This window comes from Vulpes vulpes, chromosome 1, assembly GCF_048418805.1.
Source record: "Vulpes vulpes isolate BD-2025 chromosome 1, VulVul3, whole genome shotgun sequence".
NCBI classification, from domain to species: domain Eukaryota; kingdom Metazoa; phylum Chordata; class Mammalia; order Carnivora; family Canidae; genus Vulpes; species Vulpes vulpes.
Window position 1 is genome coordinate 13,135,163 of NC_132780.1, and position 141,514 is coordinate 13,276,676.

At 46.9% G+C, this 141,514-nt stretch overlaps 4 protein-coding genes, 1 non-coding gene and 1 pseudogene across 25 annotated transcripts; 2 read left to right on the forward strand and 4 right to left on the reverse strand.

Annotated features, from left to right (window-relative positions):
* Positions 1-3,482: 3,482 nt before the first annotated feature.
* Positions 3,483-28,566, reverse strand: NOVA2 (NOVA alternative splicing regulator 2). Its single transcript, XM_072755191.1, has 4 exons — positions 28,314-28,566; positions 19,361-19,504; positions 14,057-14,223; positions 3,483-4,916 (listed from the first exon to the last, which is right to left on the reverse strand). The coding sequence occupies exons 1-4, from the start codon at positions 28,396-28,398 to the stop codon at positions 3,834-3,836; spliced, it is 1,479 nt and encodes a 492-aa protein (XP_072611292.1). The 5' UTR covers positions 28,399-28,566; the 3' UTR covers positions 3,483-3,833.
* Positions 28,567-44,016: 15,450 nt separating this feature from the next.
* Positions 44,017-75,492, forward strand: CCDC61 (coiled-coil domain containing 61). 15 transcript variants are annotated; one of them, XM_072755254.1, is made up of 14 exons: positions 44,017-44,080; positions 51,032-51,190; positions 51,440-51,522; positions 55,164-55,321; positions 56,708-56,869; positions 64,338-64,548; positions 64,640-64,722; positions 65,405-65,574; positions 65,699-65,774; positions 66,096-66,238; positions 66,320-66,398; positions 66,575-66,629; positions 67,130-67,208; positions 67,299-67,625. In XM_072755254.1, exons 2-14 carry the CDS (start codon positions 51,043-51,045, stop codon positions 67,394-67,396), a joined length of 1,545 nt encoding a protein of 514 aa, XP_072611355.1. In that variant the 5' UTR covers positions 44,017-44,080; positions 51,032-51,042; the 3' UTR covers positions 67,397-67,625. The 15 variants fall into 15 exon arrangements, 13 of the variants coding, with proteins under 13 accessions (XP_072611355.1, XP_072611356.1, XP_072611333.1 ...); XM_072755255.1 differs by having other exon boundaries at positions 67,133-67,208; XR_012000915.1 differs by lacking the exon at positions 44,017-44,080 and adding exons at positions 44,180-44,550; positions 69,665-69,750 and having other exon boundaries at positions 67,130-67,523.
* On the reverse strand, positions 68,148-71,891 carry PGLYRP1 (peptidoglycan recognition protein 1). Its single transcript, XM_026014144.2, has 3 exons — positions 71,602-71,891; positions 68,989-69,110; positions 68,148-68,401 (listed from the first exon to the last, which is right to left on the reverse strand). The coding sequence occupies exons 1-3, from the start codon at positions 71,889-71,891 to the stop codon at positions 68,223-68,225; spliced, it is 591 nt and encodes a 196-aa protein (XP_025869929.1). The 3' UTR covers positions 68,148-68,222.
* Positions 75,493-105,069: 29,577 nt separating the features above from the next.
* On the reverse strand, positions 105,070-110,920 carry IGFL3 (IGF like family member 3). Of its 7 annotated transcripts, none has more exons than XM_026014135.2 (4): positions 110,777-110,920; positions 109,534-109,584; positions 109,176-109,443; positions 105,070-106,264 (listed from the first exon to the last, which is right to left on the reverse strand). In XM_026014135.2, the coding sequence occupies exons 1-4, from the start codon at positions 110,799-110,801 to the stop codon at positions 106,249-106,251; spliced, it is 360 nt and encodes a 119-aa protein (XP_025869920.1). In that variant the 5' UTR covers positions 110,802-110,920; the 3' UTR covers positions 105,070-106,248. The 7 variants fall into 7 exon arrangements, with proteins under 7 accessions (XP_025869920.1, XP_072611395.1, XP_072611404.1 ...); XM_072755294.1 differs by having other exon boundaries at positions 109,232-109,443; positions 110,777-110,915; XM_072755303.1 differs by having other exon boundaries at positions 109,176-109,455; positions 110,777-110,915.
* Positions 110,921-127,180: 16,260 nt separating this feature from the next.
* On the forward strand, positions 127,181-127,289 carry LOC112931566 (U6 spliceosomal RNA). Its single transcript, XR_003237317.1, has one exon. It is a non-coding gene; the product is annotated as a U6 spliceosomal RNA (small nuclear RNA).
* Positions 127,290-132,958: 5,669 nt separating this feature from the next.
* On the reverse strand, positions 132,959-133,962 carry LOC112931291 (prohibitin 1 pseudogene; annotated as a pseudogene).
* Positions 133,963-141,514: the final 7,552 nt, after the last annotated feature.

Genomic DNA, 141,514 nt, shown 5'->3' on the forward strand with positions numbered 1-141,514 from the left:
GAGCCCCCTGAGACGGGGGATGAAGGAGGTGAATTTGGCACATTGAACCCCTTCTTCTCATAAGTGCTTTGAGGTCCTTCTCTGGAATCCAGCTGGCACCATCCCTCGGGCCAGCAGAAGAGGGGCTGAGCTAGTCTCCCCACTCTCCAATTTCTACAGATTTTCCCGAAGGAGGCAAGTGGGGTTCTCCCCGGCTGGTGGAATTTGGGGGATCCAAAAGATTAGGGATTAGCTGAAGGGAAGGGTTTTTTTTTCTGTCTTTTTTTTTTTTCTTACAAAGATTCTAAGAAAAACTCAGGGTGGGAGGGGTGAGGAAGGGGGACCCAATTTAGTTAAATGTCCACAGACTTTTTCAATGCCTCTTAGGGCCTCCTCCAAGAGAGATGGTCCCATTTCCTCCCCTCTATCTGAGGTTCCCTCCCCCCAGAGCGGCTCAGTTCCAAGGAAGTTTGGCACTTTTTTTTTTTAATCAAGGGGGAGGTGGGCGGAGGAAAGAGTTGAGAGGGGTGAGAAGAAGGGAAAAGACAGACAAAGATAGAGACAGGACAGGTAACAATGGGAGCCACAAGGAGAGAAAGTAGAAAGCCAGAGGGAGCCCAAGAAAGGGGGGGGGGGGACACTCGGGGGAAGATGTTAGGAGCCCGAGGGCAAATGGGAAGGAATGTGGAGACAATTCAATGCAGCAAACACTTATTAAGCACCTACTGGGTGCTGAAGAGCAGGGTGCAAGAAGGCCGCTCAGAGTCTCTGAGATCTGATTGGCTAATAGGGAAGGGGGGGGGAAGAGGCAGTGGGTTTTCAATGATCCCCATCCCTGACCCCACATCTGTGTCCCCTCTGGACACACTGCAGCACAAAAGATTGAGGTCAGAATGCAGAAAAGACTTTCAAGGGATGGAGAAGATGGTAGCATGAGTTTCTTAGGGTAAAAACAGGGAAAGGTGTGTGGCTCTCCACTCACCAACCTGGTGAGTGAACCAGCTCACTGAGCTAGCAAACTACCTTTCAGATAGCCCTGGCTGGTGGGGTAGGGGGTCCCCGAGAAATGTGAATAGGGAGGGGGTTGTCACACAGATACCCCAAGGGAACACTTTTCGGGAGGCCCAGCCTCCAGAGACGTGTCTGTGTGAGAAGAGTACTGGGTCCCACTGCTTGGGACCCAGCCTCCTGCAAAAGGGGCTATAGAAAGCATCTGACAAACCAGGGCAGCAGAGGATGCAAATGATATGCAAATGAGCGCTTTCAAATCCCACCTCCCCACTCCCAGACCATGTTTTACCTCTCCCTGGCTCCTTCCCCTCCTCACAGGGGCCTGGGGGGGGGGGGCTGTAGGGGGGATATCCCAGCTAGACACTGCAATACCCACTGTGGGTGGAGATACTGTGAAATACCATAGGGTCTTTTGAGAGGCAGAGGGGAGCAGTGGCCCATAGGGCCACCTCTCCCTACCCCTTGCAGAAGATATGTACAAAGTTACATCAAGAATTGTTTTGGCACTCGAATCTCCATCTGGGTTCAATCTGGAGATTAGGGGTGGGGGCAGCAGCGATGGGAGGTGGGGGATGGGGAAATGGGGCCTGCCCTCCACCCTTGAGATGAAGAGGGCATGGAAAAAGTCACCCTAGTGCCCAAGCTACAGCCTCCCATCAGGTGGAAGGGCCGGGGTGGGAAATTCAGTGCAAGGTACCTTGAAGGCTATTGCTTTCTAGGGATTTTCACATTTTGATTTGGGGGTGGCTCTCTAGCAAGGGGCAGGGGTCTCCCAGGCTTTAGGGGTAGGAATTGTCTCTGGCTTTTCTTCTCTCCCTTTGTGGGAGAGAGACGAGGAGGCCTGATTCCCCCAAAGCCATGGAGTAGAGAAGGGTCTGGAAGACCTAGGAGGGGGACAAACGGGGGAGAGGGTGGGCATGGGGGTGCCCCTCCCCCAGAGATGCTGATGATGGAACCAGGGCACTGGGGGCCCTGCTTTGGGTTGGAGGAAGTGGAGGTGGTCTCCAAGGGGGAGGGGGAGATGGATGAGGGTAGAGGTGGGTCTCAGCTATTCTAAGTCCATAGGGTTGTCAGGCCCTGAAATCTCAGCCTGCCAACAAGGTCTTAGAGCTGACCACAGCCACAGTGCTCAGGGAGCCACTCCCAAACCAACTCTCAGGGCTGCCTGGCTTGGCAGACTCCATTGCTAGAACATTCTAGCTCCTCAGGGCCCATGGCAAGAGCACCAAAACATTCTGATCCCTCGAATACTATCAAAGTACTCCAACTTGCTAGAAACCACAAGCCAATCTAATCTATCAGACCACACGAAGCATTCCAGCTCAAGGGACCCTACCGTGTGGCTCACTGAACTCTACACTGGGTCATGGTGGCCTGACAGAGCCACCACACATTTGGCTCACCAGACTCAATGGAACAAAGCCACGCAGACACAAGCATGCACACGAAAGGCGGGGGTGGGAATGGGGGTCTTAACAGTATTCACTAGCTCCGTCTCCCACCCCTCCCTGCCAGGTGAGTTCACAGACTTGGTGTATTTGGATAGAGATGACCCTGACAATATTAGGTCTTTTTCCTTAGAGTCCTCCAGATATGATTCCAAGTCCCTCCCCTTATTCTCTTCCTAGGCAGACCCTCCAGGCCAAGACCCACCAGAGAGGGGTGCGGGTGAAGAAGAGAGTCAGTGACTGGCCATGGCCCAATTCAGGAGGTGCATGCTCCATCCCAATGATGTCACAGGAAATAACCTGGAGATACCACAGGAAGTACATGCCCCCATGATGTCGTTGAAGTAACCTTTGAGGAAGGCCCATTGAGACATCATAGGAAGTACCTGTCTGTCCTATCATCACAGGAAGTGACCTCTGGGGGAACTATTTCCTGTGACATCGTAAGGAGTGCCAGTGGCACCCCAGAAAAGTACTTGACACTGTGACATCCCAACAGGGACCTTCACTCCCATTACTCTAGGTAAAACCATAGAAGATGCCACAGGAAGTTGTTCTGGCTTCTCACAAGAGTCTTGCCCACAGGACTGGACCAATCCCAGAGCTGGCCTCATTCCCAGCAGCACTGCACACCCTCACCCCATATGACCTGACAACAAAACAGTGATCAGCCCCACCTGGGAGAGGCAACTCCAAAAGGGGTAGAGTCGCTGAGCAAATCTGGAAACTCTGGGGTCCCTGCTCCAAATACCCCATTTCAGCTCAGACTCCTCTGCTACCTCTACTCCCATCCCTTCTCCCAGATCTGGAACTGAAAGCAGAAGAGGTGGGGTGTTGTTTAGGGGAGGCCCCTCATTCTAGGTGGCCCAGAGGCTCCCTCCCCTCCTCCCATATGGAAATTAAAACTTACAAAGGGGGGGGGGGGGAATCCTTACCAAAAAAAAAAAAAAAAAAAAAATGGGGAAAAGAAAAAAAGAAAAAAAAAAATAAGGAAAGGAAAAAAAAAAAGAAAAAAGAAAAAAAAGGAGGGAAAGAAAGAGAAAATAACGCTTTGTTTTCTATTAAAATCAACAAAATGCAATATATACAGATATCACACAGACCCGGGCCCTTGGGAGAGGAGGGTCAGGCCCCAGTCAAGCATAGGGAGGAAGGAAGAAGGAGTCAGTTCAGAGCTGGGGAGGGAGCTTCTGGGCCCCATCCCCAGCCATCACTCAATCCTGCCTATGACTACCAGAAGGGGGGGTGCAGTCAGGCCTACCCAGCCCCATCCCACGAGGAGCAGGACAACACCCGAGCTGAGGTCAGGAGTGGGGGTTGGGGGGGCTGGGGAGGGGAGGAGAAGGAAGAGGAGGAGGAGGGGCAGGAGGAGGGTGGGAGCACACACCACAGGCCTCATCCCACTTTCTGGGGGTTTGAGGCCCTCACTCCCTGCTCGTAGGTGACCCGCTGGCTGATGAGGTATTGAGCGGCTTGCGTGGCCGCAGGGCTGCCCGTGATGGTGACCCGCCGGTTCCGCGTGCCCGGCAGGAACTCTCCCTTCTTGGAGATCTGGATGCGGGCGCCTGTCAGCTCCTGGTACTCCACCAACGTCTTGCCCCCTTTGCCCAGGATGGCCCCCACCAGGTTCTCAGGCACCGCAATCTCCACCAGCTCCTTGGCACTCTCGGCGGCCAGCTTCTCCGCCGTCAGGAAGCCCCCGGCCGCCCCGGCTGCGGCTGCGGCGGCCACCAGCGGGCCACCCCCGCCGCCCGCCCCGCCGCCCGCCCCGGCCCCGAGGTAGCCGTTGGCGGCGGCGGCCAAGGCGAAGGAGCCCAGGGCCCCGGGGGGCGGCGGCGGCGGCGGGGCGGCCCCTCCGGCGGGCCCGGCCCCGGCCTCCCCCGCGTAGGACGCCAGGAGGTTGGCGGCGGCGGCGGCGGCGGGGTTGGCACCAGCGGCCACGGCGGCCAGGACCCCGGAGGCCGCGGCCGAGTTGAGGCCCAGGCCGAGGGAGTTGGTGTTGTAGCCGTAACTGGCCAGCGTGTTAAGCGCCGTGCTGATGGCCAGCAGGTCGGTGCCCGAGAAGGCGGGCAGGGCGGCGGGGAAGGCGCCCACGCCCGCCAGCCCCGCGGGGCCCAGCAGGCCCGAGGCGGCGGCGGCCGAGGCGGCGGCGGCGGCGGGCAGCACGTCGGCGGGGCTGGCGTACGGTGAGCCGGTGGGGTTGGAGTTGGCCACGGGGCCAGCCACGTTGGCGTAGCTGATGTTGAGGCAGCTGCTGCTCTGGGGGTCTTCCTGTACCTTCTGCACGATGGCGCTCACGGCCTTGTGCACCTGCTCCGGTTCGCCGCTGACGGTCACCACTCGCTCCTGAAGGTTGATACCCTCTGGCTTCTGCGACAGCTGCACCCAGGCACCCGACTGTTCCATCACGGCTTTCACTGTGGCGCCCCCCTTGCCGATGATCAGGCCCGCGGTGCTGTTGGGGACGATCAGCTTGGCCTGCGTGTGGAGCGAGAGGGAGGGTCTTTAGGATGGAGGGTGGAGAACAGCAACAGTAGGCTAGAGCTTGTTTTCCTAACCCGCCCCCCTCCCAAATGCGTCCCAAATCAGGCCTGCTGTGCCCCCTGATATGCACTGGTATGGTCCTACTGCTTGTTAAAAAATAGTGAAATACATCCACTTTGGTTGGTTAAAAAGAAAAAAAAAAGAGCTAGTACTCCAAGTCCTCTCAGTAGACTCTCAGCCACCCTGTCCCATGCCTCTGGGACTCCTGGGACCTCCCCTGCCCTCCAGGACAGTGGGTGCTCCCAGCTTGCACTGGTGCTTATGCTTTCTAGACCTTTATTTTTTTATTTTTTAAGATTTTATTTATTTATTCATGATAGACCTAGAGAGAGAAACAGAGAGGCAGAGACACAGGCAGAGGGAGAAGCAGGCTACATGCCAGGAGCCCAACGCAGGACTCGATCCCGGGACCCCAGGATCACGCCATGGGTCAAAGGCAGGCGCTAAACCGCTGAGCCACCCAGGGATCCCCCCACCTTCTAGATCTTTAAACACTCTGACTCCCAGCCCCGGAGAAGCAGTCATTAAGTCTAACTTTACAGATAAGCCACCTGAGGCCCATGAGATGAAGGGACTCGCCCCAAGACTACCCAGGTTGTGGAGGGGTTGAAATCCAGACTCCTGGATTCCTGTTCCATCCTGTTACCTACCCTATGGCCAGGTCACCTCACTTTAACCTCTTTTTGTTATGGGCCAAATTGTTGCCCTCCCCATTCGGATGTTGAAGTCCTTTTTTTTTTTTAAAGATTTTATTTATTTATTCATGAGAGAGAGAGAGGCAGAAACACAGGCAGAGGGAGAAACAGCCCCCCCCACCGTGGGGAGCCCCACGTGGACTCTTAATCCCAGGACTCTGGGATCATGCTCTGAGCCAAAGGCAGATGCTCAACCGCTGAGCCAACTAGGTGTTCCCAGAGGTTGAAGTCCTAACCCCTCAGTACCTCTGGATATGTCTGTATTTGGAGAGAGGGTCTTTAGAGAGGCAATTAAAGTTAAGTGAGGTTATTGGGGTGGGCCCCGATCCAATATGACTGGTGTTCTCATAAGAAGAAAAGATTAGGACATAGGCACACACAGAGGAAAGACGGTGTGAGAACAGAGAGGACGACCATCTCCAAGCCCAGGAGAGAAGTCTCGGAAGAAACCAACACTGTCCCAGATCTCAGACTTCTAGCCTCAGGAACTGTGAGAAAATGAATTTCTGTTACTTAAGCCACCCCGTCTGCGTTACTTTGTTATGGCTGCCCTAGCAATCTAAATACTGTTGTCCTATCTGTAAAATGAAGATAAAGAAACCTTATATCTAGGGCAGCAGGGAGACAATTGGGCACTTAAATACAGTGGTTCCCTTCTCGAGCAGGACAGAAAGGCCCATCCTTTGCTGCTGCAAATCCCATCAGTCTTAATTCTGGGTGCGGGGGATGGGGGTGGTTAGATTTCAAAACCAAAAGTCTCCTTTCACATATCTAAGAGCACTTATACACATCAATTCCTCTTTCTATGTTCTCTCAGACCTGTGGGTTCCACCCCCTGAGGCTCTCACCCCTGCCTCTCCTTTTTGCCTCTGAGCCAGACCCCAGGGGTGTTTGGGAAATTTGAGGGAGCAGTTTCGGTTGTCAAGACGATGACTAGTGGCAGATATGGGCATGCGGTGGGCAGGGCCTTAGATGTTGGGCAGGGCCTTAGATGTTTGCACCCCACAAGGTGGGAGTCAGTTCTTCACAACCATGAAGCAACAAACCATCCAGGTACCGTTTGACTTTTAAATGACTCCCTGGACATTCATGTTGGTGAAAAGTCTATTTATAAATCTCAGAGCCCAGGAAGGGGCACCTGAGTGGCTCAGTGGTTGAGTGTCTGCCTTCGCTCAGGGCATGATCCCCAGGTCCTGTGATTGAGTCCCGCGTTGGGTTCCCCGCAGGGAGCCTGGTTCTCCTCTGCCTGTGTCTCTGCCTCTCTCTCTCTTTGTGTCTCTCATGAATAAATAAATATTTTAATAGTATAAATTATTATTATTTTTAAGATTTTATCCATTTTAATGTTCATTATTTAAAAAACCATGACAACAGTAGTAATGCCACGTGTCTTATTTACGTCTCTGATATGACACCCTGGATCACTGTGTTTGTCACTGTCTCTCCTACTCAGGCTATGCTAGGTGTAATGAAATAGCAGCTGACTATTTCATTACTTCTACTGTACAATTGGCTGAACATTTACATATTAAAATTCATCTCGTCTTATAACAAATCACCTTCCTTTCATTTCTCCTTTTTTTTTTTTTTTAAATTTTTTATTTATTTATGATAGGCATACAGTGAGAGAGAGAGGCAGAGACACAGGCAGAGGGAGAAGCAGGCTCCATGCACCGGGAGCCCGATGTGGGATTCGATCCCGGGTCTCCAGGATCGCGCCCTGGGCCAAAGGCAGGCGCCAAACCGCTGCGCCACCCAGGGATCCCTCACCTTCCTTTCATTTCTCCTTTATGTAAAAAAGTCTTACGGGATAAAGAAAATGTACATGCGTACAAGCGGAATATTCCTTGGCAATCAATTTAAATGAACAAAGTACTGATCCAGGCTACAACATAGATGAACCTAGAAAACACGCTGTGTGAATGAAGCCAGACACAAAAGACCACATATTGTATGATTCCATTTATATGGATGTTCAGAACAGGGAAATCTATAGAGACAGAAATTAGATTAGTGGTGGCTTAGGGCTGGGGGGTGGTGCTGAGCTGTGGGGATTGAGTAGTTATAGCTAAGGGGATCAAGATTTCTTTCTGAGGAAATGAAACGTTCTAAAATTGATTGTGGGGATGGATGCACAATTCTGAATATTATAGGAACTTTGAACTGCATGCTTTCAATGAGTGAATTGTATGTATGTGAATTAATATCTCAATAAAACTGTTAAAAATCTTATAGATTTATAGATTTAGATAGGTTATATATCTACATTAAATGCATTTTCCATGAACTGAAATAAGTATGCATGTGTGTGTATAATTTCAGAGTTGAGCAGACCGGGAAAATATTTGTAGGGGAAAGAGGACATCAAGTTTGACAAGGCTGAGAACCACTGATCTGCTTGCTCTGTTTTTTCTTGATCTGACTTCAGTTCTTTCCTCTCCCCCTCCTTCTTGCTGACTCTGTGGCAGGCATAGTAGACTCCCTGCTGTTCCTCCAAGTTGCAAGCTTGATCCAGACTCAGGGCCTTTGCACCTGCTATTCCCTTGTTTAGAATCCTCTGTCCCAGAAAAGGAGGCTCACCTCTCTCATCATTCAGGTCTTTGCACAAATGCACCTCCTCAGAGGCTTTACCACCCCAATGATCAAAGCTTGTTTATTTGCTTATTTTATATCCCTAGCACGGACACCTCCACACTTGCATCCAACCTCTAACCTCACATCTCTAAAATGATGTAGAATGGACACTTCAAACTTAAAATCCAAAGTGGAACTCATCTGCTCAAATGTGTTTCTACCACGGTCTTCCTCATTTCAGTACGTGGAATATGCATCTTTTCACTTCTCAGGCTCAAGACTTAGGAGTCCTCTCTTTCCCTTCCACTAAACATCCAATCAGAAATTCTGTTGCCTCTACCTTCAAAATATATAGTTGGGATCCCTGGGTGGCTCAGCCATTTAGCGCCTGCCTTCGGCCCAGGGCGTGATCCTGGAGTCCCAGGATCCAGTCTCGCATCAGGCTCCCTGCATGGAGCCTGCTTCTCCCTCTGCCTGTGTCTCTGCCTCTGTGTGTGTGTGTGTGTGTGTGTGTGTGTGTGTGTGTGTGTGTCTAAGGAATAAATAAATAAAATCTTAAAAAAAATTTATATATATAGTACATGGGGTGCCTGGCTGGCTCAATCAGCGGGGTATGTGATTTGATCTCAGGGTTGTAAGTACAAGCCCCATAATGGGTGTAGAGATTACTTTAAGAAAATAAAATCTTGGGGTGCCTGGGTGGCTCAGTGGTCGAGCACCTGTCTTTGGCTCAGCTAGTGATCCCGGAGTCCTGGGATCGAATCCTATATCAGGCTCCTGGTGGGGAGCCTGCCTCTCCCTCTGCCTATGTCTCTGCCTCTCTCTCAGTGTCTCTCTCATGAATAAAGAAATAAAATCTTAAAAAGAGAAAATAAAATCTTAAAAAATATACATAGTAGACTATTCTAGATTAAAAGAGACTAATGAAGTATAACAACCCAATGCAATGCATGAATATTGACTGAATCTTGGATAAAGAAATACTTTCTAGATATAAGAGATACTTTGGGACAATGTGAATATGAACTTTTTATTAACTAATAGCATGGAACTGGTGTTAATTTTTGTAGGTGTGATAACAGTAGCATAACAACATAGGACACGTCCTTAGTCTTGGGAGATGCATGCTGCAGAACTTAGGGTGAAGAGTCATGAGATTTATACTTATTTTCAAATGGATCAGCAAAAACAAAGAAACAGACAACCCAACAAACAAACAAACAAATAAAGCCAACCAGCGCATGTGTGTTAAGAGATACAGCAAATGTTAATGATTGGTGAATCTAAGTGTGGTGTATAAGGAGTTCATTGTATTATTCTTAAACATTTTCAAAATAAAAAGTTAGGAGAAAAAAATGTCCCAGGACTCTTTCTCTCTTTTCCTGCTTTATTTTTCTTCATAGCACTTTTCACTCTCTGACATTTACTTATTCACTTGCTTGTTTTCGGTCTCCCCAGGAAAGAATGTAAGATCCACAAGGACAGAGATTTTTGTCTGTATTGTTTACAACTGGGTTCTTGGTGCCTAGGGGAATGCCTGGTATGCATTCAGCAAAGAGTATGTGAATGAATGGATGGATGAAAGAAGGAACAGTGGGATATGCCTACAGGACCAAGCAGGAATGGGACTGGATGGAGATGACCAGGTGTTTCTCATCTGGTTTTGTTGTTGGTGGTGTGTATATGTATGTGTAGGCAGGGAGGTAGGGTGCTGTGCATTTGGGTACACAGACAGCCTGATCTGAGTTTTGTAGATTAATTGGACATTCTGACTTGTAAAATGAGAAGCACCCTAGTTTTTAAATATTGGCTACCTCTTCAAAAGGTCTATGAACTACTGTGTAGTAGCCAGACCAATGGTTTGCAGTTTGTGCACATATATCCCCGAAAAACCGCCTTGGACTCTGGAAGCACTTGTTCAGGTTTGAAATCCTGGCTCCACCACTAATGCTGGACAAGGGACCTAACCTTTTTGAGCGTCTGCCTTTTATCACCTATAAAATGGGGACATTTTTTTGTCCTCCACAGAATTATTATGAAGCCTAACTGAGATCATTCACGAAATGATGAGCTTGATTCAAGGGCTACTGACCCTTAGTTATATTTCTGTTTAGCCCTTATGGGCATATCATCATCCATTTATTCAAACAAGCAACATTTGCTGAGTACCTACTATGTGCTAAGCATAGGGTGTCATGTGAGTGTGCAGGTAATATGTGCTCATAGGAGATACTTAAGAAATGGTTGTTGTCATTGTTACCCTTGTGGGAAGACCTGGATTTAAATCTCACATCTGTGGTATGGTCGCTTTGCAAAATAGTCTGATAGTTCTTCAAGAAGTTAGACGTATTATCTGACCCAATTCCATCCATAGGTATATACTCCAAAGAACTCAAAACCATACACACACATGTTTATAGCAGCATTCTTCATAATAGCTAAAAAGTAGAAACAATCCAAATGACTATCAGCTGAGAGACAAAATGTGATATATCCATACAGTGGAATATTATTTGGCCATAAAAAGGAATGACGTTTTGACATCTGTTACAATAATTAATCTTGAAAACAATATGCTAAGGGAAAGAAGCCAGACACAAAAGGCCATGTATTATGTCATTTGATTTATATAAAACATCCAGAATAGGCAAATCCATAAACACCAAAAGTAGGTTAGTGGTTGGAAGGGACAGGGAGGGGAAGCTGGGAGAATTGACAGTGACTGCCAAAGGGTATGGGGCTTCTTTTTGGAGTGGTGAAAACGTTTTGGAATTACAGTAGGTGATCAATGCACAACTTTGTGAATATACTAAACACCCTAAATGGTATACTTTAAAATGGTGAACTGTAAAGTACATTAATTATATCTCGATTTATATTTTCAAAAAAATCACCAGAGAAAAGTCTGACAAGAGGATAGAACAGAATGCACAAAACCAGACCTAAGAGTCAAGAGGTATTTAGTATGATACAGCATTTCAGAGGGAAAAAGGATGAAGTAACCATTCACCAAGGAATGGTAAGAGCAAATGCCTTCACCTTTCTGTGCCTCGTTTCCTCTCCTCCAACACGATGTAACCACAGCTACTCCATACAGCTATTGGGAATACTCAATGTGCCTGGCACAGGGGAAGCCCTCAGAAAATGGTTAACTGTCTTCGTGATAGGCCCGGGTGGTAGAACCACAGTATCTTAGAGAGATCGCAGGTGGGTTTCATAGAATCCTGGAGTGCCAGGATATCAGAACAGTACAGTGTTAGAATAATGTACATTGAGAATCTTGAAATCACAGAGCCATAGAACTGTATGAGTTTTAGGACCAGAAAGGCCTCAGAGAACATCTGTCCCCATGATAGGGAAGTCTGAAGAGACATTCAAATAGTGCTAGTATAATAATAATTATACAGCTAACAGTGCTTCCATTTGCCAGACACTTTTGTAAATGCTTTCAAATAGTCACTTACTTAATCTCTACAAGAACCCTACAAGAATAGCCAGGCGCTATTATTATCACATTTTATGGCTTGGAAAACAAAGGCAAGAGAGGTTGAGTAACTTGCTCAAGGTCATACAGATATTAAGTAATAAAGCCAGGATCTGATCGCAGTCCAGAATCTGTGTTCAGATTCCCAAGATTTCACCCCAGAAATTCTGATTCAGTGGCTCTGGGCTGGGATTCAGGAATCTGCATTCTAAGCTATCTAGATGATTCAGATACCAGTCAGGGCTGAGAACCACTGGTTTAGCCCAGAGGTGGCAAACTGGTGGTCCTCAGGCCACAGGCAGCCCACAGTCAGCCCATAGGCAGCCCACAGCCACATAGTGTTTTTAAGACTGAGCCAACCTTTAAAAAAATCAGCTGATTTCAAATATTTCTGGCTTCTTCTGAAAAATTTGTAAGATGTGGCAACACTTTGTCCACATTCCCAAAGGGCAAGAATTGAGTCGAGTTGAGTAGCAGCTGCCCCCTTTAGGGATGCATTATATCTCTCTGATGAGGCCAGAGTCCTCAATTCTTTATGTTCCCTTGCTGAATCTCGGAGGCATTTCAATTTATAATCCCTGATTTGGCCCAGCTTCCACACTGTAAAGAAAGGAAACTGAGGCTTACAGGAGAGAAAGGAACCCAGAGTAACACAGCAAGTCCAAAGTAGAAAAAGACACCTGTCCCCTGACTTAAAAATCCCAAAATAATATCAGCCGCTAACATTTTTTTGAGAACTTTCTATGTACTAGGCATACAGGCTAAGTGCTTTTCAAACATCAGTGAATGTTGATCACTGCCCTTCGCTAGGTACCATAATGAATCTCATTCTGCAGATGAGAATAATGAGGCATGGAGAAATGAAGTCACTTGTCCAAGGTCGCACAGGTAAGAAGTTATCAGAATAAGATTCAACTCAACATCTGACTCCAGAGCCTGAGCCTTCAGCCATTATCTCTTTCATTCTTTAGAGCCCCCTAAGTAATAAATAAGGAGAGATAAAATCCTGGTTCTAAAATGTTTCAATTCCACTATCTCAGAGTTCCTGTGGATTAGGGGGTGGGGTGGAAGTATGAGGCACAGATGGTGCTGACCCCATTTTCCCTGCAACATGTGCAAACTCTTCATGAACTCTGAGCCCTTTGTAGCCGCGACCAAGGCGGAGGGAAGAGGCAATATCCTGGCCACCCTGTGAAGTGTGTAAACTGTGGCCTGCTGGTGGGAAGGGATTCGGGAGAGACCTGGCACAGCCGCTTCAGCACCAAGGACAGCAGCCGCGCTCCAAGCTCCAAGCCCGAAGTCTTTTTGGGAATGATCGATCCGCTTGGCAGCATTCTTCCAGGGCTTTCCGCCCACCTTTCCCCAGGAACCTGGAGGAACTCTGGCCCGTGGTTTCTCCCATCTCAGGGTAGTAAGAATCCCCAAGAATTCCAGATTCCTTTTACCAAGGGTTTCTCTCTCTCTAGTCTTTGCTCCCAGACAGACGTTAAGGAAGCCTCACTGGTGGCCTGTCCTCCTGCCAGGGGCTCTGGTCCCTCTTATCGTGTGTGCAAGTACATGGGAGTGGGGTAGGGGAGAGAAAACAGGGAATGTGCGCAGTTCCTCTGCCCTCCACCTCCTACCCATTCCGGGCCACGCTGCCAGGGGCTTTGCAGCAAGCCCACCTGCCCGGTGAGCACCGTGGTCATGGCAACCAGAGAGGCCGGGGTTCTGATTGGTCCGCTCCCTGCCACGCCCCTACGCCACCGCTTCCCTGTAACTGAGGCAACCAAGAGGCTCTGCCTTCCCCTCCTCCTTCCATCCCTCCTAGAGAGGGCTGTGTAGGAGAGGGACCAGCCCCCTCTCTCGCTAGCAAAACATCATTTCTCCAAAATAGCGGCTACTCCCTATAATAATTAATGGAGAGAGGGAGTCTGAGGCCATTTCTCAACTCTTCTGGAAGTGGATGGGCTGTCACTGAAGTCACTTCCGGTGAGAACAGGAAGTGGGAGGCAGGTTGCTCTGGGAGACAATGGGATGAGGTGGAAGGAAGGAGAGGGTCTAGAGAACCCCAGGAAGGAGGAACTGGGGGTGGGGGAGGTCAGGTCCGGGACAAAATCTCCCAGACTTTCACTCTCTCTCTGAATCAAGCCCACTCCAAGAGGTTTGGGTCCCTAGGGTGACTCCCTAATAATTCAACTGACTACTACCATGTATTTGATTGACAAACGTCCTATCAGCATTATCTTATTCAACTCCCACAGTAATCTAGTGATATGGGAGAAGTGTCTTCTCCTGAACCTCACCGGTTTTACAGAAACCCAGTCTTTGTCCCTGCTGACCTGCTTGGCTCTGTCAGGGTTCATCGTGGTTTGGGGTTGAAGGATGTTGACCACCTCAGGCTTGGTCATTGCTTGTGGGATTTCTCGGACCTTCTCAGCAATAAAGCTGTGCACAGCATTCAAGGCCTCTGCTGTGCCCTGTACCAGGCATACTCGTTCTGTGGTTCCTGTTGAGCAAGGGAGAGAGAGGGCACCCTCATCAAACAGGAATGGGAAGATTCCTGGGAGACAGGCCCCATTTAATGAAAAGAGAAAACCTAGTTCCAGACCAGAAAGTGGACCTGACTGGCCCAGGTCACATGGTAAGCCCAGAGAAACTGGCATGGGCTTCCAGGCCATGATGGGTAGCTGGGAAAGTGAGTGGAATGCCTGTTTTATAATCTGCACTTCATGTCCCTCCCTCAAAACAACCCCAGGGGATGGAAGAATGATGCTTAAGTGCTTTGCGATGCCCACAGCAGCTCTGGGCAGGGGAGACAGGGCTCAGCTGCCTCTTCCCAGTCCATGCTGGCTCCCGGTTGCTCTGGCAACCATTCACTCACTCCCCCCCCCAACCCTAGAAGCCGAGAGCTCAGGCCTGCAACCGTTGCCACAGTAACTGGAACCCCCTTATCGGTCTGGCTGGCCGGGTCCTCAGCCCACCCCCAGGGGGACGAGGGATGAAGCCTCGTTGCCGTGGCAACCCCTGAAAGCCTGCAGCGAAGGCCTCTGGGCTTTTGGAGAGGATGGGGAAGGGCTGGGGGATGGGGGAGACAGAAGAGAGGCCAGAGTGCCCGCCTGGACCCACCAGATGGAGGGGGGAAGGGGAGGGGCAAGGGTGTGGACAGGAGAGAGCAGAGGCAACTCTACTGTGGGTAGGAAGGGTAGGGACTCAGGGATGGGGAAAGGAGGGTGGGGTGGATGCCTTTGCTGGAGATTGTCTAGATTTTGGCTGCGGTTCTAACCTAGGCATCCTTACTGTGTGTGTGTGTTTATGTGTGTGTGTGTGTATACTTGAGGTAGGGAGGCAGACGAGAAGCCAACTCTGGATGGTGTTGGGATATATGTGTGTGGGACAGGGACTCTGGGCAACACTCTGACCAGTACGAATGTATCTGTGAGACTGTTTGGGTGAGTGGTGTGTGTGTGTGTGTGTGCACGCATGTATGTGCGTACATGCATGTGTATACCTGGGCAGGACTAGCTAAATTATCCTTGTGTATGTGTATAAGAGAAAGAGTGGGAGAGCTTGAGATATCAACAGTGTGACATAGTGAATCCAGCGCACTCTTGCGTATGGGAAAGACTTTGGGTGTCACTGTGATGTCCAAGGTTATGGATACTATTTGCCAGACTGAGCTGCTTGTACAGGAGAGTTTAAGAGAAAGAAACAAAGAATCTCATGAAGCAGCACTGAGGCTGTATGATGAATGTATATCACTTTGAGACTGGATGTCAGTGTGAGTGTTGGCAGGAAAGAGACAACCAGACAACCAGACACCTTTAGGTGTTCAAAAGACTCTTTGGAATGACTGGTGTGTGGTACATGTGTATATGTGCATAAACCTGTGTATAGGAGACAGATATACAAGACTGTATGACTGGTATGTGTCAATGTGAGAAAGACAGAGAGAGATCGACAGGCAGACTCAAGTGTCAGCATGTAAGACCGGATGACTGATGTGTGTATGTATGTGTGTGCCTGTGTGTGTGTGTCTGGGTGTGTGCATTTTAGCTGTACAAAGACGGCTCTATTGTGACCAGCAGGTGTGACAGTGTGCATGCCTGGGTGAGCTGGGCATGTTTGGTGTGTGGAGTGAGTGTCTGTCTCTCTCTGGGTGGGACTCTGTCTACAGGACCACTTAGCTCCCTGGCTCTTGAGTGTGTGCCAGGCTCCATGTGCCTGAGCGTCTGGGACATTTGGGGGTGAAGGTCCAGTCTCCTGTGGGTGTTCTAGTACAGCATGATGTTGCTACAAGTCTAACCTCTCACTTGCCATCTCTCAGCCTGGCATGCCAGTCTCACCATGTGCCTGGGTGTCACTGTCTTGGGTCACTGGTGTAAGTTGACATCCCCCATCTCCTCTGGGCTGCTGTTCCTCACTTATTCCCCCCAACCCCAGAACAATGGACTGGTCTGAGCCAAGGGTGAGTCAGCGTGCAGGCTGCCTCCGTCTGGGTGTAAATAGGAAAGGGTGTGGGTCAGGGTGGGAACTCGGGGTTGGGGGGGCAGGGAAGCCCTAGGGAGAGCCTGGCTGAAGTGGCTCTGCACTCCCATTTCTGCGAGGCTCCCTTCCAGCTCAGGGAGTCTGTGACTTCCCACCCTTTGTAGTTCTTAAGTGGGCTCCCCAAGGGCTTTCAGGGGCTCAGTTAACCCTCAAAAGAATGTCCAATAATGATAGCTGGTGCTTACAAAATACCAAGTGTTAGGCAATATTCTAAGCACTTTGTATATATTTGTGCACTTAATGTATGAGGTAGGCAATATTACTATTCTTGATTTACTGCTAAAGACACTGAGGCACAGAGAAGGTTTGGGATTTGTCCAAGTTCACTCAGCCAATAGTGAAAGTTCAGGGTTTCGAACGCAGGTGTCTGGCTTTAGAGTTTGGACTTTTAAACACAGAGCTCACCCTGGGCTAAATTTGGGGTGGCTGGAGTGTGTGTGTGTTTGTATATATGTTGGGAGGAAGGCATAAGACAACTCCATTTTTTGCTACTGTATTTTTGATAGTAAAAAAGAATATACATGGATTTATTAAGTAATCACTTAAGATTTTGTACTTTACGGCAATATCGTTATAAATCAATACATTTTTAAAAAGTATGTGTTTCTGTGTTTTTCCTCTGGGGACAGCTTCAGGCAAATGCTCAAAATCAGAAGGTGTTTTAGAATCACTAAGGTATCTGGGTGGATATACGGAAGTCTGTGTGACTTTGGGCAGATACCTGCTTCTTTCTGGGTCTAAGTTTCTCCATGTATGATCTGGAAGGATAGAGTCTGGGGCTTGGAGTTTCCTGTACCAAGGAGGGGACACCCTTTGTGCTTTGCCCCTCCCTTGGGGTTAAGGGTCAGGTAGGTTTTTGTTTCATGTAGTAGACACAAATGCAGTGTGTGTGGGTGCGTGTGTGTCCATCTGTCTGTGTGTTTCACCATTGTCATTTCTCATCTGTTCTGTATGCTTCAGTCACAATGAACAAACTACCCCACCAGCCTTTGAACATGCTACTTCATCTTCCTAGAGTACGCTTCCCTGCTTTTATCTAGTTCACTCTTACTTATTGTTCTGGGCCCCTCCTCCAGGAAGCCCTCCCTGACCTTTCTAGGCTGGGTCAGGAGCCCCATCTGGGCTGCCACCATCCTCTGGGCTTCCCGTCCTAGCCCTGACCACACTAGGTCATTGCTGGTGTTCAGTCTGTCTTCCCTACTGGGCTGTGAGATCTGGGAGGGCTTAAGGGGGGATAGTTCAGTCACTGCTATGTCCTCATCTCTGTCCATAGAAGAGGTACTCAGAGAATGTAGCTTGAATAAATGAATGAAAGGGTGTTAGCCAGGAGCAGAGGGAAATACACTCTTTGCTTCAAGCATTTCTTGAAACATTTCTTCATTTCTTATGTTCCTGCGGGTCCTAGGAAGTCCTAGGGGGCAGGACTAGGACACAGGGGGCCGTGTCCTGCATCTTTGAGTCAGGAGCCGGCACAAGCCATATGATCTGGAAATTCCATGTCAGCAGTTGGGGGTGGAGGTGGATGCATGTCCTGGTGTTGGGGAGAGATGCTGGATCACGTTGCTTGTTTGAATAGTATTTGGCCCAAGAAAGCCAATGACTGTCCCATTCTCTGGGGTTCTCAGCTGCCTGGCCTTTGGGGTGTGTCACTGAGTTGGGAGGAGATGATGTGTCTCATGTCACAGAATGTGATCCAGGGATAAGGAACCAAGTATCCTCAGATAAATGCCCCCAAGCAGAGGTCTTATCCATATCTGTGGCCGAAGGGGGCATGTGGGTGAAACTGGGCCAGGGTGGAAGAGAAAAGGGGGGTTGGGTGGGGTGCCTGGTTCCCTGGACAGTTCTCTAAACCTCTTGCCAAAGCTGCTTAGTGAGATGGGAGGCAGGGCGGGTGAAGGGAGGAGGGAGAGAGAGAGAGAGAGAATATGAATGTGTTCTGACCCTGGACTCTAGCTCTGGTATTTGACCTAAAAAATCCAAGGGGATTAAGGATGAACTAGAATCAGCTCTGGACCAAAGATGCAATTCTGGGGGCCCTCCCTGGAGGACATCTCTAGATGCTGAAGCTCAGGCATTGGTCTTGGGAGGGAGTAGTGGAGGGGTGACAGATATGCAAGGGGCAATAGAGGGAATGGAGGGGCCTTGGAGATGTTATGGTTGTGGGGAGAGAAAGTGAGAGCTGGAGGGGAGGCAGAAGAGGGGCTGGGTTTGGAGAAAGGAAAGAAAAGGCTCGTGGGGCCTGAGACTGGGAAGGAAGCATGAAGGAAGGGATGGGTGAGTCAAGGCAGGAAGAAATAAGGGGCGATCCAGCAGATGGTTGAGGGGGTGTTACTCAATATTGGTTGACTGACCAGAGAAAGAAAAGCATGGGATTATGAGAGGTGAGGGGTAAGGAAAATATGGGGCGAGGCATGGGAAGACAAGAAGCAGGGGGCGGGGAGGAGAGGGAGGGGGAGAGGTGGAAAAGTAGAGATGGACAAGACAGATTGATGGGAGCGAGAGGTGGGGAGTATATCCAAACAGAATCAGAGACAGAAGCAAAAAGAACAGGAGGAGCCAGAGAGAGGCGGATGGGAATGGAGACTCAGGGAGCAAGAGCTGGGAAAGTCAGAAACAGAATGAGAGAGACATAGGAAGAACGACACAGAGAAAACCAGGGAGCCTCAAACTGGGCAAGATGGGGTAACAGAAATCCAAAGGGAAAGAGCTGGGGGGGAAGAAGTGCGCGTGTGGGGGGGGACTGTGCAACAAGGCTGGCTGTCCCCCCAACCCCAAGGGACGCCCTGACACCTGCCTCCCTGCCCACCCCCCTCCAGCAACTCCAACTGACCCAAAGGGGCAGGTGTGTGGGAAGGGGCACATCTGCCAGCACATCATGCAAATGAGCTCATGAATATGCAGCAGGCCCATTGTCTGGCCCTGCCCCCACCCCCATCTGCTCAGGCCCGGCCTCTGGGGCTGAGGGCAGCTCTGTCCCCTTAGGAGGAGAGGAGGCCCCCCCATCACCACGACTGCCCAAAGGGCAGCCCTTCCCCCTTATCCACGGCCCAGGTGGGAGGGACAGGAGGCCAAGGGCAGAGTCCTGGGCCAGGGCTCACCCGGATAGAAGTCTTTGGACTTAGAGAGCTTGATGGTGGCTCCTGTCTCCTTCTGCAGCTGCACGATGGTCTGCCCGCCCTTGCCAATGATGGAGCCTGCCGCGTAGCTGGGGATCAGCACCTTCAGGAAGTATTCGCCTTCCTCTGCAGGGGCACAGGGGGAGGGGGGGTAGGGCAGTCAGGGGGCAGGTCTCCACCTTCAGCCTGGTGTGGGCCTAGGAAACCAGTGGCGTCACAGGAACATATAGGAGCAATGACCATGAGAATAGCAGTAGGGAAGATAATACAACTAATGATCTTCATTCATTCACTCATTCATTCATTCATTCATTAATTCATTCCACGAATAGTTGCTGAGCACCTGCTGCCACACGCTTGGCACTGTTTTAGTGAAACAGCCATGAGGAAAACAGACAAACTCCCTGATTTTGCAGGCAAATGAGGCAAATAAGGCCAAGAGAGTTTCAGTGATTCAGCCAAGAGCTCACACAGCTACATTCTTCTAGAGGGGGGAGACAGACAGTATGTTTTATGTTGGATGGTGGTTAAGCTCCACAAAAACAAAAAGGGACAGGAGAAGGGACGGGGGCTTGTAGAGGCGGCAGTGTCAGATCCGGTGGCCAGGAAAGCCCTCCCCAAGAATGTGGTATTCTTTGTTTAACAAACACTTCTACAGAACCTAGTATACACTAGACTCTGTTTCAAGTACTATACAGATATCAGTTCTTTTACTTTTCACACTGATGCTATGAAAGAAGTACTTTGTAACCTGGCTTTAGATTCCCGGCTCTGGACCCTCATGACTGATTGTTGTCCAGGCTGTGGAGGTGGGAATGGAACCATGAGGCTCTGTGGAAGAGCAGGTGCAAAGGCCCTGGGGTGGGACTGGGCCAGAGTTGTCCGAGAAAAAGTGAGGTAGCCAGTGTAGCTAGGGCTGAAGATGACAGGTGGAGAGTGGAAGGGGATGAGGGCTGAGAGAGATGGTGGCAGTGGTTGAGTGTTGAGGTTTGTGGGCCACGGTGAGGTCTTTGGTTTTACTCTGAGTGAAATGGGAACCAAGGGAGGGCTCTGAGCAGTGGAGAGATGGGATCTGACTTAGGTTTCCAGAAGATCCCGCTGATGCCCACAAGGTAGGAGGTGGTGGCAGTCTAACTGGTGGAGCCATCGAGGGGTGGGAGGGGGAGGAGGGATCCGGAGGAGAATATCCAGAGATGTTCTCAGCACTCAGTATGGACCCTGTACTGTGCTGAGTGCTTTGCAAGCTTGACCTCAACCATTCCCTACCCACCAATGAGGTGGGTATAACAAGCCCCATTTTTACGTGGGAGGAAACTGAGGCACAGAGTCCGTGAAGGCACCAGGCCAAGGTCAGTTGTTCAAGGGCACCAAGAAAGTCCCTGGCATGAGATCCCAATGCAATTCTGCTTCATTCTTGGCCCTCACTTGCTTAGCACCTTCCGATGAAGGCTGAAGACCAAGGTAGTCAAGGACAGTCCCCAAGACCCAGGGGTGGTGAGGTGGTGCCAGTGGTCACTTTTGGGACTGTGGCCATTCTCTGTTAGGGACTAATTTTCTTGGTCATGTGTAAAATGCTTTGTCAATGCACTCAAGGCACATGCCTAACCTTCTAACCCAACTGTTGTCCCTAACTGCTCAGAGGGTAGAAATTGTGGAATCTTCTCTGTATAAGAGCCTCTATGATTTGGCCCTGCAGTTCTTTCCAGCTTCAGGTCCTCATCTTCTTCTATAAGCATCAGACATACTTCCTCTTTGTTAAGTGTTCCCTCCTTCCATCCACCTCAGGGCCTTTGCACATTGTTTTTACTTGGAACTGTCCTCCCCCAGTGAATTCCTCTTGTCCTTCAGGTCCCCACTCGAATGTTGCTTCTTCTTGGAAGCTTTCCTTGAACTCTGGGGAGGAGATGGATCCCCTCCCATTCATTTCATGCCTTCAGAGCAACATATCACAGACGTCCCCTGGAGGTCACCTTTGTGTCCCAGGGACTCATGCCATGTCCCAGCACATAGTGGGCATGCAATAAAAACACTGGGGAAAAGAAGGGAGGAGCCAGGCCATTCTGCTACCAAAGCTTAAGGTCTTAAACCATCCCCCAGTGGTTTTAAATTTTTTTTTTCTTTTAAGCAAAGGAAACCTATTTTCAATGTCTCACATGAAACTCCACCACACAGAGCAGATAAAAGAGAAACTGTTCTGGTGAAAGTGGGGGCAGGGCGGGGGGGGGGCCAGGAGCCCTGCCCATCTCTTCCTGATACCTTACGATTGAAGGTTCTGGACTCCCTGGTGTGTTAAGGTGGGGGTATGGGGGTGAGGGGCTGGACGGGGCTTCGCTGGCATGGGGAGGGGGGTCCAGAATGAAGGGGATGCCCTGAGCCCAAGGCAATCCTCTTAAACTTGCCTCATCAGACCATTAAACCTATTAGGTAATTAGCCCCCCAGAGTGCCTTCCCATCAATCATCCTGAGCCCCCTGAATTCACTTTCTTCCCTGGGCTCACAGAGGCAGCCTCTTGCCTGCTCCCACCCCTAAACCTGTCACAGAGATGGAGGACCAGTCCTCTATCCCTGAAAGGCTCAGAAAGAGGAGGAGGGTGTTCTCACAAGGACTCCATCCTCTTTTTCCTTCTTTGACTTCATTCCCTATCTTCTCTCCAGCCAAGGTCTCTTCCCCAACTTCCTCCTTGAATGTAGAAGGTATTCATCTACTCTGAAGAAAACTGGGTATGCCCCCCTACCCCATTTCCTGTGCTCTCCGTCTTAGCCTTCCCCAGGAATCCCCATATGAAACAGCAGAAACAGCCGTAGACTGAGTGTGAATTTTGCCAGGATGGGCCGCCTGGCCTTGGGCAAACCACCTCACCTCGTTGGGCCTCAGTATTCTCATCTGTAAAATGCGCTCCGTAATTAATTAAATGATAAACCGTAAAGTACTCAGGATGGTCTCAGGCACATGGAGGCACTTGAGGAACACTAGATGTCATTACCTCCACCATCAGCGTGATTATCACTGACGTCAAGAACACAAGCAAAGTTCTTGTCACAGCGTCTGGCCCAGGGTATGTGCTCTACAAGTGGGGAGACGAGCCTCTAAGGTCTGAGGTTTTTGTTGGGCGATGAGGGAAGAAGGGGAGACCCCCACTTCCTTTATCACATGCACCCTAAGGGATGTCCCAGGCCTTTCTCTGCTTCTTGGAAGAGGAATGAGCTCTCACTGATGGAAGCGAGACCCTGCTCCCCCTTCTCTGGACGCCCAGCATCTCTCTGACTCCCTTCCTTCTCATGCCACCTCTTGCCTTTACCCTTGATGTATGCCCTCGGTACAGTTTCCTTCCTTCTCTCCCCCTTCCCTCCCATCCTCCAGCAAACCCTTCCTGAGCACCCACTCTCTGCCAGGCTTTGTTTTAGGTGCTGATGACACAGCAGGGAGCGAGACAGTCCATTCCTTCAAGTCCACTCGCTTTTAAAATTTAAATGCATACAAAAAATAAAATAAAATAAAATTTAAATGCATCTATTTAGAGAGGACACTTAAAAACCACTGCTAATAATCAGAGTTTGAAGGCTCGTTATGTTTTCCCCTCCAGGACATATGATATAAACATACCATGATTTAAAAAAAAAAAAAAAGTTTGTCCAGGGACTGCTTAAGCCACCTATGGGTGCTCGAAGATCCCTGTATCAGACTAGTGTAAACTGGGAGCCTCAACCTGAGGCCAGCCTCCCACGGAGAACGGAGAACGACTAGGTGGGACCTCCCACCTGCACAAGCTCAGAACTCAGGGCACAAGTCCCCCCAACTGTGGCCAACAAACTGCTCTGACCCTCTTTAGAATCCTCTTCACGTCTTTCCCATTTGGGAAGCACTCCCCTCCGCCTGCTTTTAACCCTCACTCACCCATCCCTGTGTGAGTCCCACCTCCCCCAGGAAAAAGCCAGGCCTCTCTTTTCCCAGCCTGCGTGGCAGCAAGGGGAGACACGCTGAACCCAGAGCCCCCTCCCCCCAGACCTCACACACTCCTAGCCAGTTTGAGCAACCAAGGCTCTGCCTGTGAAAAAGTTCTTCCTTCTACTGAAGTAGAATCTAAATGCCAGAACTCTGCACCCACCTACCTCCACCCCCCACCTAGCTTTTCCCTCCGGGTTCAGGAAGCTCCCTTTACCCACGACCATGACAGAGAACTAGAGATGCCCACTTCTGCTTTCCAGATGGTTTTCATCCTGCTACAATGTCAAACACTCCTTCTTCTAGTCTTACCCTCCCTTTTGTGCCTACCTTCTTCAGCAATGCTTCTGGAGTTTCCAAAAGGCATCCAATACCCCTGTCCTCTGAAATAATGTGGACTTACCCAAGAGATTTGGGGTGCCGTGGTAAGAGTGGCACTTTTGATCAGAGAGTTGACACTAAAAGGTGGCTTTAAGTGGGGGTGGCATCTGGGTAGCTCAGTGGTTGTGCATCTGCCTTCAACTCAGCTCATGATCCCGGGGTCCTGGGATCGAGTCCCCCATCAAGTTCCCCGCAGGGAACCTGCTTCTCCCTCTGCCTATGTCTTTGCCTCTCTCTGTGTGTCTCTCATGAATGAATAAATAATATCTTTTTAAAAAACATTAAAAAAATAAAGGTGGGGGGAGGTCATTCATGACAAAGGTAGAGCAGAAGGGGTGTGGTATGTGTTGTAGAGGTGACTTCGGTGTCAGGAGGTCTAGGGGGAACCAAAGTTGGGGTGTCATGTTCATGGGACCCGCTCTGTCTGATTTGCGGGTTGGTACCGGAAGTGTCGGTGTGTTCCACAGAGGTGTGAGGCAGCTGGGGTGTGATGTTGACATTGTCGCGGGAGTGTATGGGGATGTTGTCAGTAGAAGACAAGACCTGGTGGAGTGTGGCGGGAGCAGTACCGCTCAAGAGGGTGGGGACGGCAGGTGTGCAAAGCGGTCTGGTGTGAGAAATGCAGTACAACGTGCTTCCAGGGGACGGCATGTCGAAGGTGTGACACCGTCTTTGAGCTGTGACACTGTCTCTGAGTGAGAGAAAGGTGGCTGGGTAGGATTTCCTCGGGGGGAAGCGCTGCTGGATGGTGTGACAGGCCCCTGGTGGCATTCTCCATGGGATGGATAACAATGTAATGACAGCTCTTGTGTACTGATACGCACATGTGTGACAGTGTGACAGCCTCACATATAAAGTCTCATTTAGCCCTACACAGCAGTCTGGCGTGGTAAGTAGCAGATCTCACGGCTCCCATTTTGCAGATGAGGAGACTGAGGCTTGGAGCAGTGAAATAAGGTGCCCCAGGGTCCCACACCATGAGCACAGCAGGGAGGAGATAAACCCTAGAAGATCTCACTCTCAGGCTCTTAACCCCTGCGACACTTTATGTTAAGCAGCGAGGATAGGGGGAGCTAGGATTGGCAGCTGGTAGCTAGTTGGGGTGTGACTGGTGCGCATGTGTGTGTGTACATGGGGAGGGAAGTTGTGGTTTCTGTACACATGGGGGTGACAGAGGTGGGAATACAGTCAGGAGTATGCCATACTAGTGGCACCTTAAGAGTTTCACTTGTATTCAAGGGAGGTGGGGGGACATCCTTTGTTACTGTCCTACAGCCAGACTAGTTGTCTCTCTGATAAGTTCCTAACCTGAGTTTCCATTCAACCTCTTACCCAAATCCTCCTGTGCTTTGGTGCCTTGTCTCCCTCCCAATGGTGTCTGTTGGCCACAGTGCCTGGACATCAGTTGGAATGACCCCTATCTCCTCTATCAGCCCCCCAAGAATGGCCAGGAGTGGCAGGCTGGTGCTGCAGGCAAGAGCTCAATCTGTCCTGTCTGCCACGACCTGCTGTGACACCCTAGAAGACTCCCTCCACCCCCTGAGCCTCAGCTTCCTCACCCCAAAATGGGGTTCACCACAGTGTCTACCCACATCACGAGCCAGCCTCCCGGGGTTCAAATCCCAGCTCTGCCTCTTATTTGCTGACCCACCTGGGGCAAGTTACTTAACCTCTCTGTGCGTCAGTCTGTCATCTGTTAAGAAGGGTAACATAAAAGAATTGTACGGATTCAATGATTGGTCTGTGCCAAGCATTTTTCCATAATACTTCCTGGCGCGCCACAGGCCAGAGATATTAGCCAGTATTATAATTTATTATTGTTGATTATTACATCATAGAGTGTTGGGAGAATTACATGAAATACTGCTTATAAAGCAGTGAGCAATGATATTGGTAGTGGTTATTACTACTATCGTTGTGGTTATTGAGATTTCCCCACCTGACAGATGGTGACTCTTGAGGCTCAGGAAGGGGGTGAGGTTGACCCAGCATCCCCCAGTCACGACAGTGTTATTGCAAAGAGCCCTCAATTTTGAGATGAGAGTCCTGGATCTTTGCCCAACGCTGCCTCTTGAGCGTTTCTGTAAATGGAGGACCATCCCTTTGCCTCTGCAGGCCTCAGTTTCTCCACAGGTCACCCAGAGGAGAGGTGGAAGAGCTTGCAGGAGAGGGTCCCTGGGGGCTCATCCTACTTTCCCCGCTGCCGAGGGAGGCAGGAAGCACAGTGGTTAAGCACACGAGCTCTGGAACCAGGGTTGAACAGATCCCCGTTCCACCAACTTATGAGCTGTGTGACTTTGGGCAAGTGGCTTTATTTCCCTGAGCCTGGTTTCCTCATGTGAAAAAGCAGCTCAAATCATCTCCCCCAGAGGACCGTATTAGGAAATAACCCATATCTCAGAGCCTCACTTGGAGTAGGTGCCGAGGACTCGGGCCTGACCGTCCTTGGCAGCATCGCTATTGTTAGGTTGTGCTGCTCAGAGCAGTCAGATTTGGGGCACCTCAGCCCCTTAAAAAGAAGGATGAGACACCTCCCTCCCCCCAAGCAGGGGCAGGGCTGGGCTGTCAGGTCAGGCTCAAAGACCGCCTGGGTCCCGGACTCTCTCCAGGACTGGGAATGGCAGTGGGGCAGGAAGAAGGAAGGAAGTGGCTGGGACATATTCATGTGTGTGCTGGGGCTTGAGGGGGGGGCAGGAAGAAGGACAGGAAACTCCCTCCCACCCCTCCCCCAACTTCCTTTTCCTTCAATTTCTGCTGGACACCCCCTCTCAGGCAGCCAGGGGGTCCCCGATTCCGGTCCCACCTGGACAGGAGTGTGGGGGGCTGCTGGCGTGGAGGAAAGAGACTTGGCTTGTGTTCCATCGAGGGGAGGAGGTGAGCGGTCCCCACCCCACCCACTACAGGGCCTGGTGGACACCGGAGCGTGCACTCTGGCCCAGGCCATCCTTCTCCCATCCGGAGGAAAAGGCCAGAGGAAGCAGATTTTGGCCAAGGTGACCGCAGGGAGGGGCCTGTCTGCTATGGGGTCTCCCTCCATCCAGGGAGTTAATAGGCTGGGTTTTGAGTCTCCGAGAATCCCTACCTCCTTCCTGAGTCCCTGGCCCGAGAGACACCCACTAGAGTTCCCAGCTCGTCTTTTATTCTTCGGTACACATACCTCCTCGGGTCACACACACAGTGAGGGGCCCTCCTGTCTCCTACGCGCACACCTTCTGTGTTGTCAAACACTCAGACCTCACACACACGCACACACACACAGAATCAGTCCCTTGTCTCTCTCACACACACAGAATCACTCCCACATCTCTAGTGTTACATACTCAACCATTTCACTCACACACCCTCCCCTTGTTATAGATATATATACACACATGCACACACACCCCTTCCCTTTTCATACCCCTTGGGTGTCATATACACACATTCTCTCTTCCCTGTCACACGGGCACCATCCTTCCTTCTCCTTGTTACACACCCTCGTGCAGTTCACCCACGGAGCCCTAACCTCTCCCCGTCATACACTCACCTTCCCTTGTCGTACACACCCCCTCTGATGTCACTGTTGCACACCTCCATGTGTCACACCCAGCCACAGCCTCTTTGGAGTCACACCCACACCCTTTCCTTGTCACATACCCTCACCAGCTTCTTCTGGTCCCACCCCACCCCAAACACGCCTGTGTCACACACACTGAACTGCCTTCCTTGATCCACACAGCATCTCATGGCTCACACCCAGAGCCGGCCCATTCAGCTTCCCCCACACACCCCCTTGCATGTCACACACACCCTCTCACTCATGTGTCACACCACCACAGCCCCCTCTAGGGTGACATGCACACACTTTCCCTTGCCACACATACCCCTTTGAGGGTCTCAAACACAGAGCCCAGCCTCTCATCTCACCCTGTCTCTTACACACACACACACACACACACACACCTTCTTTCCTGTCATATCCATGATCCCTAATGTCACACATCCAGGCCTTACAGGGCCCACGCGCGCAAATACACACAAACACACACACACACCTGTCCCAGCCACACATTCTTCCACCTGGCTTTACACACCCACCCATTCCTCCATCTCACCCAACACACCCACCCAGCTTGTCCCCACGCACAATTCTCGCCCATGGCCCACTCGTGCCTCCCTCTGGGACAACCCTTGCTCAGGACATCCCCAGGGAGGGAGGCTGGGAAGCTCCGGGTCCACAGGCCTCCTCTACTCCTTCCCCTCCCCCCCGCCAGGACACGCCAGCTCGGGAACACCCCTGCCCCGAAAGGGTCACATCACACACCCCTCAAGGACACAGAGACGCCCGCCCAGAGGGACCCACGCCCCCCATCCTTTTGCGCCCCCCAAGGACACTTACCACCCCCTCCCCCCCACCCCGTCTCATCGCAGACAAAGCTCCCAGCCCCGGGCAGCGGCGAGAGGGGGAGGGGGTCCGGCCCCCTCCCCAACGCCCCTCTCAGCTCCCCGGTCTAGGGAGGGGCGCCCTTCCCCGCCCCAGAGCCCTTGCACCTGCCACGGCGGGGGGAGGAGGATGGAGAAAGGCGAGGCCCCCTGCCCGCTCCCCTACACCGAGCCGCAACCCTTTCTCACCTCCCGTGTTGCTGCGCTTGGTGCAGACCACCTCGGGGGGCGTTTCGAGGGGCCTCTTGCGGGAATCCGGGGCCTCGGGCTCCATGGGGGGGGCCTGGGGCGGCGGCTGCTGCTGCTGCGGCGGTTGCGGCGGCGGCGGCGGCGGCTGCTGTGGCGGCGGCGACGGCTGCTGGGGAGGCTGGGGTTGCGGCGGCGGCGGCGGCGGGGGCGGCGGCGGCTGCGGGGCCGCGGAGGCCGTGAAGAGGCCGTGCACCGCGCCGGCGGCCATCATCCTCATGGTCGGGGGGGGGGGGGGCGGGGGACGGGGGTGGGGGAGGGGGAGGGAAGGGGATGTGGGAGGGGGAGGGGGCGGCGGCGGCGGGATGGGGGAGGGGGAACCCCGGAGAGGGAAGGAGGGAGGGAGCTGGTTCTGGGGGGCTGACAGAGCCTGGAGAACGGATGTGAGCAGGACGGGAGGGCAAGGGGGGTCCCCGATAGGGCCCGGAGAGAACTGAGGGGTGGGGTCTCTCTCAAGATCACCGAGGCCGGGGACTGGCCGCGCCACTGGGGGGGGTCGGGACCCCCTTCTTTGCTCCCCCGGTGGAGGGCCGAGCCCCCCAGACCCTGCTCGGGGCGGGGGGCCGGAGGAGCGGGACCGGAGGTGGGAGGCGGAGGCAGCCGCTAGTGGGGACCCGGGGGGCGGCGAGTGCGGGCGGCAGCGGCGGCAGGGCTGGCGGTGGCTGCTGGCCCGAGCATCTTCTTCCCGGAGGCTCCCACAGCGGCCTGGCCCCTCCCACCCGATCAAAGCCACGCCCATGCCGGTCAGGGCCGCGCCCTTCGGCGCCCCCATTGGTCTGTCCTTGAAGCCTGGACCACGCCCTCTGGGTTGACCACGCCCTTTCCCGCAGCTGGGAGATGGACCAGGCTCTCCCAGGCTCCGAGAAGGACCCAGGGCTCATTCACACCTACCCCCCCAACCTGTAACGTACGTTTATTGAGCACTTACTGTGTGCCAGGTCCAGGTCTAAATAAGCGCCTCACTAACCTTATTACGTTTAATTCCCAAAGCAACCGACTGCGTCAGGTACTCTTACTCTCCTTTCCCATTTTATGGAGAAAGAAACTAAACCTCAGAGACTTGTCGTCACTTGGTCGAGATAAGAAATCTCACTTCACATGTCTCCCACCTCTGACAGCTGAGAAGTTCCCCCCACAAATCTTTCATCCTTGCCTTGAAGAATCAACACAGGATTACTGCAAGGGCTCTGGGGATTGAGTTCAATGAATACCTCTATTAAGGGTGTAGAGCAGAGTTTAACAATCTAAATCCAGTTGGTGCTTGGGTCAATCAAGAGCACTACAAATCACCTACTAAGTGTCAGGCACTATCCCAAACGCTGGGATACAACAGGGAACAAAACAGTCTCAGCCCTTGAAGACTAAGTATTACTACTCCTGTCATTAAGAAAACCTGATTTTCAGACAACAAAGCAGACACCCAGGAACCTGGAGTGTGGTTCCTCCAAGGGCACACAGGGAGACAGACAGAAGGGAGACTGGGATTTGAACACAGGACAAGCTTAATTCCAGAACCTGAAGTAGGGGCCCCTTCCTTGGAGTGGATCATTGCTAATATTCAGTGCTCTCGGATACATGAATTTTCTGCCCCCTGAATTCCTTGTCTTCAGGGGTTTTCCCTAGGTTAGTCAGATGCAAGATTAGGCTCAGAGGGGCCTGGGTGGGGGTAACTGTGGCAGCTGGGGGGCCCCTCCCTCTCCTCCATCCCACTCCTACCACTCCCTTGCCATGCTCTCAGGTCCCCAGGATGGGGAGGGTAGCAGATGGCCTGGGGAGGATGAAGTGGCCTCCCATCTGTCCCCTCCCCCCCCATTGTCCCCGGAGCCAAGGGGGATTCGAGGGGGTTGTGGTCCACTGCAGTCTGGATCCTCCCCCTCCATCTTCCTGGAGGGAGCTGAGGAGCTAGTTGCCATGGAGACAAGGAAGAGGCAAGAGAGATGCAGGGAGGCACTGGGGTCAGATCCACACCTTAGACTCTTTGATTCACATATACTCACACCACACAGGTACATATCCCAACATCCATGGAGTCTGGCATGAAGCTCCACATCCCCAGCACACACGTAGTCATGCCAGCCCTCCTGCAGACACACAGGTGTATACTCAACAGTTTCACATGGGCACATTCTGATATATGAAGAATTCTCGTGGGGATAGGTACACACACACACACACACACACACACACACACACACACTTACCCATAATGCATAATGCACATTCAGTCATGTGGACCATATATGTCACAGGCTCTCATGCAAAAATAGATAGACACACATCTGATATCCGAGTATGTCCCAGGTGCACATATTCAAAGCCAAAATAACTCCACACTTGGTCACACACATCCTGAGAAGTTACATGATCAAAGCCGTAAGACATAAACAGCCTATGTTACATAAGGCATACATGTTAGTGACATGTGATATATATATACTGACAAACAGACCCAATCCTGCCTTCCACACAAATGGGATAATCACACACATTTAGATACATGGTTCTCATAGTCTAATGCACAAAATGCACAGGACCTCACAGGCCACTCAGAGACATGCAGGACACACACGGAATCCCAAGTATTGGTCAGCCCTCACCCCCAAGTCATGCCTGCAGCCCCAGCTCACCGCCCCCCACAAACCCTCCCATTTGGACACACACGGCAGCACGGTTGGTCACGCACTCACACTCACACACAAACACAAACCTCCTCCTAGATATTTTTAAACCCAGGCTAGTTCTGCTGCTATGGCAACCGCCCCAAACCCATTGCCATAGCAACCTAACGTCAGCTTTCCAAGCACCAAATCCTGGGGGATTGCAGGGCCCCAATCAGAGGCCAGAGGAGGGGGTTGCTGCACCCTCTGCCATCATCCGTGCCACCCCACTACCTCCACCCCAGGGCCTTCAAGAAAGCAGCCACCTTAGGGTGGGTAGAGGCTGGAGCCAAGGATACAAGACCCTCCAGACCAAGCTGAAGCAAGAACACCCCTCAACTTGCTTTTTCTTCCTGCTCCATCAGAGCTTTATGGAGGGGCTCATGGGGCAAAGGTCAGCCTGCTCCTGGACACACACAAGACTTTGAGGGTTTGAATCTTGGCTCTGACATGCCCATGCTGTGTGACTTAGGCCTGTCCTTACCCTCTCTGAGTCTCATGTTTCTTAATTTGGAAAATGTTCCTGCTGTTGCTGTCAATACTAATACCCCAAGGGCTACTGTGACTCAGTGGCTAAAAGGCCAGCCCGATCTGCATCCAAATTCTCACTCTCCCATTTTCTAGCTGGATGAACTCAGGCAAGGGCCTCTGCGTCTCTGCAACAATGTTGGGGCGCACATAGTAATCTAATTACATAGGGCTGTTGGGATGATTCTCAACAAATGGGTGTGGCTGCTGATCTAAGAACTCTGCATGTATTCCAACTTATTTCAGTCTTAAGCATGGCCTTATGGGTAAGTACTATTATTATTCCCATTTTGCAGGAGAGGAAACTGAGGCCCAGAGATGCTGTCTGAGACCACACAGTTTTGAAGCATGAGATTTGAACCCAGGCCATCAAAGATGTGGCCTTAGCCATTTCTCTCTCTCCTACTACTTAAAGGCATTTGGAGAAGGGTGATAGAATGGTGGATCTCTGGAAATGCTTGCTAGCTTCTGTTTTCCAGCCTGCAAAATTGGAATTCAAATGGTACAACCGGCTGAGGTGTCAGAGGATCTGTGAGGCCCCTTGCACCTGGGGGGCTGAGGATGGGCTGGCAAACCTGAGCGCTCTGTGTAGATGGGGAGCAGATTGAGAGGGGCAGGGCAAGCCAGCAAGTGGGTAGTCTGGGGAGGCAGGTTGGCTCTTCTTCCCAGCCCTGTGACCTCAGTCATGGGCTTTCTCCAATCTGAGCCTCATCTCATCATCTGTCAACTGGGAATCATAACAGTGCTTAAGGGAGTGTGGCAAGGAGTCCAAGAACCAAAGCAGGTGAAACCACTTGGCCTGGGTCCCAGCCAGCAAGGGGAGAAATCTGAGCTGATACTAATACTATCCATCCAGTCTGTGGATGAGATTTGGGAGTCAGGACTATGGACGTGCAGGATTTTGTGAACTGTTTTGACCCACCGTAAGAGATATTATATCATGATCCAGTGCATACGACACTAAAACAAAAGTTTCATGAAATCATACTTCACCTAATATCTTTGTCTATACTATGTCTACATTACATGCACAGACTCTGATCTGTTCTTTTCTACTGAAAAATGTTGGTTGGTTTCACAGTCCCCTAACCAGTTGTGACCAACAGTATGAAAAAACCCCAGTGTGGGGGCGCCTGGGTGGTTCAGTGGTCTAGCGTCTGTCGTTGGCTCAGGTCATGATCCTGGGGTCTTGGGAGCGAGTCCTGCATCGGGCTCCCCACAGGGAGCCTGCTTCTCTCTCTCTGCCTCTCTCTGGGTCTCTCGTGAATAAATAAATAAAAATCTTAAAAAGAAAAAAAAAAAAAGAAAAGAAAAGAAAGAAAAACCCTGACATGGCTCTTACGAGGTACATGGAGTCGTTGTAGAGTTTTACACAGGGGAGTGACATAGGTATCAAACAGGTGATGGAGGGGAAGGGGCCAGTCTAGGGGCTGGGACGGAGCCAGATCAGACTCCAGGGAGGAGGGGCTCTTTGCCCAGACCCTAGCAGGGGCAGGAGAGATAGAGAGATGTGATCAGAAGCCAACACATGAAGAGTCAACACAGTGTTTTGAACACAATGTATGGTGGTTACAAACAACAGCCTTGAAGACAGATCCTTACCCATCCATTTGACAAAAATATTTATCAAGCAAGTGCTGTATGTCGGGCATTGTTCTAGGCACTAGAGATATAGCAGTGGACAAAATAGAAGCAAATTCCTGACCTCATGAGCTCACATTCTAGGGAAATAGACAATAAACATGCCAAAGAAGTAAAACATATATATAGTATGTTAGATGATAAGCACTGGGGAGAAAAATACTTCAGGGAAGGCGGATGAGATATTAGAGTCCAAGGGGGTGAGAATAAGGCTTTGGGTTTAAATATAATGGACAGGGGAGGCCTCACAGAGGAGGTGGCATTTGAGCAGAGACCTGAAGGAGGAGGAGGTGAGGGAGTGGGCCATATGGGTCTCTGGGGGAAGAACAGTCCAAGCAGAGAGAAGAGCAGGTGCAAAGGCCCTGAGGCAGGAATGCACCTGGCATGTTGGAAGAAGAAAAAGAAGCCCATGGAAGCTAGAGCAGAGTGGGGGAGGGGAGAGCATGAGGAATGAGGCCAGTTAGGCAGGGAGCAGACCGCGTGGGGCCTCGAGGGCCACTGTAAAAGGCTTAGCTTTGACTCAGAGTGAGATGACAACTGTGGGAGAGTTTTGAGCAGAGGAAGGATGTGAGTTGACATAGGCTTTATCGCAGATCCTCTGTCATGTATGAAAAACGTGGTGTGGGGGTTGGGGGTAGTAGTAAGGAGCCCAGGGAGAAGGTGATTGTGACCATCCAGATGAGGGGTGCCGATGGCTGGTTGGACCAGGATGATAGGTAGCAGTGCAGGTGGGGAAACATCACTGGAGTCCTGGTGCTCCTATGTGGCTTTGGGAAAATCATCCCACCTCTTCAGAGCCTCAGTTTCCCTATTTACAAATGGGGCTGATAATAAAGCACCCACCTCTCAGGGCTCCTGTCTGGTCTCAGTGTGATAGAGTATGGACGGCCCTTGGCACAGAATGTGTGCTCCACAAACATTGCCTGTCATTGTCACTGATACTATGCCCCTCCTTCCTGGGCCAGAGAAATTCTGTGTCCTGTACAATGAGGCTTCGAGGAGGAGGATTAAAAAGAAGAGGTTCGTCCTTGAATAATGATTGTGTATTTATCTGATCCTGAGACTATTTGAGTCAGAGTAGCTTGGACCAAAAATACTTGCCCAGAGGGGGCCTTTTGGGGTCTTTTATTCCTACCAGCCTCTTTGTAGGATGGAGAAATGGAGGTCCAGAGAACAGTTTTATCCTGCCCAGGAGCCCACAGTGAGTTGGGGGCTGAGCCAGGGCTAGAATCCATCCTCGTGGCCTGTCTCCCAGGCCTGTGTTCCCGGTCCTGGCTGCCTCCTTGGTGATTATGGCATCTGACCCAATCCCCTCCCCCCTCCCAGCCTCAACATCTTCCTATGACTTCCGACTGCCTCCGGGATAAATTCCAAACTCTCCCTGTGGCTTAGGCCAAAAACCTTGCATTCGCCCTTGACACCCCCTCTTTCTCTCACACCTACATCCAATCCATCAGCAAACCTTTTCCACTGCACCCTTAGATTCTATAGTCTGACCCCCTCTCCCCTGCCACATCTGTCCACGCCACCAAGGCGTACACCCCCAGTGGCTCCCCACTGGACTCTCTTCTCTCCCAGGAGCCTCCCCTTGGGCTCCCTGCTTCCACTCTTGCCCCTTTTCCACAGCAGCCAGAGCCAGCCTTTTAAAAGGCAAGTCAGATAATACGCTGTGCTGCATCCAAGAGAAAGAAAAATGGGATTTCCGTAAGAACATCGAGGAGCAGTATAGATTTCTTGCTTTAGGTTTGTGGGGGAAGAAGGGGCTTTTTATGTATCTCTCTCGAGGGTGTGGCTTTACAAATATTAGGGAGGGTGGATGCCTGGCTGCCTCAGTTGCTAGAACATGTGACTCTTATCTGGGGGTCGTGAGTTCAAACCCCAAGTTGGGCATAAAAAAAAAAAAAGAGAAAGTACAGGAAACAAGGCACAGGGAAGTCAAGTCTTTTGGGGTTAAGTTGAGATTTGAACCCTGGCAGCCTGGTTGCAGGATTACCCTCTTAACAACTTCACCGTACTGCCTTTCTTTTCTTATGGCCTCTCTTTGACCAAATTTATCCAGGGTACATGCCCCCCCACCCCTCATCTCCTCCTTCCCCAGTGGTCTCGATGCTTCCCTACCTTGGAACCACAGTGCATGGTATGATCCACTTGAGTTGATTCAATGCAATCATCTTTGGTTGAATTTAATTTTAGAAAATTCCCCCTTTCATCTGCTCCCCCCATAGGCATCCACTCTAGCGTGCTTAATTTTTGGCCTCCATCCTTCTTCTGTTCTTTTATTAAGATTTATGTGTATCCTTACAGTTAGTTTCTTTGTGTGTGCTTTAAATTTGCAACAATGTCATTGGGCCACAAACCTCATTATCTTTCTTTCATTGTGCTTTTTGAGAGCTCTCTGTGTGGCTGTGCTTATTTCTAGCTTATGAGGAGTGAGTCTTTTTTTTTTTTTAAGATTTTATTTATTTATTTGAGAGAGAGAGAGAGAGAAAGACAGAGAGAGCACAAGTAAGAGGAACAGCAGAGGCAGAGCGAGAAGCAGACTCCCCACTTGAGCAGGGAGCCTGACGTGGGGCTCAAGCCCAGGACCTTGGGATCATGACCCAAGCTGAAAGCAGATGCTTAATCCACTGAGTCACCCGGGTGCCGCTGATGAGTGAGTCTCAAGACTATTTTAAGAGGCTACTCACAAGCTGAATGCCTTCAGGCAAGTTTCTTAACCTCTCTGGTCTTTATTTTTCTGTGTAGAATGGGAGGTTGTCAAATAATGGCACTTTTGGGGAGCCTGGGCAGTTCAGTCAGTTAGGCATCCAATTCTTGATTTTAGCTCAGATCGTGATCTCAGGGTCGTGAGATCCAGCCTCACTTTGGACTCATGCAGTGGGTCTGGAGCCTGCTTAATATTCTCTCTCTTCCTCTCCTTCCATCTAAAAAAAATTAATAAATGAAATAAAAATGGCACTTTTCTCATAGGATCATTGCCAGCTGGCATCTTAAAGCATTTAGCACTAGACATTTACTAAGCACTGCATTGACGTTTGCTTCTCTGTCTTCTATATGTCTGTGGGGTATCCCACCATATAGTCCACATTATGCTTCTCAAGCCCTAATAATGGACATCAAATTCCCTCCAATTCTTTGCTTCTAAACTGCACTCAATTTGCATCCTTATACGTACCCCATGTACAGGCCTGTTGGTGAGTGGAGAAATTGGGTTGTCCGGCATCTTCATATTTAATTTCTCAAAGTATTCCAGATTGCTCTCCAGCAAGGATGCACCTATTTATACTCCTGCCATCGATGCCAGATGACCCGTTCTTTCATGTACTTCTCCAGAACTTGGTGTTCTTAGACCACCTAATTTTGGCCAATCTAGTAGATGTGAAAATATTACTCTATGTGTTTATGGAGATCAGTTTAGCTTCTCTGGGCTTCTTTATATCTTCATTCCCACCCAGAATTACTACAAACACATGCAGCTGTGTGTGTGTGTGTGTGTGTGTGTGTGTGTGTGTAAGGCTTTGAATACTAACACTTTAATACTTTAGTTCCTGTCACAGTAAAAAAGGGATCATAATAGTACCTCTCTCCTAGAGGTACTCCTCTTAACAAAGAGGATGCAGTGATAAGATAATGGCCATGGATATTTTGTATTTCCTTCTATGGCAGGTGCTGCGATAGGTGCTTTACATGTATTAACCTATTCATTCCTCATAAAAACACCATGAGGCATATATGCTGTTTTCATCCCCATTTTACAGATCAGAAAACTAAGGCATGGAGAAGTAGACTATAGGAAGCAGAGCTGGGATTCAAATCCAGGCAGACAGGTTCATTAACCACCTCATTGCCTCTTACTGGGACATACAAGAAACCACCTATGGCTTAACGACTGCTCTATATTCATCAGCTGTAATAACCAGACAGGACAAACTAGGGGGACTTGGGGTGTGTTTGCTGATGGCCTCAGCAAATCTGATAATGGGTTTATCTATTGGGACATTTTATAAGCATAACGACTATAGCACTTCATATTTTTAAAAAAATCATGTTAAGGTGTGGGAGACCTGGAAGGGACTCTGGGCCTGGGCCTCTGTTTTCCCATCTGTAAATGGGTAGGATTGGACAAGACCCTGGTCCCTATCCTTTTCTTAGGTTCTCTATTTTCCAAATCAAAGCGCTTCTAGCCAAAGGAGTTGTCCTCCTTTCTAGCACTCACTGGGCACCGGGTCCTGTTTCCAGCTTTTATGTGAATGAGACTGGTGGGCAATTCTCATTGATCTCTCTGTCTGCCTTGTGCCTTGTCCAGACAGAGATGGCTGGACAAAGCACACGCTACAGTGATCACTTGCCTGAGGACCTCCTGGAAGACTTCCTCATGTCCATTTACTCTCCCACACTCCTGGAACACCATACACCTTCTTCTCCTCCTCCTTGAACCTCTAGCCCTGCCCCACTCCTTGTTCTCACCCTTGGCCCTGCACCAATCTCTCAGAGAGAAGAGAATCCATCGGAAGGTTCCCAGAGCATCTACTTCCTACCTGCACCTGGGACCCTATTCTCTGCCTTTCCTCCTGTTAACTATAGAAACACTCCTAGCATGCACTAGATCTCATCCTCTCTCATCTATTAGGGACCTAAATCAAGCAATTCTCCCCTCTCTCTCCTGCTCCATCCATTGTCCTCTCTTCTGGATCATTCTAATGGGCATAAAACATGCTTTAATGTAAATATGGTGTATTAACATCATCTAGCTACAGCTCCGTGTTCTGTTGCTCTTTACAGTTTTATGGGAAAACCCTTAAAAAAAGATATCTGTACTAATGTCTCCTGTTCCTTTCTTCCGTCTTTCTTGAATCACCCCAACCAGGGTTTGGCTTCACCACTTGGCCAAATCAACTCTTAAGGTTACTGGTGATCTCCACGTGGCTCAATCCAACAGTCCAGTGACCTGCCTTCATGCCACTTGAGCCCTCTCACCAATAGTCACACCTTCTTCCTAGGTTTATTTTCTTCCTTTGGCTCCCAAGACTCACCACACTCATGATTTCCCTCCAATCTCAGTGACTGCTTCTTCTCTGTCATTTCTTGGAGGTGGGGGGAGAGGAAGAGGGAGAGAGGAGAGAGGGAGAATGCTAAGCAGGCTCCACACCCACTGTAGAGCCCCATGTGGGGCTCGATCTCATGACTCTGAGGTCATGACCTGAGCCAAAATCAAGAGGCGGAGGCTTAACCTACTGAGCCACCCAGGCGACCTGTCTTTAAACATTGGGGTTGGGAAGCCTGGGTGGCTTAGGGGTTGAGTGTCTGCCTTCGGCCCAGGGCGTAATCATGGAGTTCCAGGATCGAGTCCCACATTGGGCTCCCTGCATGGAGCCTGCTTCTCCCTCTGCCTGTGTCTCTGAGTCTCTCTCTCTCTCTCTCATAAAAAATTAAAAAAAAAAAAAAAAAAAAAAAAACCACCGGGGCTCGGCGCTTGGTCTTTTCTTTTCCTTGTTCATTCAGACTCATATATTCACTCAGCCTCTCAACAAGCCTACCAAGGTTTGGAAGTCTGTTAGGTATCCCATCATTCCCAAAACCAAACTCCTGATCCCTACTTCTCCCTGCCTCCACCTGCTATTCATCTAATCTCAATAAATGGAAACTTCATCTTAGCAGCTCCTCAGATCAAAAAGCCTTGCAATCATTTTGACTCGTTTCTCTATCTCCCTCCCGACACCCAATCCATCAGCAAATACTGTCAACCCGACCTTCAGAACATGTGCAGATCCTAACCACGTCTCACCACCTCCACTGCTACCACCCTCATAAAAGTCACCATCATCTCTCATTTGAATTACTTTCTGAATCTTTTGCTTAAACTATTAACCATTTTAAAGGGTATGAGCCAGAGGCATCTAGTACATTCGCAGTGTTGTGAAAGCATTATCTCCATTTAGTTCCAAAATACTTTCATCATCCCCAAAGGAGACCTCACACCCATTAACCAGTGACTCCCCCATTCCCACCCCTACCCCCACCCCGAGTCCCTGGCACCACTAATCTGCTTTTATTTCTCTACAGATTTGCCTACTCTGGAATTTCATGTGAATAGACTCATGCAATGTGTGACCTTTGCGTTTGGCTTTTTCATTCAGCATATTTTCCAGGTTGCTCCACGTTGTAGCATAGACCAGCAGTCCATTCCTTTTTATGGCTGAATAATATTCCGTTGCATGGATATACCGTACCTTGTTCATCTATACATAGACATTTGAGTTGTTCCCACCTTTTGGCTGTTGGCCACCATTACAAATGGTACTCCTGTGAATATTCATGAACAAATATTTGTTTGAGCATCAGTGTTCAATACTTCTATTTTTTTTATTTTTAAAAATATTTTATTTATTTATTCATGAGAGACGGAGAGAGAGAGACAGAGACACAGGCAGAGGGAGAAGCAGGCTCCATGCAGGGAGCCTGACGTGGGACTCGATCCTGGGTCTCCAGGATCAGGCCCTGGGCTGAAGGCCACGCTAAACCTCTGCGCCACCCAGGCTGCCCAGTGTTCAATACTTTTAGGTAAATACCTAGGAGTGGAACTGCTGGGTGATATGGCAACTGTATGTTGAACTTTTTCAGGAACTGCCAATGTATTTTCCACAGGTTGCATCATTTTATTTCATTTGAATTATTTTATTTTATTTTTTTAAAGATTTATTTATTTATGAGAGATACACACACAGAGAGAGAGAGAGAGAGGCAGAGACACAAGCAGAGGGAGAAGCAGGCTCCATGCAGGGAACCCCACATGGGACTCGATCCTGGGTCTCCAGGATCACGCCCTGGGCTGCAGGCAGCGCTAAACCGCTGTGCCACCAGGGCTGCCCTCATTTGAATTATTTTAATAACCTTCTCTCTCTCTCTTTTTTTTCCTTCTCTCTTTTTTAAAAGAATATTTATTGATTTACTTGAGAGAGAGAGAGAGAGAGAGAGAGAGGACGGGCAGAGGGGGAGAGAAACTGAAGCAGACTCCTGAGAGCAGAGCCAGACATGGGTTGAGGTGGAGTGACGTGGGGCTCAGTTTCACGGCCCATGAGATCACGACCTGAGCCAAAACCAAGAGTCGGATGCCCAACTGCCTATGCCACCCAGGCATCCCTTAACAGCCTATTCTTTTTTTTTTTTTTTATGATAGTCACACACACACACACACACACACACACACACACACAGAGAGGCAGAGACACAGACACAGGCAGAGGGAGAAGCAGGCTCCATGCACCAGGAGCCCGACGTGGGATTCGATCCTGGGTCTCCAGGATCGCGCCCCAGGCCAAAGGCAGGCGCCAAACCGCTGCGCCACCCAGGGGTCCCTTAACAGCCTATTCTTAACACAACTGCCAGCATCACCACTTATGACATGAGTAAAATTGTATCTGGGCTGCCCTCCACTTCAGTGGGTCCCATCTCACTCAGAGCAAAGCCCAGAGACCTCACAATGGCTTACAATACCCTACATGACTTGGCTTCTGGTTTCCCTCCAGGTGTCTTCTTCCATACTCCCACTCACTCAGTATTGGCCTCCTCTTTGATTTTTGTTTTTTAAGTAAATGCTAACTCCAACATGCGGCTCAAACTCATGACCCCGAGATCAAGAGCCATATGCTCCTCCTTACTGTTCTTTAAATGCATCAGGGGGGACACCTGGGTGGCTCAGTGGTTGAACATCTGCCTTTGGCTCAGGGCATGATCCTGGGGTCCTGGGATTGAGTTCTGCATTGGGCTCCCTGCGGGAAGCCTGCTTCTCCCTCTACCTCTCTCTGTGTGTCTCTCATGGATAAATAAACAAAATCTTTAAAAAAAATAAATGCATCAGGCAGGGGTGCCTGGGTGACTCAGTTTGTTAAGTGTCAGGCTTCAGCTCCAGTCATGATCTCAGGGTCCTGGGACCAAGCCCCAGTTGGGCTCCCTGCTCAGCAGGGAGCTTGCTTCTTCCTCTCCCTGCTTGTGCTCTCTCAAATAAACAAGAAAAAATCTTTAAGAATAAATAAATAAATGCATCAGGCAGGCTTCCACCTCTGGGCTTTTGCACTCATTGTTTGCTTTTCCTGGAATGTTCTACCTCTGTATCCGGAAAGCTGGTTTCTTCATTTTCTTCAGGTCTCTCTCCTAAGTCACCTCCTCTGAGGCACCTCTGACCACTCTGTTCTCTTTACTCTGCTTTGTTTTCTCCATGGCATTTACCACAAATCTGACAACATACATTTGTTTATTTATATTTAAATCTTTGTCTCCCTTCTATTAGGTATGGGTTTTTTCTCTTTATTCACTGATGTACCTACCCCCAGCACCCAGAAAAGTGCCTAGAGCATAGCAAGTGCTCAGTAAGTGCTTGATGAATGAAGGAATGAATTGAACTCCATTTATGGATGGAGAAAGCAAAGTTCAAGGAAGGGGCATGACTTATGGGAGTTTCCACGCTGGTGAGAGGATGCTTTGGGATTCCTTCCCCTAACTTCCTCATATGTCTTAGATTCTAATCCTGACCTCTTGGACTGCAAAGCCCGAGTTCCTAACTGGCCTGTTTTGTGAACTTTATATCTGGGCCTAAATAGTCTTTTTAGCAACACTCAATTTAGAAGTGAGAAAACTCGTATCTAGAGAGGCCAGGGGACCCCACAACCAGTTGGTGGCAATGGCAGGACTGGCCCTTAAGCTTCAGGGCAGGATTCTTGGCATTAGCCTCTGGCATACAGTGGATGCTCAAGTGCATAATGTTCAGGATGGGTTTATAATCAAGCTCATGCCAGCTTTAGGGCTCTGATTTTCAAAGATCCTTCAATGTGTTCCTAAGCTCTGCCATTTTCATAACATTGGCCAAAGGAAGATATTTAAATGCAATTGGTTAAGACTACTGTCTTTTTCCAATTCTACTTCCCCCTGTTACACTTCTCTTTACTGTGGGTGGTGCTGCAGTAGCTTCGGGCATTTGAGGGATCTAGCTGGAGAGAAAGGTGAGTTGAGGATACATTTAGGTTGGGTTTCGTGGGATATGGTGATGTGGTATAGAGCCGCTTTCAGATATACTTAAATTACCTAACTAGCAGTCCTGGTTTCAGAACAGCTTCCAAGAATGTTCCTATTGTCGGAGGTGCTAACTCACTAGCTAAAAGGCCCACAGTCTGTTGTGGCATGACTATATGCTTTAGTGGCCTGTGCAGTGGAGGTGAGTCAGTAATTAAAAGGTCTGAGCCAGGAGCACCTGGGTGGCTCAGTGGTTAAGTGTCTGCCTTTGGCTCAGGTTATGATCCTGGGGTCCTGGGATCTAGTCCTGCATTGGGCTCCTTACAGGGAGCCTGCTTCTCCCTCTGCCTATGTCTCTGCCTCTCTCTCCGTCTCTCATGAATTAAACAACAAAAACAAAGCAAACATTAAAAACACTTAAAAGGACTGAGCCAGAAGCTACTCCATGAAAATATTTTCCAAAACATACCTAATGTGACTTAAACTTTGTGAAAGTTTTCCCAGATTTCCATAAGGATTTTGATGACATCACCAATACAGATTTGTGAAGCTGAAACTTTTTCTAAATGATAACGACAAAAAAAAAAAAAAAAAGTTCCATCAAGCATACTGGAGGAAAGACAATTCACTTTTCTCCCTGCAGATTAGTATATGATGAAATAAACATATGCAGCCAAAAAAGTAGGCGACTACCACAGAGGTGTGTCAGGCAGTAAATTAATGAAAACATTACGTTATCTTTTGGGATTTTGCAATGTTCGTGGTATTTATCAGCTCTTTTAAAAATATGTAATTCGTTATTATTTCATATTCCAAATGTTCACGTTCATACCCAATTTTGTGTTAGTGCTTTCGTTTTTTTTTTTTTTTTTTTTACGATTTCATTTATTCATGAGAGACAGAGATACAGGCAGAGGGAGAAGCAGGCTCCATGCAGGGAGCCCAATGTGGGACTCGATCCCTGGTCTCGATTCCGGGTCTCCAAGATCACGCTCTGTGCCAAAGGCAGGCGCTAAACCGCTGAGCCACCCAGGGATCCCCCTGTATTTCTTTTCTTTCTTTTCTTTTTCTTTCTTTTCGTTTTTTTTCTTTTCTTTCTTTTCTTTTCTTTCTTTTCCTTTATTTCTTTTCTTAAGGAACGCTCCCCCCTTCCTTACTCCTCCACCAAATTCTATAAGCTCTATCAACCCTGTTGATGATTCATTGGCTCAAAATAGGAATACGTTTCCAGGCTGTGCGATCCCCGGGCAGTGGCTGTACCTCTCTGAGATTGTTTTCTTAATAGTCAAGTGGGGATCATAGCAGCCTCTACACCGCAGGGTTGTTGTTAAGTTAAAATAAGTCAGGGCCTGCAAAGGCGCTTCAGCACCTTCAGGAACGCACCCAGCAACGATAGATAAATCTCAGCCCATCTTTACGCTGAGAACTTCCCTGCAGCTTCCGGACCCGCGGTGGCCGAGACCTTCCTGTGCGCATGCGCTCCGGACTCTCCTCCAGCCCGCTCCTCCGCGTGGGCGGGTCCTAGGCCTCTGCAGGGGGTGATGGGCGGGGTCAAGGGGCTACTTCCAGGATTTCCTCCCCCTCCGAAGGACAACCCCCTTTGTATGACTGGCAGCGGTTCATTAGCCAGTAATGACTGGAGAAAGGACCGACGACCGGGCCCATGTAGGAATCTCTCGTCCGAGTGGGCCAATTGCAAGTCTTGAGGGGCGGGTCCTTCTCTGAGGCGGGACACGGGGTGACGGGCGTCCGTCTTGGCTAATCAGAAGTAGGCTGCGAGCCAGCCAGGGCCAGTCAGAAACGAGAAGGCCGGATCCTGGGGCGGGGCTGGAGCTACGGCAGTTGAACCGCTCGCGAGGAGGGGTGCCTGTGGAGAAGGTGAGAGGCGGCCGGAGTGGCGGGTGCGCGGGCTGGGGTGGCTGTCCTGGGGGGGGGAGGGGGTGGTCTGGGGGAGGGTGGGCTGCGGCGGGCAGCTGACCCGGCAGTGTAAGGAATCAGGAGAGGGTGACCTTTAGCACGGATAGGCGCTCTGATGAGGGTTTGTGAGTAGGAGGGCAGTATCTGAGTCGGCGAGGGGGAGATGTTTTGTATTTCCCAGGAGGGTCTTTAATGGGGGAAAGCATGTAAAGCAGGAGACAGCAGGCGGTAAAATACAGAAATTCCCCAGTAAGTAGAGCCCTGTGATTTAATGGGAGGTTTTAAGGCGAGGGGTTAGTATAGCGCGGCGTGGAGGAGCGGAGGTCCGTGAGAGGAGTTGCAAGCATTGGTTTGGGTGGAGGGCAGGTTAGGGACAGCACCGACGGGGAGGATGAGCGAGGACTTCGCGAATGAAGGGGTGCCTGAGCGAGGTATGAAGGCATATGACACTCATAGCGTTTATGCGTGGCGTACTATGTGCCAGGTTTTGTAGGAATTATTCTTAAACTTCCCAACAGCCGTCCGGGTGGTTAAGACTTTGGGCTCTGGAGTTGGGTTCCCTGAGTTGAAGCGCTGGCCCTGCCACTGAACGTCATGGTAGCTTTGCGCAAATTCTTTGGCTCTCTGTGCCTCAGCTTTATCATCGTTAGAACGAACTCATCTCTTCTCTCTCTGTGCTGCTCACCCGCTGTCCTCATCCAGTCTCTTGGCTTGCATGCTCTTTATATGACAATGCCTGTCTGCAGCCTGGATCTCTCCCCTGAACTCCAGACTCATGTGTCCAGTGGCGACTCTTCTCTACTTGGAAATCCAACTGATATCCATGCTTTAAAAACTTGTCCCAAATCAAACTTGTAGTTTCCCCCTTTCAGCCTCCCAAAGCTGCTGATGACAGTTGCAATTCTTCCAAGTACTCGGGACTAAAGCCTTCCAGTTGTCCTTGACTCTTCCTATCCCTTGCCCATGTGCCATCTGCCAATCAGCAAATCTCATGGATCTATCTTTATTTCTTTTAAAAAAGATTTTATTTATTTATTCATGGGAGGCAGACATGGGCATAGGGATTATGACTTGAGCTAAAGGCAGATGCTCAACCACTGAGCCACCCAGGTGCCCCTCATGGGTCTATCTTTAAAACACTTCCAGAATCCAGCCCAATTTCACCGACTCCCTTGCTACTCCTCTGATTCATGCTACCACTTGCTTTTACCTCTAGTCTCTTGCAGTGGCCTCCTCCGTGGGCTCCTTGCCTCTGCCCTGAATCCCACAGTTGGGGGTTCCTATTAAAAGAGAAGTCGTATCATGTTGCTCCCTGGTCCAGGCACTCCCGTGGCTCCCACCTCACACAGTACAAGTCCTTGCCAAACCCACAGTGACCTACCCGATCCAGCTTTCCCTCCACTTTGCCCTCAACTCGCACCATTCTTCCTTGTTTGCACTGCTTCAGCCACTCTGGCCTCCTCATTCCTCAGACATAGCAAATCCATTCCTGCCTGGGGAAAGTCCTTGCTGCCCTCTGTCTGGATCACATTCCCTCCAGATGTCTACATGGCTTCTCCCTCACCTCCCTTACATCTCTGTTCACATGTCAAATCCACAGACAGACCCTCGCAGACCACCCAAGCTAAAATAGCTCCTGTTACTCCCTAGCCCCCTCATCCCCTGGTTTTGTTTTTCTTCGGTAACACTTAACACTATATTAGTGTTTGTTTATACCTACTGGCTTCTTAGACTCCCACCCCCCACTACTGTTGGTTCTATAAGAATATAGAATTCAGAGCCTAGAAGTGCCCATAGAGGCTTAAAAAGTGGTACATGTATTAAACCACCATCACCACCATTTCTGGGGTGTGGGAGGAGCACTCCTGGCAGTATAGGGCAGTGTTGTTGAACTGAGATAGTCTTGGAGTGGTGGGGTCAAGATGGAGTAATAAACTGGGCAGGTTGTGGTATCCAAGGGCAGAAGCTCTCAAATCTCAGTGCTCCGGGAGCTTGTAGGAAATGCAGATTCCTGGGCCCACCCACAGGGGTTCTGCTACTGTGGATCTGGGATCATGCCAAAGATCCTCCATTTTTATCAAGCACCAGTATTCATGCTGAAGGTCTGCACTCCTCACTTGAAGAAACAGACCAGCTCAGAGCTTGGACTGGAGCTCTCATCATTAAATTCCCCTTCTGTGGCTGGCCCTCTGCCAGGCAGTGCTGAGGACACTGGTGATTGAGACAGCTCCTCACCTAGCCCGGGAGTCAGGGAGGGCTTCCTGCAGGAATGGACATTGGAGCTGGGACATGTTGACAAAGGAGTGAGCTAAGGGAAAAGGGCCTTAGCTATATCTCCTGTGCCTAGAACCCCATTTCCTGGCATCTAGCATAAACTCACAAGTGGTCCCCGATCTGTGCCAGAATGCTGAAGATACAAGAATGATCAAAATGGCTCTGCCCTCTTGGGCTTCTGGTCTGTCGACTAACCGTCAGCAAGTTGCACAGATGGTAAACAGCTGACCGAGTGCCAGGCACTGTTTGAAGCTCCTTATATGTATTAATTTAATCCTCACAATCATCCTATGTGAGATGGGAGCTTTTATTATCCTCACTTTACTGAAGGGAAAAGGCCCAGAGAGGGTAAGTGCCTTGCCCCGGGTCACATTGTTAGTAAGTGGTGGAGCGGGAACTAAACCCAGGAGTCCCTGTCCTGCACTGTGTGTCATGTTTAAAGTATGAGGCCACACCTAAGGATTGATGCATGGAGGGAAAGGAGCAGAAAGTTATGGGAGAAAATAGAAGATGATTGGGGAAGGGTAGCTGGGTAATGGGTAGGGGGACCAATGTGACAGCTCCTCACTGTAGGATTTTAGGCAAACCTCAGTTTCATCCTCTCTAAAATCGGGGATGGTTACGGCATCTACCAGGGAACAGAATTAAGGACAAGTCACTGGTTGATATGTGTACATAGTCCTTATTTATCTAAGTAAAAAAGTGTTTGAGGGAGAATAGGGGCTGAGATTTGGATACCCCAGAGGGTGGTGGTGGGCTGCAGTGTGCACTCTGGAGGGGTGGATTGTGGAGAGTCCTAAAAGGCTTTTGTGGTTATGTGTTTCAGGGGAACAGTGTGGAAGGCTTTGGTCTATATTCTGGGGGGGGTGCAGGGTGAAGGGAGGGGAGTTCACTCACATGGCAGGAAGGTGAGCTTAGAATGGGGGCAAGGAGTCACTCAGGCCACGCCAGTGTGTGTATGTCGGGTGGCGGGTACACTGCATAGGAGAATGCAGCTAGGTCTTGGCCAGGCTGGAATATGTGGTGGTGGCACCTGGGCAGGGTGCTGCAAACAATGTGAAATAGCCATCAGGGTTGGGGGTTGACAGCGGTGGTGATTTACCCATGTCTCCTATGAGAGATGGTGATGTGGATTTGTTTTGGGGGAAGCCCAGCATGGAGGATTCTCGGCTCCCACCCCAGGGCGAGGGCTTTGAAATCCAAAATATCCAAGGAGCGCTCTTGGGAGGAGGAAGAGCCAGGGACCCAGATGTAACCCTGGAAACGGAGAGGGGACTCACCTTATTGAAAGATGAGACGGAAAAGGGCTGGAGTCCGAAAGCTGTGTGTGCTTGGGCGTATGTGCAATGTGCGTGCGTGTACGTGCGTGTGTGCTGAAGCCATGATGTCACGAGGCAGAGAAATGGGGTCAGGTGTGTGGGCCAGAGTGGGGTGCTGGGTGTGCACGCGGAGCGCACGCAAGGTTGAAGTGCTGACGTCACGGGTTGGCGAGGGCGGGGCCTTGAATGCAGGGTCAGGAAGCTGAGACGAAGAGGAGCTAGGAGAGTCTGGGGACTGGAACGAAACCAGCAACCAGGATGGGCCACTGTTCACAGAGCAAGGATGGAGGATGCAGGTAGAAGGACGGGGGTGGGGTTGGGGGTGGGGGGTGGAAGGAGGGAAGGGCTTGGGACCTGGGGAATCTCAGAATTGGGGGGGAGTAAAGGGGGTGTTCTGGAAAGCCTCTGCAGGGAAGAGGTGGAAAACGTGGGGAAGGGGTTTACATGGAATCTGGGAGGGAACAGACTTCAGGTGAAATATGGGGATAATGTGAGACAGGCTGAAAATGAGGTAGATCCCCATTTGGGCAAATATGCAGGCAGAATCCGGGAGGAATAATAGGAGGGAGCAAAATTCAGGTAAAATATGGAGGAAAGCCCAGGGGAACATGGGGGCTAGTGTACGGAGAAGGGGAATGCGGTCCCCTGCCCCCCGATCTGGGAGAGATGAATGGCAGTAAGGGACTTGGGAAAGGGAGTAGAGAGGGCTGGTGTCGGGAATGTGGTAGAAGGGGTGAGGCTGGAATATGGAGGGAGGGAGGTTCTGCAGTGGGGAGGCGAGGAGAGTCCAGAATCTCTAGGCCCTCTGGGGAATGAGTGATGGGCTGTGGGATTTATTCAGTCAGCAGGTGTTGAACACTCACGACAGAAGGCGAGAAGAGGGGATGAGGGGAAGGGAGCGGGCGAAGTGTGTGGAGGTGTGGGAGGCAGGTGTGTAAGGGGACAATGGAATTCGGGGAGAATATTCAGGGGCTTAGTATCTGGGGACTGAGGTGGAGGCTAGTGACGTCAGGGCGGTTGGATACAGAAAGGCCCTATGATATGGTGAAGGGCTGCTATTCTCAGGATGCCAGTGGGGAGCTAACGTGGGGGAGTGGGGAAGGAGAAGAGCAGGGCTGGGTTGGTGCTGGAGATGGGGTCTCCTCCCCGGAGTTGGGTACCACGAGTGGGGTGGTGAACTGGGCAGTGAAGCTCCTCAGGCGGTCTGCGGGTACCTCCAACGCCGTGGTAACCAGAACGGCGCGACTGTTGATTGGCTCGCGAGTCGGAGGGGCGGGGTCGGAGGGCGGGGTCTAGGACGCCTGGTGGGGCGGGGCCCGCGCTGCGGGCGGGGCGGGGGGGGCGCACTGAGGACCAGGGGATGCGGGATATGTTGAGCCGCATAGCTGTTTGCACATAGATCAGGGATTATTAACCTCACCCCCGAACCTCCAGAGAATGTGAGAGTGCCTAATTGTGAGAGTGTGGATTTTCAAGGGGAAAAGGTGTCTCAATTTCAAACATGCTTCCAAACATGAGAGACCCCTCCCCCAAATAAACTTAAGAGCTTGGGTTGAGAGACAGAGGAACCTGCCAGGATGTCTGGGGCTTTGGGAGTTGTCCTTCAGCCTTGGAGAAAGGGGATGTATGGTTGGGCCTCAGGGTGGTATTCTGGAAGCCCCTGAAATTACTTGCAGAGGGTTATGGGCTTATTCATTTATCTGGGGAGGGGACCTAGGGTTTCAGGGCTCATCATATTCTGGCTTCACAATATTATATTTTCTGATATCAGCCTTTAGGAGGATTTCTTGGGGAAAGTGTGAGGAATAAAACATGTAGGGGAGAGGAGACCAGGCTTTGGAAGGGTCCCCATGATCTGGATTAGGGCAGCCCTGGGTAGCTCTGTCTTTGGGGCAGCATAGGACTCTGCTGAGTCTCAGTTTCTCCATCTGTACACTGGGGAGAAAATGGGCTTGTCTTGTTTCTGTTGCCTTTCAAGACACAACAACAAAGTAATAATAATAATGCCAGTATGTATATGAGTGCTTGCTGTGTGTCAGGCATTGCTCAATTTGTCCAAGGATTTTAATGTGATTAACTCATTTAATCTTTACACCAAGGAGATGAGCACTGTTATCCTCTTGTGGGCTTGTGAAAGCCTGCATGAGCATTCTCTGACCTGGTATATCTCATCTCTGTCCCTCCCTCATGTTCCCCTTACTGTTCTTAGAACAAACCAGAAATGTCCCACCTTAGAGCTCTTGCCTGGCTGTTCCCTTTGCCTCGACACTCTTCCATCAGATATTCACCCTTCTTCTTACCCCCCTCCAGGCTTCTGCTCAAAGAGGCCTTCCCTAGCTACCTTAGCTAAAAGAGCAACACCTACCCACAATGTCTCCTTTTACTACTACTTCGCTTTTTTTTTTTTTTTTTTTTTTTGACATTTTTATACCTCTGACTATTGCTGCCCTCTTGAGGGTAGGGGCATGATTTGGCTTATCATGTCCCCAGCACCCAGGATGGCATGTGCTTTAAAGATAAGGAATCTTGCTCCAAGAGAGGTTAAATATATGCCCATATATATGCACATAGCTGGAACCCGATATGAACTCAAGCAGCCTGGGGCTCTCATTCCGAGCCACCCCCAAATTCCAGGCTGAAGGCAGAGATCTGACCCTTTCTTCCACTTCATAGAGCTAACAGCGTGTGGTAGCCCTACTGGCTAAGAGAAGGTACTTAGACTAATTAATAAAATTGGTTATTAGTTCACTGGACATGATTTAAGTGTATCATTGATAATATATAGTGCCGCTGTTCTTTAAACTTGGACCACTTTCCCTAGATAGCCATATGACTTGCTCCCTGACTTCCTTCAGTTCTCTGCCCATAGGTTACCTCCTCAGAGAGACCTGCGCTGATCCCCTATTTAAAATTTGCCCTGCCTGACCTCAGTACTCTGTCCCCCTTTGTAGCTTGATTTTCCTCCACAAATGTTTGAATAATTAATACATAATGAGCATAAGGATTAATAATAATCAATATTAATCATGATTCTCTTGTCAGAAATCATATATTCTACTAGCCAGCATGTGTTGGGCATGGACACAGTTCTAAATGCTTTTATGTGTATTGTCCAATTTAATCCTCATGACAACTCTATGAGGTGGATGCCATTATTATACCCATTCTGCATATGAGGAAATTGAGGCGCAGAGAGGGAGTCCCTTTTCTAAAGTGCCAAAGCTGGTAAATGGTGGAGGCAGCATATGAATTCTGGCCTTCCAGCTTTCGAGCCTGGGCTCTCAGCCCCTCTGGGTCTCTGTCTCATCCCTCTCTCCAGCAACACTGGCCATGGACCAGCCAGCTGGCCTACAGGTGGACTACGTCTTCCGGGGTGTGGAGCATGCCGTGCGGGTGGTGGTGTCTGGGCAGGTGCTAGAGCTGGAGGTGGAAGACCGGATGACAGCTGATCAGTGGCGGGGCGAATTCGATGCCAGCTGTGAGTGTGCCAGCCTTGGGTGGGTTCACCTGTTCTTCCCCAGGATCACCTTCCTGAAGATGAGTCCAACCAGGAACCTGCCCATCTGCCTCTTCTACCTAACCAGAGACTCTAAGGTGGGGAGGGCGGGGTGGAGGGCTCATCCCTCAGGCCAGAGGCACTGGAGTTGGGGAAAGTTGAAAAGCTTGGATGGCAGCTCTTGGGCTGGCAAACGGTGAGACTTTAGGAAGGATTTTTCTTTCTACCCAGTCATCGAAGATCTAACTCACAAGACAGGGAACTTCAAACAGTTCAACATCTTCTGTAACATGCTGGAGTCAGCTCTTACCCAGGTAGGGGCCAGGGCTGGGGGCCAGGGGAGGTTTCTGTTTTCTGGATCTCTGGAGGGGTTAGATGCCTACGTGATGTATGCAAGACCTTCCACCTTCTCTTTCCTTAAAGGGACAGGGCTATCTTTTTCTTTCCCAAATGTAAGTGGTTTATTCTGATCCTAAGGAGTTATTCCTGTGTAGAAAATTCATGTCGTAGAGAAATGTAAAGAAGAAAGTAAAAATCACTCCACTCCTAATACTCATTCCTGGTAATATTTTATTAATATTTTGGTAAAAATCACTCTAGCCTTTTCTCTATTTCTGTTTACTTTTGAAAATGTATGTGTGTATGTGTATTTGCAGATGTATAATTTTATATAGCTGACGTATTTCCCCAAGTATTTTTTTTTAAAGATTTTTCATTTATTCATGAGAGATACAGAGAGAGAGAGGGAGAAGCAGACTCCATGCAGGAAGCCTGATGTGGGACTCGATTCCAGGACTTTGGGATCACACTCTGAGCCAAAGGCAGACAGACACTCAACCCCTGAGCCACCCTGGCATCCCTTCCCCAAGTATTCTTTAACCTACTTTTAAAGGATTCAACAATATTTCACTAACATTTAGTCACATCAGTGAATATAGGTATTCATTTGTGTAATTTTTACTGAGCATCTATACTGGTAGTAGACATTAGGATAGAACAGTGAGCAAAAGAGACAAAGTTCTTATCCTTATGAAGCTGAATTCTAGTGGGAGAAACAGAAAATTAGAAAAATATATAATGTCAAGTAGTTAAAAGTATTAATAGGAAAAAAAGCAGGCTAGAAGTTAGAATGGCAGGAATGCTATTTAGACATCATTTTAAAACTTTGAACTACATTATTTCTTTAATTGTAGATAAAATTTGCACTCATAATGACAGTGTTATAGTGCATGATTTAGAAAGTGACAGTCTCTTATAATCCCCTTTCTATCTCATACTTCAGACTGTTAATGTTTTGGTATGTGTAGGCAGTATAGCATGAACTCTGAAGTCAGATTCATCACTGCCACTTACTAGCCGGGAACCCTGGGCCAGTTACTTCCCTTCCATGCTTTAGTTTTCTTTTTTCCCCTCTTTCTTTCCTTTTCTTTTTCTTTTTTTTTTTTTTTTCTCTTTTAGAGAAAGAGAGAGTGCATAAATGGGTGGAGGAGCACAGAGGGAGAGAAAGAATCTTTTTTTTTTTTTTTTTTGAGAGAAAGAATCTTAAGCAGGTTCTACACTCAGCATAGTCAAACTCAGAGCTTAGTCTCGAAACCCTGAGATCATAACTGGGGCCAAAATCAAGAGTCGGATGCTTAACTGACTGAGCCATCCAGGTGCATCATGCCTTAGTTTTCTTAACTGTAATGTGGGAATAATAATAGTCCCTATTTCAGTGTGGTGAAGATTAAGGTTCTGTGTAAAAAGCTTAGAATAGCACCTGGCTCATAAGTGCTTTACAGATATTGTCTGTTTTTATTATTGTTATCAACTTGTGAATTTGTCATCCTTATTAGTGGCTGCATAGTATTCCATTATAGCCTTGTGGCATGATTTGTTTAACCCAGTGGTTCTCAAGTTTTTTGGTGTCATGACCTTTTTATGCTCTTAAAAATTATTGAGAATGTCAAAGAGCTTTTGTTTATGCAGGTTTTATTTAACAATATTTGTTTGCCCTGTTATATATTAACTAGGTGTTTTATAAATTAAAACTGAGAATGATGTAAACATATTTACAAATTAATAATAATAAATAATAAATCAGTTATATGTTAAATTACATTTTTATGAAAAATACATTTTCTTTTTTTTTTTTTTAAGATTTTATTTAGTTATTCATGAGAGACACAGAGAGAGAGAGGCAGAGACACAGGCAGAGGGAGAGGCAGGCTCTGCAGGGAGCCCGACGTGGGACTTGATCCCGGGTCCCCAGGATCACACCCTGGGCTGAAGGTGGCACTAAACCACTGAGCCAACTGGGCTGCCTTAAAAATACATTTTCTAAAACAAAATAAATTAGTAGGAAATATAGCATTGTTTTACATTTTTGCAAATCTCTTTAATGTCTTGCTTAATAAGAAACCGCTAGATTCTTAGATGTGGTTCTGCATTCAGTCTGTTGTGCTATGTTTTGGTTGAAGTATATGTAGAAAAATCTCCCTCAGGGCATGTGGGTAGCTCATTCGGTTAAGTGTCTGCCTTTGGCTCAGGACATAATCCCTAGGGTCCTGGGATTGAGCCCTGCGTTGGGCTCCCTGTTCAGCAGGGAGTCTGCTTCTCTCTCTGCCTGCTGCTCCCTCTGCTTGTGCTCTCTCTCTCTCTCTGTCAAATAAATAAATAAAAATTTAAAACAAAACAAAACAAAAAAAAAAAGAAAAATCTCCTTCACATAGATATGTAGTTGGAAAAGGGAGTCCTTTAATCCTTCTTTGCTAACATACTAAAAGTGGACAGGTGGTAATTTCTTAAAGGTTTGCTGTAGTGTGGAGTCCAAAAGCTATCAATGAACTTTTTGTCTTATGTTACATTAAAATCCTTTGAGTATCTTGAGCTTTACTTGGATCTTTTACCCACTTTATGATATCATGCATTGGTCATGTGGGAAATACGGTTCAGTGAGTTACACAGATCTTCTGAATGTTGATACATTTCATTATACAATATCAGGAAGTCACATTTGTTAATATCCTCCCTGATCTCACCAGGAAGTCTTTCAACATCGAGCAGCTTCTGAAGCACACAGTGGCAGATCCAAGTTTTCCAAAATTCTAATTTTTGCTGTGAAGTTTGAATTTTGTCATTGGCAACAAATACCGTTAGCTGTTTTTCTTGAAGTGACAGTCTGACTTTGTTCATTTTTGAGAAAATGCCTGCCAGACACCCAAGTCTGAATAACCAGAGTTTTGTCTGTCAGTCGTTCTTTCAAGTAAAAATAGCATTCCATGAAAGAGCGGCTAATTTAGCCCCAAACTCGATTACACAAGTTTCTTCCTGAGACAACTGTCGTACTTTGGTATGCCACAGAATGTGTGCTTCCCATCTTGTCACAGAGTAGTAAAAAGCCATGTACTCAAAAATGGAGATCGAATAAAATTAATAATTTCTACTGCTTCATTAAGGATGTTCTAGGTTGGATTTCCTGTGTTAGATTTGTTTCTTCTTCCTTCCTGGCCCCCCACTGAGACTGCATGGCAACAGAGAATACAGTGACTGCTAGTACATTTGACATCACTGGCTTGATTTGCACTAATGGGCACCATCAGTTTTACCCACCATTATTTTTCACCATCGATGTAAATACCAGCACAGCCACAAAGGGCACACGGCATCTTAGTATCATTATGAAAATTGTTTGGACCTTGTGGACTCCCTGAATGGGTCTCGGGGACCCCCAGGGGTCTTTGAACAACACTTAGAGAGAGATACAACACTAAGCTGTCCCTCATGGTGGAGCATTTAAGTTCTTTCCAGTTTCTTCCTCTGGTGTCCTTGTGCCAGCCCCTGGGGCAGGGCCATCTTGATCATCAGCCCAGCTAGCCCAAAGAATGGATGGGGCATGGCCTGGGCATCTGGGTTTTGTGCTCTGGGTATGGCCTTGTTGGGTCTGGTGGCATTTCCTTCCATCCTCCTCCAACAGAGCAGTGAGTCAGTCACCCTTGACCTGCTGACCTACACAGATCTGGAGTCCCTGCGAAATCGCAAGATGGGGGGCCGCCCAGGCCCCTTGGCCTCAAGATCAACCCAGCTTAACTCCAAGCGCTACCTGATTCTCATCTACTCCGTGGAGTTTGACAGGTGGGGATAAGGGACTGGCTCCAGGCTTAGGCTGGAGGGCAGGTGGGAGGGGATGTGATTAGAACTCAGGAACCCCCGAGGGCAAGGGAGGGTATTGTCTTTGGAATCTTCAGTATTGAGATTCTATCATTTACTGTTGTGTTGGGCTATAAGTAGCAGAATAACTATTGCTAGTGCTTTAAACAAACAATAGTTTATCACACAATAAGATGTCTAGGTAGGTGGCTACTACCCAGCAGTTTCTTTAGGGACTCAGGCTCCTTCTGTTTTGTTTTGTTTCCTTTTGTCATTGGTAATGTGTTGGCTTTTTGACCTCCATCCTTATCTCTCCCTGGTCAAAAATGGCTGCTGCCCCCCAGGCACTGCTTCTGTATCAAAGCAAGAGGAAGAGAACAGGGCCATACTAGCTAATTGCAACTACCGTTTTCTTTTCTTTCTTTTTTAAAATTTTTAAATTTTTAAAATTTATTTTTTATTTTTATTCTTTTAAAATATTTTATCTATTTATTCATGAGAGACACACACACACACACACACAGAGGCACAGACACAGGCAGAGGGAGAAGCAGGCTCCATGCAGGGAGCCTGATGTGGGACTCAATTCCGGAACTCCAGGATCACGCCCTGAGCCAAAGGGAGATGCTCAACTGCTGAGCCACCCAGGCATCCCAACATCTACCATTTTCATCAGGAAAACAAAAGTGTTCTAGAAGATGGCCAACAGATTTCCGATAATATTTGGCCAGAAATGGTCTTGTGGCCTCGCTCTAATATTTGGCCACAAGTGATCACATGCAGAGGATACTAGGATAATGAATAAGCTGGCTCTTTAGGCTGTATACTGGGTGATGGCAAGTCAGAAGGGAGTTGGGGATGGCTTTTGGGTAGCCAGGGGATGGTGTCTGCCCCATTTGATAATAGCTGCTGGATTTTCTAGTGGGATGTTGTCTGTTCCCTATGCATAGCATCTGGTGGGGGAGTTAATCAAGGTACCCTACCTCTCCTCAGCCAAGAGGTGAGGCGGGTCAGGCCATTTAGAACCTACCCCTACAGAGTCTGAGTTAGGACTGTGCTTGGTGGCAAGTAACATGATCCCAGTGTTCACTCCACCAGCAGCATATGACAAGGAAGTTCGCCCAGACTGCACCAGGCCTGTCAATCCCAGTGGTTCCAAGATTGCTACATAATGGAGTCTGAGGGGTGGCAGGCTGCTGTGAGGGGTAGGGGAGCAGGGAAGGGGCTCGAAGCTGCATTCAGAACTTAAGACTCTGGTAATGTGAGGTTTTTGGAACTGGGTTTTTTCATACTTGAAGGCTCTCGGGGTCTGGTAGTTACCCTCGGGTGGTTTCTTGGCCTCTGAGCTGCCATGGTTCTGATCCTCCTCAGGATTCACTACCCGCTGCCCCTCCCGTACCAGGGCAAGCCAGACCCTGTGGTCCTGCAGAGCATCATCCGTTCACTGAAGGAAGAGCTGGGCCGCCTTCGAGGGCTGGATGGTCAGGATGTGCGGGACACCCGAGAGAGCGAGATCTGGCACCTGAGGGAGCAGTGAGTCTTGGGAAGGGAATGCGGCTGGGGCTGTGTGGGGGAGGCATCCAGGCAGGCATGCCATGGCCCCCTGCTCAATACTCCTGGGAGGCTGGTGGTCCCTCATGCACCAGGTATTTATTCTGTGCCTGCCTTGTGCTGGGCAGTGCTGGGGACACAGTGATGACTGAGACAGTCCTGACCCTGCTCTCCTGGGACTCCCAGTCCAGTAGGGGAGATAGCTTTGTCTGAAGACAGTGATGATTCACAGCAGATGAGGCTTGGGAAGCCCAGAGGGTAGACTGGAGCCTGCGTGGTAGCCTGGAGGGGTGTTCTAGGCAAAGGGAGCGCATGTACAAAGGCAGGGTGGGAGGTAGAGTTATATCCAGGGCCTCCTTTGTACTGACCCCCTCCCTGTCTTTTACATCGTAGCCAGCCCAGGGGGCAGACAGATGTTGACCTGAGTCACCTGACGTAACCTCCTGAGCTACCCAGGCACCCCCCCATAATATTTTTAATAACAACAATAATAATTGTTACAGCAGCTTACATTTATTGAGCATTTCACTGTACGCCAGGGATTCTGTTCAGTGCTTTATGACTTAATTCCTTTAATCCTTGCAAGGTGGGGCATTGCTGCTATCCCCATTGTGCAGAGGAGGAAAACAGGCCAAGAGAGGTTAGAGAACTTGCCCCAGGTCACACAGTGAGTAATATGGCCAGGCTCAACCTTGAATCCAGGCAGCCAGCACCAAACCCCCTTTGTTTCCTTTTGTTGGTGTTTTGTTGGTGGCCGCTAGACCAGGACTGAGTGTTGGGGCTGACAGGGAGGAGTGGGAGCTCATGGAGTAGGAGAGCCTTGTAGGTATTTCTGGAAGAGCCTGGCTGTGCATTGCTGGGAAGCAGGATAAGCTTTAGCCTCAGTTTATCCTCAGGATCTACCCCCTGGTCTCTCTGGTTTGTGTGGATGTATGCGTTTCCCAGACTGGCCACAGCGTGGCACCCTTTGCCCTTCAGAACCAACCAGAACCAGAGAGAGTGGCTTGAGATTCTATAGCTGGTCAGTGGCTTCTTATCTTCCTCTTCCCAACTTCCTCTTCCTAACTGGTGAGGGGTTTGGGCAGACTCCAAATTCATTCATCCATCCATCCATCATTTTTCTGGTTCATACTGTGTGCCAGGCACACTGCCCCACCCTAGTTAATGCTTCTTGAGCTCTTACTCAGTGCCAGACACAGTCCAAGCACTCTTCATAGATTCTTACAACCTCATAGATAGGGATTATTATCATTATTGTCCCACTTTGCAGAGATGCGAAGGTCACCCAGCTTATGATAAGTGGAGTGGAGTCAGACACAATCAGTCTGCTCAGGTCCATCACAGTGACCAGACAGCTGGAGTGAGGATCCAGACAGAAAACAGATAATCACACTGATATGTGCCAGCTGTAGGAAGGAAATGTACAGAGAGTCAAGAGAGCAGAGAAAGAGGGACATGGCCTAGCCTGGCTGGGGGTAGGGGATGTGACACTTGAAGGGTGAGAGAGAGCATTCCAGGAGGAGGGACTTGCATCTGCAAAGAGATGCTTGGCTGGAGCAGCACCAGAGAGGAAGGTGGGAAGAGAGGAAGGCAAGGGGGATGTCAACCAGACGGAGCCAAATGGGAAGCTCCTTGGAGAATATAGAGGAGCCACAGATTTTAAGAAGCTTTTTATTAGGCAAAGTTCCAAGAACATATAAAAATAGACAATAGTATAATGCACATATACCTGTGCCCCCAATTCAATGGGTATCTACATTTTACCCATCTTGTTTGATCTGCACAGTCCTCTCTTCCTGAGAAGCAAATCCCAGACATCATATCTCCTCTGTAAATACTTCATTTTCTATCCATGCTTAATGTATTCCCCTTTCCCCTGTATTTCCTGTGAAGTAGCCTATAGGCTCATCAGATTTAGGATTCTGGCAAGACAGAATCCTTGGTGGTGCTGTGTGCTTGCCTGCTGTCAAGTGGTGTTGGGGCTGATGGGTTCAGATGTTGAGACCTGGATCCTTCTTATTAAGTTCACATCAGCCCAGCATCTCTTGGGAGTATTTCTTTTCTTTTCTTTTCTTTTCTTTTCTTTTCTTTTCTTTTCTTTTCTTTTCTTTTCTTTTCTTTTCTTTTCTTCTTTCTTTCTTTCTTTCTTTCTTTCTTTCTTTCTTTCTTTCTTTCTTTTCTTTCTTGATTTATTTATTCATGATAGAGAGAGAGAGAGAGAGAGAGAGAGAGAGGCAGAGACACAGGCAGAGGAAGAAGCTGGGTTCCCATGCTGGGAACCTGAAACGGGACTTGATCCTGGGTCTCCAGGATCGTGCCCTGGGCCAAAGGCAGGCGCTAAACCGCTGAGCCACCCAGGGATCCCCTCTCTTGGTACTTTTCATTTGCATTTCCTTAATTACCAATGAGGTCGAGCAGTTTTTCATATATTTAGTAGCCATTTAGGTTTCCTCTTTTGTGAGCTGCCTATTCACCTGTCATGTCTATTTTTCTTCTGTCTTCTGTGTTTTTTTTTTTTTTAAGATTTTATTTATTTAGGGGGGATCCCTGGGTGGCGCAGCGGTTTGGCGCAGCGGTTTGGCGCCTGCCTTTGGCCCGGGGCGCGATCCTGGAGACCCGGGATCGAATCCCACGTCGGGCTCCCGGTGTATGGAGCCTGCTTCTCCCTCTGCCTGTGTCTCTGCCTCTCTCTCTCTCTCTGTATGACTATCATAAAAAAAAAAAAAAAAAAAAGATTTTATTTATTTATTCACAAGAGACACACACAGAGAGAGGCAGAGACATAGACAGAGGGAGGAGAAGCAGGCTCCATGCCAGGTGCCCAATGTGGAACTCGATCCTGGGACTCCAGGTTCACTCCCTGAGCTGAAGGCAGATGCTGAACCACTGAGCCACCAAGCATCTGTGTCTTCTGTTTCTTATTGATTTCCAGGAACTCTTTATATAGCCAGGATATGAGCCCTTTGTTAATTTTATGTATTTCAGAAACCTTGCCCTCTATTAGCTGGCCTTTTCATTCTCTTAGTAGTGCCTTTTGATAATCATGTTCTTAATTTTATGTAGACTAAATTTTTCTCTAAAGTTAGTAATTTTTATGTTTTCTCCTAGAATCCTTTTTTCCCAGTATCTTGAAGATATTGTCCTATATCATATTCTATCATTCTTTCTCTTTTGCTTTTCACATTTATATCTGCAGTCTACCTGAAATTGATTTGAGGGGAGGTAGGCTCCTTTCATGGTTTTTTTTCACATGATCAGTCAGTCAACCCAATGACAGTTATTAAAAGGAGTATCCTTTCCCTACAGCTTAACAATTGTCACCTTTATCACAAATAATGTTTATATATAATCACAAATCAGGTGAGTTTCTGTGCTCTGTAGTACATTGGTTTGTCTATCCCTGTGCCAGCACCACACTGTTAAAATTATTGTAGCTTTATAATTTGGCTGATAGTGGGTAGAGCAAGTCTTCTGACTTTTGTTTTTCCATTTTAAGAATTTTTTGGTTGTTTTTAGAAATTTGCATTTCTTTATAAATTTTAGAATCAGGTTTTTCAATACAAAAACAAAACTTGGAATTTTTTTTAATAGGCTTGAGAGGGATGCCTGGGTGGCTCAGTGGTTGAGCCTCTGCTTTTGGCTCAGGGCGTGATCCTTGGGTCCCAGGATTGAGTCCTGCATTGGGCTCCTTGCCAAGGAGCCTGCTTCTCCCTCTGCCTATGTCTCTTCCTCTCTCTCTGAGTCTCTCATGAATAAATAAATCAAATCTTTTTTTTTTTTTTTTTTTTTTTTTTTTAATGGGGATGTGGGATGCCTGGGGGCTCAGTGGTTGAGTGTCTGCCTTCGGCCCCGGGCATGATCCTGGAATCCTGGAATCAAGTCCCACATTGGGCTCCCTGCATGGAGCCTGCTTCTCTTTCTGCCTGTGTCTCTGTCTTTTTCTCTGTGTATGTCTCTCATGAATAAATAAATAAAATCTTAAGAAAAGATAGGCTTGAGATTTTATTGTTTTTAAGTAATCTCTACACCTAACATGGAGCTTGAACTCACAACCCTGAGACCAGGAGTTGGATGCTCCACTGACTGAGCCAGCCAGGTGCCCCAAAACTTGTTAGGATTTTTATTGATATTGCATTGAATCTATAGAATAGCTTAGGGGAAGCTGAAATCTGTATAAATAGTGAATGTTCCAGTATATAAACAGTATACCTCTGCATTTATTTAGGTCTTATTTAATGTCTCAGTGATGTTATTCTATCATACTTTTGTTAGATTTTTTCCATCTTTGGACAATTTTGCTAATGGTTTATTTAAATATAAATCATATTGATGTTTATATAATTGTATTTAATTTTTAAAAAGTATTTTATTATTTACTTGAGAGAGAGAGAGCAGGAGTGGGGAAAAGCAGCAGAGAGAGAGGGAGAAGCAGGCTTCTTGCTGAGCAGGGAGCCTAACATGGATCTGGATCCCAGGACCCTGAGATCTTGACCTGAGCTGAAGGCACTTAACCAACTGAGCCACTCAGGTGCCCCTACAGTTGTATTTATGTGTTGATTTTATATCCAATAACTTCAGTCAGTTTTCTTATTATTTCTTATAATTTGTAGATTTCCTTTGATTTTCAATATTTATAATCATTTCATCTGCAAATGACTACTATTTTGTTAATTCTTTCTTAACCTTTATCTTTCATTTCTTTTTCTTGCCTTACTGCATTGGCTAGGATCGCCAGTACAGTGTTGAGAAGTAGTAATAGGTGTTGTCCTTGAGCCCTTGTTTTAGATTGCCAAGGGTAATTTCAGTATTTTGCCAAAAATATAGGCATGTATATGTTTTTCAGATCCCTAATTGACTTAAACTTGCAAGCACGATGACAACAGCTGAGTTAATATATAGTTGTAGTAGTTACTGATGTGTAGCTAGATAGACTTTTCATCGGGGTTGGTAAAGGGTCATGATCTAATTCTATATTTCTTTTTGGTTTAGTTAGCTGAAAGTTTTCAATAAAGAAAATCATTCTCTCATCAACTATTTGGTTTCCCTGAGATACATTTCCTATGGGAAAGGCATGATTAATCTTGATTTTTTTCCTTTTATTTAACTTTTGTCAGAATAATGAGCTGGTTCCCTCAAATCCTCCATGGAGATCAATGAGTTTTGTTTTGTTTTTACTATTATTATGAAGTAATAAATTTAAACTTAATGATGTTATGTTGGTTTCCTATGGTGCTGTGATAAATTATCACAAATTTGGTGGTTTAAAAAAACAGATATTTATTTGCTTACAGTTCTGGAAGCCAGAAATCTGAAATCACTTTCACTAGGCTGAGATTAAGGTGTTGGCTAGGCAGTGCTTACCCTGAGATACTCAAGCAGAGAATCTGTTTCTTGTCTCTTTCACTTCTGGTAGATATCATCATTCCACATCATTCTACTCTCTGCCTCTGTGGTCACATTGTTTTCTCCTCTTCTGTGTCTAATCTTCCTCAACCTTTATTTATAAGGATATTTTGATTATATTTAGGGTCTACTCTGATAATCCAAGATACTCTCCTCATCTCAAGGTCCTTAATTTAATCAGATCTATAAAGTCTTTTCTGGGGCTATATAAGTCAAAAATTCACAGGTTTGAGGAATGTATTGGATATATAGATATATTTTGGGTGACTATGATTCAGTTTACCACCAATGTGTCTTAGTGTATTATTCATTGCAGATATTCTCTTTGATGCTCATATTACCTTCAGTCAGTCTGAACACCTGCATGTTGGCCTTCTGAAATGACCCCAGTAATCTTTGATGGCTTCCTTGTTTTTTGACATGCCAAGATATCTCAGACTCTCTTGTGTCTTTCCAGCCTCAGGTTTAGTATGAATAATTCTTCTAAGGAACCCTGGTTTCTTCTAGTGGGAAATTGTATTTAGAGACCACAATCTGGTCATTAGGGGTGCTCATTGCCATTGAGTTAACTTGCTTTTAGGCTTTTTTAAAAGTGAAAGAGCCTTTCTAAAGAGGCTTTTTAAAGAGAAAGTAGATATACTTTTGGAAAGAGAAGAATGATGTCTCTGCTATCTGACTTCTTTGATTTATGTCTTTCTCACTTTGAAAATCTTTATTTCTAGTAATAGTAACATAATTACTTACTTTATCCAAATAAGAGTACTGAATGAAGTTTAAGGTTCCTTTTGTCCCTAAGCTATTACCTACTTACTAAAAGTGGTGTGTGTTTTTTTTGCCACTTAACCTAATTCTCCAATATGACCACCAACTTTGATATACAGTTAGATCGCTTTGAGCCAGTTTCTTTTAAGTGTTGTAGGGGTTGATTTGTTAAAATTTATTTATGTAAAATACTTTCATAGTCCCAAAGTTAAAACTAAAAAAGAAGGCACATTTTGGAGGGGTCCAACTTGTATTCCTGTTGCCACCTGTTTCTCCTTCATAGGTAAACTTTTTTAAAGTTGTGACTTATCCTTATATAGTTTTGAAAATATGAACATAATATAATTTATAGTTCCTTTTTTTTTTTTTAACACAGAGACACACTAAACATTGTTCTGCACTGTTTTTAAACTTATATCCTGGCCATCACTTGGTGACAGAGTATAGAGCTCTTTCTCATTCCTTTTTATAGTTACGTGGTACTTAGCTGAGTGGATGCACCATAGAAATTCAACTTATTTTCTGGTTATGTCTGGTTATTTCCACTCTTTTGCTATTACAAACAGTGCTGCAATGAATAGCCTTGTGTATATATCTTTTTCCTCTAGTAAGGTTTTGAGCACAGTAGTGACTGATTGGATTTGTATTTTATTTAAATGTTTAGAAGACTTTATTTATGTTAGAGAGAACATGAGAGAGTGCAAGCAGGGGAGGGAGAGGGACATACAGACTCTGTGCTGAGCATGGAGCCCCATGGAGGGCTCCATCTTGGGTTCAGTCTCAGGACCCTGAAATCATGACCTAAACCGAAATCAAGAGTCTGAAGCCCAACCGACTGAACCAGCCTGGTGCCCTGTTGGATTTGCATTTTAGAAAGAGTCTTCTGGTGAATTAGAGGCAGTGACACCTGGCTGAGAGGCCTGGGGGTGGTGGTGGTGGTGGTGGTGGTGGTGTCTAAGGCCAGGAGGACCTTAGGGCTAGGCTTTCAGGGTACAGAGAAGGACAGATTAATGATTTACTTTGGAATTGGAATTCATAAGGCTCTTGTCCTTAGCGTGGGATGGATGGGAGTGATGTGGCCGTGTTCCTCCTCACGTGGGGGCTGGTGGAGGAGGAGAGATGATGGGACCCAGGGGGTCAGCTGGAGTGGTGGGGCTGCATTCCTCGTCCCCCGCAGCAGGTGAAATGGTTCGTGCCCACCTCCATGGAGAAGTAAGGATGATAGGATCCTGTGATCCCTCCCCCTCAACTCTGTTGTCTTCTTCCCTCTACCTTCTTCCCCCAGGGTTTCACGCCTGGCATCTGAGAAGCGAGAGCTGGAGGCCCAACTGGGCCGAACGCGAGAGGAGGCTCTGGCCGGGAGGGCGGCGCGCCAGGAGGCCGAGGTGCTGCGTGGGCTTGTCCGGGGCCTGGAGCTGGAGCTGCGGCAAGAGCGGGGCCTGGGACACCGCGGGGTCGGCCGCCGCAGCCAGGACTGCCGGCGCCTGGCCAAGGAGGTGAGGGGGCGGGCAGGATGGCGGCGGTGAGTGGTGGGTCACGGACTCTGGCCGCAGTGTGGTCCTCAACGCCCCTGTTCGTTCCTGGCAGCTCGAGGAGGTGAAGGCTTCGGAGCGGAGCCTGCGTGCCCGGCTCAGGACAGTGAACAACGAGCTGGCGGTGTACAAGAGGGGGTGAGAGACGCGGCCTGGGGCGGGCGAGGTCTCGGAGCTGTGACCGGGCTGCTGCGGGGCGTGGGACCTGGTGGGAGGGGCTTGGGGCTGGGTGGGCGGGGCTGGGGGGAGGTGCAGAGTCTGGGAGGGAGGGCCGGCAGGGTCCCTGGCCTGTGGGCCGCGGAGAGTGGGCGGGGATGGACGGGTGGAAGGAATCTGATGGACTGAAGGGGGCGGAAAGTTGGGCAGAGCAGGCGGAGTCTGGAGAGATGAACTGGGCTTGAAGCATCAATGGGGAGGCTGGGCCTGGAGATAAAGGGGGGGGGGGCGGGGGGGGGAGGAGAGGTGGGACCTGAGGATCTTGTGCGAAAGGGCGTGTCCCAGCTGGTGGGGATCTGGTTGATGGCCGCTGTTATTTATTGGGGTGGGTGACGGAATATTGGGAAGGATTTCTAGGGAGCTGTGGGAGACCTCAGGAAGAAGGGTCCGGTGAAGAGGGTTTGTTAGGAGTAAGGAAGTGACAGGTGCCTTTGGGGGCGTTCCGAGAGGGGCGGAGCCCGGGGCAAGGTATCTGTGAAGGTCGTGGGCAAGGGCCGTGAATGTCAGAGACCGAGTGATCGAGTGATCGGAGAAGAGGCTTGAGATAGAAGTTGAGATAGGAGCTGGCCGGCCGGAAACTGACAGTGGGGTCCTGTACTCCCAGGAGACGGACTTCGCCGGTGGTGCCGCCAGCGGCCCGGGAGGATCGGGCTTTGTCGTCCCGGGAGCGCTCCACATCGCGTGGTCGCGGTGCCGCCCGCTCTTCTTCCCGGGAGAGTGGCCGGGGGGGCCGGGGTCGAGGCCGTCCTGCCCGCCCCTCGCCCTCGCCCACAGGTCTGTGCCGGCCCAGCTCTGCCCTGCCCTGCCCGTGGAGGGGGGTGGGGGATGGACTGGAGCTGTGGAGGTCAGATCCTGGGATCCCAGCGTCTTCTCTCCACACTCTCCCACCCCATCCTAGGTAGTCGCCTGCCACGTTTCGACCCCACAGCCTTTGTGAAAGCCAAGGAGAAGAAGCAGAAAGAGATCAAGATGAAGTTAGCGCCCATTTCCTCCTTACCTGACCATATCCCTCTCCCTTTACTCGGACCCCTGACCTGTGCTGTCATCCATCCCCGTGTCCTGTCTCCATCACCTGTCGCTTGCTCTGCCTCTCACCTTCCCTTTGTCTGCTTTTCACCTGACCTCCGCTTACTCTCCTGACCCGCCACCCCCACCCCCGTTCTGTGTCTGCATGTGTCCTTACCTAGACTGTGACCTCAGCTGGGTTACTGCCCCTGGCTGTGACCATAGGGGCGCAGCGACGCCGTTCCTAGCATTAGTTGGGCGCACAGGTGGGCGTCTCCTCCGCTCCCCAGGCAGCAGCAGCAGCGGAACCGATTGGGCAGCGGAGGAAGCGGGGATGGGCCGTCCATCTCCTGGTCTCGCCAGACTCGGCCGCCCGCTGCCGTGACCCGCCGAGGAGACGCGGCTAACCGCTCCCGAAACCGCAGCTCCTCGGGTAACAGGGCTGCAGCACGGGTCGGCGGGCTGGGCGCCACCGGCGAGGGCGGGAGGCTCACACTCTCCTCCCCCCCTCTAGTGGACAGTTTCCGCAGTCGCTGCTCGTCCGCCAGCTCCTGCAGCGAGTTGGAGGATTTCTCTGAATCCCTTCCTAGAGGGTAAAACTTGGGCCCTGGGAAAGGACTGGTTCCAGATGGGTGTCTAGGGAGGCCGGAAACAGTCTTTTGCAGGGAAACTGGGTGATGGAGGCTGGAGCCTTGAAATCGCCAGGAAGGGCGGGGTGGGAGGTGCCCAAGGCTCCAACCGCTGGACCTTGAATACTCTTTCCTATCAGCGGGCGACGTCGTGGGAAGCCCCCCAGCCCCACAACCTGGAGTGGGTCCAACACGGTGAGAGTCTTTTCCCCAGACCTTGGAGGAGGTAGGGGCAGCACGAAACCACCAGAAGCCCATGGTTTTCCATTCTGGGGGCATCAGGTTGCAGAGGTGTCTGAAATGCGTCTGGAGGCAGAATGTTTTGAGACTATTGGATTGGAGGAGAGTGCGGGGTGGCATGGGGGCAGGCAGTGATACTGGCTGGCTAAGTGTACCAGCCCTGGCCTCAGATTGCTGGGTCTTAAAACCTGGTCCTCCCTTCCTATCACCTGTGTGACTCGAGGTATCTCAACCTCAGTTTCTTAATCAGCTAAATGGGGATGGTAAGAGTATTCATCCCAGAGGGTTCCGGTGGAGATCCCAGGAGGTGATTGTGCATCTAGTAAGTGCCCAGTGGGTGTCAGCCCTTGTTCTTTGAGGTCCTCAGGTTCATAATCTCCAGTGATATTTTGGGGACAGGAATAGAGGGAGGGACCTAACGCCACCACTACCCCTCGCCTTCATGCCTCCCCCAGCAGCAAAAGTCCACCCCTCTGGAACGCGGCCGCCATCAGAGACGCCTGGCCAATTCGGGGGGCTGGGTCCCTATCAAAGGTGAGCTGGGGACTCCTCCTCCCCTGCCCCACAGCCTGAGGGCAGTGCATTGGGCCCTCCCGGCCCCTACACCCACACCTGCTCTCACAGAGTACAGCTCCGACCACCAGGCGGCAGACATGGCCGAAATAGACGCCCGCCTGAAGGCCTTGCAGGAATACATGAACCGACTGGACACACGGTCTTGACCTCCGCCAGGGAGCCCCGCCCCTCCATCCCCTACCCAACATCGCTGGATTAGGAGTGGGGGGCGGCGCGGTGTGTCCTTCCAGCCCTGTGCAGGCTCCTCCCCTGCTGGTGCTCACCGGGTTTCAGGTGTGTGAAGCCCGGATCCCTCCCTCTGCCCCATGCATTGCATGCTAGGAGGGAGGGTATGTGCATTTTGTAAATAAACGTGTTTGCCTTTGGGATCCTTCAGCAGATGACTGAAGGGTGAGGCTGGCCTTGGGGAGAAATGAGGATTGGGTAGTGGGTGTAATTGGGACCTGGTGTATTTCTGGGCATGTCTGCAACTGGGAAGCATTTTGGGGTTCAGGGTCAGGCAAAGCTTCCATAGGATCTAAAGCAATGAAAGAGGGGCCATGAGGGGCAGTAGCGAGCAGCTCTAAGCAGAGATGTTGCATGGGCTCTCTCTGGCTGAGTGGTAGAGAAGGGGTGTCTTAGAGCATGGCCCATGCCCCACAGGACCCCAGGAGCTGCTGTCAGTGACATCTGGGCTGACCTGGTGCTGATTCCTGCGCTCTGACCTGAGACCTCTGGGTTCTGAGCTGTGATGTTCCTTCCAAGCTGGGATCTCTGGGGTCTTGGTTCAGGGTCGGGGCCTCTGGGTTATGAGCACCAGCGAGGACAGAGTGCTGGGCCCAGGGTGGATGGGGAGAGCTGGGGTCTTGTGGGAAGTAGAGAGGGAGAGGAGGCACGTGGAACACAGGAACACAGGAACACAGTTTCAGCTGCACCTTTATTGGAGGGGTGGTGGTGGAGGGGTTTCTGGGTGTGGAGGAGATAGGCAGGGTCTCAGTCGACGTAGTGTGGCCACGTCTGGATGATTTCATAGAGTCGGTCGCCTGGAGAGAGTGTCTGCTGCACATCCCGGTGTCCTCTGAGCTGGTATCTGGGGTTCAGTTTTCCCTGAGCCACACCACAAGCCAGCAGACTCTGGGCCGCCCTGAGGGCCCGGGGTGGGGGAGATCGCTCTGGGGAGGTAGAGGCAGGAGTTAGGCTGGAGCTTCCTTGAGAGGCAGAGGTAGTGTGGGGTAGTGGTTCCAATTATGCATCCTGACCCACTAGTACCCAGAACAGGGTCTGTCTCAGTCCCTTAGCAGTGACTTAACCCTATGTGCTTCAGTTTCCCCATCTGTGAAAGGAGAGAATGCTAGCACCTGCCCACTGGGCTGTGGGACAAGAAAATGAGTTATTCTATATAAAGCCCCCACAGAACAGTGCCTGGCATAGGTTAAACCCTCAGCAAGTGTCAGGGTCAGAGCTTATCCTCCTCCTTCTGCCCCCACACCTCTGGGTCCTACCCATGGTGGTGGCTATTTATCAGGCACTTCTTAAATGCCATGGACTGGCCAAAGACGTTTTATGCAGATTGACTAATCCTGGCCCAAACCATGTGGGTGAAAAGAACTGGTCATTATCCAAAGGAGGTGAGGCTTGAAGAAGCCGACTCACTTGCCCAAGGTCACATAGCTTGTTGGTGGTGGAGCCTCCCAAGGACTACATACCATGGGATGCTGGACCCCAGGTCGGCCCTCCATCCCAACAGCTGGACACTTACCCATATAGTTACCCATGAAGGAGATGCCAATGGAGATGGGGTTCCAGTTGACACCTGTGTGGTCACCCTTGGTGTCCCAGCCCCGGCCCTCATACACGAGCCCATCTTCTCCAATCAGGAAGCTGCATAGGGGAGTGGGAGGGTGGGCTTGATGAATAAATGAAGGCGATCCTGGGGGAGGACTCCTCCCTCCACTCACCCTGCCCCTTGCTACTCACACACAATTTCTCCCAACACCTCCCTCTTATCCTGTCATCCGATGCCTCTGGCCCCTGCCATGTGCCAAGCACAGCTCCACATATATCTTTTATTCACGCTCATGCTCACCTGTGAGTCAGTACTGCCCCTCCCCCCCATTCTGTAGGTGGAGAATCAGAGAGGTGGGGATATCTTCCCACAGTCACACAGCCAGACAGGGACAGAGCCCACATTTTCACCTGGGTCCCTGGGGACTCCCACCCACGTGATCCTGTTCCTTGCTTCCTCCAGCCTCCCAGGAGGATTTGTTGAGGTCTTGATTTGCTCAGTCCTCTCATGCAGTCCTCTGAGGCAGGTGCTGCCAAGCTCATGCCCCATAGACCCCTGCCTCTCAGAACTCTTTTCTCTAAAGCTCTTCTGCCCTGGGCCCAACCTGCTTCCTGCTTTCTCTTCCCTGCTGGGGTACACGGAGTGACAGGATCTGGGACTCAAGGATTGGCATCACAACCAGATACAGACCCTGGAGTTCCAGCATCTGCCCCGTGGAGCATCTGCTATCCTGGCATCAGATCCTTAAGGCTTATTTGACATGTCTTAATTGAGCAAGTCTGATTTGGAATGTTGGAATTAACTAGAAGATCTCTTCTTGCTCACGCAGTCACCCGGGATGTAAAGAATGTTGGAGCTTAAGAATCTGGGTTCTGAATCTCCCATGCAGGAAGCCAGACTCAGAATCTGGCTCTGAAGAGACTAGAAATTCCATAGTGATGCTGTGGGTACACCCACTCCCTGGGTATTGGGCTGCTTGTGGCCCTGCTACAGACCCAGCACCTGGCACGGCAGTTGGGACTCCTTGTGTATTTGTGAAATGGAAGCATCTAATTTAAACCTCCAGCACCACCACCAGGTGGGTAGAGTGAGGAACCCTTTTTATAAGTAAAGACATGGAGACTCAGAATGTGATGTGACAAGGAAGGGAGATCCAGAACGCTGGGATCAGACTCTAAATCCTAAAATCTAAGAAACAGACTTTCAGTTGGCTTTTCCATAAGGCAGTTTAAGCCAGAAGCTGGGGAGCCAAGCTTTGTCTTCACTACCTCATGGAAACACTTAAAATCGGAGCACCTGAGTCTCAGAGACAAAACTGGGAAGTTTGAGCCTTTGAACCGCAAAAGCTCGAGCCAGAAGAGCTGGGGATTCCCTCCGAGGCCTCTATAGTTCCACTGAGGTCCTCCGATTCCCGGCCCTATTCGAAGCTGTCTCTAAGGGTGGAACCTGGGAACCTGGATTTCCAGCACAGTGACTGGTGCTTACCAAGGTCTGAGAACCTGTAGGTTCAGAGTTCACTCGCTGCGGAGGCCCTTGTGTGGGACCTGGGCCTGTTACCCAGGAAAGGGATATGGGGGGTAGGGCCCCCAGACACAGATCTAAGCAGTCCTTTGTTTCTGCCACCATCCACTTACAGTCTGTTCTGCCCTCGGAGGCCAGAGGGAGCTGCTCCCACCCAGCAGGCTCACATCCCTCCCATGGCTCCTGTCTTCTGACCCCGTGACCGCTAAGGCCCTGTGCCATCTGGCTCTGTGGAGCTGGTCCTGTTCATCCAGCTCCCAGCTCTCTCCAGCCATCCTGACCTCTGTCCTTGAGATGTGACCCTCTCACTTGGCCTCAGAGCCTTTACCCCTGCTGGACCTCCAGCTTACCTCTCTTCCCGCAGCCCTCCATCCATCCCATCTGAATTCATCTGGTTGCTTTTGCTTGTTTCCCACCTGTTCCTCCCTGTTGGTCTTTAAATCCCATTGGGCCAGATTCCTACAGCTCATGTGTCCCCCATCCCAGCACTGGGGCAAGGCCTGGCACACAGTAAGTGCCTGAAGGCAAAAGGCCATGAACTTGGGGTTTCCCATTGCATGCTAGTCGGTGTCCTAAGTGCTTTGCATGTGTGTATTGGCTGATTTAGTGACCCAGTGGAGGGCCACAAGCTGACTCTGCAGAGGAGGGAAAGGAAACCAAAGTGAGGAGAGCAACAAGCAGAGCTGAGACTGGACCCTGCCCCGGTCCACTCCCCCCCACCTGTACCCTTACTCCCACCTCCCCACCCCGCGCTTAACCAGCCTGCTTGTCTGCCTCCCAGCAGAGGCAGCAGACTTTATGAAGGGACTCCACTGTAGAGGACACTTTCTTTTGTGTTGGCAAAATCTGCACCTGCCTCTGGGGAGCAGAGCTTGGACTTAAGCCTTATCCCTTCCCGCTAGTACCTGTCTGCTGCCCGCACATGCGCAGTGCTGTGTGCCCGCTGTTGGGGGCAGGGGGCTGTCAGCCAGGTGGCTCTAGGGCCGCCTGGGCTCCCTGGAGCTGCACACCTTTCCTTACACCTGCCCCACCCCCCACCCCCACCTTGGCTCCCTCAGCACTCACTTGTAGCCTACATCACACCAGTTGAGTGACTTCGTGTGGTAGCTGTGCACGTTCTGCACCTGCATCAGGCACAAGGCCGGGCTGTTGCAGTGGCTGCCAGCTGTGTGAGACACCACCACGTTGCGCACTGGCAGTTGTAGCTTCTCGGTGCATCTGGACACTGGGGCCCTCCACTCTCTCCGGGGAACGATGGGGCAGCAGGAGTTTAAGGGGTCTTCTCCAGGCACTCCGAGTCCAAGTCCGAGAAGAGCGAGGAGAGCCCAGGTGAGCAGCACACCGGGGGTGGACATGGCAGGCGAGGCACGCAGGGATGGATAGGAGTTCGTGGCTGGCTGGGCCGCCTTTATCCCCTGGGGCCTGGCATGGGAGGGGAGGGCCTTGCTTCACACCCCAGCAGGACGGGCGGGTCACACTGAACTCCAGATTCCACTTCCTTCTCTAGCAGGACCGCAGCAGGATGCGGTGTGGTGAAGTGAGGAAGTGGGGAGCCTGTGGCAAACCCAGGGGCCTCTCTTCTAGCTGAGAGTCAGGGTGGGGAGGGGTGCACGGACCGGCCACTAACCCTGCGGTTTCTGGAAGAGCAAGGGCCTGGCTCCCTGCCAGGCTTTGTCTCTCCTCTCAGTGGGGCTTTGGACAACTCACCAGGATCACTGTCCCCCCCCCCCCCCCCCACTCATCTCTCTTCCTCCTGGAGGCACCAGGGTAACAAAGGCTCTTCTCTTTTTTTAATTGAAGGATAATTAACATACTATTGTATTTAGTTTCAGGTGTATAACAGTGATTTGACAGCTTTGTACATTAGTCAGTGCTCACCCTGTTAAGTGTGACCCCCATCTGTCACCAAACAATGCAATAGCAGTTCTGTTGACTACATTCCCCATGCTGTACTTCTCTGTGACTTGTTTTATGACTAGAAGTTTGTACCTCTTAATCCCCTTTATCTACTTCACCCACCTCTCCACCCCCACCTCTTCCCCTCCTGCCAGTTTGGTCTCTGTATTTAAGAATCCAAAGCTCCCATTTTGAAAACACTTCTCCCAGGCCCAAGCCCACGGTCATGTAACCCCTGCAGCAAACTGAAGATGTTGAGTGGTGGGAAGCCCGTTTCACACTTGAGGACACTGGTGTGGGGAGAGGGGAAGTCTCCTTGGTGAGACAGGGGGACATAGGAGAGCCTGGTGGTCCACAGCCTGGATTCAGAGCCAGGCTGCCTGCATTTGAATTCTGGCCACATTCCAGTGTCTGATCTCTTGCAAGTGAGGTTTCGGTACCTCAGTTTTCCCTACCTACAAAACAGGGATAATAATGTAAAGTACCTGACTTCATAAGGTTGACGTGAATTAAGGAATTATGTGGATTGATAAGGGTCGGGCCCTTATGAGATGTCTGGCCCATAATGCCACACAAGGGCCACTGGGACTCAAGCTCAAATCTGTCCTTGGTAGCAAGCAACAGGTTTTGCATTGGGTGACACTGGCAGCTCCATTCTGCACCGGAGGGACTCTCAGGTCCAGGGCCACTTAGTGGCCTGAGATCACCTGTTGGGGCAGAAGACTCTCCTGGGGCCTCTGCCCTGCCTAAGCCCTCTTCCCCATTCCTTCCTAGCAGCTGGTGAGTTGAGGGCAGACCCCTTCCTTTTCTCTAACTCCTTTCCTCCCACTTTAGTGGATTTTAAAAAAAATTACAAAAGTAATACATGCTAGCTGTAACAAGTTGGACTGATAAATGCAAATCCCCTGTGCCCCAGTCCCCTCCAGCTCAAGCTCACTAATAACAGCTTACTAAAAACAGTGTGGTATGTTTTCTTGTACTCTGTTGCCTGTGCTCTGGAGGTCATGCTCACATCTGTGATATAGAATAGCATACCAGGCATCACTGAGCACTTTTTAAAAAAAGATTTATTTATTTGAGAGAGAGAGAATGAGCTGGGCATGAACAGGGGGAGGAGTAGAGGGTGAAGCAGACTCTCTGTTGAGCAGGGAGTCTGATGCACAGCTTGATCCCAGGACCCTGGGATCATGACCTGAACCAAAGGCTTAACCATCTGAGCCATCCAGGCTTCCATCGCTAAACATGTTTCATGAATTCTCTCAGCACATGCTTCCAACAGGTCTGGGAGATAGATATTATTATTAACCCCTTTTATAGTCAAGAAAACTGAGGCCCAGAGAGATGATCACATATGGGGAGAAGATAGTGATGCTGGAGTTTAGCCACAGGCTTCCAGGACCTCAGAGATGGAGTTCCTAAACCATATTCCACTTCCTACAAACATATGTAAGACCCTATATGTAGTTTTTAATTTTGTTAAGTTACTATTTTATTATATTTTTAAAGATTTATTTATTTATATATATATTTTAAAGATTTTTATTTGACAGAGAGAGAGCACGGGGTGGGGGGCAGCAGGCAGAGGGAGAGGGAGAAGCAGACTCCTCACTGAGCAGGGAGCTGGATGCAGGGCTAAACCCCAGGACCCTGGGATCATGACCTGAGCTGAAGGCAGACGCTTAAGCAACTGAGCCACTCAGGTACCCCAAGATTTTATTTTTAAGTAATCTCTACAGCCAACTTAGGGCTCGAACTCACAACCCTGAGATCAAGAGTCGAATGTTCTGATTGAGCTAGCCAGGCACCCCTATATTTTTTAAATAACAAAATCAAATCATGCATTAGTCTGCCTTTTGTTACCTACTATCCCATGTGCCTCTCTCTGGGTGAACACAGCTAATTCTAATTGAATCTTCATAATAGTTGGATAGTATTTCATGGTATAGGCTTACCATTTTGACATAATCTTTACTTTTCTTGAAGCTTTGCAGGTCTTCCTCCCACTCCCACACTGCACAAAGTATTATCAGACGTCCAGCCCTACATACTAGAGCATTTATAACTGATAAATACAGACTTTAGGTCGAAGACTATACATATTTAATAGTTATTACCAGATTATTTTTCCTCGAGGGCCGCTAACAATTCATATTTCTACCAGTAATGTATTGGAGCCTCTATGCACCCCAGAAATGGGTGTTATCACTTCTTAAATTTATGGGTATAAAGCGATATCTCTTTGTAACATTTACTGGCATTTTTATGACCACCCAGGAAATTTTTTTCTATGTTTTCTGCCCGCATGGATTTGTCTTCTGTCGGTTGCCTGTCATCTCTTGTCCATTTTTTAAAGAAATTGGGCTGGGAGTGGCTGGCTGGCTCAGTTGATGGAGAATGCGCCTCTTGATCTTGGGTTTGTGAGTTCAAGCCCTAAGCTGGCTGTAGAGATTCCTTAAGGGAAAAAAAAAAATCTTAAAAAAAAAAATAAATTGTTTTTTTTGCCTTTTTGTTATCAATTTGCAAAATGAAGAAAAGAATCCCATAACGATTGTTGAGTCGTTGGGTATGTATAATTCGTGTCTCTGTTCTTTTTGAAAGCATTAAAGAGTAATATATGTATGGAAGATTGTACAAATGTACTTTTTAAATAGAGTTAATAGAATTAATAGAGTGAAGAACTGTGTTAATTTTCACTCCACGAATACATTGTGTATCTAGCACCCTGGTCAGGAAATAGAGCTACATTAAAATTTTTAATAGATATTGCCAAATCCCATCCTTAAAAGGTTTTAGTATTTCTTATCCCCAGTAAATTAGATCAGTTTTTAAATGCTCTCACAATCCAAGGAATGGTGTCTCATTATTGTTTTACTTGCATTTCTTCATCAGAGAGGTAGTTGTCTTTTTACAATACGACATCAATCTTTTGTGAGTTATCTGCTCATCTCTTTGAATCTCTCAATTTCCCTGTTGGGTCCTTGTATATGGGGAATATTAACATTGTCAAATGTGCTACAAACCTTTCCTCCAGTTTATTAAAAAAATCCTTTCTTTCTTTTATGGTTTCTGTGTTTCCAGTCCTGCCTTAAGTAGATTTTTTTTTTTAAGATTTTCTATTTATTCATGAGAGACATAAACAGAGGGAGAAGCAGGCTCCTTACAGGGAGCCCCATGTGGGACTCGATCCTGAGACCCTGGGATCACGACCTGAACCAAAGGCAGACACTCAACCACTGAGCCACCCAGGCATCCCTGCCTTAAGAAGATCTTAATATGCCAAGATTGTAAATTTTTTCTATTTATTTATTCATTTATTTCAGATTTTATTTACTTATTTGGGAGAGAGCATGAGAGAACCCTAGCGAAAGAGCACAAGCAGAGGGGAGAGCAGAGGGAGAGGGAGAAACAGACTCCCCACTGAGCAGGAAGCAGATGCGGGGCTCCAACCCAGGACCCCGAGATCATGACCTGAACTGAAGGCAGATGCCTAACTGACTGAGCCACCTAGGCGCCCCGAAACTTTTTCTATTTAAAAAAAATATTGCGGGCAGCCCTGGTGGCGCAGTGGTTTAGCGCTGCCTGCAGCCCAGGGCCTGATCCTGGAGACCTGGGATCGAGTCCCACGTCAGGCTCCTGCATGGAGCCTGCTTCTCCCTCCTCCTGTGTCTCTGCCTCTCTCTCTCTCTCTCTATGTCTATCATAAATAAATAAATAATAAATAAATCTTAAAAATATTGCTATCTTGTTTTTACTTTTAGACTTTTACCTCGGCTGGATTTTATAATTGCAAATGGTGTAAGGTAGGGGTTTAATTTTGTTTCCAAATGGCTAAAGCCATTTGTCCTGGCACTGTTTATTAAATAGTTAGACCTGATTTTAAATTTAAGCCCTACCACTCATTAACTGGATGACCTTGGGCAATCAGGCAGCATTTGACATACTTGACCACTTCCCTCTTGAAATGTTCACTTCCCTCAGCTTCTGTGTTGTAAGACTGTCTTGATTTTCCTTCTGCTTCTCTAGACAGGCTTTTTCTTGCTTTTTTAACTCATTTTTTCTTCCTACACCATCGTACTATACTTGTTCTGCTGGGTGATTTCATCCAGGTAATGGATTCAGCTGCCGCTGAAATGCAGATGACTTCCTGATTTTTATGTCCAGCATGGAGCTCTCAGATGAATTCTGGATCTGTGTATCCACCTACCTCCTTGATATCTCTACTTGGATGTCCCACAGGGACCTCAAATGCAAGGTTTCCAAAATGGTTTATGATTTGTTCCTCTAACATCAGCCCTCTTCCAGGAATTCCTGTCTAAAGGAACACTGTGATTGTCTTCCAGTTACAAAAGCCATGCATCAGAGCACCATCCTTGACCAACCTCTACTCTGTCCCCTCTTGTTTCTAGCCCCCAAAACAACACTCAGCACTTAGTAGGTGCTCAATAAATACTGAATGATTGATTAATATCCAGTTCACAGGGCACTTGGGTGGCTCAGTTGTTGATCATCTGCCTTTGGCTCAGGTTGTGATCCTCTTTCTTTCTGTGTGTCTCACAAGAATAAAATAAAATCTTTAAAATAATAATAATAATAATATCCAGTTCACCCCCAAGTCATGTTGCTGTTATCTCCATATTTAGGGGATATGAATGAATTCCACTGCTCCTGTCTATGTCACTCTCCCCACCTTGGCCCAGTCACTATGTTCTTGCACCTGGATTTTGCTCCCACTTCTTCGGTGACTTCTTACCATGCATGCACTTTGGCTCCTGTGAGGCCAAAGCTCAGATCTGCTCAGGTCACCCTCAAACGCAAGTCAGTTTTCTGTGGCTACTCATGACTCTAAGGATGAATTCCAAGCACCTCAACATGGGCTGCCTTCAACCTAGCCTCACTTGGCTTACTCTTGAGACCTTCTTCCTGAATCATCTAGCTTCCCTGCCCTTCTTGCTGCCCTTGAAAATGCTTTGGCTACCTTGTCCTCAGGGGGCTTTCTATGTAGTATGTCCAAGTTTTAAATAGAGGAATCTTCTTTTTTTTTTTTTTTTAAGATTTTATTTATTTATTCATGAGAGACACAGAGAGAGGCTGAGACGCAGGCAGAGGGAGAAGCAGGCTCCCTGCGGGGAGCCCGACGTGAGACTTGATCCCAGGACCCCGGGATCATGCCCTGAGCCGAAGGCAGACATGCAACCACTGAGTCACCCAGGTGCCCCAAAATAGAGGAACTTGAAGAAATTCAGAAACTTTGTACCTTGCCTTTACGATTTCAAAACACTCAGCTCGCCTTTTGTAAAAAGACAGGAATATTTACACATTAGATTGCTCATCAGTACTAAGAATATCATCATTAACCAGGTGGTGTGAAGTCTTCCCTTGTTAGAATTTTTTTTATTCATTCTGCATCTTGTCAGCCTAAAATTGAGACATGCCCTGGTGAGCATTTACAAGAGCTTCAATTGGTAATTGTTATATTACCTTTAATCCTGAGACTGTATTACTACTGTATTTTATTAATAGGAAATTAGATCTACTCCCTGTATGTTTTAGGAAGTTGAATTTTTAAATATTTAATTCATCAACTGCCTTTCTTAGATCTCATTATAATTAATTCAGCCATTTTAAAAACTCCTCAGGTTCTCTTGAAGTTAACAAAAAACACCGGTTTTCTTTGTTGTGTCAAAAATGAAAGAAGTCAAATGCTGATTATAGCGAAGACATGGTTAAAACACAATGCAGAATCATTCCCCCCCCCCTTGACATTCTCAACCCTGGAATGCTCACCTCCCTCTCTCCCCCCCTTCCTAATTCTCCTCCCTTTCGCCTCCTCAGAGCTGACAAATTAGCCTATTCATTTATTTCCCCACATTAATTTCTTTCCTTCCTATTTATCCCTGTAGTTATTAACTAACCTGAGCAATTCTTTGATGAATTTCTGTCTTTCCTACTCTACAGTGAAGTCTATAAGTATTGTCCAAACCGAGATACTTGAGGGAGCCATTGATAGTTTTGCCGGGTCAATAGGCATCTGTGGATTCTCCCAAATAATCCAGGATGTATCATCACCTCACTTAAAGATATCATTTGCCCCTCGCCTTGAATACCACTATAGCCCCAATTCCTTGCACATAGTTGGTGATAGATACAGGGCAAGCTCCCATTCTAAGCCACCCTCAGTTTCTCCGCCTGTGAAATGTATTTAATGACAGTCCTACCCTCATAGGGCTGTTGAAAGCACCAGTGCTGGATGGAGTCTCTATCCTTATAAGCTAACAGCTGCTAAGCAGAAGACCATCTTCCCTCTTCACAAAAACTTACCTTCACAAAGTCAACATAGAAGGATATGCACAAAACAAACCAAATGTCTGTGCACTTTCAAAGTGGATTTTTTTTCCTACCAGAGACCATGGTTCACTCTGGACCATTGGGGGGCTGAGGGGTGGTTGGGGAGGAGGAGGAAGAGGACAGCTTTCTCCCACATTTGTTGAATCTGCCCCTCTTTCAGTAAAGTCGGGAAAGCCACGTGATTAATACCTTTTTGTTGTTGTTCCTTTTTTTTTTTTTTTAAGATTTTATTTATTCATGATGGGGGGGTGGGGCAGAGACACAGGCAGAGGGAGAAGCAGGTTCCATACTGGGAACCCGACGACGGAGGACTCCATCCTGGGATTCCAGGATCACACCCTGGGCCGAATGCAGGCGCTGAACCGCTGAGCCACCCAGGGATCCCCTTTTGTTCCTTTTAAAAAAGAGATTTATTTATTTATTTGAGAGGAGGGGGAGAGGCCGAGGGAGAGAGAGTACCACGTGGACTGCGTGCTCAGCGTAGAGCCTGACCCGGGGCTCGATCCCTCGATCCCATGACTGTGAGATCATGACCTAAGATGAAACCAAGAGTCGGCCGGCTTAACCCGACGGAGCTGAGCCACCTGGGTGCCTGCTTTTGTTTATCTTTTTGGGGGAATGGGACTGCTTTTCATTTGTCGGCCCCCATCCCCATCCAGGCCTTCCTGTGGGTGTCTCCTCCCTTACCTGGGCTAACTCAGGCATCTCTGCTCACAACGTGCTCTCAGCGCCCCCATCCTGCTGCCCAGTTCCTTTTTAGTAACTCCCTTGGAATTCTGAGTTTTCAAGCACCTTGGAATTCTTCCAGGAACATGGAGGCTTCCAGAGAGGCCCCTGGCTCCCAACTTATAGCCCAGCCCTCTTCTTTTTAAAATCCTCTTCTCCATCCCACCATGGGGGCCTCCTGTTCATCCCACTTGCTTGCCAGCTCTAACCACGTCTCAGAGACAGAGGGAGCCCCTAGGGCTCAGAGCTGCACACCTGACCCCTCATACCACTGACTCAGGAAAGAGGCTCAGGCGAGTTTTGGAAGGCGACTAGTGGTTGCCTGTTCAGGGAATTGTAGGGTCTCCAGGCTCCATAGCATGTCCAGAAGCAGGGACACATCTTGCTCCTGGCGATTCTCTGACCTGAGAGACTCAGGCCTGTGTCTAAGGACAATATCGATGCTAACTAATTCCATTCCACAGTTCTTTACTGAGAACCTGGGGGGGGGGGGCACCTACCTGTTGCAGGTGCTGGGGATGCAGCGGTAAATAAAACAGAAATTCCTGTTCGCCCTTTCTAGTAGGGAGGACACACAGTAAACAAAGAAACTAATAGCTATTTAAAATGGCGCCAGGTGGAGATCCCTGGGTGGCTCAGCGGTTTGGCACCTGCCTTTGGCCCAGGGTAAGATCCTGGAGTCCTGGGATCAAGTCCCACATCCGGCTCCCTGCATGGAGCCTGCTTCTCCCTCCTCCTGTGTCTCTGCCTCTCTCTCTATCATGAATAAATAAATCTTAAAAAAAAAAATAGCGCCAGATATACTATAGCTTCTCGTGGTGGCGCGACTAGGGTTAGGCCTGGCGGGTAGGAGGCACCCCAGGAGCATCAGCAGCTTTGACCTTGGGTTTGATTTCGACCTTGGCCTTGGTTTCTGCGCGGCGTGGAGGAGCCTTCTCCGCGGTTCCCTCCTCCTACCGCCAGAGGGCGCGACGTCCCCATCTGTCCTCACCCTTCTCCGCGCTTTTCCCCAATCTTTTATTATTTATTTATTTATTTATTTATTTTTATTTTTATGATAGTCACACACACAGAGAGAGATTTTAAATCTTTTTTTAAAAAGATTTTCTACTTTTAAGTAATCTCTACTCCCAACAAGGGGCTGGAACTCTCAATCCTGAGATCAAGAGTCAACAGGCTCCACCTGTTCAGCTAGCCAGGTGCCTTGCCCCCTTGCATATTTAAGAGATCATTTTGGGGGACAGAGAGAGAGAAGGATGGAAGATAGCACAAACTCCTAGAGGTCTATAAGGACACCCATGGAAACTTCTGGAAGCTGGTTTTCAACCATGAGGGAAGTCACAATTAGTGTGTGGTCAACTCTTCAGAAGGTAGAGAAGATACAGAGAGTCTGTGATAATATTGCTGAGCCTCTGGATCTGGCCTCACCTAAGATCAGCCCTCTTATCAAATTCTTCTGCCCTTTGACACTCCATAAATTAGATTGATTTTTACTAATTTCTTGTTTCAACCTCTCAATTGATTAGGACTGTTCTATTTACTGTGTCTTTGACAGTTTGTGTAATATAATGGTTGTGGTAGGCTGAAAAGTGGTCCTCATCAAAGATACCCACATCCTAATTCCTGGAACCGTGTGTGTTCCTTCACATGGCAAAACAACAACCCCCCAAAGGTCTTTGCTGGTGTGATTGTGCTCAGGATCTTGCAAAAGGGATTAATTCAGATTATCCAGGCAGGCTCTAAATACAATCATACTTACAAGAGGGAAGGAGAGGGCTATTTGACAGGAGACAGAAGAGAAAGCCATGCAAAGAGAGAGGCAGAGGGGATCCCTGGGTGGCGCAGCGGTTTGGCGGCTGCCTTTGGCGGGGGGCGTGGTCCTGGAGACCCGGAATCGAATCCCATGGCAGGCTCCCAGTGCATGGAGCCTGCTTCTCCCTCCCTCTGTGTCTGCCTCTCTCTCTCTGTGACTATCATAAATAAATAAATAATAATAAAAGAGAGAGAGAGAGAGAGAGAGAGAGAGAGAGGCAGAGATTGGAACAATGCAGGTGTAGCAAAAGGTACCAGTATCCACCAGAAGCCAGAAGAGGAATAAACAAATTTTCCCTTCAAGCCTCCAGAGAGAGGCAATCACAGTAGGAACTGAGCATCCCTGAACATTATTGCTGGGCACGACAGGAATCCAAGCCCTGACTGCTCTTTACGCAGACCATTTCTTGGGATCCTGTTTATAACCAGCAACCCTGAAGGGTAAGGTAACATTTCCTCCCAGAAAAAGATAAACTTGCTTACTGCTCCTATAAAAGTGGCAGATTCCTGAAGCTCAGTGTTCTCCAGGTGTGATATAACCCCAGGCACGTACAGCACCCTGACTCCCTCTGCATGCCCCATGGTACTTGGAAGGGCGGCAGGGGGTGGGGTGGGGTGGGGGAGATGAATCAACAGAAGCAAGTATCCTATACTCATCCTTTTGGTGTGCTCTGAATACTGGAGTCCTTTGTCTCTGAACCCGATGTTTTATGCCTTCTGCCAACTTTTATGAAACGATTGCAGAATAATTTGTTGGCTTGTAAAGTGGAATAAAATCCAGACCCTGACAGTTCTACTGCTGGATTCCAACATTCAAAGAATAAAGAACTCTTTCATAAAAACTCTTTCTGAAAATAGAGGTAAGGAATACTTCCTGACTCATTTTTATGAGACCAGTGTAATCCAGATACCAAAGCCAGAAAGAAAGGTATTCCAGAAAAAGAAAAAAAATCACAGATCAATATCCCTTCATGAAAATAGATGCAAAAACTCTTTAACAAAGTATGAGCCAGCGAATTCAACAACACGTAACGAGATCAGGTAAGGTTTAAGTCAGCAGCTCAGGGCGTGCTTAACATTTAAAACCCAGGGATGCCTGGGTGGTTCAGTGGTTGAGCATCTGCCTTTGGCTCAGGGCGTGATCCTGGGGTACCGGATCAGGTCCCACATCAGGCCCCTTGCAGGGAGCCTGCTTCTTCCTCTGCCTGTGACTCTGCTTCTCTGTGTCTCTCATGAATAAATAAATAAAATCTTTAAAAAATTTTTTTGCAACTAGAGTTGATTATTCATCAGTTCCTAAGCAGAAGAATGGTGAAGAGGCACCCACAGGGGTAAAGACCAAAGGAAAGGTGAGAATGTGGTCACAGCACAAGATACTTTGGAACAACTGGGACCCAACTATGTTAAGGATGAGACATCGACTATAGGGAAAACTCAGAAAATCATTATTAAAAAGAATCAGTCATGCAGAGCCTGGCTGGCTCAGTTGGTAGAGCATGGGACTCTTGTAGAGCATGGAACTCTTGATCTTGGGGTTGTGAGGTTGAGCCCCATGTTGGGTGTAGAGATTACTTTTTTCAAAAGGAGAAGGAGGAGAAGGAAGAGAAAGAGGAGGATGGGGAGGAGGAGGAGAAAAAGGAAGGGGGGAGGAAAAGGGGGAAGAGCAGGAGAAAGATAAGTAGGGCGGAAGAGGAGGGGGAGGAGGAAAAAAGAGGAGGGGGAAAAGGAAGAGGAGGAGAAAGAAGAGGGGGGGAGGAGAGAAGGAAAAAGAAGATGAGGAGGAGGGGAATGAGCCATTAGGTTTTGGCCTGCCAGACGGTTTCTCTGGTTGATTGGCAGCTCCACAAGATTTGCCTTTTCCCCTTCAGCTTCCTGGATTAGGTGACAGAGACACCTAGCAAGAAAATATCAGGGCATAGCAAAAAGATGTGAGCTGGCAAGCAGATGTTCTAAGGCAGCAGAAAATAGCAAATGGAAAAAAGACAACAGAATAACAGAGAAAATGGAAAAAGAAGCACAGCAGCTAAAGAAGAAGAAAAAACCAGAATCGACAGTGAAGCTTCCATCACACATGTTCTTCAAATGTCAAAGTGCCAGTAAGAGATCTGAGCTCCACCTCTCTGGGGTGGGTATGTATTTAAGAGTATTTTCAGAATATAAAACTTGATTTTTTTAAAAAAATCTTATTTTTTATTTATTTTTATTTATTTAAAGATTTTATTTATTTAGTCACTAGAGACGCACACACACACACAGAGGCAAAGACACAGGCAGAGGGAGAAGCAGGCTCCATGCAAGAAGCCTGATGTGGGACTCGATCCCGAGACCCCAGGACCATGCCCTGGGCTGAAGGCAGATACCAAACCACTGAGCCACTCTGGCATCCCCAAAATCTTATTTTTAAGTAATCTCTACACCCAGTGTGGGGCTCAAAATCATGATCCCGAGATCAAGAGCCATGTGCTCCACTGATTGAGCCAGCCAGGTGCCCCCAAATTTGATTTTTGATGCATTCAGCAGGTCACCCAGGACACCAGGATTCTCTCAAAGTGTCTAGAACTCCTAGGGCTCAAGACTCAAGAGAAAAGACTTATGAGATCAGATTTTCTTCAACAAACTGCAAATATGAAACAATTGTTCGTGGGAGAAAAATTATCATAATTGGAATGTGCCAGTACCTCTTCAAAAGCTAGTGCTTCTAGCAAATAAAGGGGTAGAGATGATTTTGTGGTGGAAGAGTACAGGGTTGTCTTCTCTCCTTCACTGTGCAGAACAATAAAATATACTCTTGAATTTTTCTGTGATTTCCTGACCTACATTAGCCAAACGTGGGGACTTGAAACTTCATTATTTTTGTTGTTGTAAGCTGGCATTGGCATGTATTTCCTCTCATTTGAGCTGGTACTGTTGGTGTTTGATGCATACACCAAGAAATTTGAAGATTTGGGTTTCTCAGAAAACAACATGAAGTGATTTTCATGAGTGATTTTCTTTACCATTAAAAAAAAACAATCAGTATAGTTTGTCATGGCAACAAGCTAAAGAAGAAAGCTGTATGATCATCTCGACAGACGCAGAAAAGCACTTGACAAAGTTCAGTATATATTTTTTAAAAAATCAGCAGAGAACAAAGGAAAATCCCTCAAAAGGTGAGTGACCAATAAGTCCACTATGCACATGGTGAGGGTACCAGGAATTATGGAATATGGATCCTTCTTTCCCACCAAACAAAACTCCAAAAAGCAAAACCCAAGGAAAGTTCTATTCAAATGATCCTATCCAAACTTTGCCTTCAGAAAATGTTTAATAAATTTCTCCTCCTCCTCCTCCTCCTCCTGCTTCTTCTTCTTCTTCTTCTTCTTCTTCTTCTTCTTCTTCTTCTTCTTCTGCTTTCTTTTTGATGGAGGCTCCAATGTGGAGCCCAACACGGGGCTTAAACTCACAACCCTAAAATCAAGACCTGAGCTGAAATCAAGAGTTTGATGCTTCACCAACTGAGCCATCCAGGTGCCCCTCAAGGAAGGTAATTTTATTTTATTTTTAAAAAGATTTTATTTTATTTATTAGAAAGAGAGAGAGAGAGAGAGAGAGAGCATGAGCAGAGGGAGAGGGAGAAACAGATTCCCTGCTGAGCAGGGAGCCAAATATGGTGCTTGATCACAGGACCCTGAAATCATGACCTGAGCTGAAGGCAGACGCTTAACTGACTGAGCCACCTAGATGCCCCTGGAGTCTTCTTGTATTTGCTTTATGTATAATGTTCAGGACTTTGGCTTTATCTAGCAAGAAGCATAGAGGAAAGTATGTCTACTCCATTTTTCCTGAAACAGAAGTCCCTCTTTATTTATTTTTTTTTTTTATTTTTTATTTATTTTTTTTTATTTATTTTTTTTTTTTTTAGAAGTCCCTCTTTAATGTTTAATAAGTAATAAAATAATTTTAAAGGAAAAGACCCTTTATTTTCATACTTTTAAAAGTTTTTTTAAGATTTTATTTATTCATGAGAAACAGAGAGAGAGAGAGAGAGAGAGAGAGAGAGAGGCAGAGACACAGGCAGAGGGAGAAGCAGGCTCCATATAGGGAGCCCAATGTGGGACTCGATCCCTGGTCTCCAGGATCAGGCCCTGAGCTGAAGGCGGCGCTAAACTGCTGAGCCACCCAGGCTGCCCCTCGTACTTTTAAAAGTTTTAATTTAAATTTCAGTTTGTTAACATATAGTGTAATATTTAGTTGCAGGTGTACAATATAGTGACCCAACAATTCCATACACCCGGTGCTCATCATGGCAGGCAAACTCCTTCATCCCTCTCCTTTCCCTTCCGCTAACTGGCAGTTTGCTCTGTGTACTTAACAGTCTATTTCTTGGTTTGCCTATTTCTCCCCCCACCCCCTCTGCTCTAACAAGGGTGTGTTTTAATAGAGATTTTAAGGGCATAAAGAGTAATATTTATGGTTAAAAACCATATAGCACAACTGACAAGCAAATGTTAGAGTCTGGGGTGGCCTAGGATTCTGTTCCTCAGGAACATCTGAGCCACCCACACGCCCCAAGTGTCCAAACAATATTGAGCAAGAGTGGTCCTGTTACTGAAATCCCAGTTCAACTGTCCTTTCCTGGAAAGGTCAATCCTCAAGAGAAGAGTTTTGATTGGGAAGAAATATGATCTTTATTCAGGAAGCCAGCCACCTCAGGGAGAAGGTAGAGTCTTGTCCAAAGGCCAACTCGGAGGTTTTGCCTGGCATGGAGATTTTTTTTTAATAGATTTTATTTTATTTATTTATTCATGAGACACAGAGAGAGAGAGAGAGAGAGAGAGAGAGAGAGAGAGAGAGAGAGGCAGAGACACAGGCAGAGGGAGAAGCAGGATCCATGCAGGGAGCCCGATATGGGACTCGATCTCGGGTCTCCAGGATCACGTCCTGGGCCAAAGGTGGCGCTAAACCACTGAGCCACCCGGGCTGCCTGGAGATTTTTTTAATAGATTTTATTTTATTTATTTATTCATGGGAGACACAGAGAGAGGCCGAGACATAGGCAGAGGGAGCCCAATGCGGGACTCGAACCTGGGACCCCAGGATCACACCACTGAGCCACCCAGGTGTCCCTGACCTAGAGATTTTTAACGGGATTTAATCAGTTGAGGGAGTGCAGTGGTCTATGACATTTCATACTTACGTGCAAACTCCATGATGCCAGCTACAGAGTTATCTCAGTGCTTGGAGGTTATGCAAGAAATTCTAGCTTTTCGGTGCCCAGGGCTTGGGCGGATTGTACTAGAAGGTCTGGTTCCTCGATACCCAGGGGTTGTGCAAGAGTATTCTGTTTTTTCTGCAAAGGGATGCAAAGTCTACAGATGCGCAAAGGGAGGTCAGTAAAGTCATTTGTGTGACCTTAAAAACACACATTTTACTAAAAGATTTTTGGGCTAATTAGAAAGCCCAGGCAGGGGGCGCCTGGGTGGCTCAGTCAGTTAAATGTCTGCCTTCCTCTCAGGTTGTGGTCCTGGGATCGAGCCCCACATTAGGCTCCCTGCTCAATGCTTCTCCCCCATCCTCTGCCCCTCCCCACCCCACCCTTGTGCTCTCTTCCTGTCTCTCCCTTTCTCTCTCAAATAAATACAATCTTAAAAAAAAAAAAAAAAAAGCCTGGGTGACTCCAAGTGGACTTGCTGCCCTCTGGGAAAGTTCTGGTCTCTTATTGCCCAAGGGCTGTGGTCTGTAAATTTTTTATTTTTATTTTTATTTTTTTTAGTGGTCTGTAAATCTTAAAGAAAACAAATCAGCTCTGTTACAGATTAAGGGCCTTAAATCAGCAAACAAGGAGTATGTTACCTTGAAGCAAGTTCACCCTGAAGACCAGCTGGAGGGCTGTGATAGCCTCAGGAAGCCTGCATATAAATTAGCACTCCTCCCCTAACTTGGCAGGAATCTGCATGGGCTGGTATATGTTTTTTTTTTTTTTTTCTTCGTTATTGTTGTTTATTTTAAATATGGAAGTTCTGAGACATTGTCATTTGAGAAAAAATCCTGCAGTTTATAAATGGTAGAGTCGGGTCCCTTAAATCATCAGAGAGAACTATAAGCCTATTATTTAAAACTATAAAGGGTGTAACGCCAGAAATTGCTAACAGCATTGGACTCAGGAGTGCAGTAGGGATGGAGGTCAAGGGAAGAGAGTGTGATTTTTATTTTTAATTTTTTGTTTTAAATTATTTATTTATAATAGTCACATAGAGAGAGAGAGAGGCAGAGACACAGGCAGAGGGAGAAGCAGGCTCCATGCACCGGGAGCCCGATGTGGGATTCGATCCCGGGTCTCCAGGATCGTGCCCCGGGCCAAAGGCAGGCGCCAAACCGCTGCGCCACCCAGGGATCCCTTATTTTTAATTTTTGAAAAGACATAAAGACATGAACTGGAAGTTTTACCCTATATATGGATGCCTCTGAAAATTTAAAAGGAACCCAGGTTGGGCAAATAACCAGGGCAGTCTCTACCTGGCCTGATAAGCAATGGGCTCTTATTTTTTTTCTTTTCTTTCTTTTCTTTTTTCTTTTCTTTTCTTTTCTTTTCTTTTCTTTTCTTTTCTTTCTTTTCTTTTCTTTTCTTTTCTTTTCTTTTCTTTTCTTTCTTTTCTTTTCTCTTCTCTTCTTTTCTCTTTCTTTTTTTCTTTCTTTCTTTCTCTTTCTTTCTTTTTTTGGAGGTGGGGAGAGAGAGAGAGAGAGAACCTGCCTGATGAGCATGAGCAACGGAGGGAGAAGAGGGGTAGAGAGAGAGGAGAGGGAGAATCTAGCAGTTTCCACACTCAGCACGGAGCCCCATGCAGGGCTCCATCTCACAACCCTGATATCATGACCTGAGCTGAAATTAAGAGTTGGTTGCTTAACCAGCTGAACCACCCAGGTGCCCCTAGATCCTTATTTTTTATCAGTGGGGGAAATTGACAGCAGAATGGAAGATAGGGAGGAGGGGCGGCCTGAGCTGAGCCCTGAAAGAGAATCGAATGACTCACATGAAGGGCCAGGGGTAATCAAGCAGAGACCCACAGGTGAGCCAGGCTTGGGAGCCTGTTTGGGGAAGTGCAGGGAATGAGCATTGGGGTTCATGGCAGAAACCAGCAATGCTGGAGCAGGTGAAGGGGCAGGAGAACAAGCAGGGCAGATCATGACGGACCTTGCTGGACATGCTGGAAAGCAGTTTGAGTTTTATCCTGGAGGAAGCAGGGAGTCACCCAGCAATTTTGAGCAGCCTTGAAAATCCAAACCAGGTCACATTTCTGTGACACTAGTGATTTTCCTCACACTTAGGGCTATCACAGTTGTCTTAGGAAAGCCAACGACTTCCCCAAATCACACACCTGCCCCATTTTATTAACTCACTTGTTATTTTTTTTAACGATTTTATTTATTTATTTGACAGAGAAAGCAAGCACAAGCAGGGGGAGCAGCAGAGGGAGAGGAAGAAGAAGACTCCCCGCTGAGCAGGGAGCCCGATGCAGGGCTGGATCCCAGGACCCCGGATTCATGACCTGAGCCCAAAGCAGACACTCAACCAACTGAGTCACCCAGGTACCCCTATTAACTTGTTTATTTACAATGGCCCCCTTTATATGCTATTGGGGGGGACAGATAATCCTCCTTCTGAAGAATCATCTCAAGGTCAACCAACAGTAGCCTAATGCCAAGTCTCAATGCCTGTCATTCCTCTCACTTCATCTTGTCACGTGGGCATTTTATCACCTCACATCATCACAGGAAGGATGAGGGAATTACAATAGATATTTTGAGAGACAGACACACAGAGACCACACTCACATAGCTTTTTTTTACAGCATATTGTTATCATTCCTTTATTATTGTTGTTGTTAATCTATTGCTGTGCCTAATTTATAATTTAAAGTTTATCATAGGTATGCATGGGTAGGAAAAAACATACTATATATCGAGTTCGGTACCTATCCATGGTTTCAGGCATCCGCTGGGGATCTTGGAAATACCCCACCATGGATGGAGTGGTGGGGACTACCGTAGCTATTTCTTTGTTTTAATATTGTTGGTTGGTGTTGGTGACAATTCTCCATAGGTCTCTTACATTTTTTCATGTCTTGCAAGGAGGCATGGCTGTTTTTTCTTCCAGGCTCTTTTCAAGAATGTTTATAGTGTGAATAGTCTTGAAGGATAAGAGGGAGTGTCTTCCTCCCATGGGAAGGACAGATTTGTTTAGGGTCCTGGGTAATAGTGGTAAGATCTTCCTTCAGGACAAAAACCAGGCAGGCTTACCACCCATTATGTAAAAATTCAGATTTCCTGACTTCAGATATAGGTTCATCTCCTATAGTGCAATGCACTGTGTGTGCTGGCATCCCCTAGGCCTTCTCCCTTGCCCTATAGGAACTGTGGCTCAAGGCCCATATCTGGCTTCACTCTCAGTTTGGAGTCTGCTTGAGATCCTCTCCCTCTGCCTTCCCTCCCTGTGCTCTCTCTCTCAAATAAATAAATAAATAAAATAAATCCTTAAGAGTCGCATGCTCTACCAACTGAACCAGCCAGGTGGCCCTCTTTGCCTATCTTTCTTAATCTTTACATATCACTTAACAATACAGACAATAGGAATATATGTTATTGAAAAATGTTCCATTTGTTGAGAACTAGAAATTATATATGAGAGGTGATAACCTTCTTCATTATACCCCCTCCCCTCCCACATGGTAACTGCATTTACAAGGTACTATTTGTGAGGCACCTGGGTGGCTTAGCGGTTGAGCATCTGCCATCGGCTCCAGTCATGATCCCAGAGTCCTAGGATCGAGTCCCACATCAGGCGTTCTGTAGGGACCCTGCTTCTCCCTCTGCCTATGTCTCTGCCTCTCTCTGTGTCTCTCATGAATAAATAAATAAAATCTTAAAAAAAAATCCCCCAAACCCCCACAATGTACTGTTTGTATCTTTCTTTAAATTATATGTTTGTATACACATACACATATACCACACTTTTCCATTTATAAAATAAGATAGTATTATACATACCCCTTTAAAATCCCAAAAGCACACAGGTTTTTTTTTTTTTTATGGCTGCCTAGATTTCCACTTTACAAATAAATTGTAATTTATTCCATTTGTCACCTTTTGAAAGTTACTTAGTTTTCCCCCAGTTTCTCAGTCTTACCCTTAAAATGTGGCAATAAGTATTCTAATACATAAGTCTTTGTATGCATATTAGAGTGCTTCGCCAGTAACAGCATTAGAAGTTCTTTTTTTTTTTTTTTTAAGATTTTACTTATTTATTTATCTCTCTCTCTCTCTCTCTCTCTCTCACACACACACACACACACACAGAGGCAGAGACACAGGCAGAAGGAGAAGCAGGCTCCATGCAGGGAGCCCAACATGGGACTCGATCCTGGGTCTCCAGGATCAGGCCCTGGGCTGAAGGTGGTGCTAAACTGCTGAGCCACCAGGGCTGCCCAGAAGAAGCAATTCTAAAGTAAATTGGGTATGATGCACTGAGTCATATGTAATGGTAATGGGAACACTAAAACAATATGCTAATTGATTATGTCCTATGTAACAAGAAGGATGAGCAAGGCTGGGCCCAAGGTGTTTTAGTTCCAAGTGTTTAAACGTGCATGGTTTTTTGGGATGGTCTCCAACAGAATTCACACTGATTCCAAGCCTTCCAAACAAGAGATAGTGATGTTTGTTGGAGATTTTCTTTCTGGACCTGTTACTCATGGTGCAATTGTGCAAGTCTCAAGGAACTTCTGGTTTAACTCTCCCACACTCAGGTCAAAAGTTTTAATCCTCTTCTAGGGAATTAGACTTTGTTAAATAGAGCTTGTCATAGAGAAGCACCATTACTAACTCCCATCAGAGAGTTACAGCTATTAGGTCATCAACTCATCTGCACTTTATCAAAATAAATTGTCTCTTGGAAATTGAGAAGCAGTTTAGGCAGCTAGAAATTCCTGCTTCTATGCCTGCTTTTTGGTGGGTGAGCCTAAAGTATTCTTTATCTTGATAAAGGAGGATTTGATTTATTCTGAGTATGTGTTTTGTGTGGAAGTTTTTGTTTTTTCTTCATGTTATTGTATCTTGGGAAGAAACAAGTCATGTTCAATGGGTTCAGTTTCCTAAATCTCCCATGTGGCCCCCAGGTGATGGCATTACCCTGCACTCCCCTGGGTCTGTGATATCTGCCTAACAAAGTACAGCCCCCAATAGGCTTGCTCCTTACAGAAAATCCACTCTACTCCTTACAGACCTAACTCTGTGGTTCGTTGGCAAATGTAGAACCCAGCATCATGACTCTCAGGAGCCAGGAACTCCAGGACATGATCTGGTTCTTTCTCTGTCTGTCTCTGAGCTCAGCACTCCTTCCCAGTTTGCTTTCCCTCACTCTAGTGGCATGCAAACAAGTCAGAAAGCTCAAGGTTTCTGAATGAATTGAACTATGATGCCAGTCACATTCATCTCTCCTTTCACCATTTGCAAATGAAGACACTTTTCAGTTTCTCTAGAAGAATGATATTCTTCCCCCAAAAAACCACCCCTTTTCTGGTTTCCAGTTCTCTCTCTCTCTAAAATATATTTATTCATGAGAGACACACAGAGAAAGGCAGAGACATAGGCAGAGGGAGAAGCAGGCTCCCTGTGGGATGACCCCAGGATCACAACCTGAGCTGAAGGCAGATGCTCAACCACTGAGCCACCCAGGCATTCCTTCAGTTCTCTCTTATCTGTCTAGTTGGTTCAGTTACTTTCCCACCTAGAGACCCAGGGGAGTTTCACACCAAATAGACATACAAATAAATAAAGAAGTGATCTATATCGAACAGGTATGGGGAAATAAAGAGAAAGATAATGGTGACTTACATGAAAGAAGGTGATGTGAAATTGGGAGTCCTGATAGTGCAAGCCTGGTTAGTTGATCAAGCACATGAACAGAACTAGCTGGGAGTTTCCTAGTGAACCAGAGAAGTGGCAGCATAGCATTTTTAAAGAGGTAAAAGAAAATAACAGTCAATCTACTCTTGATTTTGACTCAGGTCATGATCTTGTGGTTGTGAGGTTGAGCCCCAATGCTGGCCTCTGCACTGAGCTGAGAGTGGAGCCTGTGTGGGATTCTCTCTCCATTCCCTCTTTCCCTCTCTTTCATTCATGCTCTCTCTCTCTCTCTCTCAGTAAATAAGTAAGTAAGTAAGTAAGTAAGTAATTAAATAAATAAATAAATAAAATTTTAAAAAAGAACATACAGTCAATCTAAAATTGTATACGCTGCTGAAATAACCAGAAATCTGTGTGGGCAGAGAGTCAGGCTGTGCATATACATGCAAGACCTCTCAAAGTTGACCAGAGAGAAAAAGCTTTAAGAAAGAAGTATCTGGCTTATTTGTATCCAATGTTTGAAGGCTACTGGGTGATGACATAGCCCAATACCATTGAAAGGAATTTGATGTTACTCACAGGTTCCCTAGAAATGAGACACGTGCCAGGTTTAGTCACAAAGTGGAAGCAGGAAGGAGAGGAATCATGAGACCGAGACTTACTGCGTTTTCCAAAGGAAGGGCAACGTAGGGCATGGGAAACAGCTTAGGATTGACTAGTTGAATAGTGTTGCTGGGCTCTGGGCTTTAGCAATCTCTAGTTGTCTGGTACCTGGCTCTGCGTTGATATAGGACAGGGACAATATTGGCTCTGTATGTGAGAATAGATAAACGGGGTGGGTCAGAACATGAACACAGATCACAGGGGAGATGTGACCTTTAGTTTGGCCTTGTAATGGATACTAAATAGACAAATACAGGGGAGGTGGGCGGGGGGTGGGGGTGACTGGGTGACGGGCACTGAGGGGGGCACTTGATGGGATGAGCACTGGGTGTTATTCTATATGTTGACAAATTGAACACCAATAAAAAATAAATTTATAAAAAAAAAGAAATAAGTCAATCGGAGAAGGAAAAAAAAAAGACAAATATAGACTCTAACGAACCACAGAACACCATTCCAAATGGAAGGGCACAAAGGAGTCATATTGATTGAATGCAATGTGGGATTCTGGATTAGATCCTGAGCAGGTAGTGGACATCAGGGGACAGTTGGCAAAATTAAGATAAGGTCTGTAGAGATGTCAACATTATGAAAGATAAAAACTCTTTATTGTCTTTGTACCTTTTTTGTAAGTCTAAAATTTTCAAAATAGTAAGTTAGAAAATATTTTAAATGACACATACAAAAATATTATTATCATAGTGAAAGCCATCTCTGCTAAACCAGGAATAAATCCAATCATTGAGAGAACTACAGGAATGAAATATTGCCTTAATTTGGGTATGGATGTCTCCTAAAACTTTGGATAATTAGCAGAGTCATTTGGCATGTATATACAACATTTAGTCTCAATATTAGCATAATAAGTTCCTCTTTGATTTGTAGTCATGACATCATGGACCATTAGGTTTTAGAGGGCCACTTTTTGAATTTGTGGGTGACTGTGTTGGATTGGGTCAAAGGTAGCTACTGTATGCTTGGGTAAAGCCTCTAGTTGTGATTTTACATTGATAGGGGTGGCTCTCAGAACAAAGAAAGGTAAGAGGTAAAGCCATCAAGAAGCCCTCTTTGCAGGCCATCTGGGTAGCACAATCAGGTAAGTGTCAGACTCTTGGTTTCGGCTCAGGTCATGATCTGAGCCATGGGGCTCCCTGCAAGGAGCCTGCTTCTCCCTCAGCCTACCTCTGTGTCTCTCAAAAACCTGTAATTTATTTAAGAAGAAGAAGAAGAAGAAGAAGAAGAAGAAGAAGAAGAAGAAGAAGAAAGGAGGAGGAGGAGGAGGAGGAGGAGGAAGAGGAGGGGGAGGAGGAGGAGAAGAAGGAGAAGCCCTCTTTGCTTGATGGCTAGCTTTTTTTTTTTTTTTTTAAGATTTTATTTATTTATTCACGAGAGACACAGAGAGAGAGACAGAGACACAGGCAGAGGGAGAAGCAGGCTCCATGCAGGGAGCCCAATGTGGGACTTGATCCCAGGACTCTGGGATCACGCCCTGAGCCAAAGGCAAACCCTCAACCACTGAGCCACCCAAGTATCCTTTTTTTTTTTTTTTTAATAATTTTTCTTTCTTTTTTTTTTTAAATTTATTTATTTATGATAGTCACAGAGAGAGAGAGAGAGAGAGAGAGAGAGAGAGGCAGAGACACAGGCAGAGGGAGAAGCAGGCTCCATGCACCGGGAGCCTGACATGGGATTGGATCCCGGGTCTCCAGGATCGCGCCCTGGGCCAAAGGCAGGCGCTAATCCGCTGCGCCACCCAGGGATCCCCCACCCAAGTATCCTGATGGCTAGCCTTAAGAATATCCTGATTATGAGGAATCACTGTCAAGTGGGGGAATAATTTGTTGCAGGAGATAAGAATATCCTCAAATGCATTTTCCAGTCCAATTATAAAGGTGAGGCCATCCTTTATCCCCACAAGTTCATATTTAACTCCATGGAGTGGGGTACGCTCTGACTTTTAAGGAACAATTTTGTTATCACAGCCACATTGACTTGATCAAGATGACAGCTGAGTTACATAAGTAGTGGGGAGTTCCTCCCACTGTCCAGCTGTTTAAATAATCGTATGCCCATGGGGTGCCTTTTATTATCCCCACAGAGGAATAAGCACAAAGATAGTCTATGTTTGAGTGATAGTGGCAATCTCTCTGAAGCTTCCCTCAGGCTGTCTAGCTTAGGCAAACATCAAACAATTAACGACAATTAATCAAAACTAGAATCTAGCATTGAAGGATGTATTATTGAAACATAATTTTTCTCTCTAAATTCACTCTTATTTCCAGGGATAGCCAAATCAGGACTAATTCATTTGAAAAACAAGTCCAATTTTAACAAATTTGGCCAAATTATTTACATAAGCTCAGCAAGAATAGCAACTGATCATAGGATTCTTTAAAATCTACTTTGCTGGAACTTTTTATAAGGAATCTCTAGATTGAACTTTTTAATGGTGTCTTGAGGCCAGAGCCAAGCCAAATACATGTCATCAGATTTGCCTGTAATATCTCTTCTTGAGATTCCCCCAGATAATCCTGGGGTTCCTGCACCTTCCAGAAAGTGACATTCTTTACTCACTGATAAGGCTGCTGAGGACTCCGTAAGCAAGGTATCAGGGCAACATTCACAAGGGGCTCTGTTGGTTCCATACAGTCAACCTTAGTACCTTAAAACTGTCCAGTCATATCTGAGTCTATGCAATAGACTCAATGTGATGTTCTAGGCAAAGCCTTGGTAATATAACCCATGTTTCGAATGGTGTTTTGTTACAAGGAGAACAGATTCTCATTGAATTTATGCAAATAATTACACTTGCCAGGGAAGAAAGAACACCCATTAAGATTTTTTGAATTTCAGTAAGTTCAGGTAGAGAGAAAAGTTAAATATTCCAAATTTTCACTAAGGGATACTTTAACATATTTCCGTGAGTTATGGATCTTTTTTTAAAAGTAAGCTCTAGGGATCCCTGGGTGGCGCAGCGGTTTGGCGCCTGCCTTTGGCCCAGGGTGTGATCCTGGAGACCCGGGATCGAATCCCACGTTGGGCTCCTGGTGCATGGAGCCTGCTTCTCCCTCTGCTTGTGTCTCTGCCTCTCTCTCTCTCTCTGTGACTATCATAAATAAAATAAAATAAAAGTAAGCTCTATGCCCAATGTGGGGCTTGAACTCACAACCCCAAGATCAAGAGTCTTGTGCTCTATTGGTTGAGCCAGCCAGGTGCCATCCAGTCATGGATATCTTTTTTTTTTTTTTTTTTTTTTTATGATAGTCACAGAGAGAGAGAGAGAGAGGCAGAGACACAGGCAGAGGGAGAAGCAGGCAGAGGGAGAAGCAGGCTCCATGCACCGGGAGCCCGACGTGGGACTCGATCCCGGGTCTCCAGGATCACATCCTGGGCCAAAGGCAGGCGCCAAACCGCTGCGCCACCCAGGGATCCCCAGTCATGGATATCTTTAGAGAAAATTTCCTTCATCTGGAAGAGCAAACATTAGAGAGCCGGCAATGTTTCAAACAAGAGCCACAAAAACTATAATCATCTTCCTCAGTACATTTTAGTCCCATGTTACTAATTCTAATTGTTCAGATACAGCTTTTTTAAAAAATTAGTTCTAGAAATTCTTATTCATTTTAGTTTTATGATTTTAAAGATATCAAAAACCTATATTTGCTAAAAGTCCTTCTCATGAATCCCCTTGGAGACAATACTAGTTTTGCAAGAGCATCTGAACCATAACTGTAAATGGGAAAAGACTAAAAAATAAACATTGTTAACAATCTAATATGAAAATTCATTATAAAAAAAAAGAAAATTCATTATAATGTGGCTGACAAGGAAATGTAGTTATTTCTGTGACATATAACACTTGAATAATCAGAATACCAAGTGATGACCTTATATTGAAACATTAAAACTTCAGGATTTTTTTTTTTTTTTAAGATTTTATTTTCTTACTTGAGAGTGAGAGATAGAGAGCATGAACAGGCGGAGGGGCAGAGGAAGAATCAGACACCTGCCCCTTACCCTGGCTGAGCAGGAAGCCCGAATTGGACTCTATCCCAGGACCCTGAGATCATGACCTGAGCCAAGACAGATAGATGCTTAACTGACTGAGCCATCCAGGCACCTCCAAAATATCTATTTTAAAGCACATGCCTAAATAGGATTACAGATCATTATAAAACTCTATATTTCACCAAAGTGATAATAAGAGATTCTACAGGAAGTTATATAGTTGTTAGCAAAACTTAGCTTCTTTAATATTGAAAAGTTTTAACTTTCAGTAATCAAAGCCCTGGTAAAGACAAAACATAAAGGCTTTTGGGGTGCCTGGGTGGCTCAGTCTCCATCTCAGGGTCATGAGGTCAAACCTAGTGTGGAGCCTACCTAAAATTAAATTTTAAATTAATTAATTAATTTAATTTTAATTAATTAATTAATTTTTTTTTAGGTTCGAGAGTGCTTTATTTTTTTTTTAATTTTTTTTTTTTTATTTATTTATGATAGTCACAGAGAGAGAGAGAGAGAGGCAGAGACATAGGCAGAGGGAGAAGCAGGCTTCATGCACCGGGAGCCTGACGTGGGATTCGTTTTTTTTTTTTTTTTTTCTTTTTTTTAATTTTAGTTATGATAGTCACAGAGAGAGAGAGAGGCAGAGACACAGGCAGAGGGAGAAGCAGGCTCCATGCACCGGGAGCCCGATGTGGGATTCGATCCCGGGTCTCCAGGATCGCGCCCTGGGCCAAAGACAGGCGCCAAACCGCTGCGCCACCCAGGGATCCCCTGACGTGGGATTCGATCCCGGGTCTCGAGGATCGCGCCCTGGGCCAAAGGCAGGCGCCAAACCACTGCGCCACCCAGGGATCCCTCGAGAGTGCTTTAATGGGGAGCGCTCCCGGGCGAGGTCCCTTGACTCAGAGAGGTGGCCCGAGTCAGGCAAGTCGCCTAATTTTAATTTAATTTAAAAATCCAGAGGCTTTGGTTTTCTGGGCAGATAAAGAAAAGGAAAAAAATCTTGGTTTACATTTTCTTATCAAGACCAGCAATCCAAGAAAACTCTGTTTTTGCAAGGGAGAAAAGTAGAATTTCAGTCTCATACCAGTGTACTTTTTTTTTTTTTTTAAGATTTATTTATTTATTCAGGAGAGACATAGAAAGAGAGAGAGGCAGAGACACAGGCAGAGGGAGAAGCAGGTTCCTCGCAGGGAGCCTGATGAGGGACTGGATGCCGGAACTTGGGATCACACCCTGAGCGGAAGGCAGATGCTCAGCCACTGAGCCACCCAGGCGTCCCCCAGTGTACTTTTAAAATTCTGTTCTTTTCTATCTCAATCAGTCCTGACCACACCTAAAATTCTTCTCCAAAGGTTTTCCCTCACAAACCTTCTATAACTTTCTTTCGCATTTAAATTTTGTCCTAAGCCTTTTCTCCCCAAACAACCATTCTCATTTTAGGACACAATTACTTTCTTTTTCCCTCAACAAAATGTATTCCCATTCCTTATATTTTTCTCACTAAAAATTCATTGTTTCTTGCATATAGAGTTCCTCCCTTATTATTATCAGCCTTAAAAAAAAAGATTTTATTTATTTGTTTGAGAGAGAGAGAGAAAGAGAGAGGGAGCAAGAGCAGGGGGAGGGGCAGAGGGAGATGGAGAAGCAGACTCCCTGCTGAGCAGGGAGCCTGATGGGGGGTTTGATCCCAGGACCCTGGAATCATGACCTGAACCAAGGGCAGATGCCTAACCGACTGAGCCACCCAGCCACCCCTCTATGAGTCTTAATAACATTTAGCAGAATTTTAACTCTTAGAAACCTTAGTCTCGAGGGAAAATTAAGTAGTAAGCAATCATGAACTGTTACACCAGAATTCTTTAGATCTGAAATTCATGAATACATGTTATAATTTCTGAAAACATTTTCTTCTGTAGTACAATCTTTCAAAAAAAGCATAACTCATGTTTACCAACAGACCCACGCATTCTCAGTTTCTCTGCAGTAAGAAGCCAAAAGCACAAATCTTTGTTCAGTAACCAATGTTTCAGTATTTTATCTTATTTGGAAAAGACTTAGATGTCCAATGAATTCAATCTGATTTATCATTTGACTTAGCAAAACTTCAAAGTCTTGGCTTACTAAAGATTTTGAAAGCTATCTTTACAATTACCTATGAGTACCTTTTGAGACAGACAAAATTAACCATCATTTTGAGTCTCCTTTTTGGTGACAAATTGCCATGGAAAGAACACGAGCTTATTCAACCTTTAGCAAACCTTCGTAAAATAAAAGTTTTATAGTTAACGCCGATAAATCTGAAGATATGTCTACCTTAATTAAACTAACAAATTTAAGGGCACCTGGGTGGCTCAGTAGTTAAGCATCTGCCTTTGGCTCAGGTCATGATCCTGGGGTCCTGGGACTGAGTTCCAAGTCAGGCTCCCCTCAGGGAGCTTGCTTCTCCCTCTGCCTGTGTCTCTGCCTCTCTTTTTGTGTCTCTACACAGAATAAATAAATAAAATATTTTTGAAGAGAGACCTAACAAATTTAAATTAGTTTAAATACTGAAGATACTGCACCTAGGTCCACCTAAAAGTCAATCAGTTTGTTCCCAACATTTTTACTTGAGACTCCTATGGGGAAACTAAAGTTGGTGCTCTAAGTCCAGGGAGGGATTTGAACCACAAAAAGAGGTGGCCCATCAGTTGGGGTACTCTTTGCTCCTCGATAGTGAGGGTAGGAGGAGTAGGAGCCAATACTGAGGCACTGAGGGTGGTCTAGGAGCTGGTTATGAGAGCTGCACCCATTGGTGATGCAAGAACGGGAGGAAGGGAGGTGAAGGCAGATTCAAAGTTGCGACTAACTCAGTTCTCTTTCTTCCCCCCATTTGTTATCTCTTTCTCCTGTAAAACAGATTTCCTCTGATTGCTTCTCAGTTCTCTGAATCATTTGTTTAAAATATGTTTTTCCCCAGTAAAGGTAGTAATGCATTTAGGTAACCACAGAAAGCTATGGGAAAGCTCAAGAGAGCCCTGCCACAAGCTAGTGGACAAGTAAATCATCTCTCCTGTGGCTGTCCATCTGTTCCATCCAGGAAAACCAAGGATCATCTCTTAAACAATTATTTGTTGTCCAGGTGGAATAGAGGCCCTGTACGCTTGAGTGAGGACAGAGTAGGTGGCTCTCATGTCTGGGAAAAATTCAATTTTCTTACCTGTCATGTCAAGGATTACCTGAGGCTTCTGGTATGTTATGTGGAGATGTCCAGGGGAGCTGTAGGAGAGCTCAGGTCCCTTTGGTTCTCTGTAACTTCAGGCAACAAAGGTTTCAGAGGTGGGGAAAGCCTTATTTGCAATGGCCATCCTTCTTACAGAAGGCACACTCATTAGGTCCCAGCCTTTTGTGAGCTGGGACTCTAGCTTGGCTTTGCCAGATTTTGGCCTTGTAGGCTTTTGTATTGGGTGATACTGGGACACTAGGGTCTCCAATACCACAGCTGAGAACTGGGCATTCTGCTTATTTTGAACAAACTTGTCCTCCTTTCCTGCCCTATCCCTATTACTACAGACAGCAAAAGCCATATTCAACAATTGGTTCACAGGGGTTTAGGGCCTGGAAGTTGCTTTCTGTGATTTTCTCCTGATAGCTGCTGCAGGCTAAAGGGAAAAAATGCACAGTCAATAATGACTGTCCTGGAGAATTGGGGTCTGTGTTAGTATACTTCTGGAAAGCTTCTTCCATTAATCTGCCCTGAAAGGGAGCTGGGTTCTCATCCTTTTGATTCACAGCTTAAAAAACAACAATCATTGCTTTTCCTAACAAAAATACAGTTTGGATAGGTTAATTTTTCCTTCACGTGGAGTAAGCTGGGGTGGCTTGACTGGGCCCAGAGGATTTGCTTCTAGAATGTCCCATTTGTGTGCTTGGGAAGCTAGTGCTGGATGTCCTCTAGGAGCTCAGTCTAGGAGTCTGGTTAGGGACCTTAGTTCCTGCCCACATGGGCCTGGCCACAAGGCTGCTGGGGCTTCCACACAGCCTGGCAACTGAGCTCCATGAGCAAGTATTCCAAGAAGTTTGGGCACTAGCCACAAGGGTTTTGTTTTTTTTTAATTAAAGATTTTATTTATTTATTCATGAGAGACTGGGAGAGAGACAGAGATATAGGCAGAGGGAGAAGCAGGCTCCCTGAGGGGAGCTGGATGCAGGACTTGATCCCAGGACCCCGGGATCACAACCTGAGCTGAAGGTAGGCACTCAACCACTAGGCCACCCAGGTGCCCCAGCCACAAGACTTTTTCATGATCTTCTCTTAGTACTGTTTCTTTGGAACCATCCTGGGTTAAGATAAATGTAGGATGTCACCTTTGTTATAGGCAACATTGTTTATCATGAAAAAGACCCCTGATCTGGACTACGTGAGCTGTGAATGGACATGTAGATCCAGAGGGTCTGGATCTGTTAGGGAAAAAAATGGCTTCAGGGATGCCTGGGTGGCTCAGTGGTTGAATGTGTACCTTCAGCTCGGGGCGTGATCCTGGGGTCTGGGATCAAGTCCCACATCGGGCTCCTTGAGGGAGCCTGCTTCTCCTTTTGCCTGTCTCTCTGCCTCTCTGTGTCTCTCATGAATAAATAAAATATTTAAAAAAAAGAAAAAAATGGCTTCAGAAATAAGTTTTTGTTTTCCTGAATGACGTTTCTTGTTTCTGAGTATGATACTAATGTACTTTGGAAGCTACCCTTGTGGGCTGATACATGCTAATAGTTCCTGTTGTAAATGAGGATGTGCAGGTGAGATTGTTCACACTTCCAACCACAGGGCTTACCCCTTTCAGCTGAGCTGCCTGTTTTGGAGTCTAGAAAGCACCATCTAGATAGTTGGAAGGCTTCCCGACAAAGATGTGTCTGATGCTGTCATGAAGCCATGGTGGGTTTCCCTCTTATGTCTTTTTAACTCTACTCTGCCAACTTGCAGCCCGTCATGCCTTGTGTGTGTGAACATCAACCTGAACTGAAGAAATCTGCTGCTCGTCATAGATAGTGGTTATAAATAGAAAACAGGCATAGAACAGGGAAACGCAGTGTAGCTCCTAAAACATACAAGTGTTAGGCTCAGAAACAAGAAACTCCATCCAGGAAAACCAAGGCTTATCTCTTAAACTATTCTTTGTTGTCTTTCCCTGAAAGTAGATACCCTGTCTGCATCTATGTGTCCATTTGTTTTTTTTTTTAAACAACTTTATTATTATTTTTTATTTATTTATTTATGATAGGCACACAGTGAGAGAGAGAGAGGCAGAGACATAGGCAGAGGGAGAAGCAGGCTCCATGCACCGGGAGCCCGACGTGGGATTCGATCCCAGGTCTCCAGGATCGTGCCCTGGGCCAAAGGCAGGCGCTAAACCGCTGCGCCACCCAGGGATCCCTATGTGTCCATTTGTTACCTGAAACTGGATTCACCTGTTGGCCTCTTGATGTTGCTGAACCAAAAGACACAACTAAGCTAAAGGATAGGAAAAGAAAAGGTTTTATTTGCGACAAGTAAAGGAGAACCCCGGGGATCTTTCCCAAAGTAGAGTCTCCCTGAACAAAATTGGGGAAGTTTTAGGCTAAGAGTGTATCCATATTCACGAAGGGGCTTGCGCAATGGGGAATACAGCATGGAATTGGGGCAAAAATCATCTTGAAATGACTGAGTCCAGGTCAAGTTCACCAGAATTGGCAAGGGTAAGCATCATCAATTCTGGCTCCTTTTAGTCCAGTATCTGAGAGCTCAATGGAGTTTAGCAGCTAAGATAACTAATTAGTGTGCATAAGGCTGTCTTCCCTTATGAATGAACACTAGGAGTCTTAACAGTGATTCATTGTTCTGATACCATTAGTCAACCTCCTGGCTCTTTGTTCTTCATTCTTTCACAAGATAGGGGGTGGGGGCAGCTAAAATAACTTTCCTTATATCAAGAAAGCTATGTCTGTCTTTCTTTTTCTAAGGATCCCTAACTCTTTCTGGTCACACACTCACAGTTTTTTTTAGTCCAGATCAAGCGTCCTCTTAATGACAATGTTGTCTGATAACATAGTTGACACTCCACATTTATCTTAACCCGGGGTTGGTTCCAAAGAAACTGTGTGGAGAGAAGATTACCTGAGGTCAGCCTCCCACGGAGAGGCGGCTAAAACTTATCCTGAACCTTTTTTCTGCTCACTGCCCCCCACCATCAACTTGGATGAACAAGTTTAACATAGACCACCAGGACCCTGCTATCCAGAGGCATCAATGGCTTTTCACCTCCTCAAGGATTGGTGTGCTTTTTTTTTTTTTTTTTTATCATTTAGGTTTTCTGTTTGTTTAGATTTTATTTATTTTGTTCAGATTTTATTTATTTGACACAGAGAGACATTCAGAGAGCACAAGCAGGGATAGTGACAGGCAGAGAGAGAGGGAGAAGCAGGCTCTCCAGCGAGCAATGAGCCCCTTGCGGGTCTGGATCCCAGGACCCTGGGATCATGACCTGGGCCAAAGGCAGATGCTTAACGGACTGAGCCACCGAGGCGCCCCCGGTCACTTAGTTTTAATATGGGTTATAACATCATCCAATCATGGGATCAAGGGCGGATTTCAAGTGCACCAAGCATAATAATATACTGCATTTACACTGTCGCTCAAAGGGTGCGCAGCTCACTCCCGGGACCTCCCAGCCAGCATCCCCAGCGGCCCTCCCGCCTGGTAGGAGGAGCCTGAGACGGCCGCGTGGAACAGCCCTGCAGTGCGCAGGCGCCCCCCAGTAGAGCTCGCACATGCGCACTGCTGCTGCGGCGGAGGGGCCGCCATGTTTCCGCCGAGGGGGCCTACTCGGGGGTCACCACGGGCCTCCTGGAACCTGGGACGCTGCTGAGTTCGGTGGCTGGGACCACCCTTGCTTGGGGCTGCGCTCCCCCTTCACAGCCCCTTTTGGGAGCCCGGGACTCCCATCAGGTCTCCGCCACCTTTTGGGCGTCAGGCAGCCCAAGTTCCGCGTTTCTGGAGTGGAGTCCGGAGAGTCGTGACCCGCGTGGCCGCACCTGGGCAGGTTACACAGGTGCATCTTCCACGAGGCGGAAATCCGCGTGCCTCCCTTTATCTAGACCGAGATCTCAGGTCTCACACATGGGGTTCGTACCCCCATGCCCGAGTCTGCTCCGCCCAGGCCCTGGCGTCCCTCAGGCGGTAGCCCATGCGTTGGAAGAGCCAGCACCTCTGGCTGGCAGAGGCCCATCTGCTGCAGCTGCACGGACACCTGCGGGATGCCCGCCAGCCTAGCTGCTGCTGGATTTTGGTTGCTGGCTTTTCAAGGCTGATAAGGAATGTAGATAAGCAAGCGGAGGTGCTTGCCCTCCTCAAAGGAAGGTCAGGTGAGAGACAGATACGTGTCTGTGTAGGAGGCAAAATGCACCCTGAACGGAAAGAAGCAGCTTTAAATATTTGCAAAGCCCACGGGGTGTCAGTGCTAGATGACCAGGATGGTTCTGGTGGAGGAGGAACTTCACTGCCCCTGCCTTGGAACTCCCTAGGCTTTACTGTCATCCCTCCCAAAGTTCCTTCAGCGGCAGGTTCAGAAACTAAGGAAGATTCATTAAAGGGTGTGACAGAGCAAAAAGTAAAAGGTGCCAACATTCCTTCCTCAGGTTAAGGCTTCTTCTTTTCCTGCTGGCCAGAGCTAGGAGGGATAGTGAAATGTGGTCAGGATGGTTGTTTTCACTTTTACACATGCTTCTGGACATTTTACTTTTACTTTGTTTTTTAACCTTTTTTTTTTTTTAAGAGAAAAAGCCTGTGGGGGTTGGTTGTTAGGGGGTGGTTAGGGGCAGAGGGAAGGGAGGATCCAATCAGGTTCCACACCCCAGTGCAGAGCCCAACAGGGGGCTTGATGTCATGACCCTGAGATCCTAACCTGAGTGGAAAGCAAGAGTCGGCAGCTTAACCAGCAGAGCCACCCAGGAGCCCCTGGCCATTTTAAATTGGTCAGAGGAGGATATTTATTAATATTTTATTAAAGTGGGATCCCTGGGTGGCGCAGCGGTTTGGCGCCTGCCTTTGGCCCAGGGCGCGATCCTGGAGACCCGGGATCGAATCCCACGTCGGGCTCCCGGTGCATGGAGCCTGCTTCTCCCTCTGCCTATGTCTCTGCCTCTCTCTCTCTCTGTATGACTATCATAAATAAATAATAAAAAAAAATAAAAATAAAATAAAAATAAAAATATTTTATTAAAGAAAAGTGACCAGGAGATTTCCAGGGATTTTTTTTTATCCAGGGACAGGGGAACACCTAGCATTACAAGGGGAAACAAAATGTAAAAAGAGGTGTGAAAACAAAAGCTACTTTGTAATTATATTCCATGAGTCATGCTTTGTTCATTAAAATGATCCCATTTAAATGCTTATTCAGCTTTATTGAGGGATGATTGACAAATGTTCATTTGGTATGTTTTAAAGTATTCAATGGCATGATTTTATACACGTATACATTGTGGGATTATTACTGAGATCTAGATAATGAACACATTAGTCACCTTACAAAATTTAACTTTTTTTGTGTGTTGTTGATGTGGGAAACAAAGGCAGAAGAGAAATTATTGAATTTCCTTACTGCCTACAGCCCCTGACAAGTCCTTGAAACAGGCAGCTATCTTCCTCCAGGGACTCAGCTGCCTCGATGTTGACACTATGCTAAGGGCAAAAGGCAGTCTTAGCCTGACACTCCCCAGGATCCTGTGAGTCTCCTTTAAACATACAGAAATTCCTTTGGAAACTTCCTTTGTCTCTGTCCCACACCCCCCACCAAGATGTATGTTGGCGCTTATACTCCAAGCATTGGCCAACTGTATACATCTGGAGGGTCTCATGACTGAGTTTTTACTAAACATTAATAAATGACCTTTTCCTAACAATAGCCAGCCTCCTCAGGGTCCTGGAAACCTTGTTTGCAAAATGCCTGGGAGGTTTGTGCTGTGGGTAACCCCCTTCCAACTTGAAAGTATATAATCAGTCACCCGTCACAACCCAGTGCAGCTCTTTTCTGCCTACAGGTCCTGTCCCCATGCTTTAATTAAACCACCTTTTATGCACTGAAGATGACTCAAGAATTCTTTGTTGGCCTTTAGCTCTGAACCCCAACACTTTCTACATCATTGTTAGCTTTAAAAATAGACTTGGCCAGTTATTTTATCAGCAGGAGATGGATGTATTGGGAGAATAAAAGAGAACTGCAATCCCGGACAAACAAACAGTGGTCAAACTACAGGCATCTGGAATTCCAAGTGTGGTGGTTTCTCACTGGAGGAGCTGTTGCCTGGAGGGATGAGGAAAGCAGCTTCCTTCTGCTGGTAACTGGTATCCACGTGCAAGATAAAGTTCATCCAAGGTCAGGTTTCTCTCTTCCTGTTGGGTGTGCAATTGACTGTGAATGGTGGGACGTGAGAACTCCTCCTGCCGGGACCTCCCCACTTAATTTAATTTATTTAATTAAATTTTATTTATTTATTCATGAGAGGCGCGCGCACGCACACACACGCGCGCACACACACACACAGAGAGAGAGAGAGAGAGAGAGAGAGAGAGAGAGAGGCACACAGGCAGAGGAAGGAGGCTCCATGCAGGGAGCCTGACGTGGGACTTGATCCCGGGTTTCCAGGATCACACACTGGGCTGAAGGAGGCGCTAAACCGCTGAGCCGCCTGGCCTGCTCTCCCCACTTCATTTTAATGAGATTTGCCATTACTAATTTTCACAATATATATTTATAGTGGGATGATTACTAGATAACATTCATCACCTCACACAAGACCTTTGTGTGTGTGTGTTTTCAGACTGCTTAAGATCTCATAGCAACTTTTAAGTATATAATACCGTATATATTATTAACTGTCGTCACTGTACTGTATGTGAGAGCCTCAGAACTTACTCTTTTTTTTTTTTTTTTTTAAGATTTCATTGATTTGAGAGAGCGCATTAGTGGGGCAAGAGGCAGAGGGAGAGGATGAGGCTCGATCCCTGGACCCCAAGATTATGACCTGAGCTGAAGCCAGACGCTTAACCAATTGAGCCACCCAGGTGCCCCTCAGAACTTTTTTTTTTTTTTTAAGATTTTATTTATTCATGAGAGACAGAGAGAGGCAGAGACACAGGCAGAGGGAGGAGCAGGCTCCATGAAGGGAGCCTGATGTGGGACTCGACAGGGATCCCCCCTCTCAGAAGTTATATTAGAAAAGTGTGTGGTTTTGACCTCAATCTTCATTTCTGCCTCCTCCCAGCCCATGGCACCCACCATTCTATCTCTGCTTTGTTTCTGTGAAATCAGCTTTTTGTTGTTGTATATTCTACGTATAAGTGATATTCTACGCTATTTGTTTTTCTCTGCTTGGCTTCTTTCATTTAGCATAATGCCTTCCTGGTTCATTGATGTTGTCACAAATGGCAAGATTTCCTCTTTCATGGTTGAATGGTAGTGCGTTGTATTTATGATGTATACCACATTTTCTTTATCTGTTCATCTGTCAATGGGCTTTTAGGTTGTTGGATATGGATATCTTGGCCACTGAATAATGCCACAGCAAACGTGGGTGGGCATCTGTCTCTTCAAGATAGTGATTTTATCTCATTTTGTAGGTAGTTGAAGTTAGAAATAAAAATATCAGTTATTTTACCAGCGCCCTCACCACCCATTTTTTTTTCGGGAACAGAGAATTGGAATCTGACACACATGAGCCCTGGCAAAACCACAGGCAAGTCCAGAAAACAAAGGGGAGACTCATCCTTTACAGAGGAAAGTGGGGAGGTGGGCAAGACTGTTATATAGGAGAGGCCCATTGGAGTAAACTGGGGGTTCTCAGTGCAGAGGCTTCTCATTGACTGCACTGTGACAGTCTCACTGGCTGGGTTCTTGCCAGGACAGAGACTTCCTCTTGCTGAGGTAGTCATGTAGGCTTCTCCCAGTTAGTTCTGTGAAGGGTTGTGTGTGGTATAACATGAAAGTTTCCCCTTCTGGGCTCCTGACTCCATTTTTTTAAAAAAAGATTTTATTTAGTTATTTGAAAGAGGGGGAGAGAGCACAGTGGGGGAGGAGCAGAGGAAGAGGGAGAAGCAGACTCCCTGCTGAGCAGGATGCCCAATTCAATCCCAGGACCCTGAGATCATGACCTGAGCCGAAGGCAGATAATCAACTGACTGAGTCACCCAGGTGCCCCTCCTGACTCCCTTTTTTGTTTTTAAGATTTTATTTATTTATTCGTGATAGACATAGAGAGAGAGGCAGAGACACAGGCAGAGGGAGAAGCAGGCTCCATGCAGGGAGCCCAATGTAGGACTTGATCCCGGGTCTCCAGGATCAAGCCCTGGGCTGAAGGCAGGCGCTAAACCGCTGAGCCACCCAGGCTGCCCTCCTGACTCCATTTTAAGTGAGGTTGACTTTATTCAGTTTCAGAGGGGATTAAGACAGTAAGAAAATGAAAAGAGAAGTCTTGATTTTATAAATTCATGCAACATGAAGCCATCAGATCTTCTAGAAACAGCTTTCTAAAAATAACTAACTTGGAATAAATATTTTGCATCAGTAAAAAAAAAAACAGCTTTCTAAATTTCACAGGTCTTTGGTTGATTTGTTCTTTTTTTTTAATTTATTTTTTCCATTTCAAGATACACATGCAAAATTTTCTAGAAAAGGGTTTTCATCTCATCCTTATATTAATACTAATACCCTAAAACTCAAATCCCAAGCATCTTCCTTACGATGCCTCAGCAGCTCAGGAAGATGGTATCATCCCTGTTTTACAGATGAGGGACTGAGGCACAAGGCAATGTAGGTCGTGAAGGAGTCTCTGAATGTCCCAAGATGGGCAGCACAGGGCCAGCCCACAATCAGCTTCTCTGTTTTCCTACCTACCCTGCCGAGGTGAGGGGGGCTAGTGGTATAGGTTGGGGTGTCTGCTGGCATGTGGAAAACATCATCACATTTTCATAAGGAGCTCATCTAGAAAGGTTTCCTTCAGCCACAGAGAAAGAAAAATTAGGAAATTATGAGACACCGACAAGGAAAAGAATGGAAAGATTCCAGAAATGGGCAGAGAGAGAACAACAGGACAGGGCTGGGGCAGGAGAGGCAGTCTGGTTGGCTCAGTAATTAGAGTGTGTGGCTCTTGATCTCGGGGTCAGGAGTTCAAGCTCCACACTGGGTGTAGAGAGTGCATAAATAAACTTAAAAAATTAAATAGCAGAACAAGGCATCCTCTTATGACCTTCTGTGTCCCTCATCCCTCCTTCCTTCCCTCAGTCATGAGCAGTTAGGGGCCTTTACCTGGGGCAGTTCGTGGAGATAGGGGATGAGAAGCATTGGGACTTGTCACCCAGTACCTTCAACTTCACGACAAACTTCTGGGAGCCGAAGGAGTCAGGACAGCAGAGCTCCATGCAGGGCCAGAAGGTGCAGTTGGGGCCACAGAGACGAGTCCGGTTCAGAGGCAGGACAGTGTCATAGTCACAGCACTGCTCCAGGGGGTTGTAGATCTGATCCCCACACCGGGGAGCAGGCTGGCACAGCCACAGCCCTGAGCCCACGGGGGCATCTGGTGGAGACACTGATGATGTGAGTCCAAGGAGGAACAGATACCCACTTTCCAAGGGCAGCCTCCTCCCTCCTCATTCTTTGTCCTTACCTGTTACTACTTGTGAACACTGGAGGAAGAAGAGTGCTATGCAGACAGGAACTGTGGGAGAAAGAAAAGGGGGCTCTTGCACAGTTCCCAAACCGAATTGCAACATGTGGGGGGCTTCCTGCACACACAACACCAAACAAGTTCCAAGGTATCAGCAGTGTCTGCTAATTCAACTCTATTCTGACACTGTCTGTGCAGAGATAGATTCTAACAGGTTAAGGGCTTAGTCCTACAAGACCATACCCCATAGCACCCCGCAGATGCTAGTTACAAGCCCCAGGCCAGTACCTCTGCTTCTGACCCATCAGCTACAGATTGGAGATTCCAGCAACCTTCTCCTTAGGTTCTTTCAGTTTACTAGAGTGGCTCACAAAACTCAAGGGAACATCTACCTACATTTACTGGTTTATTAAGGGATGTGATAAAAGATAGGAATCAATAGCCAAATGAAAAGATACATAGGGTGAGGTCTGGGGAGGGGTTGTGGACCATCTATCCCCCTCCAGATGCGCCACCCTCGTCAGAGCCCATGGATTCACCAATCTGGAAGCCCTCCAAACCCAATCCCTTTGGGTTTTCATGGGGCTTCATTGAAAAATCATGATTGACAAAGTCATTGGCCATTGGCCGATTCAGTGTCTAGCTCCTCTCCCCTCCCTGGAGCTAGGGAAGGTGGGAATAAAAGTTCCACTCCTTCATGCACAGGGTTGGTCCCCCTGGCTACCAGCTCCCATGCTTGGGTGGGGTCCAAAAGTCACCTTCATTATTAAGGCACCCATCTCACCTTTATGGCTCTGAATCATTTTCAGGAATGCTAAAGACCAGATATACCATGGGAAATAGATTTTGGTTATCTCAATGACCAAATAAATATTTCTTATTAATCATATTGCAAGGTGTAACATGGGGTAGAGAAAGTGGTCAAGGGGTCCTCAGGGAAGGCAGATGAGTATGGAAGAAGCCCCAGGTTAGGGGGATTTAAAGGTGTGGATTTTGGTTTCCTCAGCCAGGCCCTGTGTAGCTGCAGCCTGCCAGGCGAGGGGCATTCAGGGAAGACTGAGTCCTCAGCCTTGGCTCCCAGACAGAAGGTTTCTGGATTGTCTAAGAATGGAGCGGTGAGGCAAGATGAGGTGAGATGCTCCTGAGGCGACCAGGGGTGGGGAGGAGATGGGAATGATGTTGAGATTTGGGAGCTGCACTGGGGATGGGGTGAGATGATGCTAGCATTCGGGGTCCTCCTTACCTAAGATGGAGCTTTGTGGTGTCATCGCTTCTGAAGAGGCTCTAGGACAGCGAAGGAGAGAGTGATCAAGTCTGGAATTTCTGTAGGCAGCTGCCCCAAGCTTTTGTCACCAGTTTCTGATTGGGCATTCAGATCAGGCCACCCTTCAGCTAGCTCTTCAGATTCTTCAGGAATCACTAGCACATAGTTTCTCTAGGAGGGGACTGGCTGGTCTGCTCAGGAGGTGTGAGCTCCTGAAAGCAAAGTGTTCCTAACTGACTCATTGCTGCTTCCTGGTCTACTCGAGGCTTCCCGTGGCTGCAGCTTGGCCCTAACCCAGCTTGAGGTGCTCAAGAGTTTCCACCTGGGCACTGAATGGAGTGAAGACTCCCTCATAACAACACTCATTCCACATTCCCAGGCTCAGCCCCCCCCTCCCCCAATTCAGTTTCCCAGCTCGGGCCCAGTGACATACACATCTTGGTTCCCACTCCAAAACTAATTCTCTAAATTAAAAAAGTTTTTAAATTTTTTATTTAAATCCAATTAATTAACATATAGTGTAATTTTAATTGCAGAGAGAGGTCAGTGATTCATTAATCTTATGTAACACCCAGTGCTCATTACACAGTGTGTCCTCCTTAATGCCCATCACCCAGTTACCCCATCCTGCCACCCCTCTTCCCCTCCAGCAACCCTTAGCTTGTCTCCTATCATAAATAGTCTCCTTATGGTTTGTTTCCCTCTCTGATTCCATCTTGTTTCATTTTTTCCTCTCTTCCCCTATGATCCTCTGTTTTGTTTCTTAAATTCCACATGAGTGAAATCATATGATATTTGTCTTTTTCTGATTGCCTTATTTCCCTTACCATAATACATCTAGTTCCATCCACATCATTGCAAATGGCAAGATTTCTTTTTTTATGGATGAGTAGTATTCCATTGTATATATACCACATCTTTATCCATTCATCTGTCGATGGACATCTAAGCTCTTTTCAGTTTGGCTTGTGGACATTGCTGCTATGAGCATTGGGGTGCAGGTGCGCCTTCAGATCAGATCACTATTTTAAATATTTTATTTATTTATTCATGAGAGAGAGAGAGAGAGAGAGAGAGACAGAGACACAGGCAGAGGGAGAAGCAGGCTCCATGCAAGGAGCCCGATGTGGGACTCCATCCTGGGATTCCATGATCACACCCTGGGCCAAAGGCAGGTGCTAAACCACTGAACCACCTAGGGATCCCCTGTATCTAAATGCTTCAAGTTTATTTTTTTAGTGATCTCTACGCCCAGTGTGGGGCTTGAACCCATGACCCCAGAGATCAAGAGTCTCACACTCTTCTGCTCTTCCTCTGGGCCAGCCATGAGTACCCTAATCCTCTAAATTTTAAGGTCAGTCATATGCATAACTAACGTGTCAGCTCAGCCCCCTTTCTGGGCTGACTGCATCCAAGCTGCCTCAGACTTCTCCTGTTCCTCCTCCCCAGGAAATCACCACATTCCCTAGAATCTTAAACCCGTTTCCCCCAAGAGTGCTGTGCGTACTATCTCTCTAGCCAGAGGACTTGATTCCATCCTGGGTCCTCTCTTAACCTTTCCCTCCCTCAGGGTGGGCTCCTTGAGGGAGACCTCTGGCTGCCCTGTCAGCCCTACCTCATCCCCTCTCTTCTCCCACTGGCTCTCTCATTTGCTGTCTGCATTCTCATTCGCCTCTGCTCACGTGGAGCCCCATGTGAGTCCAGACGGGACTAGGTGGGCTGTGGCTCCCAGAGAACTCCAGGCTGGGGCCCTACTGTCCTGCTGCTTGGGCCACAGCAGCTCTGTCTCCTCCATTGTCCCTGATGAGCGCTCACCTCATGTTGTGCTAGCCACACATGAGACGTGGGGACAAATTCTGACTCCCTGTGGCACCATCTAAACTTCATCCCCGGTCTATTTCAAGCGATGCTGCCCCAGCCTTAGGTTTCCAGAATTACTTTTTATTTTTTTAATTTTTTTAAAGGTTTTATTTATTTATGAAAGAGAGAGAGAGGCAGAGACACAGGCGAGGAAGAAGCAGGCTCCATGCAAAGAGCCTGATGTGGGACTTGATCCTGGGACTCCAGGATCACGCCCTGAGCCAAAGGCAGACGCTCAACCACTGAGCCACCCAGGCATCCCCCAGAATTACTTTAAAGTTAAGATGAAGGTTGCTCACTGTCCCCTTCCCCAATGGGAGGGTTTGTCACAGATGAGCTTGTGCTTAGAGTGCAAATGAGGAAAGATTCTTGGGAGATCTCTTTTAAGTGGAGACACCCTCCTCAGTCTGGATTTGCCCAAGGAGGAGCAGCCTTGGCTGGAGAGGGGGGTGGGATGCTGCTTAGGTATTGTGGAGGACATGACAACTGAATCCCTCTTGCTTCCCTATGGCCAGTGTGACAGAGGCCACAATCTGTAGCTGATCTGGAGGTACTTCCCTCTCAGAGTGGGTGGTCTTCGTCTCTTCCATTATCCTCCTTGGATTCAATTCTCCACAGGGTATAGGTTAGATGTTAATACTATCATTATGCATGTGTTGAGAAGGAAGACCTGCCTGCAGTGTTCTAGACGCCAGAACCCACGAGTCGGACAGTTGTGTCTGCATGTGCATGCATTTCCAGCATGGGTACCTTGAATCGCCTGGAGCCAACTGAATAAAAATTCCTATCCCAGTCTCAAGGTTCCAGGATCTATGCCCACCTCACTGATGATGTGGGGAAGGAACACATCCCTTAGCATAAGGTGAGCCCGAGACTCCAGGAGAATGGGACCAGAGCTACCCTTGGCGGGCATTGGGTGCAGTGCAGGGCTGCCTTGAGCATGGACCAGTAAGGAGCATCTGCCTTCGGAGAAACTGATATGTGTCTGGGTCCTGATGGTAAACATTAGGCCCATTCATAAAAACACGAGCTGTCAGGTATCTAGAGTGTGCCAAAGGGTTTAGTATCTTTTTAATTTTAATCCTCAAAATCCTGGAAAGAGAGGCTATTATTAACTTCATTTTACAGAGGAGGAAAAGGAGGTAAAGATGCGTGCCTACTGTTATGCAGGTGATAGGGGCATAGTTAAAGAGTCTAACCAGGCCTGGCTACTCTGAAGACAGGTACCCCATTCTCTTCACTCTGGAGTGTCACTATCCCTCAGCCTGCTCTTCCAGCTCGTCTAGGCCCCTTAATTACTCATCACTCACCTGGGAACAAACAGTGCCTCCCTTCTCTCCCCAGTAAGGCAGGCAGTGGGATCTTCTGAAGTACCAATATGAACCAGTTCCTCTCCTGCTTATACCTGTCCGGGATCCCCAGGGCCTTAGTCTGGCATTCAGACCCCTCACTGTAGCCTCTAGGCTCTTTGTCATCTAATGTTTGCTGATCTGTCTCTTCTCTGATGGTTTCCACTCGTGCGATACTCCTTTTCTTCTAAGATTTCTCCAAAGCCGGCCTCTCTGCCACTTCAATTTACCATTAAATTTTCATTATGGATTCCAACAATACCTTGCACTTGGCTGGATTAATACCTATCGACTGACCACTCTTTCTATGTCCTGCCCTGTGCTGGGGGCGCAGCAGGGCCCAGGACATCCTTGGTCCTGTCCTTCTGGGGCTCACAGTACATGGGGAAGACAGACTCATCCCAAGACAGTGACAGCCCTGGATGGGTACCATGAGGGAGTCCAGAGGGTCAGAAAAGACTTCTAGAAGAGCCATGGGATTAGCATAAGCAAAGATGTGGGGGTAGAGTAAAGGGGACTTCAGAGATAGACCTCAAAGGTGTTGCGCCAGGTCAGACATTACCCATGGGCTGAACACTCAGTGAGGTTCCAGGGCATGTGGTGGGTACATGGCCTATGTCCAGGCCTGCCAGCTCCAGTCCCCGCTGAAACAGAGTTGACACACCACTGGGAGAGAACGCCAAAAACAAATAAATGAAGCAAAAGCAAGCCAATGATTTAAAAAATCAGATTGTAATAACAGCTAAATGTTGTGCCCAAGATTGCGAATCCGAGAAACCACCTAGGCACTGACACCGATGCAAACACACGAGGGTTTATTTACAAGCTCGAGCTTGGGTCCAAGTATACCCGACACAGCGGAACAGGGACTTGGACCCTGAAGTGGGTTACAGCTGGTTTTTCTATAGGTTTTTTTTTCAGAAGGGGTGGAGGAATTTCTCAAGTTCTGTTTACATTCTGATGTGGGGCTTTCAAGGGCATTGAGCTCTGTTCTCATTCTAATATGGGACTTTATACCACAGGTGTGGGCTCTGTTGTCTTTCTGATAAGGGATTCTCTGCCAAGGGCAATTCTGAGCTCTGTTGTCTTTCTGATATGGGATTACTTGCCAAGGACATTGAGGACATTCTGCAGTTTTTTCTATAAAGTTCAGCTCTTATTCACAGGGGCCTAAGATGGCTGTACTTGTGCTAATGCTAAACTTGAGGTGGAATGGCCTTGATTTTTCTCGGCCTCTACACTAAGAAGTCACATGAGTGTGGAGAAAGAGCAAGAGAGAGAACTAGGAAGAGACCTAGGAAGCTAACGTTGTGGAGGAAGACATGGACGAGAGAGATCTGAAGAAGCCAGCCATGAAAAGGGAGTTCCAGGCAGGGGGAATGGGAACAGCAAGTGCAGAGTCCCAAAGTCTGGTTTGGCCATGCTGGGATGGCAGCAGGCCAGGGAGCCTGGAGCTAAGGAGCAAGGGAAGGGGGCAGGGGGGCCACATAGGCCATGGGAAGGAGTAATAATCATTATTGAAGTTTGAGTACTTATACTCCTGGCCTTGCCCAGAGCATTTTACATGCATTACTTCATTGGATGCTCACAATCACTAGAAGGGCAGTACTATTTTGCCTGTATTTGAAAGAGGAGGTCACAGAGACTCAGGTGGGGTTAAGTAATTTGCCCAAGGTCTCACAGTCATGACATGAAAAAGCTGGGATTTATGCTAAGACTTTAGGACCCCACCCCTTGGTTACAATATCCTCAAACCTCAGGAAGCTTTATTGCCTGTTGTTTGTTCACTGTGGTGTCCCCAACACCTAGAAGAGGGCCCGGTTCACTGCTCAGGACACATTTGTTAAGGGATTACGTGAACAATGTGCATTTAATAGAGAAGGAAATTAAAGTTGGATACATAGAGGTTTCCAGATGACACAAGGTCATAAAACACTACTAGGATTTAAACTTGGGACTGCCTTATTCCAAAATCTTGGCTACCCTGTATCCCAGTGGGGAGGCATCATTTCCTCAGGGTAATCCCACTACTGGCAAGGCCCCTCTGGTTCTTCCTCTGGGTAAAGGGCACCACCCAAAGAGGCCTCACCCAAAAGAGGCCTCCTTGGGCCACTGCAAAGGTAAAGGTGGAGGAACAGAGCAGAAGGGCTGAGGCCCCCTCCAGTGACTGCTGTAGGAAGCTGCCAAGAGTGAGAAGCTGCAAAACACAGTCCCCTTCCCAGGTGCCACCTCAGACAGGAACCTCTCCCTCCTCGGAGCAGACCATCTGGGAAGACCTGGGAGAGGGGCAATCTGTGGAAGTCCCAGGTCACTAATAATGTGATATCCATTGAAATTCCATTCCTGGAGTTTTTTGTTGTTGTTGTTGTTCAAAATTCAATGCTTCACTGGGAGCCGAAGAGTTTTTCAGCTAAAGCAAACAGTATATATGGAGGTAAGGGTTTTAAGCATGAATCTTTTTTTGCGTTAATTCTGATTTAAAAAATACCGCACTGATATATTACTGATCTTGATCGCAGAGGTTTTCTGTGGCACCTTCTTAAATTTTGCTCACAAAGTATATAACATAATTGCTTCTGTTACTGAATTACACTTGTCCTGACCCTGCATGAAGGCATTCTAGAATTATGTTTAAGAACATGAGCTCTAGACTTAGTTTGGATTCAAGTCCTGGTTCTCTTTTTCACTAGCTTTGTGGTCCTGGGCAAGCTGCTTAACTTCACTGTGCTTCACTCAATTTTCTTATCTGTAAGTGTGCTGTAAGAATTAGCACCTAATATAACCGTTTGTTGCAAGAATAAAATAAGATAACATGCATAAGAAAATTTAGGCAATATTTTACACATGTTCTTGATCCATGTTAATCATTAGTATTAGTCTTCAGAAAAAAATTCATGAATTAATTTATTACCTCTTTGCCAGTAGCCAACGTATAGGTAATGTTCTAAGAAATTTGTTGTTTTATTTTATTAAGATTTTATTTATTTGAGAGAGAGGGAGAGAGCTCAAGTGAGAGAGAGCACAAGAGGGGTGAGGGGTAGAGGGAGAAGCTGACTCCCCATTGAGCAGGGAGCCTGATGCTGGGTTGGATTTGGGGGCTCCAGGATCATGACCTGAACCAGACGCAGACACTCAACTGACTGAGCCACCCAGGCACCCCTTAATTTGTTTAAACTCTTCTGTCGCTCTTGCATGCTTTTCATTTTTCAGTCACAGCAGTTTTAGACTCTCAGCCTCTTGACAGGCAAATTAATAGTTTAAGGATTTTAAAATTCAGATAACAGATCTTGGCTTACAGTAATAGCACACTAAGTGATTTATTTTTCTTAAGATTTTTAAAATTTTTTTATTCATAGAGACAGAGAGAGAGAGAGAGAGAGAGAGAGAGGCAGAGACAGAGGGAGAAGCAGGCTCCATGCAGGGAGCCCGACGCGGGACTTGACCCCAGGTCTCCAGGATCACACCCTGGACTGAAGGTGGCGTTAAACCACCGAGCCACCCGGGCTGCCCACACTAGGTGATTTAGATCAACCTTCTTGCTGAAGACAACATAAGATGCTGGACAAGGTATAAAAACACTTTAAAAACATCAAGCATCAAAGATCTGATAAATCAATGAGAAATAACTAACCAAGTTCCAGGAGAGGATGGCAATTTGAAGAGTAAATCTTGGAATTTGGGGACACCTTTACCCCAGACTCATTTGCCAATTCCAAAGAGCAACACCCCTCTCCCCAAGAGGCTGGACATCCCCCTGAATGTCAGAGTTCAAGGCTGTCCAGGATGGGGACCGTGGTAAAATTTCTATACTTTTGGTCCACCCAATCCTCATACATTTATTCTGTGGAGTTACTTTTCCCTGTGCCCTAGATGAAATTGAAGGTGAATCTCTATATGTATCTGGATCCTTTCAGGTCATAAAATGCAAGCTATAATTTAAAAAGTTTTATGTAGGGGCCGCTGGGTGGCTCAGTGGTTGAGCATCTGCCTTTGGCTTGGGCCGTGATCCCAGAGTCCTGGGATCGAGTCCTGCATCGGGCTCCCCAGAGGGAGCCTGCTTCTCCCTCTGCCTGTGTCTCTGCCTCTTTCTCTTTGTGTCTCTCATGAATAAATAAATATTAAAAATCTTTTTAAAAACCCACCAGTTTTATATAAAGTGTCAAGACTACAAACATGATATTTAAGAACAAAACTTACCCTGTACCACACGGTTCTTCTGTAAGTTGGAAACATGGCTGTGATGGGAACATGGCCATCTCTGCACCTGACTTTATTCCTCCTCCTTCCACGTGTTGCCTGTGGCTTTGGTCTTTGGAAAATGGGGGAGGACAACTTCTTACATGACTGTCACCTTGTGAAGATCTAATAAGGTGTTCATTGATATCCTATCATGGATGGTTCCCAAAGCTGGGTTCACGAGTGTGTGACCTGCACTTAAAAGGGCTTTGAGCTTGGTTTAATGTTTTGCTGTCATCATTTTGAACTTCTTAATAGGTTTTGAATGGAGGACACCACATTTTTATTTTTCACTGGGCCGTGCAAATTCTGTAGCTAGTTTTGCCCTCACTCTGGGTGCCAAGAGAGCTCACTTGGACTTTCCTTGGTGAGGGCAGATGAATCTTTATTCTGGAAGAGGCCAAGTCCTTTCTCAGCCCCAGGCAGCCAGCTGTGCTGGACTCTGCTGAGTGTCCTCTCATTTGCATGGTCTTCCAGGACTTGGCCTCATGTGTCTGTTTTTATTCATGGGCACATGTCTGGTCTAGAGGGATCACCCCACCCTCCCATCTCTGCTTAGAAATACTTGTGGCTGCAGGGTGCTCAGTGTAGCCTTTTCTTCCGTGGTCCACCGTACAAGTACCTACACAAAAACTTGCTTTTACGTTTTCTAGCTGCAAGTCAGAGAGCAATCCACCATGTCCTAGGGGGCATACATTAAGTCCTTGAAGTCAGTGGGCACCTTAAAGTCCCATCTCTAGACTTCAGTGAACAGAGAAGCAACCTGCCAGCCCTTCCGTTTTGGAACTCACACAACACCAAAACGGTCTTCACAATTCCTCCTTCATCCCCAACTTCCTCTTCTTCTATGATCCCAAACTGAATAAATCCTTTTGTGGTTTCCTATCATATTTAAAATAGAATTTGGGGGTGCCTGGGTGGCTCAGTTGGCTAAGTGTCTGCATTCCACTCAGTCATGATCCCAGGGTCCTGGGATCAAGCCCCACATTATGCTCCCTGCTCAGCAGCAAGGAGCCTGCTTCTTCCTCTGGCCCCCACTCCCACTTGTGCTCTCTCTCTCTCTCTCTCTCTCTCTCTCTCTCTGTCAAGACAAGATCTTAAAACAAACAAACAAACAAACAAAAACCAAAAAGCCAGAATTCAAATTTTGATCCCTGTCCCAAAGGCTTCTGAGTTTCCTCATACCCATTGCCCCTGACCTTCTCCTACCCTCTGCTCCTCCTTCTCTGACTATTCTGGCCTCCTCCCTACTCCTTATAATATGCCAAGAAAATATACTGATGTGCTGTATGAATTACCACTTGACACCAGCTGTATACATTGAAGAGTTCCTTGGAGTCTGCAATATTGTGTACATTTAGAAGTTTTCCTAATAAAGATATTTGGCCATGTCGGTAATAAGAGCATCCCCATCCGGCAGCCATTGCATGGTAACCCAAATAAGTTCCCGAATATCAAAGACAGAGCAGAGTATATACAACACAGAATAACTGGTCATTAGATGTTAGATGTTGCTGTGACAAGAGTTATTATGATCCCCTCAGCTCCCCATCTGTTGTTAGAAACAGTCAATCCCCAGACAGTATCTTTATCTCAAGAACAAGGAACACCTGGAGCTGGCAGCAGGCCAACCCCTTTCTGCTATGATCTGTGAAGAGAGTCCCCTCGCCACACCCTCACCAACAGAGAGGTCTCTCAGTTTTTCCACAATTCACCACCAGCCAACCAAATGCCACCTCTCTCCATCTCCTGTTCCTCTGCCAGCCCAGTTATCATTGCCTTCTGGGGCTCCCAGACTCCTACCTATAGAACTGAGCAGACAGAGAAAGATCAGAAACCACTCTAGGACTTCTGGTGGCTTAACAGAGGGACATCACACTGAACAGTCAGGCACAGGAGTCTCCCATGGGGAGTGAATTAATGGCAAAAAAAAAAGAGATAATGTTTATTTTATTTTAAAAGATTTTTATTTATTTATTAGAGACACAGAGGGAGAGAGAGAGAGGCAGAGACACAGGCAGAGGGAGAAGCAGGCTCCCTGTAGGGAGCCCTATGTGGGACTCTATCCCAGGTCTCCAGGATCACGCCTTGGGCCAAAGGCAGGCGCCAAACCACTGAGCCACCCAGGGATCCCGAGATAATGTTTATAAAAATGCACATTTTTGCCATGACTGCGGCCCTCTGTGCCCAGGTTGCAGCTCCATGGGTCCATCGAGCGTCTACCCCCTCATAGCCTGCTGCTTTCCTAAGGTGAGCTCAGGGCCCAGCTGACTGCATTTCCTTCTGGCCTGCATATGTCTTATGACTCTCAGCTCACCCTCCCCATAATGAGGATCTAGTGCACAGTTTTAGGAGAACTTGGACTTTCCCAACGGACAAGAAAAGGCAAAAGTGTTTCTGCTTTCTGCACTGCAGGAAACACCAAGGCATAAAAATACAAAAATGACTTGCTCCTTTCTGGAAACATGGGGAGAGATATATGAGAATAGTTATCTTGCAAAATTACCCAGCCACACCAGGAAGCCACAAAGCAATAAGGAGACAGTTATTAGAATCAGATGCGTATTATAAACTAAGGGGAGAATGTGAGGAGTTTTCACCCCTGAGGCTGGTGACAGATACATTTTGTTTTCTGCAGTGAAGAGAGGAAGCAAAAAGAAAGGCCCATCGTTCACTTGAAAAGTTTTTCAGTCCACCTGCTCCTGGAATGGTGGGTGGGGACAGTACCTGATTCACCTTCGAACCAGATCTGGCTGCTGCCTCCTCACACAACTTCACTGGAGGGTTGAACCTCAGAGGGAGGAAAGGACGAGTGGATAATGCAGTCATGGGGAGGAGCAGGAGGCAGTAACAGAACTGGGACCATGTTACCCACCCCCTCAGGAAGATTTCAGATCTTTTACAGGAGCCAGAAGGAACAGAAAACCCTCATGTCATTTTGGGGAAAAAAATGGATTCCTGATATATGTAATTTTAGTAACACGCAATGTACATGTAGCAAAGTATACAAATCATTAAGAGTATAGCTGGATGAAGTTTTATTGTTTATTTACCCATTCTGTAATAGGGGAGGAGAAAATGATTTTTCTTCTGAGTTCTGTGCTGAGATCCCTTTAAGAGAAAGGTTAACAAGAGAAAAACAGAAGTTTACTCAGGTGCACTTCATATGCAAATAGGAAATACCCAGGGGAAAAGTGGGTAACTCTCCAAAGTGACCAGAAATTTCAGGATTAAATACCATCCTGATAGTGAAAGGAGAGGAGGGAGGTAGGCCTGTCAGGGAAGAGTAAATGACTTTTTTAAGATTGATTGATTTTAAAGATTTTATTTACTTATTCATGAGAGACACAGGCAGAGGGAGAAACAGGCTCCTCACAGGGAGCCTGATGTAGGACTTGATCCCTGGACCCCAGGATCACGCCCTGAGCCAAAGGCAGATGCTCAACCGCTGAGCCACCCAGGCGTCCCACTCTTGATTTCAGCTCAGGTCATGATCTCATGGTCATGGGATGGTGCCCCAAGTCTGGCTCCGTCCTCAGTGCAGGGTCTGCTTGGGATTCTCTCCTTCTCTCTCTGCCCCTCCCCACATGCTCTCTCTCTCTCAAATCAATCAATCAATCAATCGTGGGAGCCACCCAGGCGCCTCCTTACTGAGGTTTTTTTTTTTTTTCCTGAGGGGTTTTGATAGCACATTTGCTAGATGGAAAGCTGCGTGCCAGATACCACACTCTGTCTTGATTTGCTCCGTTAAAGATGTGGAGTATGGCATGGAAGCTGTGGCTGGGGTTCAGTCTGCCTATGTCTGGAAGGTCACTATCCCCTGCTGTTTTCTGTCTGCTTGCTTTTGACAAGAGTCAGAAGATGAACTGCATGAAGACACGATGGTACCTGTTAACCCTGAGTCATTCACATCCTCACCTCTGGGCCTCATATCTGGAAGGCGTTTCTGGAAAAATGTAGTTCCCAGACTCAGAAGGGAGTAGTGGTGGTATCGAGTTGAGCATAGAGAGACTGGTGCAGGCCACCCTACTGAAAAACAAGCAGTTTTTCTTTCATAATTATTTTTTATGCAGGCCACCCTACTGAAAAACAAGCATTTTTTCTTTCATAATTATCTTTTATAACCATCTTTAACTTCCAAATGAAGGTAGTGGCAGTACCATTTCTTTTTAAAGATTTCATTTATTTATTCATGAGAGACAGAGAGAGGCAGAAACATAGGCAGAGGGAGAAGTAGGCTGCTCACAGGGAGCATTGTGAAAGCCATCTTGATTCATGAGTCATATATGAAGATACATGGAGTTCTAAGTGCAAGTAGCTTACATGACCAGGATATTAGGAAGTAGGGCTAGAAACTCATCAAATAAACTAATGGCCTTTTCTCGGTACAGCAATAACAGGGTGGATAGCAGAACAGAAAACAATTACCCGATGGCTAACTCACCTACAAGATAAAATTGGGTAAAATACAAATGGGAAGAAACCTTCAAGACTTCCAAAATCACCCCAATGATCCAATCCAGTACAGATTGGATTTCAGGCAGTTGAATTTAGTGGTGTGGAGGCCGAGAAAATTAAGGCCATTCCACTTTAAGTTCAGCGTAAGCACAAGTACAGCCATCCCAGGCCCCTGTCCCCTGTGATTAAGAGCTGAAATTTACATTACTTCCGTTACAGAAAAAAAAAAAAAACAAAAACAGTTTACAGCTTAAAGTCCTAGAAAGCCCCATATTAGAATGAGAACAGAGCCCAAGCCAAGGGCAGGAAGCCCCATATTAGAATAAGAACAGAGCTCAATGCCCTTGAAAGCCCCACATCAGAATGTAAACAGAACTTGAGAAATTCCTCCACCCCTTCTGGAGGTCCCCTAGACCATCCCATAAAAACTAAGCTGAAACCCACCTCGTGGTCCAAGTTCCTGCACCACTGTGTTGGGTATACTTGGACCCAAGCTCGAGCTTGTAAATAAGCCCTTGTGTGTTTGCAAGGGTGTTGGCTCCTTGGTGGTTTCTTGGATATGTAATCTTGGGCACAACAGTGGATTAACCGAAAGAGAGAGGTATCAGTATTGTCTTGTTTGAATGCCGCATCCATGAAGATATAAAGTAAAGGTCACCACCTCTAAAAACAAAACTAATAAATGACTTCAAAAGCAGAAAGTGGAGTAGATCATTTCAAAGTGGGTACTTGAGGAAATAAATCCATATTGTTGGTAGAGCTGGAAACAGAACAGGAATAAAACTGGGAATAACTGTGCCAAGAAATGAGGGAGCGAGGCATGAGGTCTCCTTTTTCATTTGTACAATTCATGCCTGTTCCAGTTCTTGAGTTAGCAGAGCCTATGTGTTAAGTCTGCTTTAGAGAGCTTTCTGGTGGGTTCAGATGAGAGGAAGGGAGGGAACACATTCCTCGAATGTGTTGCTGGTGGTTTCCCTGCCTAATTACTTCTGGAAGGATCTCCCTAATTGTGTAAATTAAAAGGTCAGGTTTCCTTAACACTGAATAATCCTTTCTGTTATTTAACACTTGTGTGTGTGTGTGTGTGTGTGTGTGTGTGTATTGATTTTGTAAACCACAGTAGTTTTGTTTGTGATATTTTCTGTAGGATTTCTATATTCTGTTACACAGGATAATAGCCTAGAGCAGAGTTTCTCAATGGAAGTTTTTTTGTCCTGCTTAAGTCATTTCTGGCAAAGGTTAGAAAGTATTTCCTACTCCGTGTGTCTCAAGCCCTCTCATTAATCACGATCAACCTCGAACTCCTCTTATTGCCCTTGTACTGGTCCTCATTCAACATTTCCTGGGACAGGACTGGAATTACTACTATCCATCCCCTGTCTGGAAGCTGGAAATTTACAGGGCTGAAGAACAACTTCAAATTTAAGATTAATTCCATTAAGAGAATAGTAAGTTCAGGGACACCTGGGTGGCTCAGTCGGTGGAGGGTCTGCCTTGGGCTCAGGTCATGATCCCAGGGTCCTGGGATGAGCCCTGGCTTTGGCCTGCTCGGCTCAGCAGGGAATCTGCTTCTCCCTCTCCCTCTGCCTCGTGCCCCCCCCCCCCCCCCCCCCCCCCCGCCCACTTCATGTTCTCTTTCTGGCTCACTCACTCTTTCAAATAAATAAATATCTAAAAAAAAAAAAATTAAGTTCCAACAAGGAAAGGGAAAAAGAACGGGTGGAGAAAAAATAAAAACAACCCAGAAAACCTAAAATAACCCAGAATTTTCAGATCTGGCCCTGGTTTGCCAGGAGCATCATTCAGGAGTGGGCGAGCTCAGCTGTGGATCTGGGGGCAGAGAGGGTCAGAAACTGAGGGAGAGATACTGGCTCCCCAGGTCCTGGCTGCATTCCTCCTCATGACTGGATGCCTGGGAAGTGCTATCCTTCCCTGCGCTCAAAGAAGCGCTCTGCTGATGTGTAATGTAATGGTTCCTTGGTCCATGAGCTTAAATAAACCAGAACAGATGTTTCAAAATCCAAGACAGAAAAAAACTGATGAGCCAGAAATTCAAAACTGCTCACAAATAGAAGGTAGTTGATGATGGATTATTTCCAGAACAAGTGTTCTGCAAAGACTCTTGAGAGAGAAATGTCATACCATGGGGGAAAAATGCATCAGAGCTTATTTTTATCTAAATGAGGGAGCAAGTGGCAAGTAAAGCAGGCCAATTCAACATCAGCAAGTAGTCAAATGAGTAAATCTCTATCAAAATGATAGAACTAGTCCAATGGCATTTCCAGAAGGGCTTAAAAAAGGATTATCTCCTTGAATAAAAATTGTGAGTTTTCCAAACTGACTTTTATGAACTAAACTACCTAAGGCATAGGGAGCTGTATTGCTTTGCTTGGGTGAAAAAATAGAGAAAAAATTAAGGAAGGAACAAAATAATCATTAATGCCGTTACTCCTCAAAATTTTACAAATTACAACTCATCAAAATGGGAAGAAGGGAGTCCTACAGACAAGCCAAGAAACCAGTATTATTTACAAGGCTCCAAACCAGAAAAAGTTACTGTTGTACTTTGAGGAATGTACCTAGAGCAGAGTGCTTTGGGGGTGGGGGGGCAGGAGTGCCTAATTTTACTTCTTACAATTTGGTTCATCTTATTATTAGGCTAATCTCACACATTCCTGCCGCTTCACAGAATTGTTTTGGCCTCTACAAGTTGCTGTAAGCCTTCAGGAAGTTAGAGTGGGAGGCTAGTTCTCCCACAGGTCTTGCATTTAGACTCCGTGCAACGCCACTTTTTCAGTTGTGTGGATTAAGAAACTTATAGTCAGGGGCACCTGGGTGGCTCAATTAGTGGAGCATGCGACTTTTTATCTCAGGGTCATGCATTTGAGCCCCAGGTTGAGTGTAGAGATTTCTTAAAAATACAGTCTTAAGGGAACACCTGGGTGACTCAGTGGTTGAGCATCTGCCTTTGGCTCAGGGCATGATCCTGGAGGGATTCGAGATCGAGTCCCACATTGGGCTCCTTGCTTGGAGCCTGCTTCTCCCTCTGCCTGTGTCTCTGCCTCTCTTTCTGTGTCTCTTGTGAATAAATAAATAAAATCTCAAAAAAAAATACAGTCTTAAAACAACAACTTACAGTCAAGTTGACTAAAGGGAAGCAATCCTTGAAGCTGAGAATTCATCCCAATTTATCATGGTGTTTGATAGTGTTGGATTATAGAATCAGCATGTTGATCATTAGATGTTCAAAAAGAATTCAAGGGGTGTCTGGGTTAAACATCCAGCTCTTGCAGGTCTTGATCTGAGGGTCATGAGTTCCTGTGTGTCTTTTCTTTTTAAAAACAACCAGAGAGGGACGTCCGGGTGGCTCAATCTGTTGAATGTCCACTCCTTGGTTTTGGCCCAGCTCATGATCTCAGGGTCATGAGATCCAGCCCTGGGTTAGGTTCTGCGCTCCACATGGAGTCTGCTTGGGAGATTCTATCCCTCTCCCTCCTCTACACCCCTAACCCCATGCTCTCTCCTATACATACATACATACATACATACATACATACATACATACTTTAAAAAAAACACACACAAAAAACTGAATAAATAGGTATAAATATAGTTACTGAGGTAAATGCAATATAAGGCAAAGGAAACCAAACCACATTATTATTTAATGAAGTATATAATTCAAAGCTATAATTTGCAGTTGGGGCAAAAGAAGCTCTTCAGATTGCTGAGTCCAATTCCTGAATAAGATCTACTAACATTAACAAGTCTTTAATCTGACAGTGTTTATAAATACAAAAACCTATTCCCATTTACAGTTAGAAAAAACAAAAACAAAAAAAAAACAAAAGTGTAACAAAACTTTAAAAAACTCGGGGCGCCTGGGTGGCTTAGTGGTTGAGTGTCTGCTTTTGGCTTAGGGCATGATCCTGGGGTCCTGGAATTGAGTCCTGTGTCGGGCTTCCAGCACGAAGCCTGCTTCTCCTTCTGCCTGTGTCTCTGCCTCTTTCTGTGTGTCTCTCATGAATAAATAAATAAAATCTTTAAAAAAGACTTTTAAAAACTCTGCCTTAAAAAAATGAGTCATTAAAAAGGATATTGTTACAGAGACATTATTTGCCTGAGTTGGAGAGAGAACATTGTAAGGGGACAGGCTTTGGGTCAAGCAGAACACAGTAGTCTAGAAGCTTTCACTAAAGAGAGGTTTCTTTTTGTTGGTTCTCTTCTCTATAGTGTAGATTGGACTGCAGTGTAAATTGCAGCATAGGCTGCATTCAGAAGTGGCTTCCAGAAGCTTTCAAGGCTATATATAATCTTCCTTTTGCACATTCCTCAGCAAAACGTGAGGCAGAGACTATACTCTGCCTATACTATACTCTCTGACTATACTCTCATTCTACCGTAACCTTTTCCCGTTGGTCACCTCACACACAAACTTGTGGGGATCGATTAAGTGTAAGCCTTAAAAAAAAAATCTTGAGTGCTTGCTTTGGCAGCACCTATACTAAAATTAGAACGATACAGAGAAGATTAGTGTGGCCCCTGCGCATGAGGATGATTTGCACGTTCATGAAGCATTCCATATTTTTAATTTTTATTATATTTTTAAAAGATCTTATTTATTTATTCATGAGAGACACACAGAGAGAGAGAGGCAGAGAGAGGCAGAGACACAGGCAGAAGGAGAAGCAGGCTCCATGCAGGGAGCTGACACAGGACTCGATCCCAGGTCTCCACGACCATGCCCTGGGCCGAAGGCAGACACACCCAATGGCTGAGCCACCCAGGTGTCCCTCCATATTTTTTAAAAATTAATTTTGAAATAAATTTAGCCTTAGAATTTCAAAAACGGTCAGAGTTTCCATATACCCTTCACTCAACCTCCCCAAATATGATCCTCTTACATAACCATAGTACAACGATCAGAACTGGGAAATTAACATTAGTGTAATGCTATTAAATAAACTAGAAGCATTATTCGGATTTCACGAGGTTTTCCACTTGTATCCCTTTTATGTCCCATGATTCAAAATGATGCACTTCCTTATTACGTCTCCTTGGTCTCCTCCAAACTGGCAGCATCTTAGACTTTCCTTGTCTCCTGTGACTTGGACATTTTGAAGAGTAGGTAAGTCATCAGTTCTTTTGTAGAGTGGCTCTCAGTTTGGCGTGGGCACTGAAGTTCTCAATTTCTGGTGAGGAGATCCCAAAATTCATGGGGTTTTTCCTTTGCGTCACGTCAAAGGGCTCATGATGTTGCTGTTAGGTTTAATCACTATTTTAGGTGTTTTCTTTTCCAGATTTCTTCACTATAAAGTTACTATTCACTTTTCCATCACCAGGTAAATTGTGTTCTGCTTGTTTTTAATTTTTTTAAAGATTATTTATTTATTTATTCAGAGAGAGACAGTGAGAGAGGCAGAGACAGAAGCAGGCTCCATGCAGGGAGCCCAACGTGGGACTCGATCCCGGGTCTCCAGGATCACACCCCGGGCTGCAGGCAGCCCTAAACCGCTGCGCCACCAGGCTGCCCTGTGTTCTGCTTGTAAGTCGATTATTACTTGAGTTCTTTGGCTGGTGTGATGGCTCTTTTTGGGGGCGGGGGGGGGGGGGATGGCTCTTTTTATGTGTCAACTTGACTGGATCTTGGAAATACCAGAGTCTTGGTTAAACGTTACTTCCACGTGTATTTGGGAGGGTGTTTCTGGAAGAGATGAGTGTTTGAATAGGTAGACTGAGTGAAGCAGATGACCCTCCTCAAGGAACAGGATTTCTCTGGCCTCACCTTTATGATCAAGGACTAGGCAATGCTGCAGGTTGCAGAATTGCCTTGGAGCAGCCAAATGACCTCAGGGATTCTCTCGGGAATGCTGCCCACCTTGCAGTAAGCAGTGGTAAAAGAAAGGGGTCTTCCAGCTGCTGGCTGAGCTTTAGCTTGGGGTTTAGGACAGCTCCTTTGTTCCAAGAAGCATTGAGAACAAAGACAAAACTCCATCCTTTGTGGAGTAGACTGGAATATAAAGCCCCATGACAGCCGGAGTTTTATTCTACCAGAGTCAGCTACAGAGGTACAGATCCTAATGGCTCCCCAAATAAGTACTTGGAAGTATTATGCATATCATAGGACACCTGATCCATGAACTGAGGTCAGGTAGTATGTAGTAGGTAGGAAGAATTGGGCCTCGGCCATCCTCTCTCCCTTTCTCTGCTCTATACTTAGGGGGAATGATACCTGCAGACTGTTTGCCAGGTTTCAGTGTCAGCTAGCTTTGGGTTTGAGTCAGCTTAAAGGGTGGGGTGGGGGGACATGGGCAGGAGGCTGGAAGAAGAGAAGAGAGAACCAGGGTATTGTGGGGCATCTCAAGTGGGTGGGGGCTGGCAGCTGGTAGCATGGATGCTGAAAGAATTTACCCGAGGAGGAACAAAAGAGATAGAGGTTTATTGAATACGCCACAAGGGATCAGTGAGCAGGATAGCAGAGGAGAGACTGTGTGCCGCGAGGTGGTAGCGAGGGGCTATAGTTATAGGACAGAGTGAGGGAGTTGGGAACAGATGGAATTTTTTCCTTTTTTGATAATCTTAGGGACTGCACCGGGTTGTACTTGGTCAGTTAAGGCCTATGGCTTAATGAACCTGTGCGTGTCTGCTCAGTGGTCACTGTGGGCCTTTTTGCCCCACTCAGGTTTCCAATGGTCAGGCCTATTGCCTAAAAGCAGCTTCTACAGGTATCTATCTCCCCTGTCCTCCTGCCTTGGCCAGCCCCCATGGCAGGAACTGCACCTCCACCTCCCCAGCCCCAGCCTTAGTCCCCGCCAGTCAGACCCGCTGATTCCAGTTTTCTTTGGTGATTCCTTCCCTGGGCTCTGAGAGCCTCACCTCTTGCCTTTTCTTTCCAGTAAAGGGGTTGGCATGGCTACTTTTTGCTGCTGACCTGGGGCATCACCACACGATGCCCTGCTCGACCCTCAGTGCCTCCATCCCGTTTGGCCAATTCTCTGTATTAAATTCCTCTGCTGTAAATACTCAAAGTAATTCCTGTTTTCCTGGAGAGAACCTGACTGAAACAGATATCTAGAAAGCCGAGATTCATGAAGCTGGCAGGTGTGGTGACACAATTAAGAATAACGTGTTTAAAAAAAAAAAAAAAAAGAATAACGTGTTTTAGATAATGGAGTCAAGGTAAATATAATCATTTTGTTTAGAAGCTTACTGGCCACCATGAGCTGTAGATGAGAGCCAGAATTACAGGGTCTCATTTACATACCCTTATGGAGGGAGAGGCTAAGAAACTCAATAATGTCAAAATTTATTTAGAGAACATAGGAGAAGAGACAGGGGTCTGTCAGAATGTACCTCAGGTCTCCTAGTTGGAGTATAGTGGAGACCTTGGGTTAGGAGAGTAGGTAATCATCAGCTGGAAGCATGAAGGGGAATTGAGAAGAAGGAAGAGCATTACAGTGTCATAGTTTTTTTTTTTTTTTTAGATTTATTTATTCATGAGAGACAGAAAGAGACAGAGAGAGAGAGAGAGAGAGAGAGAGAGAGAGAGGCAGAGACACAAGCAGAGGGAGAAGCAGGCTCCATGCAGGGAGCCCGATGTGGGACTTGATCCCAGGACTCCAGGATCAGGCCCTGGACTGAAGGCGGTGCCAAACCACTGAGCCACCGGGGCTGTGTGTGTCTCATAAATAAATAAAATCAATCTGTGTGTGTCTCTCATAAATAAATAAAATCTTTAAAAAAAATAAAAAATAATAATTTTAACCAAGAGCAACCCCTTATTAACATATGAGATCAAAAGGGGAAAGACACAGAGGCAGGAATTTCCTGTTGAATCTGTTACTGAGGAATCACTGCAGTATAACATTTAGAAGAGGGTGCCTCTGTCAGGGCCTCTGAGAGAAAATTTACATTCAGAAAGAACCTATCTAGTATGTAATACACTATAACCCTGTTCTGCAAAGATCTCTACTCAATAGGCTGATAAGAGGGGAAGAGGCTGAGAGAAATACATGGTGCTCTGAGGTTGGTGCCAAGATAGGAGCAACAGAGGGGGGAAACATAGCCAAAAAGAGAAGACAGGACAATTCTGTTGGAGGAATTTTCAGATGCAAGCATCAAGTCTATGAAGTGTTTGACTTGGGTGCCATCTACTGTGCAGATGATGAGGGACAACACAAGACGTTTCATTTCCCCCACTTTGTCCTGATCTGCATTAGCAAGATTTGTAGATTTTGATCTTTCACAAATTCCATTCTTCCCTATTTATAGTTTCTCCACCTTCTTTGGGAGATTTCAGAGTTGAGAATTTTAACACTAGGAGTTTGGCTTCATTCTATCTTCTTCCCCCCCCTCCCCCACCCCTCCCTCCCTTCCTACTTCCTTCCCTCCCTCGTCTCTCGCCTCCTTTTTGTAACACACAGTCCTGTGGTGCTACTAGTAAACCCTGCACGTTGTTCCTCGCTTGATGTAAATGGATTCCCAGATCCCTGGCAATGAGGGTGGAAGGAGTGGGGCAGCCTCACCCATGACTTTGAAGACGGTCTTGGGTGCACTTCTCTTTCCGAGTTTCCCTCAAATGTGTCTTTCAGTTTTTCCTTGTGGACCTCAGATTGTTCTCCTTTATTTTCAATAGTCAGTTCGGGTCCTGTCAGTTTTTCTAGAACAGATTTTTTTAGAATACTTCTGGCTTAGGAGTCCCAAACCTGAATATAGCTCAGAGGCTGGCCATTTAGCTTCTGATGGCACCATTCTCAGAAGACAAGCTTGCATACAGTGTTTTATTAATAGCTACCCAGATAGTACTGTAGCTGCTTGTGCAGCTTCTAATTCCTCTAATTCCTTTGTAGATTTTGCTCATGTTATGAACTCTTTTGCCAAATTTATGAGGTCCTCAGACATCCAAAGGTATGAACATTTACCATACACTCAGGGGCCTTCTAGTCAGTGAGCTGTGTTAAAGGGGTCAGTGCATTTAAAATTTCCAGGTGGGGTGCCTGGGTTGCTCAGTGGTTGAGCATATGCCTTTGGCTCAGGTCATGATCCTGGAGTCCTGGGATTGAGTCCCACACTGGGCTTCCCAGAGGGAGCCTGCTTCTCCCTCTGCCTATGTCTCTGCCTCTTTCTCTGTCTCTCATGAATAAATAAAATCTTAAAAATAAGTAAATAAAATAAAATTTCCCAGGTGCTAATGGATGGGCAAGTAAAGCTGTAGGAGGCCAGCCACCTTGACTTTAAGGTTTTATAACTTGACACTGGTCAAATTAAGATAAGGGTGATCTCCCATCCTGCAAAGCAGCCATTTGCCTCAGTGAAGCTACTTCCATTTCGGCAGAGAACAATGCAGGACTATAGTCACTTGATGATGTTTAAATAGTATAAGACGGTGATGGTGGGCAACCAATGAAATCAAGGATAGCTTTGATTTTTATTTATTTAAGTAATCTCTAGACCCAATGTAAGGCTCGAACTCACAGCCCCGAGATTAAGAGTCACATGCTCTTCTGATTGAGCAGCTAGGTGCCTCCTAGGATATCTTTGATTTTTTTTTTTTAATTTCGTTTATTTAGAGAGAAAGGGAGCAGGGGAGGAACTGAGGGAGAGGTAATTTTTTTAAAAGATTTTATTAATTAAAAAAATATTTTATTTATTTATTCATGAAAGACACACGGAGAGAAGCAGAGACATAGGCAGAGAGAGGAGCAGGATCCCTATGGGGAGCTGACGCAGGACTTGATCCCAGGACCCTGGGGTCACGACCTGAGCTAAAGGCAGACTCTCAACCACTGAGCCACACCAGCATGCCAAGAGAGAGAGAATCTTGAGCAGACTCAGCACTGAGTGCTGAGCCTGATGCTGTACTTGCTCTCAAGACCCCAAGATCATGACCTGAGCTGAAACTGAGAGTCAGAGGCTTAACCTACTGAGCCACCCAGGTGCCCCTGTATATCTTTGATTTTTAATCTAAAAGTTTATATTTGCCAGTTGTTTTTAAAAGGAAGTTGTTGGAAATAGATACTTACATATATGCACATATATACATAGACATACACATCATACTCACATATATATACTTAAAGTCGATCTTTACATTTTTCCTGGTATTCCTACGCCCCTTATCTTGGGCTTGGATGAGCACTTAACAGTCGACTAAAATCAAGTAGGAGTTTTATTGAATTTGATAGACTTAATGTCCTTTATTTCCAATTTTTAAATGATTTTATTTTATTTTTATTATTATTATTATTTTTTAGAGATCTGAAGTGATTTCACTTTTATTTCCTTCACTTTAAGCCAATCATGAAATTTCACAGTGATTTCTGGGGTGGGGGCAGAAGGATGGTGGTATAAAGAGTCCTCAGGGCTGTGGGGGCCCGAGGCCAGGCAGGCCAGGCAGGGCTCACTGAGGCAGCTGCAGGAGCACAGACTGTCCAGCCGGCAGGTAGGTGATGTTCCGAGAGCGTGACAGCTGGTACGTGATGTCCTCTGCAGCCTCCAGCTTGCGCGGCTCTATGAGGCCGTCGCCCGCTGTGGCGAGTGAGTGGGCAATCAGCTTGGCTGCCTTGGAGTCTCCCTCGGCGGAGATGATGGCCACCTTCTTCTGCTGCTCAGCTTTTTCCACCACAAATCTGGCTGTCTCTGATTCCTGCTGAGCCACCTGTTTGGCTTCTACTGCTTCTGTGAACTCCTTCCCGAAGGTCAGATGCGTCAAGGACACGTCATCCAGGATGAGCCCAAAGGTTGCTGCTCGCTCTGTAAGGTCATCGCTCACCTGTCTGGAGACCAGCTCTCTCTGGGTGATCAGTTCTCCAGCATCAAAGTGAGCCACCACCGACTTGAGGATCTCTGTAGTGATAGACAGTAGCACCCATTCATCATAGTCCTCCCCGATGCTGGTGAAGATGCGAGGAAGCTGGCTGGCGACTGGTCGGAAAAGGGTGCGCAGGGTGATGTTGACATTCTGTAAATCTTTGCTACCAGTGATTACTGGCACATTACGTGGTCGAGAGTGGCAATCAAAGATAATAGGTTTCTATACCCAAGGGATGAGAAAGTGAGTCCCTTCTCCTACCACAATGTCCTGTACTCCACGGAACCGGTCAAAGATGACAGCTCTGTGGCCAGCATCCACCTTATACAAGGCAGAGTTCACCACTCCTCCTGCAACAGCTAAGGCCAGGCTGAACTTGCCAATGGACTCAAACACTTTGGCAGCCATATCTCCTTCTGTTGGACCCACTCACACCTGCTTCCACTCTGACATCCACACGAATTCCTCAGCCCCAATTTTTAAATGATTTTAAAAGTGAGAAAAGAAAAAAGCCCTCTGCCCTTCCTCCAACATCCAGGAACTGACCTGCACTCCACCCAGGACTTGGTGTTGTCCTGTGAGCATAAACAACTTTACAGATCATCAACATCAGGCAAGGCCACTCTGTGACTATGATGGAAAAAAAAAAAAAATCAGGCCACTCCAGAATCATGGCTGAAGAAAAACACATGAGCATTGCGCAAACCCCAGAAATGACCCCTCTGTCACAGCAAAGTGACTGCTGCTTCTTGGCCAGTTCCAGCTTTAACTTCACTCTGGTCTTGCCTCCTGGATAATATGGAGATCCTCAGTCAGAAAATGCTCCAAGCTTCCTGGCAGCACCCAACCTAGAGCAAGGCCTTGCTTCCTTATCCTCTTTTCAAAATAACCTAACACAGGCCGTATAAATCTCATGTTTAGGCTTATAATACATTTTAATTTCTTATCCTAAGTCCTTCTTAATGCCTTCTTTCTTAGATTCCCACAGTTGCTCACGGTATGTGCCTCCACTGCCGCAACAAGCAATAAACTTAACTTGTTCAATCCCAGGTGTGTTCCTGGCATCCTTTGGCTGGCTGGCATTGCCACAAGAAGTGTCTTTCTTGGTCATCCTTCATAAATTTTACCAGTCCTTGAGTGACAAGCAGCTTTGGCATAGCTGGTGTTTTAGCACTAAGAAAGCTTGGATCTTGGGGTGCCTGTGTGGTGCAGTTGGTTAAACATCTGACTCTTGGTTTCAGCTCAGGTCGTGATCTCAGGGACTTGAGGTCAAGCCCTGCATCAGGCTCATCCATTAGCATCTGGGAAATTTTATTTTATTTACTTATTTTTAAGATTTTATTTATTCATGAGAGATACAGAGAAAGAGGCAGAGACATAGGCAGAGGGAGAAGCAGGCTCCTTGAAGGGAGCCCAATGCAGAACTTGATTCCAGGACCCCGGGATCACAACCTGAGCCAAAGATAGATGCTCAACCACTGAGCCACCCAGATGTCCCACCTGGGAAATTTTAAATGCACTGACTCCTCTAACACAGCTCACTGACTAGAAGGCCCCTGAGTGTATGGTAAATGTTCATACCTTTGGATGTCTGAGGACCTCATAAATTTGGCAAAAGAGTTCATAACATGAGCAAAATCTATAGTCTAATTCCTCAAGCCCCACATAGGGTTCTGCACCCAGCACAGAGTCTGCTTGGGATTCTCTCTTTCCCTTTGCCCCTCCTGCTCATGTACTCTCTTTCTAAAATAAATGAATAAGTCTTTTTGTTTGTTTGTTTTTAAAGATTTTATTTATTTATTCATGAGAGAGAAAGAGAGAGGGAGAGGCAGAGACACAGGCAGAGGGAGAAGCAGGTCCATGCAGGGAGCCTGACATGGGACTTGGGACTTGATCCTGGGTCTCCAGGATCAGGCCCTGGGCTAGAGGCAGAGCTAAATCGCTGAGCCCCCTGGGGCTGCCCATAAATGAGTAAATCTTGAAAGAAAGGAAGAAAGCAAGCAAGCAAGCTTGGATCTTCATTAGGGGTTTTGGAATCTTATTCTCTACTCCTCTTTTCAATCCGCTCGAATTATAACACTTGAGAAAAGAGAGAAAATCTCAAAGAATGGAAGAATCTTACCATATTCAAAGGCAAGCTGGTGACTTTTTTTAAAAAAAAATTATTTATTTGAAAGAGAGAAAAGCATGAGTGGGGGGCAGGGCACAGGGAGAGGGAGAAGCAGGCTCCCCACCCAGCAGGGAACCTGATGAGAGGCTTGATCCCAGGACCCTGGGATTATGCCTGAGAGGAAGGCAGACACTTCACCTACTGAGCCATCCAGGTGCCCCAAGCCAGTGACTTTGAAGGAAACCCTTTGTCTGGGACATATTTCCCTTCTCTGTGTTATAGTTTCTAGTTTGGATCATTGTCTGGAGATAGATTTTACAAGCTAGTCAGATCCCAGAAGAGGCATTCACAGTCTAAGGGTATTTCTCCCTCTATTTCTATTTTGTTTTGTATTCTTTGTTATAATACTTGGTCTTATAAAAATGTAGGAAAGGTTGGGCTCTGCGCTCAAATTTTCCTGGAAGCCTTCCTCACATCGTGATTTAGATTACTTGTGTATATCTGTAGAATTTTCCTATTTTTTTTAAATAAGGGAAAGAAGGACCAGTGGACATGTGTGGAGTTGCTCACAGACTAGCCAACAGGGCTCCCCAGCTGTCCTTCCTGGTGTTGTTCCACTTATCACCAGAAGGAGGCGCTGAGTCCCTGAGACCTGCAGCCTGTCCAGGCTCTCTGGTTTCCTAGCAGCCTGGGAAACAACCTGTGCCTACTTGGTCCTCATTTTCATGAAGGAAAAAACCACTCTATTTGAAACGGGAGTCTAGCCAGGCCTATTTCTGGAGAAGAGAGTTTCTAGCTCTTCCAGATGCTGGTGGTGGTAGCTGGTTAAGAATCCACCTTAATCTGTATCAGCCTTCACAGAATACAGACTGTGATTCCTGTAAGACAATAGAAAAGAACCCATATATGTATTTTTTCTTTCACAATTTCTCTCAGGTTTGTTCAGCAAAACGCCTCCTCGGCTGCTGTTACTTCAGGCTGAATGAGGAAGATGGCGAGGGCAGACCGCTGCTGGGGCCTACAGGCAGGTGGGTCGCCTTCATCTCACAATCAGGTGTCTCTGTCCTCAGCCCTCAGGTCAGTTTAGTCAATTGACTAAACTGGCCCTAGTTGTGTGTGTGGTGTATTTATTTACTTATTAATAATTTATCTTGAGCTGAATTTTTTTTTAAGATTTTAAATTTTGAAGTAATCTCTACACCCAACATGGAGCTTGAACTCACCACCCTGATGTCAACAGTTGAGTGCTCTACCAACCTGCTCTACCAATCAAGCCGGCCAGGTGCCCCCCATTTGCATATTTAAATGAAACAAATCTCAATGTATTGGTTTAAATATGAATACCGGCAGAAACTTCAGCTTTGTATTTTATTACGTGGAAATTTTTTCCTGAAACAAATAAGCATTTATAGTACTTAACACAGAAATTTTCTTTTCACCATTACTGCCAAAGCAATAAGATACTAAAGTAAGAAAGCTAAGCAGAATTACACGTTTCTTTCTAGAACAGGGCACAGCAACAGTTCTAAGTTCTTGGAATATGTTCAGGACCACTTTGCAAAAATAACACTGCAAGGATAGAATAAGTAAATTGACAAAGGAGAGAATCGCCTCATCAGAAGAGATTTTTAAGATTTCTATTGGAGGGACGCCTGGGAGGGTCTGTGATTGAGCACCCGCCTTTGGCCCAGGATGTGATCCTCGAGTCCTGGGATCGAGTCCCACATGGGGCTCCCTAAGTGGAGCCTGCTTCTCTCTCTGCCTACATCTCTGCCTCTGTGTGTGTGTCTCTCATAAAAAAATAAAAAAAAATAATAAAAAAAAGATTTCTATTGCAGGATGCTATCTTTCCCCCTATGGCTCTACCTCCTTCATTGCATTCTGCTTTTAAAATTCTGAAGACTGGCCTTTTAATACTCAATTCTAGGGACTCTTGGGTGGCTCAGTGGTTGAGCGTCTGTCTTCAGCTTAGGGTGTGATCCTGGGATCCTGGGATTGAGTCCTGCATCAGGCTTCCCGCAGGGAGCCTGCTTCTCTCTCTGCCTGTTTCTCCCTCCACCTGTGTCTCTGCCTCTTTCTGTGAGTCTCTCATGAATAAATAAATAACATCTTAAAAAAAAAAAAAGACTCAGCTCTAAAATGTAAGTACAGTTGACCTTTGCTTGAATGATGCTGGGGTGAGAAGCCAACACCCTGGCCCTGTGCAGTCAAAAATTCACTTATAACTTTGACTCCTCTAAAACTTCACTACTAATAGCCTACTGTTGATTAGAAACCTTACTAATAATATAAACAGCTAGCATATATATTGTATGTTCAATGTTTTTATACTGTATTCTTACAATAAAGTAAGCTAGAGGAAAGAAAATGTCATTAAGAAAGTCATGAAAGGGGCACCTGGGTGGCTTAGTCAGTTAAGTGTCTGCCTTTGGCTCAGGTCATGATCCTAGTATCCTGGGGATCAAGCCCTGCCTCGGGCTCCCTGCTCAGTGGGGAGCCTGTTTCTCCCTTTCCCTCTGCTGCTCCCCCTGCCTTTGTTCTCTCGCTCACTCTATGTCAAATAAAAATATCTTAAAAAAAAAAAAAGAAAGAAAGAAAATCATGAAGTGAAAAGACATTTATAGTACTGTAAAAAATCCACACACGGGCAGCCCCGGTGGCCCAGCGGTTTAGCACCGCCTTCAGCCTGGGGTGTGATCCTGGAGATCCTGGATCAAGTCCCACGTCAGGCTCCCTTCATGGAACCTGCTTCTCCCTCTGCCTGTGTCTCTGCCTCTCTCTCTCTCTCTCTGTGTCTGTCATGAATAAACACATAAAATTAAAAAAAAAAATTCGCACACAAGTAGACCTATGCAGTTGTTGAAGGGCTCAATTGCAGATAACTTTTTTATTTTTTTAAGATTTTATTTATTTATTCATGAGAGACACACAGAGAGAGGCAGAGACAGAGGGAGAAGCAGGCTCCCTGCAGGGAGCCTGATATGGGGCTTGATCCCACGGCCTGTAGATCACGACCTGAGCCAAAGGCAGACACTCAACCATTGAGCCACCCAGGTGCCCCTGAGGATAGCTTTCAGTGCACAAAATCAGCATGTAAGTTGTATTGGTAGAAATGAAGGAGAGTTTTCTGTATATAAGGTCATGGCATCTACACAGGCCATTGTACTTACTCCTTTCTGGTTTAGACATCCTTTATTTCTTTTTCTTGCCTAGTTGCCCTGGCTCAGACTTCCAGTACCATGTTGAATGTAAATGGCAGGAGTGGGCCTCCTTGCCATGCTTTTGATCTTAGAAGCTCTCAACCTTTCACTATTGGGTGTGGTGTTATCCCTGGCACTGTCATGTATGGCCTTCATTATGTTGTGGCACATTAACCTTGATACCTAATTTGTTGAGATTTTTTTTTTTTTTGACCATCAAAGAGTCGAATTTTGTCAAATGTCTTTTCTGTTATCTATTGAGATGATTGTATGACTTTATCCTTCATTTTTTTTGGGGGGGGTGTGATGGTTACACAACAGTATGAATGTACTTAATGTCACTGAACTGTATACTTCTAAATGGTTAAGATGATAAATTTTATGTTATCTGTGCTTTATCACCATAAAAAGAATCTGGGAAAAAAACTTTATTTTGAAACTAGGCTTATCTTTAATTTAATAAATTTAGATATGTTAATAGCAATATGTGATTCATTCTTTGAATAAACAAAGAACGAATCAAATGATGGATTTTTTGGTGGGAAATGAGGATGAAAGGATTAGGATTTTTCCTAAAATTATTTCACATTTGGCTTTTCTAGCCTAAGTCATAAAATTAATCTTTGCAAAATTATTCTAGGGTGCCAACGATGTCCCCAATGGCCTCTCTTACCCTTTCGATATTTGCATCAGACTTTTTTGAAGGCTCATCATGGCATTAACATTGTGGATGTTAATTTCTTTAAAAGTTAACTGGTCTATCTCAGATCCCAGTTGGTCAAGGGATTTGGATGGGATTCCATCACTTTCCCCCCATCACTTACAAAGACTTTTTGTAGCCAGACATCTTTTGTTAGATCTGCAATTTCACCTTGCATCAGAGGGTCACAGAATGGCTGGCCTATGAGGAAGTTCCCGTAATGAGAGAGGATTCACACTAATAATAAGCAGGGACATGCTTGGTGGGGACTACCACATTATTTTTTTAATAGTATTTTTGTGACAACAGCTTTAATTTCCCCTTGCAGTCTTGTAACTGCAAGACCCAGATAATGAACCCTAATAATGAGGACTCCTAAGCCAAGAACCTAATGGTTTGGTAAATGTGTGCTGCTGTTACAGCAAACAAACAAAGTTTGTGATAAACTTCACATACAACAGATTTCTCTATTAAGTTAAGCTGCAACACCAGTCCCTGTTTTTTTTCAATGCTAATTCTTTCTGAGTCCACTCCCATTTCCTACTGGTTACTTCTGTCACTGGATTCAGACAGGCCAGGCACAACGGCCTAAATAATTCCAAAGACCCTTTGAACCCATCCACACCTGTCACTTGGCTGGTAATACCCTATTCCTCATCTCTCCCCTGAGTCCACCCCTACACAGCAGCCGGAATAGTCACTTCATCCCACCTGAGTCGCTTTATTGGAGTCCCATTGGCTTTTGGAAATCAAACAAACTCTTTATCATCTATTTAGCATTCCACAGTGTTGGCAGATCAATAAATGTGTTGAGTCAATGAACTGCCTGCATTTTCCCTACCCAGAATACTAGAATAGATACATTTACCATGAACATAAAAGGAAAGAGCCACAGGGAATTAAGACCACATTTCACAAATGTATTATATGGGTGGCTGTCTCATTCTCTTGGCTCTGGAAACCAATGCATGATGTTTTGCAAGACTGAAACAGATATTTCCAGAATTATCCTCTTAAGTCTTCTAAGACAGGACTTTCCACAGTGTCTTGATACTTGTGACTCTGTTGAACCATTATTCCCACCAGAAGGTCTCTTAGAAATCTCTCTGCATGTATATGTGTGTGTGTGTGTGTATGTGTTTATTCTTTTTTGTCCTTTATTTTGTTAATGTGGTGTATCACATTTTTGAATTGAGTATGTTGAACCATCTTTGCATTGCAAAAATAAGTCCCATCTGGAGGTACCTGGCTGGCTCAGTTGGAAGAACATGTGACTCTTGATCTTGGGATCATGAGTTTGAGTCCCATATGGGATGTAGAGATTATTTAAATAAATAAAACTTAAAAAAATAAATCCCATCTGGTCATAGTATATGATCCTTTTTATATGTTGTCAAATTCAGCTTGCTGCTGTTGGTTTTTTTTTTTTTTTTTTTTAGCTTGCTGCTGTTTTGTTGAGGATTTTGCATCTTTTACATCAGGAATATTGGTCTGTAATTTTCTTTTAGTTTCTGGCTTTGGTATCAAGGTTGTGCTGGTCTCATAAAGTGAGTTTGGAAATAATTCCCTCCCCTTCAGATCTTTGGAAGAATTTGAGAGGGGTAGGTGTTAATTCTTCTTTAAATGTTTGATGGGGCAGGGGAGCTGGGTGACTCAGTCAGTTAAGTGTTCGACTTTTGATCTTAACTCAGGTCTTGATCTCAGAGTTTTGACTTCAAGCCTCGAGTTGGGCTCTGTGCTGGTTGTGGAGCCTACTTAAACAAATGTTTGATAGGCTTCACCAGTAAAACTATCAGGTCATTATTGATCTGTTCATCATTTCTATTTCTTTGTGATTGTCTTCGGGTTGTATGTTTCTAGGAATGTGTTAATTTCTTTTTGGTTATCCAAATTAATGGCATGTACTTATAAATAGTAGTCTTTTAAGAGCCACTGTGTTTTGCTGGTATCAGTTGTAATGCCTCCTCATTCATTTATACTTTTGTCTACTAGAG

Bases quoted from the DNA above. Each gene is read 5' to 3' on its own strand.
- IGFL3 (XM_072755287.1), bottom strand. From the start codon at position 110,801: ATGACACCACAAAGCTCCATCTTAG. The intron at 109,585-110,776 runs GTAAGGAGGACC...TTTCTCCCACAG, and splicing joins ACCACAAAGCTCCATCTTAG to TTCCTGTCTGCATAGCACTC. The intron at 109,456-109,533 runs GTAAGGACAAAG...TCACATCATCAG, and splicing joins GTGTTCACAAGTAGTAACAG to TGTCTCCACCAGATGCCCCC.
- CCDC61 (XM_026014139.2), top strand. From the start codon at position 44,511: ATGAGCGAGGACTTCGCGAATGAAGGGGTGCCTGAGCGAG. The intron at 51,191-51,439 runs GTGAGTGTGCCA...CTTTCTACCCAG, and splicing joins GGGCGAATTCGATGCCAGCT to TCATCGAAGATCTAACTCAC. The intron at 64,549-64,639 runs GTGAGGGGGCGG...CGTTCCTGGCAG, and splicing joins GCCGGCGCCTGGCCAAGGAG to CTCGAGGAGGTGAAGGCTTC.
- NOVA2 (XM_072755191.1), bottom strand. From the start codon at position 28,398: ATGGAGCCCGAGGCCCCGGATTCCCGCAAGAGGCCCCTCGAAACGCCC. The intron at 19,505-28,313 runs GTGAGAAAGGGT...GTGCCCCTGCAG, and splicing joins CAAGCGCAGCAACACGGGAG to AGGAAGGCGAATACTTCCTG. The intron at 14,224-19,360 runs GTGAGCCCTGGC...CTTGCTCAACAG, and splicing joins GTCCAAAGACTTCTATCCGG to GAACCACAGAACGAGTATGC.
- PGLYRP1 (XM_026014144.2), bottom strand. From the start codon at position 71,891: ATGTCCACCCCCGGTGTGCTGCTCACCTGGGCTCTCCTCGCTCTTCTC. The intron at 69,111-71,601 runs GTGAGTGCTGAG...TCCCCTATGCAG, and splicing joins TGGTGTGATGTAGGCTACAA to CTTCCTGATTGGAGAAGATG. The intron at 68,402-68,988 runs GTAAGTGTCCAG...CTACCTCCCCAG, and splicing joins CTTCATGGGTAACTATATGG to AGCGATCTCCCCCACCCCGG.